This window comes from Myiozetetes cayanensis, unplaced genomic scaffold (genome assembly GCF_022539395.1).
Source record: "Myiozetetes cayanensis isolate MyiCay16 unplaced genomic scaffold, myiCay2020 scf2-11, whole genome shotgun sequence".
Lineage (NCBI taxonomy): Eukaryota > Metazoa > Chordata > Aves > Passeriformes > Tyrannidae > Myiozetetes > Myiozetetes cayanensis.
Genome location: NW_026087411.1, coordinates 59,230,320 through 59,357,608, shown reverse-complemented (window position 1 = coordinate 59,357,608; position 127,289 = coordinate 59,230,320). Strand labels below are relative to the sequence as shown.

At 39.9% G+C, this 127,289-nt stretch overlaps 2 protein-coding genes and 1 long non-coding RNA gene across 5 annotated transcripts; 2 read left to right on the top strand and 1 right to left on the bottom strand.

The window, feature by feature from the left end:
* The first annotated feature begins 21,980 nt into the window (after positions 1-21,980).
* On the top strand, positions 21,981-75,931 carry LOC126640674 (ectonucleotide pyrophosphatase/phosphodiesterase family member 1-like). 3 transcript variants are annotated; one of them, XM_050316664.1, is made up of 25 exons: positions 21,981-22,166; positions 38,755-38,827; positions 40,459-40,575; positions 42,437-42,562; positions 42,721-42,781; positions 47,838-47,935; positions 50,788-50,867; positions 52,196-52,315; positions 53,492-53,601; positions 54,719-54,784; positions 55,051-55,123; positions 56,825-56,933; positions 58,100-58,231; positions 59,798-59,829; positions 61,232-61,359; positions 62,414-62,483; positions 65,158-65,245; positions 67,091-67,266; positions 67,779-67,830; positions 68,864-69,018; positions 70,336-70,471; positions 71,438-71,518; positions 72,517-72,649; positions 73,355-73,511; positions 74,277-75,931. In XM_050316664.1, the coding sequence occupies exons 1-25, from the start codon at positions 21,981-21,983 to the stop codon at positions 74,442-74,444; spliced, it is 2,727 nt and encodes a 908-aa protein (XP_050172621.1). In that variant the 3' UTR covers positions 74,445-75,931. The 3 variants fall into 3 exon arrangements, with proteins under 3 accessions (XP_050172621.1, XP_050172623.1, XP_050172624.1); XM_050316666.1 differs by lacking the exon at positions 21,981-22,166 and adding an exon at positions 33,510-33,576; XM_050316667.1 differs by lacking the exons at positions 21,981-22,166; positions 38,755-38,827; positions 50,788-50,867 and having other exon boundaries at positions 40,460-40,575.
* A 13,512-nt stretch (positions 75,932-89,443) lies between these two features.
* CCN2 (cellular communication network factor 2) lies at positions 89,444-92,537 on the bottom strand. The gene is made up of 5 exons (XM_050316356.1): positions 92,233-92,537; positions 91,909-92,131; positions 91,528-91,779; positions 91,094-91,305; positions 89,444-90,773 (listed from the first exon to the last, which is right to left on the bottom strand). The coding sequence occupies exons 1-5, from the start codon at positions 92,290-92,292 to the stop codon at positions 90,477-90,479; spliced, it is 1,044 nt and encodes a 347-aa protein (XP_050172313.1). The 5' UTR covers positions 92,293-92,537; the 3' UTR covers positions 89,444-90,476.
* A 15,518-nt stretch (positions 92,538-108,055) lies between these two features.
* Positions 108,056-114,284, top strand: LOC126640524 (uncharacterized). Its single transcript, XR_007629083.1, has 3 exons — positions 108,056-108,481; positions 109,220-109,286; positions 114,233-114,284. It is a non-coding gene; the product is annotated as an uncharacterized LOC126640524 (long non-coding RNA).
* Positions 114,285-127,289: the final 13,005 nt, after the last annotated feature.

Genomic DNA, 127,289 nt, shown 5'->3' with positions numbered 1-127,289 from the left:
GTAAGTAGGACAAGACAGTGGAAATTCCCAGACACTGCTATTATACAAATGTCACCCATTAATAGAGGGTTGAGCTGATTTACTCCACTGAAAATGCTGCTAAATGTAGGTATGAATAACAGCAGACAATTGGTCACTTGTCTGATTTATAGGTACAGTGGGGGCATTTTAAAGAAATGTGTCAAAGAGTGTTTTGATCAGTAACTGTGTACTGAAGGAGGTATATCTGTTTAAAGAGGGAAACTTTAGAAGTCAGTACAAAAAATCCAAACCCACCCCGGGACATTTTTTCCCCCCCCAGTCTTGATCAGTGTATGCACACACATTCCAAATATAGCTTAGCAATACTGATCTTAAATCATGATGTAGGAGTAAGCTGAATGTAAAGATTTTTATCTTTGACTGTCACTACACCATCTCCTTGAAGATGGAATTATATTTCACCACCCTGTAACACTGTGGCATCTAAGTCTACCCATCTAAATCAGAGATTTCTGCTAAACTGCCCCAATTAAGAGTACAACTGATTTTTCGCTGCACGGTAAATCATATCCTAACTCTAGTCAACCAATCTACACAACACACACTTATTTAGGCATGTACCTTAAATAGTCTAAATCATTAAATGAATTTCAGAGATAAGAAAAAACAGTTTCTTAAGAGTATTTGGTACATATTTGGTATGTCTACATTAGCAGTTTAAACTAGCTTGAATGATGTGACGTTCTTGTGACCTGATGTATTTAAATTTTAATTAACCACTACATTAACAACCATGGCAGCAATACAAGCTTCAGGACAATACTCTAGTTCAATTGTGAAAGCAAACTTCTGGTGCAGATAAGCCTTTGTGAACAGTTACACTCGTATTTTAATTATGTATTTCTCTGGGTACCTGCATGATGAAATAATATCTTTGACTTTTGTGCAGACTTCTGAAAATTAATTTCATTCATGTTCTCACACATGACAGGTACTGCATTCAGCAACAAAATTCATAGCAGCAAAATTCATTCAATATTCTCCTTCACAAGATTCTTTTAATGTTTTTATGTATCAAAAAAAACCCCTGTACTTATTTTCAGTGTTTTATGTAGCATCTAACACAAGAGGCTCTTGATCACACATTTGGGTACACAAACTTTTGTGGAAATGGTGTCTGAAACTGCAGTTGTTCTAAGAAACCAATTATGAAAGTGATTTTGCTGCAGTTGTTTATTTGCCCCTACTATTCTATTCATTCAGGTATCATAATACCTAGAGTTCAAAAGTGATGTGGGTCATTAATAGATAAAATATGGAGATTACATAGGAATATCCCACTGACATTTTTCTATGAGGAAAGGACTTGGTTCTTAGCCCTTTATTCTTACCTTAGCACTGATGGCTGGGTATTCTCTTCATGTTGCAGAATCTCCAAGTGGCATTTCCCTGTTCAGTATCATACAGCTTCTTTCATGACCCATAACACAAATTCTGATAAAACTGCTTTGAGCCTCCTTAAACCTGGTTACTTAGACAAACAATCATGGAAAATTTTATTTCCCTCATCATTACTAAGTTCAACTAGGGTGTCAAGTCATTGACTGCTTTAGAACACACAATTTCTGACTGATTTGGTGGAAAACTGTGGGCTAAGTTTTCTTGTTCTCCCTTCTCTAGTTAATGAGCCAGTCCTTGTGCTGGAGATTGGGAGAACTACTAGTGAAGTTGATAGGGGACAGCCTTGGATCTGTGTACCACTCTTGCATCACATAATTAAAGCTGCTTATGGGAGGAGCTCCTCTCCCAAACCCTGGAGATGTGTGCAAGGGAAATTCACTAGTATTTGGGCTTTGGTGACCTTATCTAAAATTTTTAACAAGGTCATGGCCTTGAACAGTTTGTTTAAATGTGAACATAAATGTATCTATTTATAGAAATAAAAAAAATCTTTCCAGTTCATAAGAAAACACCCAATGTTATGTACATACAGTTACATTACCATTAGAGATATAGCCTAAAGCTTATGCAGTTCTCTAAGACATTTATATGGAACTTTTCCTTTTTTGAAATAGAGTAACTTCTGCAATTTGCATGGAGGTAGAAATGAACAGCTACCTCAGATTTCATGTTTAAGGCAAAGCTACAGACTACAGCATAGTCATTCTGAGAACCTAAAAACAATATATTATTCAAGTAACAATGATCTGGAACATTTCAGTCACTTAAATTTCAATATTCTCAACCCATAGTCCTGGTTTGCGTTTCAAAAGCAAAGAATACTTATCAAATATATGGAAGTTCTGGTATGTAGAGGAGAGTAGGAGGGGAATAACTTCTCTCTTGCATTTCAAAGGCAGTAAAACTGTATGTGACATTGTAAGAAGTTTACTTGGGACATGTTGCTTACTATAAAAAAGCAGAAAAAGACACAGTGGCTGAATGTATAAGATGGGGGTTTTTTAACTCTGAAAAGCTGAGAAATTCAAAGGTTAAAAAAACAACAAATAGACAATAACACATAATAACCCCACCGTATTTGATTTAAAAACATACTCTTTCTTCAATAACCACTCTGCTTTATCCTGAGAACTAACAAATAATGCTGCCTCTGAAAGTTTCAAACTTCTGTTTCCTACGGGATGTGGGTATAGCTTCCTAAAACAGCAGTTTTGTAACCCCTGAAGCTGAAGTGGAATAGACTTAAATAGACTTAAATTAATCTATTGCCTGTAAAAACAGATGTTAATAAGTCACAGCTCTCATAGCCACTTGATGTGTGAGAATTAAAAAAGTAAATTCTCTAAAATATGATTTTTCATAGACCATTATTGAAGCTGAGACTCTGAATGCTCCTAAAGACATTGAAAATCTGAACTCTGGGGGACCTTGCTCTTTCCCTCTCTTATGTTTGGGTCCTTTTGAGTTTTAGAGTTTTCTAAGCAAATTTGGCACTACCTATAGATAGTCTTTTCTCTGTAACAAGGCAGAATAACAAAAGAAAGCAGGCAAGGGAACCACAACCTACCAGGGTCCAGAAAAGCCAAAGCAAGGGAAAGCTTAACTGATGTTTTTTTATTAAGTGCTACCGTTTCTCTAACACCATGCCCTGGCTCTGTGAGACTGTCACCATATAAACCAAACTTTTTTTGTTTGCTTAATATTTATTATAGAGAATGCTGCCTTTTGTCAGTACCTCACTGACAGCTAGCTCAAAGCTGAGTGTAGACATTGAAGTTGCATGGAATATCCTTTACTCCTACCTTGGACATCCTCCCTTAAAAGAAAACAGTATCAACGGACATACATAGAAAGGCCTGAGTTTTTTAATTAACTCCTGCACTGATCCTGCAATGTTTGTACATAGGAGATGGGATTTTTCATATGCAAAATGTACAATTAATTGTGTACAGACGTATAAAAAGTACAGATTTTTTCTATCCTAACTGTGCCATTTCTCTGTAGTGGGGAATTTCCTGCCTCTAGGTGAAAAGATGTCAATAGGGAGGCAGGCAAATCTGCCATGTCTCTGGACCCAGTGTGTTGGCTAAAGCTGAGGTTCAGAAGTGTCCTCTTAATCAAGCAGCACTTCTCTGTCCCATCACAATTCCTCTGGGGAGGGGGAAGTGAAGACTACTGGAATGACTTTCTCTACCATAGTCTGAAAGCAGGAAATACTTCCCAGACCCTGGAGCATGAATCAAAGAACAGGGGTGTCCTCTGAAGGATAAAAAGTCCAGGGTCAAGACTTGGGACAGCTTTGAGCTGTTGAGGAGAGAAAGTGCTTCCCAAGACTAGTTCCAAGGAAGTGCAGATCTCCAGTTCTTACTCCATGTGCAAGAAATATGGCTGGAGGGAAGAAGACATCTGCTTTCCAGGGGCTTTCCGAGGAAAGGCAAACTTTCAGAGCTTTGTTTGCTGTCTAGCTTGCTTCTTATCAGTAAGTCAAGTTGCTGCCTAGCAGATAGAACAACTCCCTTAAAGGCATGTGTGGTTTTGCACAAGATTAGGGACTGTATAAAGCCAAGAGGCAGGGCAGCCTCATCTGGGCAGATGGTAGGCACAGTCTTTCCCTCCTACCAGAGGCTCAACTAATCTGATATATGGCAATAAGGATGACATTTCTCTGGCTGGTCATACCTCAGCAATAGAGCCCAGAATCACAGTTGCAGTGACAGCAGGAGATTATTTAGAAACCACTCTCAGGAGAGCCCTGGCTGGACAAGTGAATTTTGACCACTTTGTGACTTCTGTGAGATCAACAGTTCACAAACAGATTTGCCAACTGTATCAACTTCAGCTGTGCTTGCAAGGCATACACAAAAAGGCAAGTGAGCATTTTTTAATAATTTGCATAACTGCCTGTGGTGCCATGTAGCTGAAAGAAAAATGAGCTATTGGTCTGCCTCCACACTTTGATGGGAGTGTAAGTCAAAGTTAAGTTCTGTCATTTCGTTAAAACTCCCAGCTTTGTAACCCTCATTCTGTCCTTTAGTAACCTATGTCCTTAGCCAGCTCCAGTAAGGATATCCTCAGTAATTCAGGAGGATCACAGGGTACCTACAAGGACCACTTATAGGGTAAGATGGAGGCAAAACCTGAAAATACCTTTAAGGTTAGTCTAGATGCATTTTATAGATCATTGCAAACATAGTGAAATATTTTTTTTCTTATGCTTAATTTGAATCTCCTGTGTTTCAGTCTGTGCCCATTGCCTCTTGTTCTGTCACTGGGCACCAATGAAAATAGCCTGGCTCCATCCTTTTTGCACCCTCCCTTTAGATATCTGTTCACAGTGATTAAGATGCACCCTGGGCCAGTGTCTCTCTCTCAGAGGCTCCCAGTCTCTTTCCTCATAGAAAAAATAGTCCAGTCCCTTAATCACTGTAGTAGCCCTTCACTGGACTGTCTCTGGTATGTCTGTAGTGGGCTCCTGTAATGAGGAGCTCAGAACTGAATGCAGAACTCCAGATGCAGCATCACTAGTGCTGAGTAGAGATGAAAGATCACCTCTCTTGACCTGCTGGCAGCACTTCTAGTGCAGCCCAGGGTACTATTAGCCTTCTTTGCCCCAAGGGTACATTGCTGTCTCGTGTTCAGCTCAGTGCACGAGGAGCCCCAGGTCCTTTTCAGCCAGGCTGTTTTCCATCTGGATGGCCCCCAGCATATGCTGGTACCCAGAGTTGGTCCTACCCAGGCTCAGAACCTTGCACTTCCCCTTGTTGAATTTCTTGAAGATCCTGTCAGCCCATTTCTCCAGCCTGTTGGAGAATTTCTCCCTCTGTAGGGAGCATGGCCCTCTGGTGTTACCACTCACTCCTCCCAGTTTAGTGTCATCAGCAAACTTGCTGAGGGTATGCTCTGCCTCATCATCCAGATGCCGGACACTACCGGATACAGTACAGACCTCTGTGACTACTCAGCAACTGGAATGCCTCAAAGGTTTCAAGGCTAAGATCTGTGCTTTTTCTGGAATGCTTTTTGAAGGCAGTGGTTTTATATATTGTGATGATTTGTTTCTCAAAATTCTGTATTTCAGATGTCAGACTTTTTTGTATGAGCAGCTTAACACTCATCAGCACAGATGGAAGCTGTGTCAGTGATCTGTAAATAGAAAAGACTCAATTTGATCAAACAAAAAAAAAAAATTTCATTACAGCTATGGGAACTACCAATCCTTCTGTCCTTCTCTTGTTATCAGAGACCGGTCATCCACAGAATTCTCTCTTGAATCTCAGGAGCAACCAGGTTTCCAGGGGAAAAAAAGAGGACACACAGGGAATGACTGAGAAAAAAGCATTTTGGAAAGAAATGTTCCTTTTGCTTTGCAGGCAAGCTAGTGAATATAATTTCCATCTATTCAGCTGTACTGGATTGGACTTTTTTCTGCATGGCTATTTATTTTCAGGGGAAAAGATAATAGATTTGTGCCTAACTATCAAAACTACAGCTGTGAATACCATTTCTATCATCTCTAGAGCATTTGGAGGATATTCCTATCAGCCAAGAATGCAAAACAGGATTCAGAAATGATAGTAGGTTTTAATTTCTCCTCACAAATTTCTCCTTCATTTGAGGCAAAAGGATGCCTTTTCTGTATCTGGGAACACATTTTCATGCAGCAGCATATTCCAAAGATGTTATTTTGCAGCCTCCCTTTTCTCTCTTCCCCAAGGGGCATTGTCCATGTCTTTTCATCTCACCAGTTTCTATTCTTTTAAAATTTTTATTCAGATTTTAGATGCTGGGTATCTCCCTAGCAGCTTTAAGCACTCCAGATCAGTCTTCAGTTACAAGGAAGAAGAAGGGCAGAAAAAAAGCACTGTCTGAATGCAGAAAAAACCTGAATATTCAAGTTTTTGTTCCTTCATATTTTTTAAGAGTTTAACTAGTAAACCCATGGGAAAAGTGAGTTCAAGCTATTGCTTACTCTAATTCTTTCCACCAAATGAGAAATTTTGCCTCATTTCCTTTAATCAGTTAGGAGTTAGACCACATTTTACGTGCTATGCAACTTAATCATATGAGTAGTACACAGTTTTGGAAACAGTTTAGATGCATAGGCTTAACATACATGATAGGAGCTTGCATTTATTTCAGTAGATTTATATTGGTGAACATTTTCAACAGCTTCCATGTGCTGTTTGGTGTATCAAACTTGGTTTTGATGGTTTGGCAGCAAATAATTCCCTATAATTCTGGTTCCTGAAGGCACTGTCAGATGGAGTGACAGCAAACAGGATGCTGTCTGGTGGAAATGCTGTGAAATGAGAAAAGAGGAGATGGTAGTGAGGCTTGTTTCTAAAAGGACTGGTAATGTTTCCCTAGGAGACTGTGGGCTGTGGAGGGCACAAGGACTGCTCAGTGACCTCTCTTTGCAGTTGACCCACAACATTGGGTAAAAGAAGCAACCACACAAGTTTCTATTTTTCGTGTAATGTGTTACTGGCTGTATCTGTAGTCTAACATCTTCTATTTCCCATGGTTCTAGCTTATGATTTCTCTTACTCCAGTGTGTCTTTTTCTCTTCCCAGCTTGTCATGTTCCTTCTCAGTGCTTGTGCCTCAATGTGATCTTCTCCAGCTGTTGTCACTTGTAAGGAAAGGAGTCTCTGTTCCTTTCTCCAACTTGGCCCTTAGCATTTGGCTCAACTGTTCACATGCCAACCATACTCCCTAAACTATCAATCTGGAATAAAGCCAGCATGTAAACTAGCTCCATGCTCGGTCTTTGGGACTGTGATCATTGCCACCCATGCTTTCTCAGACCAGAAATCTTACTACTTCTGCAGCTCAGAACTTCCAGAAAGTTTAGTATAAAAGTGATTAATTTAGTCATTAAGATCTGATGGCTTCTGCCAAAGGAATAGAATGAGATATGGGAAGCCCAGAAACAAGCATTTTCAACCACAAAAACCTTTTAACATGTTATGATAACAAGTATGGCATCATACCTGTTCTCTGAGCTACAGATTTAGTTTGATGTACCCTAAAAAAGACCATTAGCTAGAAAATTTCTGTTGGTCTGAATAACTTGTTGAGAACTTCTAAGTAACACCATTGCATTAGAGATGCTGAAAACCCATATGGGTTACAGAAGTGTATATATAGTTTTTTCTTCTAATGTCTTCCTCACAGAGAGAAGAGAAATACACAGCTTAAGAGAAATAATCCAGTGGAGATGTTGATAGTTGTACTGCCAGCTGTTCTAGCTACTAAAAGCTACCAAGTGTTACCAAAAAAAGTGCCTAAAAGCAATGTGAAAGCTCTATATAACTTTATATAGAAATAAAAATAGAATAAAAGTTTTTTGTATCTTGCATAATAAGCAGTGCATATTTCAAAGCAGCAGTGAGAAATTTGCTACCTGCTGTGAGTACAGTTATGGAAAGTTCCCTCTTTTCCATTATGAATAACCTAAGAAAACCATGGACATAATCCTGCAATATTGCTTGGCAAATTTGCTGATTAATTGCTATAAAAAATGGGACCTTGTGAAATACATTTGATGCATGACACAGAGTCATAAGGGAAGCTGATTTCTGGAATAACTTAGGAACTTTATGAAATTTGCTGTAACAAAGATTATATTTCTTCATAGGAATTGATTTTCTATTTTCTGATATGTTTCTGCACTGTGATTAATGCAGAATAACTGCACTGTAAACCAGCACTGAACAAAGTTTGTTCTGGATGAAGCTTCTGCTTTATGAATAACTGAATCCACAGTCTAATTCTTGTCCAACCAAGCTGCACAGTATTCTAGACAACTACAGCAAGGGATAATGACATACAGGACATGACACACCACTGTCTTGTTTATGCTCAAGGATTTTCCTGTGTGACATCTTGGCTTGTTTATGGAGGTTTGAGGTTAGACTGAAGAAAACTGTGATTTCCTCCTGGTCTCTCATAATCCATCTGCTTTTTAACTGCTCAGTGTGATTTGTGAACTGCTGTCAACTTGTACTCATTGCTTTGAACACAAACGAGGTGTTCCACGTGTATTGTTGTTTATATAGCCACAGGGACTTGGCTGGACTCAGTAACAACTGCAGTGATGCCCTAATGGCCAAGGAGAGGAGAGGAGATAAAGAATGGCATAATTTCTTCTTCCTATATTAATTCTGAGTGGTTTTACATATAGCTACTTAGAGGTTTGGCCAGCTCAGACTAGGTGGCATAGACTTGGAATGATTATCAGTGGCAGTGAAATTTTCTTGAAAGTGGTCTTAGTCATCCTAAAACATGTAAAAAGTGAACCCAGGGCTTTAGAAGACTCTTACGTATCAAAAAACTTGCTTCAAAGTGAAGAAGGGTGTGACTACCACTAGTGACACCTCCCCGTCTTGGATTGCCAGTTGTCAGTAGCTAAGTAGTAGGTCAAATAGTTGTCCACATGGTCTTCAGAGGTGAGTGTTGTAGGTAGAGACAGAGCAGAGTTAATGTAAGGCTGGCTCATGCATATTGATGATACATTTTTGTTGCTGTTCGATAGGTGAAAGGGGCTTCAAAACATAAGGGAACATTGTAATTCCAGTTTTGGAAGAGGTGATTTCAATTTGGAGCCAGAGCAAAGGAAGGCTCTGATATGATATGGAAAATTAAATCCCTATATGCTTATCTAATCACTTGACAAACAACAAGATATTTTAAAATCTTGGTTTTGTTCAGCAGAGCAACGCCAAAACCTTAGAGGAGATAAACCACTCTTTCTAGCTTTATTGCTAGGAAGTAGTAGTGATGACAGATTCTCATCAGCAAGCTTCTGGAACAGCTACTCTATGAAAATTGCAAGGGATGAACAAAAATACTTTAAAGTAAAGAGCTTGGTCAACCTCTGAATGCGCCTGAATTACACATTACCCATGACAGCAGGCAACTGCCTTAATGACTTAAATGGATCTGTGTTCTTTGCCTCAATGAATAATGATTAAATTAAGAAAAAAAGGTATTTTTAATTTAGAAAGGTAATGCAAGATCTGTTTGATTGAGACAGTGCTCAGGGATGTTTTAATGGAGATTAATAACTCAAATCCTTACAACCAGGAACTTGAGAAACTTGCCTGGGTTTATTGCAATTTAAATAAAAAGTATCTGTGTTGCCAGGAATTGTATGAGCACTGCTCATGCTGCCATTTCACCACTCCTATCTCCTGCTCTGCTTTGACTGCTTGTGAATCATCTTCCTGAATATGTCGATAGGAAAACTGTTCCCTACTTGCTTTACTTCCAGCTGTGTTTGTGAGGTTGGGAAGTATGTTTATGGGGGACTGACTAAAGGAAAAGGCAGTGGGGGGATGGAGAAGTCCTTTATTCCAAGGTTGGAGTTCTAATGCAATTCATCAATATGCCCTTCCTGTATTGACTTTACTGATTGTTTTGCACAGCATCTGCAAAAATGTATGAGAGAGCCTCTCTGGAATGACATCAGGAGATGTCATGCTGAGCCAGAAAATATCTGTACAAAGTGCTTTTGACTAAGTAGAGGGGAAAAAGGGCATGGATAGAGTTGGTCAGAAAAAGCTTAATAAAACTAAGTCAGGATTTGGGTGGGTGTTTTGGTTGGTGGTGTTTTGGTTTTGGGGTTTTTTGTGTGTGTGTATGAATTAGTCAGATTGTTGAAGTGAAATAATTTTGCAGAGCCTGAATTTGCTTTCAGTGGTGTCCCAACACAACCTTGTCAGCCAAACAATTTTCAGAACAAGGTTAGATGCCAACACATCCTCTCCATGACTTTTTCTTTCAGACTTATCCTGAGCTGACAAACAACCTGAACTCATTGAATCCTGGCTGACAGCCATACTGCTCCAAGGCCTGCTGAGCTGACAAAATCCATAGCTGGAGCAGCTTGAAGGCAGAAGCTTGATGCCAGATTTTGTACAACTTGAATGAGTGTCTTAACAACCAATCTGCTACTTGTTTTGTTGTTTTTCTGTCTGATGTGTCTCCACACCTGAAAGATGGCTCTGACCCGGTGCAGAATGTGAGAGTTTTTGAAGCCCTAAAAATTCCCTGAGGACAGGAAATTTTTTCCAGCACAGCATTTCTGCCATGACTCTCCTCTTCAGCACATCCAAAACTCATGCTGTTGTTCTTGCTTCCTTTGCCAAAATCCTAATCCAACTCCTCATAAGAAAAACATATATGAATTTTTGTTGGAACATATACAGAGACTGAGGCAAGGCAGCCTGGCTAAAAAGAGACCAGACACATGACAGAGGATGTGGTCTGCTCAGAAGCTTTAATTTCAGAGAAGCTGCCTTGCAGGTCATTTCCATTTATATCCACTGAGAGCAATCAGTCAGAAGACAGAGAAGAAGTGCAAGAGACCAAAGGCAATTAAATGTATTAAATTCATAGATGTGAGAGATGATGACTGACTATTATGTGAATATCATAATATCTGGGTCCCTGCACCTTTTGTTTTGGGTGCAGGATGCAGCAGCAGATCATTATTCATCAGTACCATTATTTCATTAGGTGCAGAAGACTACTCAGCTGTTATCCTAGGATGCTGGACAGTGAAAAGATCTGCCTGTTTTATCATTTGCAGACTTGCAGAGTAGTTGAAAAAAAAATTCTACCTTTCTGTTCACCTTTCAATTATTTAGGGGACACACAATGCATAAGAGAAACATTAATGTCTGATAAGCAACTTCTGAAAGAAAATCAGAGTGAAATTTGTTTATATACTTGAGCCAATGCATGAGATAAACTGATAGACTGGAGCTTTGGATTTTCATACCATAAAGGAGAAGAACAAGCAAATTTACCGCCTTGTAGCTTTTAACCTCAAAAAGATTACTCCAAATACCTTTCATGTGAACCTTGCAAGGATTAAGTATTTATGTAGTTCATAAGATACAATCACTTACCTCTGCTCTTCATATAAAACTTGTAGAAAGATCAATGTGTGGCATGTACTTTGAGACTTTAAACCCACATACAGAAAGAAGTGTAGTAATATCTTCCTTGCATCCTCAAAACTCACTCCTTTAATATCTATCTTCCAATAGTAAGTGGAGAATCTAAAAAATAATACTGGCTAGCATGTAGGCTTTTGTAGGCAAAGTACAGGCTGCATGGAGTACAAGGGCAGCAGCACTGCTGGGTCTGACCGTCAGTGTTTCAGATTCATCCCACCCTATTACTAGTGCCAGCTGAATAGTTCTTTTTTTTTTTTTTTTTTGAACTGATAGTTGTATGAGAGACAGTGGGAGCCCCAGAGGTTGGTCATGTATAAGTCAGCCTCCTTATGAGATTGGTCTTCCTGATTGATCTCAGGGTTCTTGAGCTGGATTTCCTCATGTTGAGAGACATGGAAAGTGAGAGGGTTGCAGCTCCTGTATTATAAAGTGTGCTAGTAAAGAGGGCTGTAAAAAAAGCCAGAGGAAATGTCTCTGTGGGGCATCCGGCAAAGAAACTATGGTTTGCCTACATGGAGAAATAGTCTGTGTCGTTTCTATGGAAAAGTTAATCTGCATTTACAGAATCCTCCCCAGAACCCCTCCCATTGCTCTCTAAGAATGCCAGAAAGAACATGGAACTATGCCCAGAGTTTTCCCTGTTTCATAATTCTTTGTACATGATCTGAAACCCTATGGGGCATGGTGGATTGCTAAACCAGAAAGAGTATTGGCAGTCACTTCTGACTCTCAGCTAAAGCACATTGTTACTTAATCTTAAGGAATTGGTTGCCCTACCCCTCTCCTCCATGGAGAGCAATTAAAAGTATACTCTTGACCTTCCTCTAAATAAGGTAGATTAAAAGCATATTTTGAAGTTCAAAAAATAAGATCTTCTCTGGCTCTTTGATTAGTGGTTCTAACTGTGTCACAGGGCATCACTATGAGTTGACTTGCTGTCAATGAACACTATCGTGATTATCAATACTAAACATGTCTGAAGGTTAACTAACAAAGAAGTGCCTTAGCACAAATGTTTTGCCATCTTCAAAATGCCAGTTATCACTACTGTTCATATGCTTCCTCTGCAAATTATCCTGCAATTCAGAAGATTAGGGTAACTAAGTTTAACTATCCCATGGTTAGATAACACCCCAAAAGAGTTATAGAAAGATGCCTTCCAGAGACAAGCAATTCTTCAGAGACAAACTGATTGACCAATAACTTGTAAACTTTGTTTACAAAATATCTGGTACATAGAGCTCTTGGAACTTCCCATGAAAAAGAAACCCTGGGCAAAAATAAACATTAACTAAAAATACACTAGATTTCTTTCTGGGGTAAGGATAAAATGACTTTTGGACACCACTAACATCCTGGTTGGGTCAATTCAACCTCCCTCAAGTCAAATACATAGTTTTGTTTAGTTGAACATTTAGTTTTTAAATGGTGACAGTCTAAAGAAGCATTCCTACAAAAGAGCTGGTGATAAATTTTTTTTTCTTCATATCTTCTTACAAAAACACAAAGAGAAAAATTAAGACAAGTATTTGCTGTCAAGGAGTTATTTGTCAGGTAAATTTCATACACCTGTATTTTGAGATATTTTCCTTATTTCCAGCTTTCAAGTCCTAGTAGGAAGAGCTCATTTGAGAAGGCAACACTTGTACAGAGTCTGTACGGTGAGTGATGCTTAGCCAAGATTTGCTCTCTCATAAGTGATGAACTACTGAGAAATTGAGGACAAACAAGTTTTGGCAAGGGAAAAAAATATGAATGAGCAAATCTGACATCTGAAGATAATCTGATTGTGGTATGTCCACATAAGGAATTGCTGATTTAGTTTAATGTAGACAATTGCAAAAAAAAGTTTGTTAACAAAGTTAACATAAATGATTTGAGAATTTTATAAAGGATACTTAACCCTACTTCTCAGAAGATTCATTTGCAAATTAAGCTGGAACCAAGAGTGGATTGAGTACTGAATGGGCTGAGATCTTACTGCCTGAAATACCCAGTGCTGACTTATAGTCAGCAGAGGAGTGGCTGTTCTGTTTATTCTGGTTTTTGCCATTCTGCTTCCTCAATAGATGCAGGAGTATTGCCTTCCATTTCTCTTATGGGCTACAGGAAGTTATGAAAGGAGAAGAGTGGTGACTGGAAGCCTCATGGTTTTAGTATTCCCTTATACTAATTGTGGAGTCAGTATTGCCTAGCTAACTCACCATGTGTCCCTTTAGGACTGGTTTAACATGTGTTCCTTAGATGGGGTCTGTTAGCCTCACCTGCAGACTTCAGATCTCTTTGTCCACCAACAATATCATGACTCATAACAACATACTCAAATTTTGCTCTGAAAATAAAGCAGTGGATTGAGTTTTGATGGCAAGAAGAATATGGGCAGTGACTTCTGACTCTTAGTTGAAGCACATTGCTACTTCATCTTAAGGAAGGGTTGCCTTACCCCTCTTCTTTCTTGTGATTTTCTGGACTTCTAAAGATCATGCCCATGGTGCCTTGAGTAGACCTTTCTTCAAACTTGGAAGAATGCATTTCCTGGTATGCTCTACAGTCAGAAATAGCTGTTCTTCCTGACACCTAGCTCTGGTGGCTCTCTAGACAGTCTTTTGATGGTGCCCAGGTGAGGCATAATATCCCCAGGCCATAAAATAGGGATTCAGCAGTAGGCACCCTGCTAGAGACTTCATACTGGTTCTCCAAATATAATTACTGAAGCATGCATTGTTTCCCTTTCTTGGTGGGCTTCTTGCCTGGGCCATGTCCCAGAAAATGGTTTATCACTCTGGAGTAGCTTTGCTAGAAGCAATTGTGCATCCCCTTGTACTTTTATAAATATTTCTAAACAGTCGCTTTCATAAATGCAGAGGAGACAAGTAATGGAGCCCAAAAGAGTAGTACTAAAATATTCTCCCAGAGTTTCCCTGGGTAATTTTCTGTTGTGAGAGTCTGAGAGGAAATGGCACAGGTTAGCTAGGAGACAAAGCAGAGTTGAAGACTCCAGCTTTGAGCAAGGACTGATGAGCTCAGGTGCTGGCCACACTCACACTGTTTGGAGATGAGAGTGTGAACATTTCCTACCAGGAGACTATGTACCCCTGCTTGGTGATTTTTTCTTTATGTACATATGCTTGTTTAAAGGTAAACCATCAGGAGAAATGAATACAACTCAAAAGAGATTACGAGTCAGAATTACAATTTAATAAAAATAACACAATAAATACAATTTTACAGATGAACGATTGGTTTTAACCCACAAAAACCCAGATGTATAACCCACTCTGCGGCATGAACAGAATACTCTTCGTTTGCCCCCACCTCGTGCTGAGCCCCACGTGGGCCTCCTGAGTCCAAAAATAAAAGGAGAGGCAAAACCTGTTGGTGCGAGTGATGGTCGCAGTCCGGTTGAGAGTGGTGGTCGCAGTTTGGTCGAGGTTCTGGTCCTCCTCTGGATCCCACGAGTGGTACCAGAAGTCCCAGGACCCCAGGATTATATACACTCAGGTTTGGGCAGGAATGCCCAGTCACCTTCCCCAGAGCGGGGAATTCCACAATGGGTGATTGTGAGTTATGGGTGTGAGGACAGGAACGTCCTCTTATCTCACAGATCTCTTCACACCCAGCTTATAGCCTGAGGGGTCAGGTGTGCTCTGGGCAGCTGCTGCAAATGGTCTGTTGTTAACAGTTTCTGGGAAATGACATGGAGGGTTTAGAATACACACTTTGGGTTACACCCACACAGTGATGAACTGGTCCTGGCTGTTCTAACTAGGACAGTGCATCAAGTCAGAAAAAGAACAGAAGCAGAACAGGTGAGCAAGAGATGCGTGCCAGCAAAGAACTCAGACATAGGTTGACATGGCGGTGCAAGGACAAGCATTTACTTCTGACAGTGACAACATATAAGACTTTAGATAGTTGTTTCCATTGAAAAAGTTAGTCTCCCTGAGAAAACACGATTCTTGTCAGCTTACTTAGCTATTATTAGCTCTAAAACTCATGGTTCATTTAAAATTTATAGACAGACGTTCTTCTTAAACAGTGTTTAAGCTTTCAAAAGTGTTCATGCAGAGACCTCTCAGGATTACAAAACCAGATGTCCAGTGAAGGCTGTGATGGTCAAGATTTCAGAAACATGAAGTATTTATTGTTGTCTTTACTCTGAAGCACAGAAATACCACAACTATTCAAATTACTTGGAGGCTTTATGGATGTTCTTTCTACGGAGGGGAACTCTGATTCAGACAACAAAATGTTTTCATTAGGTGTTTTGTTCTATTTAGTCAGATCATCTCTTAAACTTACAATGCTTGCATACAGGGCATTAAAATTGAGATGAATGAGAAACAGCATCTGTACCTTTAAAAAAAAAAAAGATAAAACTTCCCCTCTCCTTCCTTCCAGGTGGTCCTCTCCGTTTGTCCCTTCCTCTCTCCCTCCTGAAGATCTTTGAGTTTTATCTCGAGTTTTGCAGTTGGCCTTAACATTATACATTTCAAGTATAACATGAATGTTAATAACGTGAATAATAATCTTAATAATAATGTTAATAATGTTAAAATACTGTCTTATACCTTCACTAGGTTTTTTGTTTGTTTGTTTGTTTTCCTGAAAAGAACACATTTTTTTCTCTCATTATCCCTGCACATAGTATTCTAATTTTGTGTGCATTTTATGGTCTAATTTCATATTTTACAATACCAGATGTTTCCTTAAATGTGAAACAGATTCCTGGATCATTTGTTATTTGTTGAAACACCGGAAGAAACAACTTGCATTGTGAAAATCACAAACTCTTTTTCCCATGATAATTCGGTGCAGCCCAACTTAGAACATAATTTCAGGTACTTTTCTAAAGTAAAGATTTCTTCCAGAATCTTGTCTTGATGACATTTTAGAATGTTCATATGAAATAGGTGTTGTTCCAGCAGTGAAATACAAACTTGGCATTCCATGCACTTGTTTCCAAGTCAAATAAAAAAGTAGTGAATGTCGATGCCTGTAGCTGTTGGAAACGAGACATGCTAATGCTACTAAACAGGACATAGGATTTCCTCAAATTACACTGACTTACATATATTACATGAGGACAAAAATTACTAAAATTTTAAGAGGTATTTCTTCAGGCACCAAAAATTAAAATGCAAAATCTCCTACTGTACAATAAGGTAGATCCTTAAAAGTGTGCATGTGTTCAAAAAGTGGTTAGACTGGATGAAAAATAATCTCAAACAGTATTTAGCAGGAGACCTTCCTTTTGGCTCAAAAATCTTCTAGATGCAGACTTCTTACTGCAGTTTATCCTAATTTAATACAGCAGTTGTTGTACTTCTAGCGGTGAAATAAAAGTGGATTTCAAAACTGTTTATTCTAATTTAATACAGTTGTTGTTGTACTTCTAGGGGTGAAATAAAAGTGGATTTCAAAACAGTTTATTCTAATTTAATACAGTTGTTGTTGAACTTCCAGGGGTGAAATAAAAGTGGATTTCAAAACTGTTTATATGATTTAAATTTGTATGGAGCTGCAGAATGTGCATTCCTAAATTCCTTATGCACTTTTTTCAAATCTCTGCCCTCAACTACCTATTTTGAAAGCCTTTTTTCCCCCCATACTGGTTTTTGTTGAATCTCATTTACTTTGAGTTATCAAAAATCAGTGAGATGTAAGCGGATATCTAGTTTAAATCATAACACAACATTTGACTTGTGAAAGAATGTCTTATCTTCTTTAAATCACTATCTAGCTGCAGTGCATGTTACAGTACCTACACTATTGCTTTTTTCTGGACTCCCCTCAGATTGATAAGTACTGCTTTTAATCTCACTACAGGCACTTCTCAGGTCTTCAAGAAACCACTGGAGTAGTTACTCAAATATAGTATATTCCCCCCTTGGTTTTTTTGTTGGTGAACATCCTGCAGTTTTTCCAACAGGTACAAAAGTATTCTTCCTGATAATAGGCTTGCTTGTGCAGACCTCTTAGAAATGGTTGGCAGATTAGGTATTAAAATTGTGTTTGCTAGAGAGATTACACTGATAACAGCATAATGAATTTCTGCTTGGGTAGCATTAAAGTACTCAAACATCTTATAATGTGCTTCCCAACAAATATTGCCAGTTGTTATCATGTCAGGATTTTATAGTTCAAAGGTGTATAGGCATTTTTTCTTAAATCAAATAAATGCATTTTAATATAAGCTAGGGAGAGAGGTAATCACTGTCAAACAATTATTTCCTGTTGCTAAAACACTATTCATATTTTGCTTGTACTGTTGCCAGCAATTTAACAACTGCTAGGTTAACAGTTATTAAATTTGCAATAATATATGCCAAAATAAGTCTGAAAGCAGGCACAAGTATGCCATTTTTCAGTGACAGGAAAAATATTAGTGATGAGTTTATTATCCCTACTTTTTTTTTTCTTTTCTTTTGGAGACCAGTAAAAAAGTCAAAAAATTGGTAATTCTTTGCAAAAACAATTTTCTGTACTTATTAAAAGGGGTTTGTTCAGGAGCAAAATAAACAGATTCTGAAATAAGTAGTTATAAAGCACTAAATAGGTTTTCCTGACAAGAAAACATCGTGATAGAAAGGTCAGAACCTGACACTTGCAACATGTGTCTTGAAACTCTACCTTGCCCTTGTGTCTTGGATCTTTGCTCAGTTATGTATCATCCCTTGATGCTGGTTTTACAGACCCAAATCTGAAAAACACAGTTCAGTCCACACAGTTTAATATGGCCATAAATGCCACGGGATTTCTGACTTCATCTCAGGCATTACTCCCAGACATAATGTAACAGTTTTGAGATACACCTCTAGCTTCAGTTGTTTCTTTCATTAAGGATTCCTTGCATTTTTAAAAGTTTGAGACATACTTGGAGTCTTAAATAGAACTCCCCATAAGGATATTTCAGAAAATAAGATAATTACCAGTTTTTCAGTGATTTTTAGAGTAGTTTACAATGCAGCTCTCATGCAACAATACCAGAGAAGTCCTCATAGCAGGGGCTGAGAAACAGAGCTTCAAGGAGGTAGAGTCCAGTGCTAACACTAAGCAGCAATGGTCTTTAATAAGCAGTGTCAGGCTTTTCTGGGGCTCCTGGTCTTTTTTCTGGCTACAGAAATTTTGCTGAGGATTACAGATAATTCTACATGAAATAGTTTCCACAGCCACTGGGAGAAGGTTAATACTGCAGTTTAAGGGTCAAGAATCAGCCAGCCTGGAGCTGATTATCACAGGCAACCTCACAGGATGGTACTCCTCTGCCTACAAGTTCAGTCTGTGCCCCTGCTGTGACAGCAGTAAAGGTCTCCCCACTCCATCTGGAGTGAGCGGATAGTCCACTCATGCAACATGGTGCAATTTACAACCTGTGTCATTAGCCCATAGTTCCCATTTGGGCCATAGCCACTTCACAAACCGGGGCCAGACAAGAGTACTTGGTATTTGCTTCAGTCTTTCTAAAAAACAGATATTTGATGGAGATTCTGGAGAGGTAAAAAAATGCAAGTAGAAAGCATTACAAGCTCTGACACGCAGCAGCGTGGAAAACTCCCTATGTTTATCTTTTTCTCCTACCACATCATTTACGTTCATTTGTCTTCACTGCAGCCACTAACAATGGAACAGCAACTTAAAATTGATAATCTCTGATGACCCCCTTTACAGATAAGGCGTGGAAACATGAAGCTGGTGTTACTTCTGTTCTCTCTTGACATTTGGTTAGACAGCTTGATTCGGTCACAGCTGAAGCTGGCAGCTGTGCTGGCAGCGGCCCTGGTTTCCTCAAAAGCTTCTTCGATCTCTGTTGAAATGGCCACAGCCAATTCTTCAGAATTTGGATTTGCAACCTCAGTAATCCCTGCAATTAATTCATTGCACAATGATGTCTTTTGTCATGGATTTCTTCAAATGGTATCCGACTGCTATTTAACAACCTCACCCCAAACCAGCTGTGGATTTCTGAAGGTTTAACACTGGAAATGTTTTGTCTCTGCCCCCAGTATTCAACAGATTTCTTCAGATTGATCCGATACATTCAGCATCAATTATTCCTTTTGGTTTTCCATTCTCTTCTTGTCTAGAACACTTTGACACCCTGTCAGTCAGCAGAAATGAGCTTACTTCTCATCAGTAGGTTAATTATTTTCCATTCTGGTTAATTATTTTCCACGCCTAGCCTGAAGCACCTTAACTATTTCTATTGTCACAGAAAGAAATTATAAAATCAAGGGTGTTTAATGAACATTTGTACCTAGGAGAGTAACTGTTAATGAATGAACAACTCAGAAGTTAGCTCCAGCTGCAGAATATCCTTTCTTTCTATGGAAAAAAACATACATTTTTGTCTGCAATGTAGTTATACATAATTTCCATTGAATCATCAGTATACAACATGAACTATTCAAATTTTTGAGTGGATGAGTTACACAGGACAAAAAAGATTTATATTTTACTTAGTCTTAAAATTAATCAGATTATATCTTTCTACATACAAAATCATGAAAATTAAAAATGAAGTTTTTGTTGTTTGTATAAAGCCATCTGTAAACTTCTAATTTTATCAGACTTTTTTTTTTTTTTGAGGGGGAAGGCATTTTCCTTATTTTTATGAAGAATTTATGTTTTTAATATTTTAACTTAAACTCATGTGATTGCAGTATCTTTTCATTTTTATGAAGAAAAAAAAAATGAGACTCTTACTGCCACTTGTGCTAATTCTTAAAGCCCCATTCCCTTAAAAAAGCCTCCAAACCCAAACAATTTGGTTATCTCAGTTTTCATGAGAGTTTTGAAATTATCAAACAATCAGTATTCCATTTACAATTTTTAAGACTTCATATGTCAAAAGCCTTGAACACATAAGTCAGCTGCTTAGTTGGACAGTTGTTTGAAATGTCCCATTAACAGACTCAAAGAAATTCTTAATATAGACTCAAGAGCTCAATTCTCACAGTTTCTGTTGCCTTTTTCTTTCCTTTGCAACCAAGAGAAGTATTAGTGTAGAAACTCCCAAGACTGCACCTATGAAACCTCATAAGATGTCAACAGGCATATGGAGGCAGCTGTGCAGTAATCTTCAACATGCTGTGAGCTGCAGTAGCACTCCAGGCTGGCAGTTATGTAAATGTATCTTTGCAATTATTTTAAAAGGAAAGTTGTAGTGACACCTTGATCTTGCAACTTAGCTGAAATAGAACACACAGCAACAATACTGCAACAGGGATCAAAGTGATTTCCAAAGTAATTTCACTGCAGCTATTATTGAGAAAATATGAATTTTTGTCAGAAACTATGCAAGTGCCACTCTTTTCTGAGTACACTGACAGTTAAATCTCACAGAGACTCCTTAAGCCCTAGGAAATCGAAACTACCATCACATTAGAAGTGAAAGACGAAGCCTAATGTATTACATACACACAACTGTATATAATAACTTGTAGTATACTGAAAAATGAGATACTTTTAGCAATTTCGAGCTTACGCATACTTTGCAAGTCTTGATGCTACTGAACACTACTACATTTCTTAGCGGAAGGAAAAACACACCCCCGGAGCCAGCCCCTGCAGTCAGGGCTGTACCTACACACGTGGGGCGAACCGTCTTTCCCCACGGGCAGTCAGCGTGGGTACAAACGCCCGTGGCGCACCTTTCTCTTGCCAAACAAGTAGGGCTGAATGTACCGGGAGTGAGTGGGAGGTAACACCGTGGAACCAGGTGGTGCTTGAAGGGCACCCAAACGTGAATTTCCCCCGACAACGCTGCCTCTCCGAGCACGGCCCGGCATGGGGGTGTTACGCCCAAGTCATCCCGAAGGAGAAGCAATGACCGCTGGGCGGGCGATGAAGCCGCCTGCCGAGCAGCGCTCCGGTGTGCGGGCACTCAGCTGGCCCAATGCCCCGCGTGGGGGATTTCCGTGGGCGTCTCGCGGGCAGTTATGGATGGGAGGGGAAAACCTCCTCGGAAAAGGGTGACAACTGCAGGGAGGAAAGCACCGCCAGCCTGCGAAGCGGACCAGCAGCCGGCAGCGCTCTGGCTGCAAACACGCACCGAGGTGGCTGGCTGAGTGCCTCCGGCAGCACGGCCACCGGGACTGGGAGCAGCGCCGGGAGCGGCACCGCCGCCCCCGCGCACACCTGCGGGGAGAGCCGCGCACCGCCACCGCCTCCACCCACTTCCCGCGCCAGGGGTCGGGCAGCGGAAACTTGTTTCGCGCTCCTTCGTAAACACGGCCCAGCGCCCTCCCCCGGACGCTATTTCGGAGCAGCCTGATGTCCTCCAGTCCTGCACCGCCTCCCTGCCCTGCCCTGCCCGCAGGGAGGGGTGGCCGCGGCCCGCCCTCACCTGCAGGGAGGGGGCGGAAAGCGGGAGGAGGCCGAGCCGGGGTGACCGAGCGGGGCGGGCAGGCAGGGGAGGAAGGAGTGGAGCATCCCACTCCATCTTCTGCGCCGCGGCCGGTGGAGGAGCGGGCATCGTCAGCGACCGTGCTCCCAGGCAGGGTGGGGCGGGACCGAGCCGCTATTAATAGCCGTGTCCGGGCGGGCGGAGGGCAGAGCTGCGGGGACCATGCAGGGGAACGGGCAGCAGGTGGGCAAGCGCCCCGAAGACCACCTGGACGGGAACGGGGCGGCTGACGGCGGGCTGCAGGCTGCGGCTGTGCCCATGCTACCGGCCATGGAGGTGGCTGAGGAGCCGGACAGAGCTCCGGGAGGCAAGAGCAAGGACCCCAACACCTACAAAGTGCTGTCTCTGGTAGGGGCTGGGGCGCCGCGGGGCCGGGCGGGCGGGCGGCCGTGCCCGGTCTGACCGCGCCGCCGGGTGCGCGAAGAGCGGCGCGGCTGGGGCAGGTGTTTCGACCCGCTCCGAGCTTCGGGAGTTGTCGGGGCCTTCAGAGCCTCCCGGCGATGTCGGAAGAGGGAGACTGCCTTCGGCAGCACGGGCTCCTCGGGATGCCCCGGGGAGCAGTGCTGCGGGAATGTTCCTTTCCTCCGGCTTGGGGAGTCGCCTCGGGGCAGGAGCGTGGCACTAGCGTATAGACGGCGACCCACCTGAAAGAGGGATTCGTAACTCTTCACTCGATTTATTTTACTCCTTTGACAGTGCTCAGCGTTGAACACTTCCGAATCTTTTGTGGTGTTAATGGTTGTCCCGTCTTCCATCACGTGGTTTTCACTGCTGTAGGGGGGACACCAGGGAAGACAAAATCAGGTTAAAGTAGAAAAATATGGCTAGAAAAACTAAAAAGGGTTGAAGAGCCTAAAGTACGGAGGAAGTGTAAAAACTTGCCTTTCACTGAGTTTGAGGTACCGTGGGTTGAAAGTTTGTCTCCAAATACTGCTTGGAGACACTTTTGGCCCTTGTTTGGAGGCCACAGTGGCCAAAGCCATTGTTAGCAGATAGGTCACTTTCCCGTTTTAGCCACGCTGCTGTATTATAATTATCTTCCCTGTAGAAATGTGAAAATAAGACCTTCCAGACTGCCTGTAATGATCATTGTGAGGCTAAAATCATTATCAAGGTGAAGGAACTGTGGTGTTCTTGGAAGGAAGCTTTAGTGGAACTACAGCAGACTTTATTACCTGTATGTAAATATATATCTATACCCATAAGTAGTCCTCTTTCAATACATTAAAGCATATGGATCGAGATGGCTTTCCAAATTTACCTATAACTATGTAATCTGGGTTACTGTTTCAAATGAACCATCCACCCATATTATAGTGACTACATGTTGGTCATACTTCCTGACGTAGTGGGTAGTAAATCAGAATGTTATAAGAGAAATACAAAATTTCATGTAAAGGTCTATGGTAGTTCCTATGCAGAATTTTTTTGGGGAACTTTTCTGATGAAAAGTCCCCTTAAATAAAGCTTGTGATTTGTCGCTTGTTTCATTACTTTGTTGTCTTCCGGGCAGGTTAAGATTGGGCCATAAAGGCCATTGTGGTTGGATGGTAAAAACAGCTCAACTTTTCTCAGGCTTAGAAATAGATACTAATAGTGAAAAATAATGATATACTATTCAAAACCTAGTGTTGTTGCTCTGAGCTTTTCAGGCTCTAATACAACAAAATGATTGGAGATACACAGCTACTTAAAGACTGGAGTTGAGCACAAGTTAAAACTTTGCAGGTAGTTTTCTGAATTAAGTTCTTATTTTCCAAACTATGGCCATTGCCTGAGAACTGGCAAAAGAGTCATCCTATGCTGATTAAAGTGTCAGAATGAAATATAGGTCACCTAATAAGAAATAATTTAATACTTATAAATGTAAATGACCATACCATATTCTTTTTGGCGATTGCAAGCATTGAGATAATGTAAACAATTCAGAGAGAACTTGAAAACCTTTCTAAATACTGCAGGGAATACTGAATTGAGTAAGACAAGAATATATTTAACCTAAATGTGTTAGAAAGTGGAAAGCAGGAGTTGGAAATACAAGTTTGTTCTTTCTCACAAGCCAATGCATTTATAAAACAGTGATGATGTTTCAACGTAAGAAACAAGTGACTAGACTTACCTGCGTGCTGTTTATAGTTCCACGTAGTAATGTGGAACTATTAAAGTGTCTAGATGTTGGTAAACCCTCTTTGCCTGCATTTGCCCTAGCTGTATGTGCCATTGCTTCCTTTATTTGGGTAGATAAAAAAAAAAAAAATGTTTTCAGGTAACTTTATGTTGAAATTTTTGTAAAAACTGATGAGTGTATTTCTGCTCATTAGGGAATACTTCAATTACTCTTGTCATTTTTCTGGAAAGCACAGACTGGCCTGCATTCTCCTCTGCCTGTCAGCTGTAGATGTCTGTGCAATTTGTGAACACAACCTCAATGTTCCCAGCATCTCTCCATGAGCCAATCTTACCCTATTACAGAGCAACTGCAGAGTTCCCATGTGCAAAAGGTTATAGTCCCCTTTGCACTCTACAGGTGTGTTTTGTTGGTTGCTCCAGAAGCCTCTGTGTTACATGGCAGTGCTTAGTTGTTAACTGAATGGATGTTGGTTGAGGGAGGGTGTAGGTAGGTAAGGAGGTGGTATAGAATCACTGTCACTTCTAGCAATGCTAGTTGTGGTAGGCATAACTTTAAGTTCAGTGGCAGGTTTTCATACCGTGCAGATCACTCTTCTGTTGCTGTTACATAGGGAGGTTTTAGTGAATGGTGGGACAGGCCTGCAGGAATTTACTAATCCATAGTGCTTCCCTAAGCACCTGAAGCACACTGTTTCATTTACCATCTTGCCAATTTTTTGAGCTCAAACCTTTTTCCATCAAAGTCCAATGAGCTGTCTGTGGTCTCTCCAGACTCGCTCACTGCTGTTGTGTGACTGAGCAGCATGCTGCTGCCCAAGAGCAGCGTAGCCTTTGCTTAGGTTTGAGGTTTCCTATCCCCACTTGCCAGTAACTCTCAGGCATTGCATTTTGGTCTGATTCATTCATTCCGTTAAAATAAAGTTTTCCGTGCCTTTATAACAGCTGAAATGTTGAGAGGAAAGAAAAGTAATAACATAGAGAACATTTCTTTTTTACAGTTTCAGACTTCATTTGTCAGAACTGGAAAGGTCATTTAAACTGACGCTGTGGTTAGAAAAATTTTTAAGGAGTTCTTGCAGCTTGAGAATTCCTGAGTAAAAAAAAAAAAACCAACAACAAAAAAACTACCAAAAAAAATTCAGGTAAGATCCAGACTGAGACATAGAAAGTTACTCTAAAGAGTAACTCAAGCATTTCAGAGTGCATAAAGATAATAAAATGTGAAGTTTTAAAAAATGCTGTGGGAATACACTTAAAATATTTTGTAGGTCTGTAAATATTTTCTTTGTACTTTTTTTCATTAAGGCAGTCCAGTCTTTTTTTTTCCCCTAAGGCTAGTGTTTTATGCATGTCCCAAACACTAAATAGTCTTCTGAAATCTCTTGTTGAATCTGCAATTCACTGAGAGGATAGCTAAACTTCATATAATACCTGTAAATTAAAATAGTTTTATTTAACAGATTGACAGAGCAACTCTTGGTACCTACTCCCAGAAAGCTGCTATGTTTTATTGCTGGTTGCAGATGCAGTGAGAAGCAATCCAGGATATGTGGCTGCACTCCTGTATGTTTAGTTACTTTTTTGTTCGGACAGCTAGTGAACCCTTTATCAACCTGAAAATCAGACTAAAGCAGTGGGTAGGACAAGGTGTTGTAATCATCTACAGAGTGAAAACAGTGAAGCATACCATGATACAGATGACATCCTTAGGAGGCTCTGCACTGATTTCAGTTATCTTTTTATCTGGCAGTGAAAGTTAAGTGTGCTGGGCTATATCCAAGGACTGGTCAACCAAAAGAAGTTTTTTCTTTCCCTATACTAACACTTGTTAGATACCACATCAAATACTGTGTGCAGCCTGGGGCCTTCCACACAGGAAATAAAGGAAAGATCAATTCAACTGGAGGAAATTCAGTGGATTGCCACCAAGGTGGTCTGGGATTGGACCTCATGCCGTGTGAGGAAGAGGGGCTGATAGATCAGGGTTTGTTTAGCCTGGGGAGGAGATGACTTGAGTAAGGACATCTGACAGCAGTTTTATTATACCTTTGAGGATATCATCAAGAAGATGGAACCAGGCTCTGTACTGATATGCACAGTGGGAGTAGGACAGGATAGCAATAAATTGAAATGAGAGGTTCTTACAGGATATGGAGGAGGAGGGCAAAAATCGCTATGAGGATAATGAACCACTGGAATGGACTGCACAGAGGGGTTATGTTGTCTTTGTCCATGGAAATTCTGAATGCTCAACAGCATAAAGCCCTCAGCAGCCAGGTCTGAATTCAGTTTTGACTCAACTATGGGCAGGATATTGAACCGAAAAACCTCTTAAGGTCCTTTATCATATCATAGAATGGTTTGGGTCTGAAGGAACCTTAAAGATCATCTGGTTTCAACCCTTTTATCATGGGTAGGAACACCTTTACCAGACTAGGTTGCTCAAAACCCCATCCTACCTGACCTTGAACACTGTCAGGGATAGGACATCCACAACTTCTCTGGGCCATCTGTTTAAGTGTCTTGTCACCCTCACAATAAAGAATTTCATCTTACTATGTAATCTAAACATGCCTTCTTTTAGTTTAAAGTCATTCTATCACTACGTGACCTTGTAGGAAGGGCATTTTTCTTGCAGGCCCTTTTAGGTACTGGAAGGCTGCTGTAAGGTCTTCCCAGAACCTTTTCTCCTCTAGAGTGAACAACCCCAACTCCCTCTACCTGTCTCAACAGAAGAGGTGATCCAACTCTCTGATTATCTTCATGACTCTCCTCTGGACCTGCTACAGCAGGTCCATGTCCTTCTTATGTTAAGGACCCCAGAACTGCATGCAGTGCTTCAGGTGGGATCTACAAGAGCAGAGTAGAGGGCCAGAACTGCCTCTCTTGACCTGCTGGTCATACTTCTGTTGATACAACTCAGGATGCGGTTTGCCTTCTGAGTTGCAGGTGCACATTGATGGCTCATGTCCAGCTTTTCATTTATGAAAATCCCCAAGTCCTTATTTGCAGGCTGTTCTTAATGAGTCCTTCTCCCAGTCTGTACTCATCTCTGGGATTGTCCTTACGCAGATGTAGCACCTTGCAATTGTTGAACTTCATTAGGTTCTCATCGATCCCCTTCTCAGGCTTATCCAGGTCTCCTTGGATGGCAACCCTTCCTTCTCTTGTGTCAACTGCACTGACTCAGCTTCGTGTTGTCTGCAGACTAGCTGAGAGTGCCAGGTCACTTTGAGCTTCTTCTCATTCCCTAACACCCCCAAGTCTTTCTCATCAGGGCTTCTCTTGATCTAATCTCTGCCCAGCCTGCTGGTTCTGAGATTGTCCTGACCCATGTGCAGGACCTCACACTTGGCCTTTGTATGGGCCTACCTCTCAAGACGGTCCAGGTCCCTCTGGATGGCATCCCTTCCCTTCAGTGTGTTGACCTCATCACACAGCTTGGTGTCCTTGGCAAACCTGCTGAGAGTGCACTCAGACCCACTGTCCATGTCATTGACAAAGATGTTAAACAACGCTGGTTCCAATACAGACTCTGTGGAAGACCACTTCTCACTGGTCTTCACTTAAACATCAAACCCTGGAGCGTAAATCATGAGCGTGACCATCCAGCCAATTCCTTATCCACTGAGTGGTTCTTCTGTCAAATCCACGTCTCTCCAGTTTAGGGAGAAGGAGGTCACACAGAACAGTGCCAAATACTTTGCACAAGTCCTGGTAGATGATATAAGTTGCTGTTCCCTCATCCACCAGCACTGTAACCCCATGGTAGAAGGCCACCATATTTGTCAAGCATGACTTGCCTTTAGTGAAGCCATGTTGACTGTCACTTATCATCTCTGTATTTTCCATGTAGTTTCCAGAAGTATCTGCTCCATGATTCTGTAAATGTGTTTTCAATTGTCTGTTGGTTGCTATGTTAAGCCTAATGTGTGAGATCTAAATTATAAACCTTCATTTGTCATAAATAAATGAGGTAGTCTCAGTTGTCTCAGTTAATATCTATCTGCAGTCAGAGAGAGAGAGTCTGCAGGCAGGAGAGAGTCTAACTATAGAACAGAGACCTGTTTGATGTCAAGATATTCTATGTGAGTCCTGAAAGTTTTTCACCACTTCCTTCTAAAATAACCCATATCTGCTGACTTTCTGCTCATGCAGGAAAAGATGAGTTAGGATGTCAGGACTTTAGAGACAGCTGTAGGTTTGTTTGATTTGTTTTTAATTCCTCCATAGAGATGAAGGTGTGGAAACAACCTCTTCTTACATAGGTATCTGGAAGATTGCATGCCTTTTTGGTAGTTTTCATATTAATCATTTTTCTCCTAAATATGTTTGAAGATGCCCAAACTTTTGTATAGGTTAGTACTTTTTTTTTTTTTTATTTAATGATGCATTTCTGTATTCTTTCTCCAGAAAGAAAAATGCAAAATATGTACTATTTAATACAGTACATTGACAAATTTATCTTACTTTATCTTCTACACCTACTGATGGAAAAGGAAAGATTAGTTAGAGCAAGTGGGAAATTACTTGGTCTTGTTGAGGAGTAATGCATTGGCTCAGACTCTTCAAAAGCTTGTTCTGCTCTCAGGTTCAGGCTCCTGAGAAGGGTGTGATTACTAGGTGAACTATTGCCATTGCTGCTGTGTTGCTGCAATGTGGTCTTGATTTCTGTAGACTGTGTAGAAAGTTGGTTCCAATCGCATGGATTTTCCTTTTTTGCTTATCATTAAGGAATTAATGTAATTTATGTGATGAGAGGAAAGAATGACAGGAAAGTGTTCTTGCCAAAACCTTGTGATTTGGAACACGGTTATTCACTTCAGCCAGCTTTAGTGTGGGTACTTTTATGGGTGGCAGTTCTTAAGCACTGGATTGAAGGACTGATTGTTTTCTGAGTTTGGGAGACCTGGATGCCATGTTCAGTCTTTCCTCTAATCTTTTTTTTGGCCCTCAGCAAATCATTCAATTTCAGCCTTTTCTGTATTGTTTTACTTTGTGTCTTTTTTTTTTTTTTCCCCCATTTTTCAGTAGGGAAAAGTGGTCCTTGCTGAAATTTACCCACTCCTGTGAGAGTGCTGGATTGATCTTAAATGGGATTTGTGTGTTCCAAGAAACACCACACAGTTTAACAGTAATATTAAAGTGACTGACTGTTAGGTGAGTTAATTTTTTTGGCATCCAGCACCCTTTGGTGAAATATGAAGTAAAAAATGACAGTGACAGGATGGCCATATTTTAAATAGACTTTGAGGTGCTTTCAGTTTAGAAATATTAAAACAGTTCTTGGTCAATCTCCAGTATTTTAAAATTTTGTAAGAAAGTATGCCAATGTTTGGAAACAAGAGTTTCTTACAGCTGTCTTTTGTCAGTGTAACAGCTCTCTGGCTCCAGTGGTGACTTGGTTTTAAGTCTGAAGACACAGTAAAAACTGACATTTAACAAAACTTTTTTTATTGCGCTTGCTGTTGATATTGCGTAAATGCATTAATTAGAATGCAATTGTAACTATAAAGCAAAAAGGCATTGTTATTCAATTTAAGCCATCAAAAGAAAGCTTGGGTTTTGGTGAATTTTAAAATCATTGTAACTTCTAATGTTTCTCTTCAGTCAACTCATTTTTCAAGGAAGACTGCACATAATTCTCATTAAACAAAGGTAACTGTAAAAAGGTAACTGTAAACCCACAATTTCTTTATTGTTCTTCAAGTGGGTAACTTCATTCTGGGCAGTGAAGACAAAAATCATAATCTTACTCTGATGCTTGCTTGCACAGAAAAAGTAAAGAAATATTTAGACATTTAACTCTGAAGGGCTTCCAGGGTTAATTTTGTATTCTTGCTTTATTTACACTTCACAGAACTAGTTGGTGTATCCTATCCTAGATGATAGAAGCTAATATGAAGTAAAAAGTCTTGTCCAGAGAAATATTTGCAAGAATTGAGCCTTTCTGTTTGATTGGGCTTTTTAAGTATAGAAAAAAAACCCCAAACTAAAACAACAGCAAACCCAACCAAACAAAAACCAACCCCAACTGAACAACAAAAAAAACCCCCATCTCCCCCAAATTCCACTTTTATAAAAATCTTCACAAAGGGAGAGTAGAGACCACCTTTGTTTATGCCTGTACTCAGAACTCAGTTTAAATTTTTATTGCCAAACTAGGTTGAATTTGGGTGCACAGTCAAAGGGATGATGGTGAATTTACCAAGCACACCTCAGCTCGCTTTAAGTTTAGGTATGGCTTTCTGCACAGACTAAACAATGTGCAGTTTAGGTAATCTTCCTCTTGGAGTGCAGTGCCTGTGTGAGTGCATTTGGCTGCCTGGACTCCAGCTGCAGTGCAAAGCTTGCAACAGGCTGAATTACACCCAGATGGGTGACTGGTTCTTCTCTCAATGCTGTTGGCTAGTTGCCTGCCTGAAAACAACCACACTGTGCCTAGGAATTTAATGTGGAATATCTGCTGATAAGTTAGGCTATAGTGTGCTAGGATCAGCCCTTTGGTCCATTCAGGCAAAACAAAGTGAGTGATTGGGGCTGTGGCTGATGTCATGCTCAGTCTTACTGCTCCAGCATTCAGAGCTCTTCCTCAATTCACGCCTTAGGATTTCTGTTACCGTTCTTTAATTTTGCAGTAATAATCTTCATCTACCTGTCAGGCATCAGATTGAGGGCAGGTCACAGTGAAAGAGAAGGGAAAAACTGTATCCAGTAGTGACAACAAGGCACACACATTGTGTCCTCACAGTCTCATTGTATGTGAGCAAGGTGAGCACAGCAGGTTTGGGGACACTAACCAGGTTCAGCCAATGGTCTAAATTGCCAGATGAGTATATAGTGATGAGACAGATCAAAGTAAAGGAAGGAAGGCAGGCCTGTGAATTAGGGTCTATAGCATGCTTGACCAGGATGGACTTGACTGCTGTGTGACTGTAACACAGTTCAGATGGTTACAGAGATGCAACAGGGTAAAACAAAGGAGAATGACTCTTCTGAGGTTTCCTCTAGCCTTTTGTTAAAGAACTGTCTTCAAGGCTGGTTGGGGTTTCCCAAACAGTTCTATCAATTGCTCAACCACTATTGGAGAACTGGCCCCAAGCACAGGCAGCCAAACTCCTGGGAGAAGGGAGTGTACTCTTGTTCTAAATATACTTCCATGTATTTCTACAAGGATATTTCTACATATCTTGGATACTAAAATAATAAGGAACATGTTAATAATTCAAGTGGATAGGCTTTCTCTAGGTTTAATTATTGACTTAAATTCAGAACAACTTAGTTACTGTCCTAAAACTTAAAATTTCAGACAAGACCAAAGATACAAGAATTATGCAAAACTTCCTTTCAAGTCCTGCTCTTCAAAAATTTTCCTTTGCATCCTTCCACTAATATCAATAGAATTAGAGTGAATTGTTCTGATTCAACTTGATGTGGAAGCTATGTTTCTATTGCTTTCAACTGCAAGAAGGAGCATAGCAAAATAAAGGCTTTGAAAACATGGAAGGTATAAGGAGTTTCTCACATTGGAGACAGTATTAGAAATTATTAAGAAAAAAAAAGAAATATTTGCATTTCTGGAGAAACTCAGGTGAGCACGAATCTTGACCCAGTTGTGCTGTTCAATGGCATAAAGGCAAATCAATGTGTATAAATTCTTTCTAATATGTGGTAGTATTTGGGTACAAGTTTGTGTTAAACGTTGTTTGTTGTTCATAGAATAACAAAAACTATAATGTTGTTATAAACTACTTCAGCAGAAGTCAATAATCAAACCTGGCCATGCATATTTCATTGTGCTGTTTATCTCTGGTAAGTGGGCCAGTTCTTGAATCCTCTTCTGGCTCAGATATGTTTCCATGTTGTGAAGCATCAAAATTTGATAGTCTACCTTTTGTTTTTTGAGGGGCTGTATTCAAAGGGTGCAGAGATAAATAATGGCTTCTTTGTCAGCCCTGCTCTTCATTTTGGGAAAATTGCCAAAGGCCTCAAGGCTGAAGATGTGTTTGCGATTGATATCAGTGTGCTTAGTAAAAACCTGTTGTGAATAACTGAAACAGTGGAACTTGATGATCTTAAAGGTTTTTTTCCAACCCAAATGGTGCTATTAAACCTAATTTGTCCCAACTTCTTCACATACTGCTTTGTGGTTCTGCATTTTTTTGAAAGTCCTTATATTCTTACAGTGTTTTACAGAATTTCTTTGCTTGCTCTTTAAGGCCTCTGTGTCTTTCTGTGGAGGTTAATGTTACTGTCATTATAACAGTAAGAACAGCATGTGCCATGGAAAAATGGAGTTGGATATGGGTTTACTTGGTATATTTGGTGTTATTATGCATACCCAATAGAAGCAGCTCCCTTTTTACACTGTTCTTGTTACAACTCTCATGACAGTACTCTAAACTGAAGCAGCTTTAGCTTTATTCTTGAAAAGGGATTTTTGGAATAGGAAGGGCATGAAGATGGCTCAAGGCCATATTTTCTTATTCAGTTTTGCTTTTATTCATGGGTCAAGTGCAGCTTGTTTGGAAAACAGTTTTTAGTTGGCATAATTACTGACCGTTTCTTCTCCTTCTATGCAACCATGCATTCATATCTGCTTGCCAATCATATGCGATTCATATCACATCTGGATGACACGTGGTGGTCTTTAATCTGTGTTCTTATTCTGCTGTGCTGAGTAAAATAATCATATTTGAAAGTGCAATATTTACTTTCTTGTCATAAGATCAGTTTTCAGTGCTGTTTATCCTTAGGTTTTTACAAAAATCTATTTGGTGATTAAATAGTAGAGTCAGCTACAGACTGTTTTCTGGGAATTTAATTCAAAGTTGTATTTCCCTTTCTTTCTGGCTAGCATACAGTTGCATTTCAGTTTCTCTCTAAATTCTCCCATGTTGTAAAACACGCTGAAAAACACGACAGCTATGATAAAATGTTTGTGCTTTGATAGCAGCTCTTGTGCTAATGACTTCCGGGAGAATATGTATGTATACAGTTGAGCAAGTAGCAAATAAGGAAAGTATTTTAGATTCCTACTGTCAGATGCTAACTCTGTTCTGTCTTTTTGTATCTTTTTTTCTTTTTCCCACAAAACCAGATGCTTGAATAATTTTGGAAGGTATTTAGAGAGCTATAGTATGATGATGTCTTCTGTTGATAGTTCTCTACTGAGTGAAGAGTTACCACTTTTTGGTAAGCTCTGTGAAGGCTTTTTATAATATCTTACAGTGGCTCGATCTACCTTTAAAAGATTCTTGTCCTTTGAATGACCTTAGGTTGCAGTAGTATATAATAATAGTCTTGAGAACATTAAATAGAAAGAATAAGAGTAGACTTTCTGTGTGCTGCTTTGAGAAGGAAAACAATAATGCCTATACATTTTTAGAGTAAATTGTTTTTGCTCTGAAAAGGTTTTGGGTGTAAGCTCTCTTGGGCTTTTTCATCCACTGACTTCAGAATAATTTAGTCACCTTTAGTGTTTTAGGACAGCGATGACCATAGAGCCTCAGCAGCTCTCCTCCTGCAGACCTCTAGGTGTGGAATGTGGATAAACAGAAACAAGTCTTTAAAGATCATAAAAATATTTATAAATGTGGAAAGAAGATGGAAGTGGTGCAAAAAGGAGGTGAGGAGGTGGTCCACTTGGTTCAGTGCTGGTAACTTGTTTTTTAGGTGATTTACTTAAGTATGTAGCAGAGCTGGTTGAGTAAAGTATTTGCCTCCTTTTAGTTTAGTGAACTTCATTAAGTATCTGTGGCTTTTGAATAAAACCGAGCTGTTGGCAGGGGGGTTATGCTTGTTTAAAATTAATTTTTACAAGCATAAGTGTTCCACTGTCCCTGGCAAATGTAGGTAAGGGTTTTTTTCCCTTTATACAGTATGCTTTCTGCATTCTTAACAGTGCTCTTTTAGAGACAGAAGGTGACCCTTTTTTGCTTGAAATTCATTATTTGTTACTACATTCTTTACACTTTTGAAGCTTAAATTCTTTTTCAAAGAATTTCAGTGTTAAGGTCCAGGTCATTAGTCATCTATTCTAGGGGCACAAAACAGTGAAAACATAGTATGCCTTTCACTGATCCCAGTGGTTTTGGAAAATTCCATGGGTTTTTGTAATTACTGGCATTACAGATCCAGTCTAGACATCCTCCCTTCATGGATAGATGTGGCACAACTGTGAGAACCAATCATGGAGATTAGACTTGAAAACCATTACTTTGCATTTTCTTTGATAATTGCATAGCTGTTAATGGATGTGTGTTAAACCTTGGAGTGGCAAGTTTTGTTGGTCGTGGAATACCAGGGATGAAGAAAGGGAGATGGAAAGCAACTGAGCACATGGCAGGCAGAGTGAGAATAATCAAAACTGAAAACAACTTAATTCAGAATGCGTATTCCTAACTAAAAGAAGTATCAGCGTATTCTTTGCCAGAGAAAATACAGAATAGAAGAGGGGAGTGGGGGAGATGGACAGAGCTAAAGAAGAGCAACAAGAAAGGCAGTAAAAAAAAGTAAAATATAGTAGCAGAAGAAAGGGGACAGTAGCTAAGGCTGGTGAGAGATTTCTTGATAGGTCACTAAGACCTGTAGAGTTGATTGGTCTCTTTGGGATGTGGTGTATACAGCCTGCCTGCCCTTCTGCCCGCACCCTGAAATCACTGCTGAGAAATTCTATTCAGCTTCAGTTCTAGAGATGAGTGACGGAAATGATTCTCCTCTCTAACCATATTATCATATTTCCATCTACCCAGCTCAAAATAAAAGGCTTTTGAAATAAAAGGCTTTTAAAATGTTTTCAGGATTGCAGTTTTCCAGATGCTCAACCACCTATTCTCAACCACTATAATGTTTACAAAGCAAAGCTTTTATTTCTTCCTCCCACGTAAAGGAAGCAGTGAAGGGACAGAGATTCATCCCTAGATGACAATGTTTTAGTGATTCCAAAACAAACTTGCTAAAAATTATTTTTAAAACAAAAAGGACACTTTCTTCTCTGCAGTTGTTACTGTGTTGTTTTAAAACCTTTTCTCACATACTATATTAAAATTGAATCTGACATTTTGTCCTAGCAGTCTCTCAAGAAACAGATCATAAGTTCATTTTCTACTTTTGTGTATTATAACACCAGGTTCTTTAATTTTATTGACCTTCCTACTAAATGTTGGATTCCTATATTCCTTCTTAATTGCACCTTTTTCTTGCTTTCTCTTTTGAGCAGAAGAATATGGATGAGAGAGAAAGAACAAGTAAGATTTTCTCCTTTTGTTTAAAAAAGACAGATTAAACCTTCAAGGCAGGTGTTAGGATGATAGTGTGGTAGTAACTAGAGACTTGAATTTGGTGCTTGCAGCAGAATGCTGCAGGATGTTAAACAAAGTTCTTGCAAACAAGAATGCATGCAGCTAGTTCTCTCTATATATTTTGAAAAAATATGTAATCTTTACACAGCAGACTACAGCATCCCAAACCTGAGCTACCTGTATGTAAAAGAGTTCAGGTAAAATTCGTAATCTACCTGCTGCAGTGAGGTCCCATATAGAATCACAGAACGGTTTGGGTTGGAAGGGACCTCAGAGATCGTCTAGTTCCAGTCCCCCTGCTGTGGGCAGGGACTCCTTCCACTAGACCAGGTTGCTCAAAGGCCTGTCCAACTTGGCCTGGAGCACTTCCAGGGATGGTAAAACCACAATTCTGTGGACAACAGAGATGTTGCAACACAGAAAGAAATAAAGTAAATTGGTTTGGGCTGCAGCAGTGAGATGTTTTTTCTGTATCTAGGCAGCCTTTACAATTATTTTGAATATTCCTCATCATCTGCAGAGCTGACAATAGGTCAGCTACTAGTGTAACACCTCTTGCTGTGCCTAGGTAGGACTACTGCTACTGTTGACCAGTATTAAGTGCTCCTCATTGCTCCAGCAGAACATTTGTCATTTGTGTGGATAATCGTGTGACTGAAGTCATTCAGGCTCAAAATAAAGCTTCAATTCAAGGCCTTAAACACTAAGCTGCAATTGCATGGTATAGTCTGCTGGATTAGAGTTGGCTGTCCTAGAACATTGTCAAATGTTTTACCGCTAAGCTTCCCGTTTGTGTAAAACTTCCTCATTAAGCATTGAAGAAAGAAAGAAAAAAGAGAGGGAAGCTTTAGTGTTTTGCAGTAAGATATCTTTAGGACTAAAATTTAAGCTATTGGGACTACTGCTAAGAAAAAAAGATTTTAATGTAGTGAGTCAATAGAGTTTCAAAATCTTCATTTATTACATTTATTGCATTTAGTATTGCATTTTGTAGCATTTCCTACCCAAAACAGCACTCATGTGCCTCAGTGAACATAATCCTCTTGTTTTTGCTTATTAGAATTATGTTCATAGAAGTGTAAAACTGAAAATCTGGAATACAACACACAACTGTGATTTTGTAACATTTGGTGCCAAAATCTTGGGAATTGTTTGTGAGAAATTGTGTGAGGTTTTACCAGTTTTATGTTGAGAAGTATTATTGCTATCACTTTGGAGTTGGCTTTATTTAGATTTTATTTTTACATTAATTTGGTGTCATGATTAAATTCCTGCATTAATGACACTGAAACTCCATAAAGGAATATTAATTGTCCATTTAACGGCACTGCAATGTGCCCACCATACAAGGATGCCTTAGGTGGCTTAAGTCCAATAGACCATGTAGCTATTTGAAGATATGGGAATAAAGCTGTTATAGACAGAGTAGTTGTGGGGTTTTTTTGTTTTAAAGCATGTCTGTGCTTACATGTCAGAGGACAATCTACTCCTTGATTTTAGTACCAGGTCGTGGTGGGAGCAGAGAAGCAATATATCATTACCTTGAAATAAAATGTTCTCAACTTGGCTTTTTAAAAACAAATTAATCAATTTGTAATTTCCAAATAACAACAACAACAGCAATAATAATATATAATGTAAGTTAAAAGGACAATAACAGACTTTGCTCACTCCTCTGATTTTGCTGGGTTTTGGCAACTTGCATCTGACATGTTATGTACCTAGCTGTGCACCTGCTTTTATCTATTTTGTATGGGAGATTTCAAAGGTCCAGAACAATGTGCATTAAAATAATGTTGTTGATATTGACTTAACAGAAAATGTCATTGATGCTGCACGTGTTAGTGTGCTGGTTTAAAAAAAAAGGCAAGTACAGAGCTCTGCAGTTTAGTTTGTTCTTGACAGCTGGGTTAATGGAGACTTGCATCTTTCTGTAAGTTTTTGCATATCTGGCTGCACTGATAATGCTAGATTCCGCCCCCCCCAGCTCCGTATCGTTTTATGATTTTCCTTCTTTCCCTGTCAATTTAAAGACAGTTTTGAACTCAAAGTGTTTGTTTCTCTGCTATGCATGGTGTTGAATAAGACTCCAAACTTGCCTGGCTCAGAATTCTAGGCCAAAGCTTCATCAGGTCCAGTCTGTCATTGCATTTTTTTTCATGAATGCTATATATGTAATATTGTTTATATTTATAATTTGTTTTATGATAATTTGTAGTTCAGAAATCCAGAATAATCTTGGAATTTCAATGCTGCACATTCTGTGCTTTCTTACTGTTGTTATTAACTTCTTAGTGAACAAAATTACACAGTGCACTGTATAGTTTCTAAAAACAACACAAATAGTTTTTAGTTACTGAAGTGCTCATGCTTAATTTGAAAAAAATAAGTTTGAGAAATAATTAGGTGCATTTTAAAATGGAATTAATTTTTGCCACATCACAACATGATTCAGGCATCGTACTCAATAGACTTGACTCAACAGCTTTTACTGGTGGGAAAGAAGGAAAAAAGGGAGAGACTTTGTGTAGGCATGCACATAAAGTTATTGAAGTATTACTTCAAAGCAATTTTTCCACAGAGAAAAGTGACTGGAGAGGTGACATGTACATTCTCATACCCAAAGCTTCCCAAATACTTCTGTATAAGAAAGCCTGCATTATTGCAGTGCCTTCTGTTTTGTGACTTTGGGCAAACTACTTTATTACTGTATATGCACTGATAGTAAATACACTTTTTCTAAAGAGTGTATGGACCAAATCCAATACTTAATGAGGTTAAAAGAAATCTTTGTCTTTGAGTAGGTATTAAATCTTGCCCTGAAATGCTGGACAAGGACAATGTGGTGCTTGTTTGATAACTTTAATGAATCCAGAATTAACACAGCCATAGTTTCTGTGACAGTGCAAGACGCTGTGGTCAGACTTGATGTGACATGCTGCAGTTGCTTACCATGGTATGGACCCACATCTAGTATGAGCTGGATACTAGGAAGTGGGAAAAGGTTTCCCTTTATTATAGGTATCACTGAAGGGCCATGCCTTCTGTAATCTGTGGTTAATGGCAAAACTTTGCTTCACCTTGTTAGAACAAACAAGGGGAAAGGAAAGAGTGGAGCAAGAAAAGTTTTCTATAAAATGTGTAAGAAGTATAGAAAGAAATATAGAAATATAGAAAGAAATATATCATCATGAAAGCATAATATAAAAGAAATCAAGAAGGAAATGAGAACTGTATCATCATATTGGTGTTAAATGGCTTGATAAGAAATTATATACATAGGCCCAGTTGTGACAACATTCGTGTTCATGCAACTAGTAATTAATGGCAAAGAACAGCTACTTGTGGGAGTGAAAACTGCTGGTGAAAACAGTGAAATCAACCTACTAGTCTGCATCTTTATAGATTCCTGTACAATTGTATAGCATTGTAGAGAAAATGAAAGATTTTAAAAACATTCAGTGATAATTTAAGATTACTTTCTTTTCCTTCCTGTCCCACAGGTGCTCTGTGTCTGCATGTTAACAACGATCTTAGGATGTATATTTGGCCTGAAACCTAGCTGTTCAAAAGATGGTAAGTAATATGCCTTTTGTTTAGTAATATTTGCCTTTTTTTTTCTTTTTGTAAATTAATTTTCGTATTACCAGAATGCCACCCTTTCTTGCTGCAAAAGAGGATTAGATGCATTGCTTGAAGCAGTATCACTTAGAGAGGACTTAAAATACCAGAAAATAAACAGAAAATAAACCTCAGGTGTACTCAACACTTGTGTGTACTCACTTGAGAGGTAAACTGATCCTGGTACTCAGTGTCTGATCTGGCAGCTTCCATGTATCCCAGCTGTCACTGTGGTGGTGTCACATGGCTGGCTTTTCTCAGCTCACCATAAAAAAACCCAACCAACCAAAACCTTCTATTTCATGTTGTCCTGGAACATTTGTTTTTCATCTTTTCCAGCAATTATGGGGGGAAAAAAGTTATTTTTTTTATTGGTTAGAATTGTAGCCTGAAAACATTCCTTGTGGAATTCCTCTGTCTGTTTTCTGTCCTGAAAAATATGTGGAGTTTTTTGATGGTGAAGTTTCTTCAGGTAGAAGGTTACGAAAGAATTTTTTTTTTTTAAGAAATCAAGCTTCACTGTGTGAACAACTATCAAGAATAATTTCAAAGTTGATCTGTTGAACAATGATTTTTAACTAAAATTCAGATTATTGATTTTCCATTAAATATATATAGATAGTATTTTTCTCATTTTATTACAGCTTTGCAACATTGGCTGATTAGTATCTCATTTTCCTAATATCACACACCTTAAGATTATTGAGGAGCCAGATGGTGAAGAATTTACCTCACTCCCTTTTGGTGGTTGCACAGGATTAGACCACCTATTTAAGTTTTGTTAATGCTTCACATCACCAGTTTCTGGTCTGGTGTTTTGTGTTGTTGTTGGGTTTTTTTGTTTGTTTGTTTGTTTTTTTAATTCCCCTGCCCCCAGCAACTCCAGTCTAGTGGAAGAATGCTATGTCTTTTTTTCACACTAAAATGGGAGGAAAAAACCAACAGTGAGCAATACACTCAAATTTGTATCTCTTGTGTCTGCTTTGGAACAGCCCTTTTTGTGTCTTGAGATAGCACCTTCATGGTACAGTGGGGTGCGGAACTGGGGCTTCTTCAGTTCTTCCTCCCCAGGGCATGGGCATGGGAGAGTTGCAAGTATAGGCAATTCAGTCTAGATTCTAATTAATGTTTGATTATTTATAATTGTCAGACGTGAAAATGAAGATTAGTGTTCTCTGCAGAAGCATTTCATTGTCTAGGGCATCCACAGTGAAAATGTCCTCCGACAGATTCTCCATATTCTGAATGACTATAGTCAAATATTCTGGTGATACAAAAAGGCAAGGACAGTCACAACTGGAATTGTACTCTTTTTGTTTCAATTGTTTCTGCCAGTAATGAAACATCATGTTCCTGCTAAAACAGAACAGAATCCTTTGTCCAACATGATGAAAAATATTTTTGTTCAGTAAGAGAAAATACTCAGTTGGGTCAAGAGTTTCCTTTGGCTGTCACTGTTTTTGCAGCCACCCTGTAAGTTTGGAATGACCAACTGTGTCATCTCGCAAACTGACTGTATTAATTTCTTTTGTGTGTTGACTGATTTGGGCTCAGCCACTGACATCTAACACTATCCAACATTACAGTGAAAACCTGCAAAGGTCGTTGCTTTGAAAGGACCTTTGGAAGCTGCCGTTGTGATAAAGATTGTGTCAAGCTTGGAAACTGCTGCTTAGATTACCAGGAAGCATGTATACAACCAGGTAAGGATGAAAAAATAATCCAGGTTATGGCTGTGGGAGCAATCTCTCCTGTTCTGTCACAAGAGACAGCATGTGTGAATACTGCTGTGGTCAGGATTTCTTTCAGTTGGGCTATGAGTGCAAAGGAGGGGCTACTGAACAGCAGAATGGTTCTGATGCAGTGATCTCCCCCTCTCTGTGCTCCTTCCATTGCATTCCTGAGTGGAGTTGCAGTGGTGGTAGGGGTGCTGGGGTCTCCTGTGGAAACATCAGGGCTTTGTACAGCTGCTGTTTTGCACAAACAAAGCTTGTTTTTCGGCCAGCTGGACTACCCAGGAGCTGACATAGCCACTATAATGGCTTTACCATAGCTCTCCTGTGAGGAGAGAGGCTGCAACAGACTGTGCTGCTGCCCTCCCCCTTGGAAAGAGGAGGAATAACTGCAGCTTGAGGTCTCAGCCAGCTTTTTGTTCTTTGTCTGGTGGTGAGAGAACAGTGACCTGCATTGTCTCTGGCATCAGGGACAACTCCTACATTCTCAGGCAGGCCCAGAATAGAAGTGCATTCTGCATATTGTATTCTTCTGTCATTGCCTGTGTGAAAAAGGGGAAGGACAGAGCAGCTCTGTAAGAGCTACCGTCTCTCGTTACCCAGCTATTCAGGCCCTTTGCCTTGTTACATCCCAGCTTGAGTGTGAAGCAAGGGTCATGAGCATGAATCAAGGCAGGATGACAAAACAGATTGCACTGGTGGAGGAGGATTGCGAAATGAGTAGCAGTTGTCATGATTTGCCAGAAGGAAAAGGTGAGATAGGCAAAGGTGTGAAAAATACATTGAAGAAATTTTACAGGGGAAGTTAGTGCAGGTGGAACACTAAGGGCAAAACTTGACTGTTTTCTCTACTTTTGCCTTAATTTTGCCTTCATGCTTCAAAGGCAGCATTCTTTTCAGATAACTTTTTCTTCTCGCTCCTCTTTACCTGTATTTGATTAATTTCTGGGTGAGACAACAGTGATAAATTTAGAATTCTAATGTGTACTTTGAAAATGATTAAACTAGGCACAAATCTCTGCTTCAACTGACTGCTATTGAAAGGCTGTCTCATTTGCCTAAAACTTTTTGTTTATATATACAAAGTTGCATATATAGTTGAGATATATATATAGTTGCATAGAGTTTACTCTGCTGTGTTTCATTACATCATTTTCCCTCAGGTAAAAAAGTTCTTTAAAAACAAACTGGAGAGTCTGTCTTAGCACTAAGAGTAGGAATGAATTGATTTGTGGTGGTGTTCTTTTTTTTGTTGTTGTTTTTTTAAATTAGCCTTAACATCAGTGGAGAATCAAATTCTAATTTCCCAATGTAACTAGAACCATAATAGATTCTTCCCCCTCTCTCACAGAAGTAAAGATCTATTGATATTAGTGGAGTTACTGAAGTTCAGTATCCTGAAAGTGAGATTAACCTCTGACAATGCTTTTAGGGATTTCTAATTGCTAGTCATGTGTGAAGATCATTGAGTGTCCTCTGTTCAAACATTTAGATTTGGCTTCCCTGATAACAAAATCATAGTATCGTAGAATATGCTGAATGGGAAGGGACCTATCAGGATCATCGAGTCCAACTCCTGGCCCTGCACAGGACACTCCAAGAATCATGCCATGTGCCTGAAAGCATTGTCCAAATGCTTCTTGAACTCAGACAGGGTGTTTCTATTTTCCAAAGTGCCAAAGTTTGCAATACTATCCATGAATGAGAACTCAAGACTGTTTTTCAGTGAGTAGACATTTGAGACCTAACTTTACACTTGATTTATTAGTTCTGCACTTACAACATTGTGTAAGTCATTGTGCTGTCCTTCTCTCTCATCTGTTTTTTTTAGCCCACATATGGACCTGCAATAAATTCAGGTGTGGAGAAAAGAGGCGACCAGAATATCATTGTTCCTGTTCAGATGACTGTGTGGAAAACGAAGATTGCTGTGTCAATTATCAAGCTGTTTGTAAAGGTAAATATCCCCAACAAATTCCTATAATCTTTCATATGTACCCAAAGTTGTATGAAAGGAGTAAGGACTTCAAAAGCATCCAGTAAAATGAGAAAATCTTACATTTGCCAATAAGAATGTACTGTCTTAAAAAATAAATTGCACTCATTTGTTTTAAGGAGAGGCAAGCTGGGTTGAAGAAGAGTGTGAGGACATTACTGAACCTCAGTGTCCAAAAGGGTGAGGAAACTGTATATTTGCATAGCTCTGCTCTTTGCTTGCATTTCATTTTTGTGATTATTTTCCTTACTGTGCCTTCCTGGAATCTGCTTGCCTTTCATACGTACAGTAAGAGCAACTGCCAGACAGAAGGACACCTGTTCAGCCAGCATTTGGTGTGCTTACTAACAGATCAAGTTGCTCTGTCCCAGCAGCACTCGTGTATCCCAGCACTTGCTTGACTTGTAAGACATGCCTGTTCCTCAACCCTGCTGTCTCTCACAGATGTGTGTGGTCTGGGCAACTTTGCTGTGTTGCCAACCTTATCGTTGACCTACATGTGCTCTGATACCCACTATCCCAAATATTTTGGGACCCATCCAGCAATCTCAGGCTCCTAAGACTGCCTCTCTCCCTGGTCAGTTCGAAAGACCCCCTCACTAGCTTGTGTTTTACAACCCTGGAGCTGCAAAATGTGCAAAGATTACTGTTCCAGTTTCACCAGCAGCGGGACAGTGTTACTGGCAAGCTGTCTGAACTGCTTTCTTTAAAAGGTGTAAAATGCCATGAGATCCTTGTATTCTCTGGCTCAGCTCCACACTAGGTCCACTCATGCAGTTTATGTGTAAACTGTGTGAGGAATGACTTGTGGTTTATGGCATCAGCACTCAGGCTCAAATAGTACAGCAAAACTCTCAGGCAGAGAAAAAAACCCCTGTATTTCTTGTACTGTTTTTACTGTAGGATCTTCAAATTAACTTAATAGCTAAAGTTGACTATAAACTATGATTGTATGTCTAAGCTATTTATAGAAGTGACTTAAATGTTCTTGATTGCAATGTGCTCTACTGGTAAATAGTTGGTAGATATGTTGTGGGATATGCTGTGTTGTGTTCTTGACTGACAAGTATAAAAAAGCAGACCTATTATCATTTTGAAGTTATGGTGTGCTGGGGATATTTCTAGTAAAGTAAAAACATCTTATTTTGTTATGTCATTACTTTTTTGACTTAATATATTTAAATCATACTGTATTTATTCACTGGAGTTATAATACTGCCAAAGTACATTTCCTTTTGAAATATTTTATGCCAGTTGATATACTCTTCATTCTGAGCAGTAACAAATGCTGACAATTCACAACCTTCACCAGGACAGAAAATGGAGCTTCTGTCCAGCTTGTAGTCCAAGTCCCTAATAACCCCATATATAGGAAGGTGATAGCCAGGTGATTCTTGAAGATTTTGTCATTAACTCTTGTTCTGAGCTCGGGAACCATTTGGGACTGTGTGCTGGGAACTGACTCTAGGATGCAAGTTTCCCTAATGCAAGGTTAGGAAGTCTTGCCCCCGAAAGGTTGGTAAACAAGCAAGAGCCTTCTACAGATCCACAGTCAAAGTTAATGACGCAAATGCAATAGAACAGCTCCTGTTGGTTAACTTGTTTTTTAGGGTTTTTTGTTTTCTTTTTCTGTTCAGTGTATGAAAGAGTTACATAGTCACTCTACTAAAATTGTTTTAATCCTGGCAAACCCAAAATGTTGCAATAAGACCCAGCCCAGGAAAGGGTGATGTGTGGTCAAAGTGTTGACTGAGAGCTCATCTCAAACTGTTAGCACACAAGCCTCTCCCAGAACTAACAACTCTGTAAACAATCCACTTATTCCTATGGTGTGGTAGGCAGGAAGGCAGGTGACTTTAGTGCAGTACTCATTTTAAGACCTCAGGATATCAATTCCAATTCTGAGTGTATTAACACAGCGTGTTTTGTGGGTTCAAATGACTGGTTTTATTCTTCTTTCCTTTTAGCTGGGCTTGTTCTTGTAGTGCAGAACAGACAGAACATGATGCAGTGTTCAATGAGGTGCTTAATCTGAGAAATCCTTCTGACTTCAATGAGATTTGTCAACTGCTTAAAATGAGTACACAGCTAAGTCTTTCCAAGATGAGGTTCTATGTTATTTAATAGGGTTATAAATGCAATGAGCTGTGAGATCTTGGGTGTGATCTACTGCTTAAAATTAAGTACACACCTAAGTCTTTCCAAGAGAAAGTTTTATGTTATTTAATAGGGTTATAAAGTTAATGAGCTGTGAGATCTCAGGAGTGATCTAGTCCTTCTCACTGTTCTAGGAGTAAAATAATACTCTGAGAATTCAAACCTATTTAAGCCGTTTAACCTAATGCTTTGCTAGGTGGCTTTACTGATAATTTTTCCTGTTTTTTGTCCTGGTGTCTTCTGCTGTACTTTAAACCTATATCTGTTTGTTCTATCTTCACTGAGCTGGAATAATAGCTGATTCCTTTCTTCTTTGCTGATCCTCTGTATCTTAAGGTTGCTATTGTGCCTCTTGTTGAGGCTTTATGTACATTTAGTGGAAAAGAAAGCTTTTCTTCCTATGCTTTATGGCTGTATATAGGCTGTAACGTTATGAGTATGTGTGTGGGATAGGAAGTTTTCTGTGTAGTATGCTAAGAATTTTGAGGGGACTTTCTTACCTTTATTTTTTTTTAATTTTTTTTTTTTTTTTTTTTAAATTATGGCCTAACCTGCCTGCAATAAGGCAGATCAGCTTGGCAAAGTGTTCTGTGGTTCTGGGCTCTTGATCATCCAGCCTTGTGGACCTACTAGACCACAGTAAACCTGTGTTGTCTACATTATGTTTCCATAGAAGCAGGTTTATAGGAGGGGATAATTGCTACTGCATTTCCTTCAGTTTGGAGTCAGGATGTGACTGTGGTGTACCTATTTATCCAAGAGCTGTTAAACATGCTTGTCATACTGTTTGGACACAGCCAGCATGAATCACTGGCAGGACCAAAACTTGAGCCTCCCAGGCTTGCTTGCTCATGGTACCACATTTCTGAAGTAGCAAGTGCAGTCTTGGCTACTGACAGGAAAAAGTCATGGAGATTGCTGATATACCTTGGAATTGAGCTCATATCAGTTTGTCTGGGCATTTTACTGGAGCTGTTCCAAAGAGTGCAGTTTATCATGGTCTGTCATGCTTTGCTTCTCTGAGCACTAGGGAGATCACTAACTATATGAGTTTTGGCATGTGTAGAGCATACAAGAAGTGAAATGGCCAACCACCTCTTTGTGGCAATGGTCTGTTTTGCCAAATATAATTTTACACGTGTGAAGGGGCCAGTAGCTAGATTTGCAGACAACCAAGACACGTATTTAACAGTTGGTTTACTTGCAAATGCCAAACCAGAAACAGTTGCGTAAAGTCCCTTTCTAAGGAGTTGTTTTAGATTTGGTGGGATTTTCTGTTTGGGCCTTTTTTTTTTTTTAAGTTAGACTTGTTGGTAAGTAATGTTGAGCAGTCTTTGCCTCAAAGTTCATCTTCTATTGCAGGGAACTTTGTAGTGAAGATTTTTAGACCTCTGCATTTGAGTGAATCAATTTATTGAGCAAGAGGGGGCATAGAGAAGTTATTTGCAAAAGGTGCAGAGATCAGAATCTTTGGTGCAAAAAATACTTGTAGTATTGGGCAAATGTAACACATAATGTTTCCCTACTCTGTTCTGCTGAAGGGCTTTAGTCTTGGTCTGAAAATCATTCATTTCTTGTTCCCAACTAGTTGCCCCTACTAGATTTTCAAAAGATGATACTAAATGTGCCATATAAATTAAAAACCAGGATACAAACATACATCTCAGAAACGCAACTAAATGTTTTGTTCTGTCTGGGGTGTAGGGTAGGCTATGTAATGGTTCTGAGTAACAAAATCCTTTTGGCTGAACTGTTATCCAAATTGTTGATTAAAATTTTCTTAAGGCAGAAATGTTTTGGTTGCCTGACTAATCTTTAGCTTAATACAGTCACATTGGTTTAACGGACTTAAGGCTTGTAAATGTTTCACTTGTAAATGCTTGGATTTTTTGTGGAGTACCACACTAAAGAAATTGTCAACACTTTATAAATAATGTTTGTCTTCTATGGTCACTGTTTTATTTTGGGAAACTAAAGTGCAACAATGTTATTAATTTTACCAATTGCAAACATAAAAAAGAAACATGAGCTTGCAACTGACATGTAAAATATATTAAATTCTTTTATGGGAATCTGCATTTGCAGAAGTTATTGTTGCACTGCCGTGGGTCTTTTTTTTTTTTTTTTTACCTTGTGTCCTCATATCTATAGGTCAAACCTAGGGTATGTTTTCTTCAAGGAAGAAATTACTGATGACTATTCCTGTCTGTGATGCAATGTTTTAAGTACTTACAGTTGGAAAGAAATTGTTTGAACAGGGCTGAAACTGGGAACAAGTCAAGACTGGAAAACATAGGTCCTGTGGAGACTGGAATGGCAGATTTTATTTTAGCTTGTTCCAGTGAAATCAGTTTCTGAATTTATCTATCAAGTTCCAGACAGAAATACTGTTACTGTGTTTCCAGTCACAGGACCACATTGAGTTTGGAGATTGGTAGTACTTCTGGTATAGTAAGCAAGTTCTTCTTGGTTGAATAATCTTTATAAGATGAAAGGAAAAATGTGTGTTATAATTACTGATTTAACATGCCCTGTACATTAGACTTGCTTACAGTTTTGTGTGCTATAGAAAAAAATCCTTTTTTTCTTCAGCTGGATTACAAGTTGTTCAGGAGTAAAGTGAATAAAGGAAACTCATGGCTTCACACTGCTGTGTTTCTTTCCCTGCTCTTACCTTGGGGTGGGAAAGTGGGGTTGGAGAGGCTGAGTGATGCTCCAGTGGGACTGATTTCAAGATAAGGAGTATCAAACCCACCAGATGGATGACCTGAGCATCTCATATTATGTGTGTGTTTGAAATCAGACCTTGTCATGACTTTTCTGTACATGCCCTACTGCATTCCTCAGAGTCTTTGGGTAAAACTGCTGTGCCAACCTACAAGCAGAGGGACCACACAGCTTGTCTGGTCACCGCTGTGCCAGCCTGCAAACCTTCCTGCTTAGGACAGCTTACTTCCTTGGTCTGGTTTATAGCCCCATAATGAACATTCCAGCTATTTGGGGGAAACTTTCTTGAAATAAGTGATAGGAAATTATTTCTCAGAGTCTGTCTTTTAATATTCAATTTCTGTTTGTTCAGATTTACCAAGTCTCCAGTGTTATTATTTTCATTGGATGGCTTCAGAGCAGAATATTTGCAGACTTGGGGTGGACTTCTACCTGTTATTAGCAAATTACGTGAGTAGTTTATTTGTCTAAGAAATATTATGATGTCTTACCTGAAAAATCCATAGATGCAGCTATGCTTACTCTTTAAAATCCTTACTCTTCTTCCATGAATATGGGAATAGTTGCCCTAAATAACGACCATGCACAGAGGACTTGAGATATGGCAGAGTGTAAGGGTGGAAAGAGAGAGAGCATGAGGAAAAGGCCCTTTGGATTTTTGGTGAAATCTTATAAATTATTGGGTAGCCCTGTTATATTTAGGAGGTGGATGTTTTTTGCTGTGAGCTTACTTTATTTCTTCAAAATAGAAATAGACCCTTTTTACTCTATAATGTATATCATCTCATATTTAGGTGGAATGGTTGGAAAACAAAAAGCAAGGTAGAAAGCATTTTGATTATATTTGAAAAAGAAGACAGAGAAGGAAGAGATTAAGAACAGATGATATACAAGGCCTAGTAGAAATGTGATGAATCCAAGAAAAACTTCATTTAACAAACATTTCCAGAAGAAGTGAGAGCCTCACCAGTACATGTTTATTCCCTAACTTTTGTAGTGTCTTAGTTTTGTAGGCCTAAGTAACTTTAGTTAATTTTCCTGTTTCTGTTTTGGCTGTGGTCTGTAAAGAACTGATGGTGTTTCTTGTCTGGAAAATATGCCAATTTTCTTGACTTCATAAATTACTACCTGGGGTGCCTGGTTTCAGTTTGACTAAAAATAAATCAGTAAAAATACTTGCTTTTTTATACAGTGGTTGTCACAACTTGATATGTTCCAGAGGATAACAATTTACAGATGTATTTGAGGGTGGTTTTTTTTTTACCTCCTTTCGTTCCATGTTAGCATAAAATAAGACATTTGAAAAGTTTTCATTAGATGCAGTTATAAAAAAAGTAAACCAGAGAAATCTTCTTGGGCATTGCTAGGAGAAGCTGGCTATTAAAAATTGTTATAGCTCTGCCCAAGATACATGATAAACAGTGCCACAAAGCATCTGTGGGACTTCCAGTCTGTGATATCCACTTCTGTGTGTAAAGCTTCTTCATTCTTTGGTCTGGATAGGCTACAGTGCAACTTCTCTCGTTGACTTCTATAATAATCTTGTATTTTTTTTTACACTGAATCCATGATTGATAAATTCTGACCACTAAGAAATACAAATATTTTACTATCTTCATCAAAGTCACTTCACTTCTCCAGAACTATAGAGTTCTTGATGATTTTTAAAGGATTCTAATATCAGAATGCCTAATAATACATATTTTGTACACGACAAAATTAGGAATAGTCTGGGAGGAAATATTTCTGCATTATGTTTACAGAATTTTTTGGCAATATGCTAGAAGGCTTTTACGATAGAGTATACTACAGGATCTTCAACTTTCTCCTTTTTTCCCTCATCGTAATGTGGTGGATGAAATCCTCAGATAAGGCAAATATTCTTCAGTAAGAGAAAAATAGTCTCATGAATGAAAATTGGTGTCACTGAGGTGTGAACCCAGGCGTAGCCTTACTGTGTCGTATGGTGTTCAGAGAAGACGTTTTCACATGCTTCTATGTGATATTGCAAGTTTGAGATAAAGCATCCTTTTGTCTTAAATTGTCTTTAACTAAGGCAACAAGCCAAAAAGAGTAAAGATAAGTCTTACAGAAAATCCCAGCAAAAACCCCCTAGGATTTTTAGCAAAATTTTTTTAAGTGTGTTTTTCTCTTACTTTTGAAAAAGACAAAGCAAAAAATCAACCTTTCCACGTACCCCCACCAAAAACCTACAATTTTAGAAAACAACCTCAAGAACAGACTTAGAAACAGTTGAAATATGTTAAGTATGTTGCAGTATTAAAATGATACAAGTGATGATTTGTTACTACAGAACTAAATGTGAGAGGGGATGTCTGTGTGACTTGAGAAGATTTATTTTTATGGTTTGTCTTCTTTTTATGTGGATTAGCTCAAATTGATTATTTCAACTGAAATGTAATCAAAGCCCCAATTCAATGAGTTCAAAGTGCCTTGGTGCAACACATTTTGTTGTTAAGCCTTTCATTTCTATTTTATTTATATTGTATGTAATTACCCATTGTCATAGTGAAGATGATGGTCCAGTGGTGTTCTTTCTATAGGCTCATTACTTTTGGTTCTGTTGAAGCAATTTGGGTTATCACATGGCATTTTCAAAGTTGTTAATGAAGGCTTTTTCTTTTTCTTTTCTTTCTGAAAACTTAGGCCCATACATTTGCCCGTGGAAATTTATGCCCTTTAAATAAGGTTTTCTCTGTTGTTTTGACCTGGCTAATGACTCTTCATACTAGCAAATACAGTACACTAATCTCTTTTAAACCATATGTTTTTATATCAAGATAAAGAAAGCTTTGAATTTCATTCTAGAATAAGAGCTTATTTTTGTATTTTAAAAGCTCCACAAAAAAAATGAAACTACCAAATAAGTAGTGATTTGACAGGTGGCTGAGAGACCTAGGGCACCACTGTGCCAGTGGCCACTTAATCTCTGGGAGCATTCAAGGTTAAAGTAGCTAGTTGGTCTCAAGCTGCAGACTGCACTTACTGCATACCAGGGCAACTTTGAAGGGTGTGATTTCTTTGATTATTCAGTCTTATCTATGCATGCTTTTCACAAAGACTGTAGGTTTTTCTCATGTGACCATTGCAGTCAGTGATTAGGAATATATAAAATTCGTGTTAATAGCTATTTAGTCAGCTTGTAAATGAACAAAGAATGAAAACTTTCTGTAAATATAGGTTTTTTTTGTTTGTTTTTAATAGGACTATGTATTCATGAGAGAAACTTGCAAGATTTTTATTTCTGTAATTTTGCTGATTTTCGTTCTTCCTCCCTCTAGAGAAATGTGGAACATACACTTCCAGTATGAGACCAGTGTACCCTTCCAAAACCTTTCCCAACCATTACTCCATTGTCACAGTAAGAATTCCTGTATATTATGTTTCCATGGTGAAGAGATGGTTCACTATCAAGTTGTCTCCAAGGGAGTAGTATATTTTTGATGGATTATTAAAATAATAGTATTTCCCTTCAGAATAGGAAAATGTATCTATTATATTCTATTATATTCTTTATATAATTTAGATTAAGTCATTATACAACACTACAGCTAAGTGGCCAGATCTAATGTAAGGAAATCCAATCCTTCTAAGGGTAACTGTGAGAATTCCCATACAGTGGAACATCACATGACTTTATAACTCCTCATTTGTGTAAATATTTCCACTAAATTGCCGCTCACTCTCTTGGAGTAGGAACAACCTGACTCCTTTATATTGCCAGCCTTATTCCACTTCTTTAAGGTAGTTTGGCATGATGCAAAGTAGAGTATGAAATGAGAGATTCGAGCATCATACTGATGTTGACTCTGCGATGGACTGTACCCAAGACTGCATAGAAATATCACAGAGCTGATTTTGCAAATTTGTCACCTCCTGCATATGGAAAGAAAAAAAAATGGAGGTTTTTAACACCAAACACAGGGTTGGAATCAAGGAGATCCTTTTTAATTTCATCATACCAGAACTAAAATTCAATCAAATACTAGGATCTGCACTTCCTGTCCTATCTCTCTAGTTTGTCAGGATGTTTGCTAAGTGAGGAGTACAGGTTCAGGAATGAGATGCTTAATTGTGCAGTCCTCGAAAATCTCCATGACTGAATATGCAACTAAGAGGCATTAAGCATGCTCTGCAGCCGTCTGAGGTGTACTGTACAGAGCTTTGTCTCAACTCCTCATTCTTGTGAAAAGTAGCAGGGTCCTAATGGTGGTGGTGTTTTATCCTTTATAAATGTAAAAAGGAGCTAGTCTGCTTAAAGGCAGAGCACAAGGACTCCTAAAACTACCCAAGAACTGGTGCCCCTGAGCACTTCCTTCCCTGCTCATGTAATGGGTATCCCAGCTAGAGCTTTTGCTCATGTGATGGAGATCCAGCATAGGCAATTGCTTTGTCTTTGGTACTAAAGATACAACAAATATGTGAACTCATGAGGTGTCTTTCAGTTTGTTCCCGGAAGAAATTGTTGGCCTTTTTTTTCTTTTCATCTCACTCAGAAGCAATTAAGAATTGGAAGGTAGAGCTTGCAAGCTGTGGCACACAATGCTGTAAAATTTGGGTCTTGAGGTACTAGTGGAGTAGAAGTCACATACAGAGTATTCCATGGATATACTTGTCTAGGAGATGTTTGTGCATCCAGAAGGTTCTTTTTCTTTATAACATTGCAATAAGGTATACTCTCAATTACAGGGGCTGTATCCTGAATCTCATGGTATAATTGATAACAAGATGTATGACCCCAAAAGAAATGCATCATTCACCCTTAAAAGTGAGGAGAAGTTTAATCCACAGTGGTACCAAGGGCAGCCTGTAAGTATTCATACTCTCCTGAGAATGTACATCAGCCTGTTATGTCACTTAATATCACTTGAATGCATAGTGATGTTGAAAGAGTACAGAGGGTACTTTTAAGTCAGCCAAGAAGTGTTACTCAGCATAATTACAAATTGCCATAGGAGAGCTACAAAATAACAAATGAAACAAAATGTAACAGATTTTGTTGAACTTAAAAGGACTTTTCCCCAAGGAGAATGATGGCTTAAAATAACTAATAGAGATACCAGATCTTGTCCTGTTTTTAATATGAGTGGGCTTGCACTTAACTTCTCTGAGGAAATTGACAGACCAGTTAGTTTTAGTAATAAGAAGCATTAATAAAGGTTTATGCTCTGAATATATTACTACTAAGTCTAAAGATGTAGTTCTAAAAGAAATTCTCGGTTCAGTCATACACTTATGCAAAACTGCTGAGACTCCCTTCAAAATGAAGTGACATGGAAAAGTTTGGGTGAGTGCTAGCCTGAAGAATAGCAAGGGACCAGATGGAGCTATTTATTAATACAGGGAAGACTAGGTTGTTTGTGTGGGTTTTTTTGTTTGGTTTTTCCTTTGTTTTTGTTTTGGGTTTTTTGTGTGTGTGTGGGTTTGTTTTTTTGTTGGTTTTTTTTTTTTTTGGATTCTTATGGAAAGAACACACTGATGTAGACTTTGCAGGCTACTGAGAAGAGAGTGATATGAGTCAAGCAGAAAATATGCGCAAGGCATAAATCTGCAAATCGTGAGATCAGCAGTAAAACTAGAAGAACTGACCAAAGTGTTGCTTCCATATGTCAAGAGCATGTGGGATGTAGGTCCTTGGAATATTCACACCCCTTCTTGTGTCACTGTTCTTGAGACATTTCACCTCCCTAGTGTTCAGCCATGGGTCTACACTGTTGCATTTCTACTAGTGGTTCCTACTCCTGTCGTGGCTTCCCCTGATGTAGCAGCAGAAGGGATGTGAGTGTCTGCCAAAAGGAATCAGGCTACAAGGTATATCTGGGCTGCAGATAGCAGTGACCTGCAAGATCGACTGGAGTGTTCCACTTAAAGTTTTAGGTTTAGGTCTTGCTGAAGGGTGCAGAGTTGGTGAGGGCGGCAGTGGGTCTGTCAGCTACTCAGCTAATTCAGTGACCTGCCCTAATGACAGCGAATGTTCTCCTGCAGATTTGGCTGACGGCTATGTACCAGGGTCTGAAGGCGGGTACCTTCTTTTGGCCTGGGTCAGACGTAGCAGTCAATGGAACATTTCCAAGCCTGTATAAAATATACAATAGGTATGTAAATACCTGTGTCTTGGATGAATATTTGCTTTTAACTTTTATAATGGGACAGATGCCAGAGAAAGCATAAGTTTTTTTTCCTGTTTTCTATGTAGTTGTATGCAACATGGAAAGAAAAAATTAGAATCCAATTAACTTTGTTTCAGTATAATGTAGAGTCTTTGTCTAATAATCTTTTCATTCCTCAGCAGATGTTTTAAAGGTATTAATAAAACCCTTTTGTGGATGTGTAGAGTATTTCAATCAAAGTTGTTCATACAGTGAATGGATCAGGTCTTGATGTGACACTATCCATGAACACTGAAGTTTTACTGTTGACTGTGATAAACTATTCCAATTTAAAATTATTTTAATTGCAAATTTTGAAAATATTGCACATTAAGGCAGTCTTATTTTAGTCAGTGATTGCTCTTCACTGCAATTGAACATTTTCTGCTTAATGAAAAGGTTTATCACCATTTATTTAATAATCTCAAATCTTGCCCAAGAAATCAGACTTTTTATTTCTATCTTCCTATGATCACTTTCTCTTCGTACACCCTTCATATAGGATGGAAATTTTGGTTCTTGTCTTACTACCCACATTTTTTCCCTAGGAACTGGTACGTTGTTACTTGAATTTGTGTTAAGTAGCTGAATACTAGTTTTATGGATGCCTCACATTGTTAAAGGTCTACTTTAGTAATTGATATAGATCTACTTTGTGACATAATATGAGAACTTGTCTTCAACCTCTTTAAACATAAAAAAATCCCCAACCCCACCTTTAAACCAAAGCTTTTTCATTAACATAATACAGGAATGGAAACCTACATATGACTTTGCCCCTTGAAGCTGATTTTGTATAATAAACACGAGCAGTACTGAGAGCTTTACTCTAATTGTATTGCAGTCAATGGGGATTATACTCAATGGAGCTTTAGATCAGACCATAAACTCCTGTAGAGTCACAGGCAATTAGCATAGATAAATTTGCATCCTGCAAAGTAGCACTTAATGAATTAATTTTTTTATTTCCTGCTAAAATACACTGACTCTTTGTTACGTATGGCTGAAAGTTTTTAGCTCTTGGAAATACATGGTTGGTTGATACTGTATTATTCTGATACAGCTCAATCCCCTTTGAAGAAAGAGTGATAACTGTTCTTCACTGGCTGCAGTTACCTGAAGATGAAAGGTAGGTATACAAATGCAAATGTAAGTTCCTCTTAGAGTGGAATATCTTATCCATTATTCTGATAATGTTAAAATGTTATTTAATGCCTGATTCTTTGACCGAAAGCTTTTTATATGAAGTTGCATTTCTCTGTTTCACTTTAATATGTTTTTCCTCTGAATGACAGCGTTCTTTCCAATATTTTATCTCCGTTGTTGAAATATAATCTCTTCAAACTGTCCCAACATGTATGTAAAATATTACATTTTTGGTACTGTTTGATATAGACCACACTTTTACACTCTGTATTTAGAAGAACCAGATTCCTCGGGCCATAAGTTTGGACCAGTAAGCAGCGGAGTAAGTAGTTTTGTAGTTTCTTAATTTTTTTTTTTTAATTTGAAGCATTTCTCTGACTCTATAATTTCCATACTTCAGGTTAGATTAACCAAGATTGTATGAAGTATGCTTATTAGGAAAAAAAATAGTGAATAGACATCCATAATTAACACTGATATAAAGTATATAATAAAATTAGACTTACTAAACAGGCTGTTTATTTTCTTTATTTTGATAACTTTTAAATTACCAAAGCATGTTTGGGTATGTCTTGTATGTTGTTTTATCTGCTCCTACTAATGGTTTTTGTTGATTTTTGGTGGGAGGGAGGAATGGGGACATAAAATTTGTAAATTTTCAACTTAGCAAGAACTGAGGTTTTCATAGCAATGTCTGTGTTTTGGTGGTTCAGTATTTATGTTGTAATTGTCATTCATTTCCCCCAGTCTCTGTGCTAAGGTTTAGATGAATATTGGTCTTATCTCCCTGCAGTTATATTTAATGCCTTTTCTGAAAGAGGCAGATAAAAGGAACATTCACCCCAGCACTGTTCATGATTTGTTGTATAAATAAGAAGTCTTTGGGACTGCTGCTGTTTTCAAAAGTATTAAATAGCTTTACTTTTTCACAAACCAAAGTGAAAAACACAAATCAAAAAACTTTGGAAATTCAGGAACTTTGTAAAATTCTCTCATCTTGAATGTTCAGGAAGTTTGGGCATCATAACTAGTTATTTAACTTCAGTGGTGGGAAGAGTAAGAAGATATTGCCAGTTTCTCTTGAGCTGTGAGTGGTTACTCTTCATGTAAGAAAGTAGCAGACATAATTGGAATTGGAGTATAGGGAACGTGTTTTAATTGGCTAACTTTTTCTTTGGTTAATAAGGGATTTAAACTTCTGTATGTCAGGAATACTCTGGAGAGAAAGACCCTGAGGGTTTGTATATAGTCTCTACAGTAGCATCTCACCTTTGTTCGCACAAAGCAAGACAGTTTATACGAGTAGTTCAATGAGGTAATAGAATTACCTCATTTTAAAATAATTTTTTTTGTACTTAGCAAGTATTCAAAAGTAGCTCCTGTTCTGTGCCTTTGCAAGTGAGCTTGGACACCAGACACCTGGTCACAAACAGTGCTACACTGATAGCTCATTCTTTGGCTTTTTCAGTTTCTTTAAACTGGTTTGAAAAGATGTTAGTCTGGGAGCACAGTTTCAAGGACAGTTTGCTCCAAGGTCTCTCCCAACAGGCATTTTGAGGAATAGTGCTTCAGGCTTGGTTTCCTCTGTTCTATTCTGTACATCAGTATCTGCACCCTTAGGCATTCCCTGTTGTCCTTGGTTGTGCCCCTTGTAATGCAACAAACATCCTCCATTTCATACTTTAAAACTATTGTCACTGCTTGGGTTTTTTTGTTTGTTTGTTTTTGTTTGGTTTTTTGGTTGTTTGTTTTTGGTTTTTTCCCTGTTTTTCTTTTTAAGCATCTGCAACTGAAATGACACATAAAAATGTGTAACTGTGTCATAGTACAGTGTGGGGTTCATGAAAAAATTGGATTCAGAGCTGTATAGGTAGATATAGCCAGTCTTCTGTAGATGGAGGCAACTCTGAACAGTGCAGGTAGGTGATAGGCAGTCTGCAGGCTCTCATTTTTATTTAGCTGTATTTAACACTTTTAACTGTATTTTTAACACTTACTTTACATTCCTATTTTTGTTCTGCAGGTCATTACAGCATTACAGAGAGTGGACAACATATTAGGGATGCTGATGGATGGTCTAAAGCAAATGAACTTGCATAAATGCTTGAATATTATTTTTGTATCAGATCATGGTAAATTTGATTTTATGAAATATATCAGAACTTTTGAAGAACTGTTTTTATAAAGTAATGTCCTGAGTTTATACTTGTATGTTTCTGACAAGATTAACAAAGCCACTAATACCTATAAAATATGTTTTATATTATTAAGATGGTATAAGAGATAACCAGTGTAAGTAAAAATTAGACTCTTCTATGAGGGGTGAAGAAGTGGAGAATATAGGGGGGATTAAATAGTTTTCATATTTTATTTCTAATTCTTTTTGTCACTATTACTAGACGATAAAACAAATAGAATTAAAAAAGTGAACTGTAAAAAGTAGATTTCATTTTATTCTTTTAACTACACTGCACAGCAACAGTTTGCAAATTGCTGAAGAACCAAAAATATAAGCCATATCTTCCTTTCAGTTATCAGTTCCTTCATCCCTTATTAGAAGGCTGTATATACAAAACTTTGATTTATTTCTGCAATAGCTTTTATGTATATCTGGAATTCTTTCTACAAGCTATGTATTTTACCAATTTTTTTTCTTCTGCTTTTCCTGACAAACAAAATATAGGCACACTTTCATGCAGCACAAAACTGACTTGCAAAACTCATTGCCACAGGGAATGATCCAAGCCAAGTATCTATACAGGTTTAAAAAATGTTTATGAAATTAATGGAAGGTAAACCTGTCAAAAACTGTTAAAAATAAGAGTTCAAATGCAGTATGCAACTTGAAGTCTGTTTGGCTTCTGAAAACTTATAAAAGACACTGGGAAAAGACCAGTGCATAATGCTGTGCTTATTGGGTATTTCTCTAGACTTGTTACTGAACACTATTAGGTTGGATACTCAGCTAAATTAATATTTGGTCTGACTCTTGCTACTGTTCTTAGGCTTGTAAGATCTCTTTTCCCTTCAGAGAAGGAAAAATTGTCTATTTATTCAATTGGTGAGTCTTTCTCAGATGAGGAAATAATTGATTGTGTTTTTCTTTGTGTAGTTTTTTTTTCTTCTATACACATCTTGGATCAGATGTCTTGGGATTGCTGATAAAGAGACCAGAGAAATTACATTTCTGACTTCTACAACTGAAGTTGTAGAAGTTGTAGACTTCTACCTATCTCCATAGCAAGGCTACTCTTCATTGATATTCCCATTTTGAAATAAAATTTATTTCCTTTTACAGGTATGGAAGCAGGGAGTTGCAGAAAAACAGCATATCTGAGCAGCTATCTAGACAATGTTCAAGATTTCATAGTTGTACCTGGTCCTGCAGCTCGCCTAAGACCTAATAATGTTCCAGATGAGTATTTCTCTTGTATGTAGTTGCTAAACTAACTTTTGTTATTTGGTTATATGTTTTTTGTACTTTATAAATACAAACTTAAGCTCCATGTATTCCATTAGTAAATGTGAGTGAATGCCAGCTAGGGACAATCTGGGTAACGATGAAGAAGAAATACTGAGTAGTGCACCTGTGTTTTTAAAGACCATTTGACTTTTCAAGTCTGAAAGTGTATTTGAATCCTACAGGTTGCTTTTATGAGCTGCCTCAGGTGACCAACTGCAAATACCTCCTGCCTTGTGAATGCCATTCCTTTGAATAAGATCATTAGTGCTCAAGACAGTCCAAAAATCCCCTCCTCATATCTCACCTCATTTCCTGCTTTGCTAGTATGTGTATAAACTTGCAATGTTTCTGTTGTAAAGGAATATTAGATTGTTACCATAATTTACATATTATTTTGAGTATTATAATATGATTCATAGTTATAAAAAATTGGCCTAATGACCTGACAGCAGTTAAGTAAACTGAAAATAAACATAAATGAGATAATAAAAGTGAGTGAAAATCAATGAATGCTTACAAATTTTAAACTTTGACTAGTTAAGCAACCTCATTTTAGATGATCATTTAATGCCTGCAATTTTTGGTACTTAAGAATTTTAAATGCAAGTTTCCTTTACGTTGTTTGAGTGTTTCTTTTTTTTCTGTCTAGATTATTATTCCCTGTCCTCTTTAAAACTTGCAGGCCTCAAACCCAGTGATTTTGAGTCCTGTTTACTTAACTGCTTGATGCTATTCTAAACTGCTTTGAATGTTTAGTCAGAGAATGTGGGAGTCAAATGCTTACCTCCTGCTTTGGTCGTGTGCACTGTTTTAATGAAGTAGCATAGCTGTCTTTGTAGCACTGCATATATCTGTGCAGGAATTATGAATGGTTTTCTTACCAGGGTAATCCTTTACGTACTTTAGTCAAGTATTGGGTATCGGACTCAGGACAGGGTAACTGAGTGAAATGTACTGGGCCTGTGTTATACAAAATGTCAAACTACATGATGGAATGGTCTCTTTTGGCTTGAGTGTAAGCATCTGAATCTTAGCCAGCTTGCACTTGGCTGTCTTTCTAAGGATGCTTGCCAGATGAAACTGCTGTCCTGATAGTTGCATTTGTTTCTTTTTCTTTATAAGTTTATTAGCATGTAGGAAAAATCCATCTTGATTAACACAACATTTAATTGCCTCTTTTGTACGAACTTAGATTCTTCTAATATTCTATGGCTAATATAGTTTAACATTTACATATAGTTTAACATGTAACGGATAGTATTAACTAAAGTTTAACTAATATAGTTTAACATTTGAAACTGTAAATAAGTAAGCAAAGAGAGGCTGAACTAAAATTTCATAAAAGCAATACTTTGACAGTTTAGTGATTATTTTGTTCTATATGGTTTTCATTTCATTCTGAAAAAATAGTTTCTTATGCCCAGGAATTTTTTGAAATTAAGCCAGTTATATTATGTGATGGGAATGCTTTCATTTTACATCTATTTTTTTTTTTTGACTTAGGTGACTAATATTTACATATGATTCTTCCAGTTAATTATGAAGGCATTGTCAGAAACCTCACGGTAGGTATTGTCTTATCTGTTGTTCTAGCTTAATTTCTACCGACACTTACAGATATTTTATAGTGTCAGCTGTTTTCTGGGCTAGTTACATAGCATCTGGACTTTGTCCTTTCGTCCTGTCATTGATTCATAATCTTAAGCTGCACCAGGGGAAACTTCATTTGGTTATTTGGAAGAATTTCTTCACAGAAAGGGTGAATAGACATGAGATGGACTGCACAGGGAGGTGGTGAAGTCACCGTCCCTGGAGGTCTTTAAGGAAAGACAGGACATGGCACTTAGTGCCATGGTCTAGTTGACATGGTGGTGTTCGGTCATAGGTTGGACTCAATGATCTCAGAGGTCTTTTCCAACCTAATTGATTCTCTGTGTGTGACCTTCCATTACGACAACAGCAGAAGTAGTTCCACATGTGGAAAGATCAAAATTGACCAATGTTGTGCATTGCTCTTGGGTTGTGCATTAACTAAGGCTTTGTGTTAGTTTCTTTTCACTAATTGTATCATGTTGCTCTTCAAACTGGAGAAATTGTGTATCTGGACCGTACTACCTAAGGGCCAAGTCAGTGTAAAGTTCAGCTCTATTGTTAAGACAAACATAAGATTTTCTTGCTCACACCTTTTTGATAAACAGCTTTGAGATAGGCTATGGAATTTTTTGTCATTTACAGCTTAGTGAATTTGGTTTTGTACTCTGTCCCTGCTGTTTTTGAGAGCTATGCTGTTTGTATAGATGACTTCACTGTTCAAAAATTCCAGTGTTGCAGCAGAGGTTTTGTTTTGGTTTTGTGTTGTGTGTGGTTTTATTTTATTTTATTTTTTTTGTGTCATTAATGCATCTTAGTTCATGGAAAAATCTTTTTGTCCCTGAGTGACTTGTCCTGTGCAGGGCTAAGAGTTGGACTCGATGATCCTTGTGGGTCCCTTCCAGTTCAGAATCACCCTTCTGTGATTCTGTGAATCTAAAAACCATTTGAATGTTTATTACCTTTCCTAGTACAGAGGAGTAGAATTATGGCACTGGGTAGTCTCCTACTACTTGTGAAAGTATCATGGTGTTTGTCTTATATATAATTCTTTATTAATTCTAAACACTACTGTTTGGTTCCCTACGATTGTAGGCTGTAAGAAAAAAAATAGTAAGTTATGTCCATAATCCAATATTAAATGTTCTTCTAATAACTGTTGAATCCAAACCCAGTCAGTATTTAAGTATTCATTCATATTTATGTTGCAGACTGTATGACTCCAAACCTTATGGGGTCATACTGTTCTTAGTGCAAGTTATTGCAGACCCTTTGCAATTGATATACTGTATGAGAACTGTGCATGACATAAGTAAATTTTGATGAAATGAGTTTTAATTATGTTTTATGTTTTATGTTTTAATGTCAACATTTCAGTGCATAGAACCAAATCAGCCTTTCAAAGCTTATATGAAAAAGCTGCTACCCAAGCGTTTCCATTATTCCTATAATGACCGGATTGAACCTCTGCACTTCTATTTAGACTCCCAATGGCAGCTTGCTCGGTGAGTTACAGTTTTCATTATACAACAAATAATTTCTTGTTTTCTTGTGGCTTTGTTCTTCCAGATGCTGAGAGTTCAATGATATCTATTGGAGTGTGATATTGCTGTTTCTCACAGCAGAGGGACATTGCAAAGAAACAGTGCATGCTTTTCTCTCCAGGTTTTGCTGGCCTGGGGAGTCTTAATTCTAAACTGGCAGCTATAGATATTCTCCCTGCTGAGTATGGAGGTAGTGGCAGATTAGAAACTTAAGGCCCTCGTTGTCAGATACTTGAGCACATCTTGTTGTGCTTTAGGAATTTCCAAAGTGAGTCAATGAAATCAAAGTGTATTAGTAGTTACTTGGTTGAATCAGTCTTGTCAGTCATTGAACTTACTGACTGCACTATTGTTAATTGTTAATCAGGTGTTTTGATGAAAGAATTTACAACTCCCAGAGTAGTGGTATCTGCTGTAATAATTTTGAACACCTCTGTGATGATTCAGGGCTTTCATCATGGAAGAATTTTTCAGTCCATGTCTTCAGTAAGTCATGTTGTATAGCACTGTAGGTGTGTGCAAGTTGTGCAGATGAGGTTTGGGTTACTAGAACTGTATGTGTTTAAATAATATATATAGACCTAGCATAGGTTGGAGGTTTGTTTTTATTAGACTGTAAGATGCCCAGCTGAATGGTCTAAATTACATTAGAGATTTTATTTAAAAAAACTATTAAGAATCACTTATATAAAGTAGTGTAAAGTTCTGTTATCCAAATGACTGTGAAAATCTATTATCCTGAGAATAAATATTCAAATACTTTGTTCATATGTCATGTGGTATTTGACTTTAAATGATTCTGAAGGACACATGAGAATTCCCAAGTGATAAAATTTTCAGAGAAAACTACCATTCTGATTTTAAAGGCATTGTCTTCCAGAGCTTTAAAGATTTCTTATTCCCTATGGACAATCCTCTAAAAACCTTTAGAGAAGTAAACATGTCATCACTGAATGTGTTTTAGACCAATATGATTTATAAAGTGTGAGTTACATAAACTGTGTATTTTTAATAGAAAACCATTTGAGAGTAAAAGCTGCACAGGTGGATTCCATGGCTCAGACAATCGTTTCCCCAGTATGCAGGTGAGATTTAAATTTGTGTTAGCACTTATTTTTTTGCTCCTATTTCCATGTGTTGTGTTTGCTGGGTGTTGGGATTATTTTTTGAAGATCTGTGACATTATTCCATCTGTAATTAAAGAAATCAAGCAATTATAGGATTGACGTTGCTAGGTAACATCCATAGGTGGGATTCAGTTGTTGTAAGAATTGGTCGAAAACCCAACAGGCCTTGTTGTATGTACTGGAGGACTGCTGCTGGGTCTGCCTGAAGCAGTCTCTTCTCTGTGCTGAACAAGCCCTGTTCCTCTTTGCAAGGCAAGGACTTCAGCCCCTAGCCACCTTGGGGGTCCTCCCCTGAATTTACGATGATTGTTTGTTGATGTCATTCTTATGTTGAAGGTGCAGTATCCTGATGTAGTCTAAAGAAATGCTGAGCAGAAAGGGATAATCCCTTCCCTCAACCTGCTGGCTCAGCTTCTGTTTGTACAGTGCAGGATGCTCTGCTGCCAAGGTGTGCTGCTGGCTCAGATTTGCCTTGCTGTCCGCTCTGTCACCCAGGCCCTTGCGAGGGAGTTGTTGCTTAGCCAGCCAGTTTCCTGATCTGTAAACCTGAGTTTCATCTGACTTCTGGGTTTCCTAAGAATGGAAGTAATAGGCTTAAACTGCAATAAAGAAGAGCTGATTTGGTTATTAGAAAACTTTCTTTCAAACCAATAATGAGTACCTTAGTTTGCCCTGGAAGTCTGTGGAACTTTTATGACACTACCTAAGAGCTGGTCAGACAAGCATCTTTCAGAAATAACATAACTACTTTTGATTTTGGCTTTTAAAAAGTTGACTAAATTACTGTCCAACTCTGTAATTCTACTCTGTCATGATAGATTATTTATTACTGTTTTGAGGTAGTCTGTTGAGGAGAAAGCATGTCAGTCATGTATAAAATAAGGAAAGTCCTGAAATTCTTCTCTTTAATGAGAAGTGGGAAGAGATCATAGGCAAATGTGAAATCAGATTCTTAATCAGTTTAGTCAAATTTGGGGAAGTCACTTAACCTATCCCTGCTTTAATTTCTGCTATCAATAAAGTGAAAGGCAATACTCTTGATTTCAGAAAGCTGTTTTCAGGATAGAATTCACAAACAGTTGAGGTACTTGGAATTATTACAGTGAATATGTGTAAACACATCTATAGAGAGAAAATGGTTGAAAACAGGTTTAATGAAAAGACCTGCATAGTCCATGTAACACAGAGATTTCTCTTAAAAACCTTTTTTTCCTGTGTTGTAAATGATATGGTGTTGGCATCAAACTTTTTAACAAACAGCCATAAAACATGTTAGCCAAAACGTATGTTAATTTTGTATCTGTTTACCCTTCCAGGCCTATTCTTCTTCCCTGATTTGACAATGGAAAACCTGTTGATAGTGTATCTAGTAATGGGTTTCAACCAGCAAGGCCATGTGATACCTAATGACAGTTTCACATATTGTCTCTCTCTGATACAGTTTAACTGCGTAAATTTTTTTCAGTATGTTTATTCGAGCATTTTGCCACACTTGGGATTGTCAGTTCATAGCATCCCTAACAGGTCTTAAAACAGATATAATTTATCCTTATTGTGGCTAACATTATAGCAGCAGAGATTTCATACTCTGTAACTACCAAAATCAAGAGAAAGGAGGTAGCATGTCCCTGCCTCATCTGGTTCAAATTAGGCTTGTTGAGTAAATTATTAGCCTACAGATTTTAGTATTAATAGTTGCGGAATGACACCCTGTGTTATGCTTTAATCTTGAAAAAAGCTGGTAGAGTTGAGTTTTTAACTTTTGTGAAATCTGAGACAATTGCATTTCTTGCAAAAAGCTTGGAGACCTTATCCAGGGAGATGCTATAAAGTGTAAAGCTCATGCAGTATCTTGATACCACTGATGGGTACAATCTGTTTCATTTCATTAAAAAATAAACTGAATATCTCAGGATAAGTTTTAAAGCAATTATTTTTGGCAGCAGTTGAGTTTAGGCATTTGTTGCCCTTCCCTCTTTGTTCTTGTTCATGCAGCAAACCCTGCTGTATGCTGGTGTAGGCTTTGGATGGCTGCAGCGTCAAATAGGCTGGGGAACTGAACCAGAAGGAAAAGAGCCATCAGGAAAAAAAAGCAGAAAAGTTTTTGAGCTGGCTGTGTTCCTGGATCAGGTCCAGTACAGCTCAGGAAATGGTGCAAGAAGAATGAACAGCTGCAAACCAGGCATAGAAGCCTATGACCTTTTCATTGCTTAAACCACTTAAAACATTTCTACCAACAGATGTTTTTATAGCCTTAAGTTAAAAGCTTCCAAATTGTTTACAGGACATGAAATGTGATGGTTATTTTGGATCAACATTTCCATTAAATCTCTTAAAGTATTTAAGAAAATGACTAACTTCTTCAAAAGCAGAGAAGAGCAAGGGACTTCATAAATGGCTAAAGGCAATGAGACAGAATATGATTTCCTAATACTCTTTTACTACTTTTAAAAATTATTCTTACACATCTACTTTTTTAAAAAGAAAAACTCATGCTTTTGACTTGATCCAACTTATGTTGGTAAAGAAAAGATTAAGTTCTTGGAAGAAAATGCTCTCTGAATATGAAGATACTTTCCATTTCAACTTGTCTTAAACTGAATTCCACTATACTTTTCTCTGTAAATCCTAGGCTATCTTTATTGGTTTTGGACCAGGATTCAAGTTTGGTACTCAAGTTGATCCATTTGAAAACATTGAAGTATATAATTTATTGTGTGGTAAGTACAATTTGATGAGGGTCATTTTTGTTCAGTAAAATGTGATACCTTTTGGGCATTGTAGATCTTTCAGTAACAGATTTTTAAGTGTCCTTAGAAACTCATCCTTAAGACTTGCTGCTGATTTTCACAAATAAAAAGCTGTTGTTTTTCTGAGAAAGGTCTATCTCTAAATGACTAACAGCGGTTTAGGATCTCCTGATCAGGCCACCTTGTATGTCTCTTTTCCACTGATCTGTGTATTCCTCTGGCTGCTCCAGAGCTGACACTTTGACTCACCGCTACTGAAACTGGCTACTTTGCAATCTCTCTACCATCAAGAAGAAGGGATATTTCTCTCTCATATCTAATTAGAGGCTTTATCAGATTACTCAGGTGACCTTATTGAGGCAGAACAATGAATAACAAGCAGAGTAATGGGTATGGGTGCAGCTGCCAGGCAGCTCATTTCCAGAAAGCCTATGTCAGTCACACCCTCTTCTTTTTATGCAGGTTCATTGTATTTTGTCATGCGTTTTCTTCTTTTTTACTTTACTGTATTTTTAATTTTAGTTCCTTAATTTAAACGGGTTTTCAATTTCGATGGAATTTGGATTTTTTTTTCTTTTTGTTTACTTGTTTCATGTAAAAAACCCCTCTCAAATTCTTCCTTTATGTGTCACTTGTTTAATTTCTGTATTGTGTCTTTTAATACTAGCTTTGAATGTTTTCCTGCCGATTCTCATTGTCTAATACAACAGGTGTTTCAAATATGTGAGGTTTTTGGTCTTCTGATGGACTGCAACTGTTTTGTTAGTCTGTAGTCCCATTACCTTGGAGTCTTCCTCTAGAGCTAGTTGTCTCTGCAATACTCAGATTTCCAGTTTCTCCACTCTCTATGGTGTCACTCTAGAATTCGTGATTGGTTGCTGTTCCATACAGTCTGTTTCTGTGTATGAGGATCTCAGACTGGCTGTTCCATATACAGATGTTCTTCACTTAATTTTCTAACATTGCACCAGAGAAGTGGTGTTTTTTTCTGAAAATTAGATGCGTCGTGGCCCCCTTTTCCTCCCTCTAACAATAAGTTACTGTTACTCCTTGTTGCTTTGTCCCTTCTTCATTATGATTCTCCAAAAGTCTATCACTAGATCTACCACTTTCTATTCATTTATTCCCCTTGAGGTCTTTACCTGTTTTCCACTATTTCCTGTCTACTTCCCTCCCTTGTTAGAACCTGTGCTACATCTGTGAGAGGTAAAGTATTACCAAAGGGTTTGATCCAGAAAATACTTAATGGGAGCATGGCAAATGGTTGAGATCAGTGGCAGTATTCAAGTATACTGTATTTAAACCATGTGTTTAAATTGTTTACTGGAATAGGAAACAGGCATGTCTCTCTCAGCCTTGTATGCTTTTCTGTCTTCTCTTATCATGGTTGATATTGAAATACCTTCTTGTGTCCCCCTGAGCTATTCTGTGTATGCTGTATGGAAGGGGTAGAGTGCTTACAGTGAAGTGAGTTCAGTGACAGATCAGATGGTTTAAGTGCACTCATTGATGTCTAGATTTCCTCCATTCTGTACAGAAGGCATTAGAAGTTAGGATGTATAAAGGCCAGCATGTTAACTTTCTGATATAAAATTAATTGAGGGAACTTACTCAACCTTATAAGCAGACTAATACCATCCTGAACCCTAATTAAAAACATGTGTAGTCCCTTTTAAATAGGGAATTGCTTTCCTTATTGGATGTTATGAGCAGCAAGCAGTGCAGCTTTATTGACTCATCCATACTTGTAAGCACAATACAATCAGCTATTACAATCTTTCTCCTTCTGTTAATATCGCTTGAATTCTTTCATAGATTTGCTTGATTTGAAACCAGCCCCAAACAATGGAACTCATGGACGCTTAAACCATCTATTAAGGAACCCTGTTTATACCCCCCACCATCCCAAAGAAACAAGCCATCCTTCTGAATGCTCTGTGGTGGGACAAAGAGCCTTTTCAGTGAGCCTTGGCTGCTCCTGCAGGACAGCAGTAAGTACTGAAATGGTTCAAGTCATAGAGGCAGAAGTCTGCGTTGTATTCAAAGAATGAAGCTCTGCATTCTCCAGATATGTTTCACAGTCCCTTACTATTCATTTCAAAATCAAATCTTGCTTGGAGTTAGAGGGTACTAGCCTGTATTTGTGTATTAATTTTCACAATTTGCTTATGTAAAGTCATATTCACCTCTGAAAACTATGGAAAAATGTCACAGAATCTTGATGGGGAAAGCATTCAGTTCTTGCTCACTTCATTTAGTTATGTTGAAATTTCTGTTCTGTGTTTGGGCTGTGGTTTTCAAGTCTGTTAGGTATGCTTGTGGCAAAACCCATTCGTTTCTGCAAATTCCCTGTAGCTCCTCTGCAAGTGCACATCAGTGAGTTCTGTATATGTATGACTTGCAAGACAGAAGTTACATGCAGTACTTTAGGTGTAGTACCAACTCAAGATATTCTTTGTAGAATACTTTGTAGAATCTCACTGCTTTTGCTTTATGATTTTAGGGCTTACCAATAAGGGATTTTAATCAGCGTTTAAATCTCACTGAAGCAGAAGGTAAGAACTTAGATGATGATAGTATAAGTTAAAAATTTAACAATTTATTAGGCATCAAACATCTTGTATTTTTCAACTTTTGAGCAACTCTCATGTAAATGATGTAAAAATTCTTTGAAATACCCATTAGATCTATAGTCCTGCCTGGAGACTTTGTTGATGCCCCATCCCTGGAAGTGTTCAAGGCCAGGCTGGATGAGGCTTTGAACAACCTGGTTTAGTGAAGGGTGTCCTCGCCCTTGACAGCAGGGTTGGAACTACATGATCTTTATGGTCTCTTCCAACCCAAATCATTCTATGGTTCCAATGTTTTTGAATCTAGTCCTCCTGAACAATTTGTTCTCAAATAAATGTGTGTCCTTATACATGTGTCTTTATGGCATATGTATAATCTGATACTTTTGACTTTTCCAGCACTGAAGTAATGAGCATTCCAGAATGGGAAGCTAAAGTGGTGTAAGTGGAAATACCTGATAAGAAATCAATGCAAATACTGACATCATAGTGGCAACATACTTTTAGTGAAAATATATTTGAAAATCCAGCCAGTGCTTCACTGTATTTTTTATTTACATCATTGTATTTCTTAGTCCTTTAAATGTCACTTTTACATACGACTTTATGGTTTCTACTACAATCGGTAATTTCAAATCATGAGAATTGGTTTTTCTCCCATCTAAATGTTACATAGAAGCAGATCCCACATTATATATTTAAATTGAAACAGAAAGTCAACAAATACTTTAACTTTGCAACTTAGATTAACCTTCTGTTTTAGATGGGAAAATGTTTTGGTTTAAATATAAGCTTTATTTGTGCAATGTAAGTTTAAATTATTGCTTTATACTGTCTTTGTCACTTTTGCCTTAGCATAGAAACTGTGCCTTGGATATAAGAATGAAAGTTTTTTGTTCTGTTACTGTGACTTCTCTGTTTGGCAATTTAAAATTAAAGCAACCCAAGGTGTATAAAAGAGGAAGATACTTAACAACCAGTATTATTTGAAAAGTAATAAGCACTATTTTGGTTGCAGTTAAGAAGACAGAGAAACTTACTTTACCCTACGGACGACCCAGGGTTCTGCAGAAAAGACATAATTACTGCCTCCTTTACCATTCCCGCTATGTGAGTGGATACAGCAAGGACTACAGGATGTCTCTGTGGAGTGCATACACTGTTAGCAAAGATGTAAGTATATGAAGAAAGTTTAGTAGCAACCTTGAGAAATAAAATGCTTGAATGTCAGTTATTCCCAAAGGCTCCTTAGATCTGTGTGTGCTGTGAGTCACCATGGTGGTGGAGTCACCATCCCTGGAGGTGGTCAGGAAATGACTGGATGTGACACTTAGTGCCATGGTGTGGTTGACAAGGTGGTGATTGGTCAAAAGTTGGTCTTGATAATTCTAGAGGAGTTTTCCAACCTCAATGACTCTGTAATATTACCTCCAGGGAACTAAGTCAAACCATGTATGATATAAAGAGGAACTTTGTGAGAGGTTTTTCTGCACTATGCTGATAAGGATTGACTTTGGCTCTTTTTTATTTATTAGAGTGTAACAGTTTTGCCTCTAGAGTGAGCAGATCCACTAGGAAGTGAGGAGTCCATTGGCACTGATATAGAACCCCTGTGAGTCTGCACTGGCTTACTGCTTGGCAGAGTAGGTCTGCCATAGCAGTCTGTGAGTGCTATCCTGAAACTCTGGTCTCAACATGGTTTTCATGGTCAGTGTTTGTAATGTGGCAGGATCCTTTTGAGAAAGTAATCTCTAGACTATCTTGAAGTGTTCATGCCTTGATGTGATCCTTCTGTCAGAATGTAATCCTGATTGGGGAAAAAAAGAGGTTGGTGGAAATAAATCAGGTCTTTGCTGTCCTGAAACCTATGCTAAGATACACCTGTTCATGCAGAGCACTGATCTGGTGAATGGAAATTTTTTTAAGTTGGCCTTTCCTATTCAGAAACAATTTAGAAGCTATATCATGCTTAGAAGGAATTAGGATTGTAGAGGATGCTTTTTAATTTGATTATGTGGTAATCACAGGTCTTAAATAATGACTGTTATAATTAAATTTAGCTAAATTCTGTCAAGGTTTGCTTGATCCTAAATATTTTGAGGTTAGTGTCTTAGTGTCATGAACCAACCAGTTACTGTAACAAGCGGCCCACACATCTGTCTTTGTCTCTGATTTCTAGCCTGAATGAACAAGTACATTTACTGTAAATCAGGTGATCTTTAATGGACACCTAGATTCATTTTTGGAAAATGTTATTCTCAATTTGACTAAAATGCTGCAGTTCTGGTCACTTTATTTCCAAGATCTGTGAAGTGGATGGAAGGGCTCGTTTTCCACTGACAGAAGAGGAAAATTTCTTGTGTCTTGCTCAAGTCCCTTAACACTCTTAAAGGCAGTCGCAGCTAAATATTTAGAGTTCTGCAGTCTCTCATACCAAGAGAATTATTGTAAGCCAGCTTTTAACAATGATACTTTCTTCTTGTTCGATAGGACAAATGGGTTTCTGCTACAGAAGATACCTTCAGCTGTTTACACAAAGATGTTCGTGTTTCACAGAACCATAACCAGACATGTTGGTTTTACAATAGTCATCCTCGCCTCACTTACGGTTTTCTTACTCCTCCAAGTAAGTAGGTTGCCTTTGTTACATAGCATATCTCATTTAAATAATTTGTAATGTAGCAGATATAGTGTTTTGTAGATGTTCTTGATAACTAATCAGAGTATGAAGCAGTAGTTGCTGAGTTGTTGAAGTTCACTTCAGCATATGAGAAAGAACAATTTAAGTGCTTAAGCATCCGATAGGTTGTCCAAGGTCACTTAGTACTTCCCAGAAGATTTGAAACTTATCAGGTTTCTAAACTGGCATCTCATAGAAGAAACTGGAAGGAACATGTAAAGATCAAGTAAAGTCTAGCAAGCCAATGAATTGCAAATTCACTTTGTATGACAGATGTTAGTTAGAACTACCCGAAGTAAAATTTGGGGATGTTTCATGAAATAAAAAATGGCCTTGATAAGTTTATTTTCTATTTGAAATATACTCTTGTGTGCCATATGTGGTCTTTAGTGTAGACATTCCGCATTGGTATGAAGAAAATAGTTCTGATTCTCAAATATATTACAAAATACTTAGCTCTTTTTAAGTGGATCAATTGTTTGTGAACTGTTGCTGATGTGATGTGGAAGCCTTTTTTCTTAACTGTGTAGAGTACCAAGCAGTAGGTTATTGAAACATCTGCATCAAATGGAATTTGCAAAGTTCCAGTAGAGCTCCTATCTTTAGGCATAGATTCTGCACTCAGGGCAGTTGGTCTGACAGTCGTGAATTTTATTCCCTTCCCCACAATTCAGAAGCCTATTCTGATATTTTTAAATCTCACCAAAATTCACTAATTGTATATCTTGGAAGTGCAATTGCTGCTGCTACTAAGATTATTTATTTTAAATGGAATCCAGTATGTACTGAAGTTAGCACTTAGACCCACATCAGGTTTGGAAAGTGAAGTTAGGTCAGCTCCATCTTAATGTTATTACACCCTTCATTAAAAACATGAGAATGCAAGTAATTAATTGCCTTTTTTTGTTGCAGATTTTATGATAGATGCAAAGAGCCCTCACTATGATGCTTTGCTTACCAGCAACATTGTGCCAATGTATCCTGCATTTAAAGGTATTTTGTTTGTATGCATATTTTATGTGCACAGTTGAATATAAGAAAGATTGCTGATTTTTTTTTTTATTACTTCCAAACCATGTAAATGTTCCCTGGTTAAGCTACCCCTGTTAAAATAAGAATTCCTGTGATTTTCACATAACTCAGTGAAAAGTTCCTTGAAGTAGGATTATCATTCTTGTGAAAAAGACTCACTGTCATGAACTAATGATTCCTAATCAACTAGCTCATTATGTGGGAGTAAAGTATCTTCATTTAATCCCTAACATTTTTTTTGTGTTTTCCTATGCACCTAAGTAGGTTTTTATATCAAATTTGTTCTAGAGAATCCAGATACCGTATATATAGTTATGGGAGTTATATTGAGCTCCATTTTATGCTCTCAATCACTAAGGAAACAGGAAAATATGCATGTCTCCAGTAGAAAAATTATCAAGACCTGGACTTCCCTGGGAGAGAACAAACATGAGATGGCTGGCTGAGAGAGATGAAGCATATTCCAGGGGTGAAAAAGAAGGCACTTATGGACAAAAGAGATACTCTGTTTTGTAATGAAATATTGTTCAAGTGTTAATTGTAATTAAAAATATTATATAGATTAGATACTTACCAGCTTATAGGTGTGGGTGTATGAGCTAGCCAGGCCAACTTGATAGTGAGGCAAGACACAGGCAGTCATGGTCTTCTCTGGCCTTTCCTTGTCTAGTCTTTCCATGATTTGGTTTCCAAGGAAAGGAAGCCAAAGCCACAAGGGAGCAAGCACAACTATGCCTCAGTCAGGTTTGTGGGTAGGGTGACTGTGAAACCACAATACCAGGAGATATTGCAGTCCATGCTGCTTCCCAGTTAGATGCAACCTTTAAAAACTAAACACCTGTAGAAGTTACTATTTTCCTAGCTTGTATGTCAGTTTATACTCCACTGAATATTCTGCAGAGTTTTATTAGCAACTTCTATCTTGGAGATTATTTCACTCTTCCCTTACTGTGTTTCAGTGTTATGGAACTACTTCCATCAATACCTGCTACCTGAACATGCTGCAGCCAGGAACGGTGTCAATGTAGTCAGTGGTCCTGTGTTTGATTATGACTCTGATGGGCTCTATGATACCCCAGAAAAGTTGAAAAGGTGAGAACCTTTCCCATTCTAATCCTGTTTCTTTATTCCATTAGTGGTCTAAAAGTATCAAAAGTGGTCTAACAAGTATGCTTGTTATGAAGGAAATCTTGTGGAGATGGGCCCTTTGCAGGTTATATCAGTTCAGAGAGACAGACAGATGGCTCTAAGCAGATGCAGAAGAATAAAGTTAAGAAAGAAGCAACAAGTACAGAAAGGAAATGCACCTCTGAAATGTGTCATCCTAAAATCTGAAGGTGAAGTGTAAGAGAAGCTGTTGCATATGGAAGAATGTCCACTAGCCTGAAAACTTAGGACTTTGTCTCTAGGAGAGGACGAGGCAAGGACTTATCCCTAGTGGCATGGTTTCTGAGCTGGCAGTGTTCCACTACAAGTTGTGAGTTATGCTAGTTAGGAAAATTGGTTCAAACCAGCAGGCAAATGGGCTTGGGCTGAACTCTTCATCAACTCTTCAGTTTTACACATTTTTATGACAAATCAGTTTGATGTTATACCTCATCAAACTTGTTACGTGCTTACAAGACAAACTTGATTTGCAGAATAGTAATCTGGAGTTTTCCTTCCAGACCTAATCTGTCTTTGGGAAATATAGGTGAATTGCTAAAATTGATATACCAGAATACAGCTGATTGCTGTCATTTGTTCTTTGTGCAAATGTGATTTGGTGGATTTACAGAAAGATCTTTTGTATTTCAGATACCCTGGTAACTCAGAAGTTCTAGTTCCAACCCACTTCTTCATTGTGCTGACTAGCTGTAAAAACATTTCTGAAACTCCTCTGGAGTGTGAAGGGTCTCTGGATGCCTTGTCTTTCATTGTACCTCACAGAGAAGATAACAGTGAAAGCTGTGCAGTAAGTAGTCTCTTCAGTCCTCATGAACATCTGAAGTCAGACTTGAGCTTGTTGTGCTTGATATAGTGATTAACTACTTAAAGCCTGTAAGAAGGGTACAGCCTATCATGATCATCTTGAGAGAGAGAAGACAATAAAAGTTCCCTGTTCAACAAGCAAAACTTAGAGCTAGCAGGGTGAAGTCAGAGTATACCAAGACAATCAATGTGATACATACATAGACTTCTGTAATGCAATTATCCAGTCAACAGCTGAGAAGGATGAAGAACTGCCAGGAGGGATCACCCACAATGAAAAGTCAGTGCTAAGGTATATGCATTCCCAAAAGAAAACACAGATGTTCCTGGAGAGTACTGATTGCTTCTAACTGAGGCACCTTGGTATTGTGATAGGAATGCACATAGCTCCACTCCATATACACCAAAAAAGAAGTGTGGAAAGTGTATAGACATATCCTGCAGCAAGGGTTTACAGAAGTCACTACTCAAGTCAGGCACAGCTCTCAGAAATAGTTTTATCAAAGAGATGGTGGAGAGATCTGGTGTAGCTACAAGTTTTGTATGCTTGAGGAAGTAACAGCAAGTACTGAATTCGGACAAGCTTGTAAATTTTTTTATAATCCTGCACACTCTGTTAGATGTTTGCCAACAGTTACTGCTTTCTGTCTTTATGAAACATCAAAATTTCTTTTGTTAATAGTTTAAATGTATATCAGGAAAAAATTTTTACAACCTCTTTCCCCCCCCTCCCCTTTTGTCCCAATAGGATGGCAAGTCTGAGTCCATGTGGGTTGAAGAGAGAATGAAATTTCATACAGCTCGGATCAGAGATATAGAATTAATTACGGGACTCAGCTTCTATCAAGACAGAAACCAGCCAGTATCTGAGATTTTACAGTTAAAAACATATTTACCAACTTTTGAGTCGGTCTGATTTTTCCTATGGAATGTTATTATCCGTTTCGCAACTGATTTGTAAATAGACTGTTTTTAATTAATGAAAACATTTTTTTTAAATAAGCTGGAACATTTATTGAGAACTCATGACCAAAATGCCAGTAGGGAGGAGAGTGGGTGCCATATTTGTATCTCAGGGACTCCTGATGGACTATTCTTGTGACACAGGATGGCAGCTCCTGTCATTCCCACTTGAATGTGGTAGAGCCTTGTCTGTTATTATGCTAACAGCATTTGGTCATCACAGTCTGAGACACGAACACAAATGTTATCTTTGATATGCACTGGAGAGGGAGAAGTTTATAAAGCATGGGTTATGATCAATATGCAACTTTAAAAATCCAGATAATTAGCAAACACAGTTCTGGTAAAGAACTACATTCTTTGTGACCATTGAAATCTGAACAACAGTACTTCTCACTGCAATTTTCCTTGAAACGTGAATTACATTCTGAGTTTTGGGTCTCACAAAATAATGCAGCGTTACGGTGCAAGAAGCTATATTTTGGTTAGTAAGACCGGTAACCAAAACTTCCCCGGCACGGAAAAGACTCCTGGCTACAGGAACACTGTGGGCTGGGAAGCCTTGGTATGTTGGTGCCCTCTGGTGGCTCCAACACAGGCGGAGAATTTGATGCACAATTTGCATGTTGTACCTGCATCATCTGACCAAGCGGTACAGGATGCATTAAAAATGAAAAGAAATTGATTCAGGGATATCTATGAGCTCCTAGAAATAATTATCTTACTTCAAACTAAACTTGAATTTGATGAAAAGATTTTGCTTTATTGAAGCAAAGATGTGTTCCTTAGTTTGGTACATGATTTTGTCAGCTGTGGTTTTGAAATCCCGTTTTTGAATGCAGAGACAATGTCAGAGATGCAAACTCTGAAGAAGCATGTAATGAGCTTTCTTGGAAACTTTCAGGCTACACAAACAGCTGCTACAGGCACTCAGGAGTGTAGGAATTCCCTCCTTTTCCAGTATATAAGCTGTTACCTTTGTAAGTCTCCCACTTTCTAAATGACCCAACACTGGCTCTGTTATGTATGAAATTTGGCATAGTCAATTACACATTTATGTTGTTCTCACTTAAAAAGAAAATACGTCACGCACAAGTATGTCAGAAGAATGAAGAGCCTGTGACTGAGCAGAGAGACATTTTACCTTACAGCTTGGTCAGGGCATGTTGAAGGCTGGATTCAGAGCCTGCTGAAGTCAGAGGAAGTTTTTCCATTAACTTCAGTTTGAGTGGGCTGAAATTCTGGGACCATTTTTCTTTTAACCAAATGTATTTTCTTGATCTTATGTTACAAGTATGATTTTCTTTTTCCTAACATAGTTTCACTGTGTGAAATCCAAATGTGTTGTAGCAACCTCACATTATGATAGGACTGTGACAGCATTATTCAGTGTAACTGCTTTGTAACATTGCCTGTGACCAATAAAACCGTTGGAAGTAGTGTGCTGTTTGTGATCCTTTCTGTACCAAATGCTACTGACTGGTGCAGATATAGAGCACTATTTCACATTATTTTTTGGGTGTAGAAAGGGGGTTGCATCAATTCTTGGTCTGTGATTTGTGGATAGTTTCTCCAGCTGGAGTGTTAGTTACATTCATTATTGGAAGGGGAAGGTAGGAAGAAAGAATGTCAAATATTAATTTTTTTTTTTTTTAGAACAGGTATTGTCTCCTGAATGCAAATAGAGGAAATGTTGACATCTTGAGAAAGTGAAGTGATGGCAGTTTCAATTAAAAGGCAGGGCCTAGCTCCTGGGTAAAAATTATCCAGTAGGCTTCAAGCAGATGACTGCTAGTTTGACCTGGGGAGGATTTTGGAATGAAAAGCAGTTGTGAAAGCTACTATGGTCATCAAGAGAGGTTTGGGATGTGGCTTTGTCAGAAAATGACAAGTCAACTTGACAAGGAAGAGAGTTACCCTGATTTAATTGTAGTGTAAGTAGTTTTGCTCATTTAATTCCTTCATTTTTGATTTTTAAAAATATTTATAAGGCTGGTGTCAGAGCATATGAATAAATGTTAGTGCTAGTCCTGGTATGCAGTGGCTGGTGATACCCTAGGATGGCAGATGCTGGGTTGTGCTTTTGAAGGCCAATGGGCCTTAAGGAGCAATGCTACAGCCACCATCAAACACAGTTCTGAAAAAACCTACAGCTTTGTCCATCTAGATATAAAATGTTTCCTGTTTTCAGCTGATATATTTTATCAGAGCTCCAGGAAGCCTTCTCAGTAGGTGAAGGTGGAAGGTGTCATAGCAACAGTGTTGTGACTTAACTGTCAGTATTATTTAATGTAAGTGCTTCTTTGCTGTGTAGCCTGACCTTCTTTCATGTCAAAAAGACAGTGGAGGGGCAGAATACAGGTCATTGGTCTGGATGTGCCTAGTAGTGTCATGTGTCATCAGACCTTCTCAGGAGTGGCACCAGGAAATGCTGCAGGCTGCAGCTGGTGCCCACTGATAGCAGGGAAGGTGCTGGTCTGTCTCTATCTCCTAAGCAATGATGTTTTATTAGGATAAGGAAAGGATATTTGAGGAGAGGGGTGGTAGCAGATTGTAAAGATTTTCCAGGGTAGACAGAGCTAATCTGGTCCTTGTGACATTATGCTCAGGGAGAAAGGAAAAATGGCTTGAAGTTACCGTATGGAACATCCATTGTAGGTATGGGCTGTCTAACTGTGGGATGAATTAACCAGTGGGATGGACTGGTTAGGGAATGACATGTGTCAGAAAATGCAGGCAAACAAGCCTTAATGTACCTGAGAAGCTGATGGCTCTGGAATCGTGAAGTAGGAATGAGCAGTGGGGAAGAGGACACCTCAGGATGGTTTTGCTGCTGAAAAAAAGTACATATGGAGTTGTGCCTTCAGAGGTATTCAGGTGGTACCAGATTTATATCACTGGTTGCTGCCATCAGTAACTGTAAGGTAATTTGCTTTACTAATGTGTTATGGGTTTCTTGCTCTTGTTTGCCTCAGGATCCAATGTGTTTTAATAAAATGAAGTAATACCTAACTGCCTGTGTTTCAGAGAGGCCTGTTCTGGTAAATCTCTTCTTGACACAACCAGCATCCACTAAACCACAGTGTTCAGCCCAGTACACAACAGGCATCTGCTAATGGCACCTGCCAGAGGCTGCCCTGTGTCATTCAGCGAGTGGGTGGCCTGGGCTCCTGCCTTTCCTTAGTCTGAGAAGATTCAAAGTACAAAATTATCCCTTTAAATACAAGGTTATAAACCATACTTGGCAAGCTGGGAGGAGCTAGCTCTCTGCTGCATGGGAGGACACCCACTTTTCCAGGAAAATGAGATTCGTGGGGACCAGAAGACAAAAAGCAATATAAAGAAAAGCCTAAATCTGTGACTGTGGTTAGGATGCTCATCTAGGAGCAAAGATTGCATTTCTGACCTCCCTTCTTCCCAAATCTGCTGCAAATCTCAAGCCTATTGCTGAGGAGGTATGTGTGCCAGGATAAGTTGTCCATTGTACTTCTCCAGAGTGGATGCTCAGTAGTAAGAGCACTGTGAGGAACTTCTGCTGCAGGTCGCAGGGCAGCTGCTCTAACACTGTGCCCACAGTGGCACCGCTAATGAGTTCAGGAAACCAGCCTGGGGCTCACGGCAGGGTCTGTATTCAGTGCTTTTACTACTGTGCTGTGGTAAACTGTTTTTACCCTTCTGAGGAGTAGAGGGACAGAGTCGGTATGAGTTCAGCAATTTACTAAAGCAGAAGTTTCCAAAGAATTTTGTTTGTTTGCCAGCAGCAGCAACATCTCTTGCTTACCCTTGTATACCCTGTGGCATAACTTGTATACCGTCTGGGAGGTTTTGGAGCACCACGCTAAGGTGGCTTGTGTACCATGAGTGGTGTCTGCCATAGCTTGGGAACTTCTGTATTACAGGAAACCAATCCAGGTTTGGCATCCTGTGACTCAGACTCCTTTGGAAAGAAGTCGAGTCCTTCAGTGAACCACTGTGAGTCACCACACCGGCCTCAAGCCTCAGGAAAGGCTGCTATGGAGACCATGGACAAACTTGGAATAATTATGGAAGCCTGGCAACAGATTTTGGAGGATACCATTGCAAATTATTGTATTTCTCCTCAGCCACAACATGTGTTATATTTGTGTTGCCATTTATTGCAGGTTTAGTCCTTCCTATTTTTAGTTTACCAAAGTAAAACGAATACAGAGGAATGGAAGTATTTTGAGCCACCCCACTGCATCTGCACTGATCTCCCCCTGATCAGAAGACAGCAGGATTGCTGTTTGGTCATGTCCATAAGAATCATATGCATGGCTGAAAGTCATAGAATTATTGAATTATTCAGGTCGGAAAAGACCTCTAAGATCTAAGACCATTAACCCAACAATTAACCCACCATGAAACCATGTCATTAAGTGCCACATCCATGTCTTCTAAATAACTCCAAGGATGGTGATTCAACCAGTTCCCTGGGCAGCATGTTCTGAGGCTTGACAACCCTTTCTGTGAAGAAATTTTTCCAATATCCAAACCAAACTTCCCCTGGTACAACTTGAGGCTGTTTTCCTCTCATCCTGTCACTTGTTACCTGGGAGAAGAGACCAACCTTCTAAGACTTGTGCTTCTGACCCATCACCAGCTTTGTTGCCCTTCTCTGGACACCATTCAGCAACTCAATGTCTGTCTTGTAGGGAGGGGCCCAGAACTGGACACAGGATTCAAGATGTGGCCTCACCAGTGCTGAGTACAGGGAGACGATCACTGCCCTAGTCCTGCTGGCCACACTATTGCTGATACAGGCCAGGATGCCCTTGGCCTTCTTGGCCACCTGGGGACACTGCTGGCTCATGTTCAGCCACTGTTGATCAGCACCCCCACGTCCTTTTCAGTGAGGCAGCTTTCCAGCCACTCTGCCCTAAGACTGGAGGATTACATGGGGTTGTTGTGACCTAAGTGCAGGAACCAGCACTTCACTTTATTGAACCTCACACAATTAATTGGCTTTGGCCCATCAAATCCAACCTGTCCAAATCCCCCTGCAGAGCCTTCCTGCACTCCAGCAGATCAACACTCCTGCTCAGCCTGGTATCATCTGTGAACTGACTGAGGATCCTTTGATCCCCTTGTGCAAATCATCAATGAAAATGTTAAACTGGACTGATCCCAGTACTGAGCCCTGGGAAACCGCAGCACTGCCAGCCCTCATGACTGGCTGCCAGCTGGGTGTAACTCCATTCACCACTGCTCTCTGGGCTCAGCTGTCCAGCCAGTTTTTCACCCAGGGAACAGTACACCTGTCGAAGCCATGAGCAGCCAGTTTCTCCAAGAGAATGCTGGGGAAAATGGTGTCAAAAGTTTTACTAAAGTTTAGGTAGACTACATCCACAGGCTTTCCCTCCTCCACTGGGCAGGTTCCCTTGTCATAAAAGGTCAGGTTGGTCAAGCAGGATCTGCCTTTCATAAACCCGTGATAACTGGCCCTAATCCTCTGGTTGTTCTGCATGTGCCATCATCACTCAAGATGATCTGCTCCATGAGCTTCCCTGACACCAGGATCAGGCTGACAGGCATGTAGATCCCTGGATCCTCCTTCCAGCCCTTCTTGTAGATGTGTGCCACATTTGCTAACTTCCAGTCTAGTTGGTAGAAGTCTCTGTGTTTATGGCATCCTGGCAAAACTGCACTTCAGCACCAGCCTCTCTCTGTGGCTTGACAGAGAGTTTATGTCTCTTCAAATCCCTGTGCTGGATGCCTTAACTTTGCCATCCTGCATTTATGCCAGAGATCAGATTTTCTGTGTGGCAAAAAGTGTGTTTCTCAAGGACAATGAATTCATTTTTAAATCTTGCACCTCCTGGCTGCAGAGGATGGCACAGCCCACTGTAAAAAATTAATAATGTTCTTTGTTACAGTGCTGTTACTAGGTCTAAAATTGCACTTAGCCTTTTTAAACCAGAGAAAGGAATGAGGTACGCTTGCTTCTCCTGTTCAAAATATATTGCTTATGGAAATGCAAAGTTTGATAATCAAGTATGGATACATTTTACTTTGAAAAAATAGTGAACAAAGCTGCATTTACTAGTGATATCTGGCCCTCTTCTGGCCTGATCTGGGATAACTGATTAACGATCTCTTTTGTTCAGTGTACATTTTCTAATGAAATATGTCCCCAGGACAGTAGAAATCCAGGCAAACCACATGAAAAATAATGGGCTTTCCTAGGCTTCTTATGAAGTACTTCCCATTCTTATAATTAGGTAAACCAGTACAGCTTTTAGAGATGAGATCATGGGGAAACCTGAATTAATGAGGTGCAATGAATCAAAATGCTGCAAAGGAACGTTATGCTATGACTTTCTATCTCCGAGGAATTTTTTTCTTATAACTTAGTGTATATTCTGTATATCAAACATGCCAGTTGAACTAACTACACTACAGACGTTACCACTTTCTTGTGCAAGTGATCTAAACTCACATAAAATGCATATTGCTAACTTCCACTGCTGGCTTCAACAGAGCAGAAATGCAGTGTGACTCTGTATCAATCACTTAATCACTGGGGAAAATAATTGGTTTGGGGATGCCTTGCAGAAATGGATGTCATCTTGGAGCTTACTTAATATAAACTCGGTTGTCCATAGCTTTCTGCAAGAAAAAAAAAAGAAGACCAAAATCAGTAAAAGAGTGACCCCAGAGTCCCTGCCCCCATATGTTGCAAGATCAGAACATATTGCTGCCAAAATAGCCTGATAGAAATGGGAGAAGTGGGTTGGTGTTATGACAATGAATGCTTACAAGTTCAGAGGAAAGTCAGCTAGTAGGTTGGCTGGTAAAGACTGTTTTCATTAAGTTAACAAAATTGGCTGCAGACCTTAAGTTCTGGAGAACAGGACTGATGCTACTCACATCAAGTAGAGAGGAGTTCAAACTTGGGAAGATCAGAAAACACCTTGAGGAAGAAGGCACCAAATTTTAGACTTGCCCTGGATCTATGCCTTTGTCAGAAGTTAGAATGCCTTGCAGACTCCATAGCTTTGTCATTTGAGGGCTGTAGCTCTGGGAGAACAGCTGATGACATCTGTTCAGATTTAGTACTTGGTTTCATGTAGCTTCTTGACCTGTAGTTCCTTAAATGCAGAAAGCGTGGAGATTCCCACAACATCCACAATGAATCCTTTACAGTGACAATTTGCCGAAGAATCATCCATGCCAGAATAAAGCTATTGAAAGATGAACATTTTTTTAATCAAAAACATGATAGTGAGCCCAAAGTACTACAAGCAAAAGCGATGTGGAGCTTAATATTAGAGTCCACAAAAATTACAGAGCTGTAGATATTTCAGCAAGAGTGCAAATGTTCTGTTACTGAAAGGACATCAAAAAATGGGCAGTGCTTTGGGAGTTGGGGGGAATAGATCTATCCGTTGGGAAAAACACATGTCTTCTTAAAAGAGAAAAAGCCAATAATCAAAAGGCTGTTTTGGCCCAAAGGACTTGGATAAACATGTAATAAAGAAATAATTCCTACTGTTAGAAATATTTTGAGGACCTGGTAAATGGCAAAGTTTCCAAAAGTCCCATCTTTAAAAACAGAGCATGCATTGATTTTAGCTCTCTCACTGGAAGATGGTTTTCTCAGGCATGTAATATATAGCAGATATTGATGGTATAAGACGTGACACTTTATGTAGATAATGGTTTTGTTAGGGTGTGAGTACAATAAGAATTTCAAAGCCATCCTGAAAACAGTTAGAACATCAGTGTTAAGGCTGCATTACAATGCAAAATACTTACGTAGGGAATATGATGCTCAGGAGAGAAGTTAACCTGAGCATGTTTTTAGACCTACTTGGCTGAGCCACTACCTTTAACATCAAAAAAAGGAGCAGAAGAATTTCCATGTAAATAAAACTATGTAAGGAGATGTTTGATAACCTGGTTTCTCAAACCAGTAGCATGAGAGCAATACTTGTGCACAGGTAGTTACAGGATGTAACTCTTGGTAGAGATTTAAAATCTGAAGAAATTGGTCAGTTAAGACGAGGCTGATGATGAGCACAAAGTTGGGCTATCCACAAGATAGCTTTCTTTCCAAGAAGGGGGGTTGACACTAGGAGAGTGAAGAGATTTTTCTGACACCTGCCTGACCGAGTGGTACTGGTATCTCAAGGCCTCAGGGTCCTGTGCCAGGTCTGAGACTTACTGAGCATTACCAGCCAGATTAGTTAAGAAAACACTGCCAAAGGACTGAAGTTCTGTGAAGACCCCTTGTTGAAAGTTGTTCACCTGGGAAAGGTGATCTGATGAAATGTATCTCTGAAAAGCCTATGTTCTTTGCTCATGCAGATGAGGTACAAAGTGCTGTTAAGGAACAGAGTAAGGAAAACAAATCTCAGGTGAATCTCTGATTCTGAGTGACTAAGAATGGCCAGTCCGTTATCGCTAATATTGAATAAAGGTGTTATTCAAATGAGTTGTAGAAAACATCTTTATTTATGAAGGAAATGTATGTACCTCGCAAACATACAGCATTTCTTACCACTTTTTTGAGTCTAAGTAGTGTAGCTGTCTGTGTACCAGACTCTGCTCCACAGTTTGGCTGGGGGTCAGCTGCAGCAGAAAACAGGCAAGAACAAGGCACAGCAGCCCTCTGGCCCCATTGTGTATGTCCAAATCCATTACACAGTAAGTGGGTCTCAAATAAGGAGATGGATCAGAATATTTTTACAGTGGGTTTGGGTTAGATCCAGAGCATCAGACTCAAAGACCTCTTTAGCAGATCAAACCTACACAAAATGGACATGACTCATTGTCTATGCATGTTGAAGAAGTCAGGAAGGACATTGTCCCTTTCAACAATTTAACTTTAAAACTTATTGTAACATAATTAAAAAAAAAAAAAAGAAGTGCAAGTGTGTAAGATAATGTCATGGACTTCTGACAGATCCCAATGCCTACGTGAGAATCTGCACCCAGAGGAGGAGAAGCAAGTTCTCCTCATCCTAAAACTTGAATCTTGGAGCATTGATTAGTTTTTAAGAAGCATGCAAGATAAAAAGGAAGACAATTAAAATACACTTTATTATTGTCTTTAATAGAGACTGAATGTGGCACTCAGTGCCATCGTCTAGTAACTGTGGTGGTAGTGGATCAAGGGTTGGATTTGATAATCTCAGAGGTCCTTTCCAACCCATCTGATTCTATGATTCTATAATAAATAAAGCCTCCTTATGGATTATTTTACCATAACAATTGGTAACAATTATTGTGATGTATTGTGTCATATTATAGTGATGTATTCCTCCAGGATGGGTGCTATTGGGAAGCAGAGGATGCCCAAGGAAGGGTATTGCAATGGCTCCTGTTCTGCTGCCTGCTGCCAGTTCAAAGTATGGCAAAAGCTCAAAGCAGAAGAGAAAGGAGATCAGTGAGGCCTCATCCTGTGACTTCCAAACTGGTTCCAGAGGAATTTTAACCACACGCTTGGGTTTTATTTTCTGCATCTTTAGTACAGGTAACAATGATGCACAAAGCGTATTTCACGTACCTAAGTAATCCATGGTGCTCAAGCAGAGCTGTGTAGTTTAATACACTTTGAGAAAATACGAAAAGTTCCCTATATTCCAAACCCTTAACTCACACGAATTGTTTCAAATGAGAAATTAAATGCCTACCACAAAAAAGAGCATAATGAGCTTGTTTTAGGTTCATCCTACGGAGGCAAAGTTTGTACCCGGAGGAAAAGGCAGCTGCAGCTGCCGCCCCTGCGGAGCAGCCGCACGGTGTCAGTGTGGTGCAGAGAAAGAGCCCGGTCTCGTTCCTGTGGTCCGGCTTTCAGTCTGGCAGAACCCTGCGCCACCTGGGACCCCACAGGGTCTCTGTAGTACCCAGCATAGTCTGTATTTGCCGTTTCAGGAGCTGGTAGCCTCATACTGGTTCAGGTGGTGTATTAAGTGCTAGCTAGGTTAAATATGAGAATATATTGATGTACTTCCTACACCATCTATTAACATCATTTAACAGAAATTATATACTCCCAAACTGCTTCATCAATGAAGTCCTTTTTACCTAAATGAACTCATGAAATAAAATGACAGACCGACTTTTGCCTCCTCCTTATTTTGGAATAGCAGACAGACAAAATACAGATATCAGTGTATAATTCTTTATTTTCTGTCTGAAAGACAGGAAGTTTCTTTGCAATCCTACTAGCCCAAAAATTCTCCTGGTATGGATATACAGAGCAAAAAAATATTAAAAGACTGGTTTAATCAAGTCTAATAAATAATATTAGAGAGATCTTAGGCCTTGAAACACTGATTCCCAGATGTTAGTGTAAAGTTTGAATAATATTTCAGATTGATTTTGAATACTTACCCATCACTTTCATTTACCAGATACATCAGTTTATCACTTCCCTAGTAGGTTGCACTTGGTTGTACCTTTAGCTGTTTACAGAATACTTTCTTGTGCAATTTGGGCTCCTGCCTGTGCTTACTGCCCAGTAAATGCCACAGGAGCCAGCCTGTGTCCTCTCAGGAGCCCTCCCAGGCACACAGCCCCATGCAGTTCCCCTAAAATCGTACAGCCTCAGGATTTGGGGTCACAGATTGTTTAAACCAGTCTGACTGCAGTTATGTCAATTAACTAGGCTGACCTAAGCCCTGAAAACTGGCTGAAAAGCTGTTTCTTAATATTTAGCTCAGGACCAGGAAAACATATTTCGTAGCTGCTGAAAGCTGTTAAATACCTGCTTTTAATAGGACTAATTTAAACCAGCAAACATTTATTTGGATTGTGCATTTCTTTCAGTGGCTCAATTAATGGGGCTGAATAATGAATGGAAGCACCACTGGATTGTGTTAACATTGCAGTACTATGTTAGCAACCTTTTGGTCCTGCTCAGGAGGCTGTAAAATGCTTTGTTCCTCACAACATAAACTATTATACTACTATCAGGCCTGAATTTACTTACCATTAAGCAAACGTAAATAGTCCTGCATTTGGCACTGCCTCAGTAATAGACAGGAGCTCAGGAGTGCTGCCTCAAATACACAGCCAGATGTTTTAGGGGGAGGACATTTCAGAATCAGCCCAAATTCTCTACTCTGGAGTAGTGCAGAGAAGGGCTGAAAAAGCCAGGGTTAGCACTAATGACTGCAAGCAGCTGTTCTCTGATGAGGGAGCAACACTGGATCATGCAGTGGAGATGGGACCTTAGTCATGCTTCTAAACCCTGTTCAAACGCTAAATGTGTTGAAGGGTTTAGTACAGTTTGGGAACAGGTTCCTTGAAGAAATTCCTGGTATTTCCTGGTTCTAGGCAGGCTGAAAAACACTATGAGAATGTAGTGGCTTTTGGTATGTCCATTTATGGACATGAATCAAAGGAACTGCAGCGAGGAAAAAAAGTGGAAAATGAGAGGAAAAATAAGTTAACTGAACTACTTCCTCTCTCGGATTCTTCTTGGGTTTTGGGCAAAGCCTTACACTGGTATTTCATCCCAACTTCTGCTTGCTAACTACTTCCATATGTAGGCATAATATAACACCAGTTAAAGCTGCATTTAAGCACTGTTTTCAAAGAACTTCGGTTTTTGGTGATAGGATGTGAAGTCAGAATGGTTGAATTATTATGTATTTAGATAAGAATATTACTGTTCCTTCTTACATTTAATGTCCTTTTCAGTGTAATGGTATGAGGGTTTTCTTCAAGTGCGATGTCTGAAAAAGCTATGCTACATGAAAAAAATACAAATTATCTAGTTAAGAGTATGCTATTTCTAGCTGTGTCCAAAAGCCAGTTTTCTCAGCTGAGTCCCCGTCTTTGTGAGACAAACAACTGGATACTGTTCAAAGACTTATTTGTTCCTGTGTGGTTACGGATCATTAAAAGTGGCTCATTCTTGAAGAGTTTCTTAACTAGTGTCTTTTGGACGTTTCTTAGCTCTGAGGAATCTGACAAATTTCCATCTGGAGAGTAGAGCCTATTTCATATGAAAGGGCTATAATCCGTGTCTGTTGTTCACATCTGTATTGTGTTAGAAAGCTAAACAGCAAATCCATGCGAAAGTGTTATGGTACAAAAATCTGAAATCCGATGGCTTAGAGTTATTTCGAAGTATTTGATACTCTGGTCTCCAGCCACCTTGAATTCCTGTTTAATGTTTAATTGAGTATCTTTTATTAAATGAATATTGACTTTACAGCGGTCCTTTACCAAACATATTATTAATATAGCTGGAGATCCATTTTAAGGAGCTAGTCATTTGAATGAATATACTTTCATATATGAATAAAATATTTAAAAAGCACAGTAGCAAACCTGCACAGGATGAAAACCTTCTGAGGATGAAAACAACCAAAAGCAAATTTCCAAACCAGTGTATTTTGGAAGGAATGTGAACCAGTGTTCTCCCACATATAAGTGACTTAGGACTTTTGAGCTCAAGTTTTTATTCTTCCATCTATGCATCTTAGGCACAAAGAATGAAATCAGGAAACTTCTTTACGGTTGAAAGGCCCACATTGTAGCCATCATTTAAGACACCATAAATTCCACACAAGGGCTCCTTTTTCCCGGGATACCTTTGAAAGAAAGTCTTACAAACAGTATGATGCCTACCTACACCTCTAGGAGACCTTAAAACAAAATATTTAAATTTCTTTACCTTCAGAGATAAAACCATCAGAGGTCTAACACTCATGTAATGGTTTAAAATGTATGTTTCTGTCAGAAGACTAACAAGTTTCTGGAAAAAAATGAAGTGCAATTCCTTATACAGCAGTGATATCTGAGATTTATGATGCCTGATACGCTCAGGGGAGAGCAATTATTTGCCAAACAGATTTGCATATGCAGCATACTTCCTTATTTTAATTCACAGTGGCAACAGCAAACCACAATTAAAGTATTCTGACAGGCTTCTTCTGTCCTCCGCTGACCTGTAAAACAGTGCAATAATTTGTCAGATGGTAGGAAAGGCAGTTTAATCATTGCATTAGCAGGGAGAGCATACATAGTAGTCCTGAGCTGTTTTGGGGTAGCCCCTTTGTGGGTGTCTAACTACAGACAGCCCTTCCTACACCAGAGCCCTGCTGCTGCATGCTGGTCCTCCAGCCTCATATGCCAGGAACAGCTGGCAGAGAGTGCCAGGGGAGGCTACAGGTTATGTGGCTTAGGTGTTGGATATACAGCCCACACTGCAAAGGACTGGGAGAAGAACCTGAGGGAATCTCATGAGCTGGCTGTGAGGCTCATGAGGCTGATGTTACAAGGAAAGGCCATTCATTACAATATCTGATACCAACCTAAAAGACTGCAGGGCAGAGTTGTTCATCAACAGGCTTAAGCAGTGTCATAAACACCCGATCTCTTACTGCCCGGCACATTGTGCTTCTTTTTGTTCTTGTGATCCTGAGAGGTTCTACAGTAATGGCTATGAATGAAGTCCACGTACATCCCATCCTTGCTGGAACTAGAAATGACAGTTTTCTTGTTATTTGGGGGTGGAGCCACAGTAGCAGTCAGGCAACCAGTCCTTGGTGCTATACGACTGTTTGAAGTGTTTCCAGGATGAACTGAATGGCTGCATCATATTCATAACCTGAAAAAAAAAATACATAAAAAATGCTGGAGAGTCTCAGGGATTTAAAAAAACAGAGGCTACCCAAAACTATTTCGTATGGGACAGAGAAAGCCACTTCCTCATGCCAGGAGAATTCCTTGTATTTTTCAGAGGAAGGGAAAATGCTTCTATGGCCTTGAGCAAAGCCTGGTGAGGCCATTGGCAAGACTCCCATTGACTTGCCATTAGTTTAGGGCTCTGTTGTCCATCATTATTCAAAGCTGGTGTTACACTGATTTGCTGCTAATGCTAGCTGAAATCAATGGGATTGGAAGGTGCTCAGGAAGGATGGACATTTTTGTAAGCTAACACTCTTTCAGCACCAGGAAATTCCAGATTGAACTTGTTTGCCTGAAAAGGATTCTTGTTGGAGAGCATGTGTTTTTTCTGAAAAAAGAACTAATGCTTCTAGTGCAAAGGTTAATTTTGAATTCAAAGAATCTCCTTATCTTAAGAAAGGGACAAAAAAGTCTGTTATTAATGTAGGACCAAACACAGGACTGAAGCTTTTTTTTTGGCTTTAGGGGGATGCTTATCTAAGGAGAATGTTTGGACCATTATCAAAATGTGTAGCTCTTACAATGCATACATAATCATTTGTGAGCTTGGAAGAGTTTGAATCAATGGACACTTTACACAGAACTGTGGTGTAAAACTATTTGCCCCAGTCATCAAGTAGGAAGATAATCCAGGTAGTTGCCATTTGAGTTCAGTGCTCTGTCTACCATACCAAACCATACCTAGGTGTTAATTTAAGTAAAACTACATCTAAATTAGCCCTACTCTGCATGAAGGTTAAATTGGAACGTTTTCAGAGGCCACTTCAAACCTGTATTATTCTGTGATTTTTATAGTACAACTCATTAGCTCTTCCCTGTATTGTACCAAATTTCAGACTTCTAGAGTCAAGAGCCACTTCAATTCTTTCAATAACTAAAAATACTTTCCTTACCTTACTTGACAACAAATCTTAACCAGTGGAACACTTCAGTGAAACCAAGCACGTGCCATGGTGTATTACAGCAGCAGTCCCTCACCATGGTGACAAGCTGGCTCCCTTCAAAGCATCGTGATGCATGACAGACCTGCTATACTTTCTAATGCCATACCGGGCTTGGTAAGCAAGCCTGTCCCCTCCCTCCATTCAGAAGAGTAACAAACTACAGTTGGTTCACTAGTAACAGAGTAAGTAATTGTAAATCATTAGCTTATTCCTAAGTGGATGTGCTTCTGGACAAAGAACCCACCACACACTACTTGATTTTCATCTAGTGCAAAGCCAAGCCCTTTTAGGAATATGTAAAGGAATAGTGAAGACTAAAGGCAAATGAAATACCAAGCCATTTATATATTTATATAAAAAATATAAATACTTTATTTTCAACTAAAAAGGTGCAAACATGTAACTTTTGGTCACACTTCTCAACAAATAAACTGTCCAAAAAGAGCCATAGTCAAAGAAAGAAACAAATGCTCGAGTGGAAAGTCTGATAAGCTACAGAAGAGCCATTTTTCTTAAAGCCACTTGTCCTACAAAGTCTGAGTAAACATATTATGCCAGATGAATGCTTTGTAACACTACAGGCATCTCAACTTCATCTTGACCTCAACTCACCATTTGGCCCTTTCTGAGCAATTTCCACTAGAGTATCTATTTCAAGCTTTGAATGCATTGTCAAACAAGCTTTAAATCTTACCTATCTTGTTCCAAAAAAGAAGGCTATCATTGAACTTTCAAAGCATTAAACAAAAGCACAACACTTTAAATTAATTTAGATAACTGTACAAAGATATATACAAACAGTATTTACAAAATTAATAAAAAGTAGCTTGTTACAGGTAAATTAACTGCCACAAGCTGTCCAGTCTAATAGACATGATTCTGATTCTTGTTGACCAAGCCACACGAATCAGAGCGTCAGAGCTGAAACATTACTGTCCTGACTAACAGAACACCTTCTACTTATCACTTTGCTGGGTGTTTGCATTCCAGCTGTTGCTGTCACTAAACCAGTGCCAGCAAACATGCCAACGGTCTGCTTCTCAATTGCACTACTAGATGAAGCACGCTGTACCACATTAAGGGAACATTTGCTTGAATCTGCTTTTCCTGCCTATTTCCCTTAACCTTGTCCCACCACCTCAGGAACAACGTGTTCTGAAGCTGTGTCTTGCTGTGGTCCAACTGTCCATTTTACCTTCTTCTTCAAACCCCCATTTGGGGTCAGTAGAAAAATTGTCTTAAGTCACATGGAGCAGTTTGTTGAAATTGAAAAAAACCCCTCATTTAAATACCTTGTGCTATTGAATCATGTTTTACAAAATGAGATGCAAATCAGTTCAAGTTGAGAATCTAGTCAGCGTCTCCTTCTGGCTTTATGCCATGTCTCCATACATCTTTCTGTAGTACAGAGACTCAAAGATGTCATTGTCTCCAGGGCAGTTGTAGTGGCACGCGCAGGTCTTGATGAACATCATTTTCCTCTTCATGATCTCCCCATCAGGGCACTTGAACTCCACAGGGAGGGTGGCTGTTCTGTGGGGTGTGCAGCAGCGCCCATCAGTGCAGACACCACAGAACTTGGCTCTGTAGGTCTTTACGCTGGTGCAGCCAGACAGCTCGAACTTCACAGGCTTGGAGATTTTGGGGGTGCGAATGCACTTTTTGCCTTTCTGTTAGGATGTAAGTGAATACAAGATGTTTAGAACGTAGGATCTCACACAACACTTAAACTTGCAAGTTAAGGGTGAGCAGACATGCTAATCCTTACTATATTATCATTAGGCAAGACTGTCATACACTGTGCCATAATACAGCATGAGAGAAAATTAAGGATATTTAACTGTAAACTTTCACCACTAGGGTAAAACTCAAATTTCAAGGTAAACCACTTGAAACTGACTACTTGTCGGAACTGCACTTTTGGTCACTGGCCTTTTGCTAGTGGATGGAAGCATCCTAGAAGATCATACATAAAGTTAATCATATTTACCTTGATGTTCTCCTCCAGGTCTGCTTCACAAGGTCTGACCATGCAGAGTCTACTCTGTTTCTCCAGTCTGCAGAAGGCATTATCATTGGTGACCCTGGTAGAGATGCCCATGCCACAGGTCTTGGAGCAAGCACTCCATTCTGTGGTTTGCACCAGGCAGTTGGCACGCATCATTGTTGGATCTGGACCATAAGTGTCTTCCAGTCTGTAAGCTGCAGGAGACAAAAGCCAGCATGAGACCACTGCCTCACTTCATGCCCTGCTAAAGGCTCCTTTGTTTTCCTGAGATATTCATGCAGCCACACTTATCCGTGGGGTGACTCCACTTACTGCATAATCCAGCTGTTGGGGTGCCCTGTGTCAGCCCATCCCACAGCCTTCAACCTCTATGCCCCTTTCCCCTGGCTGCCATCCACAGAGAGATCCCCACTCACCAGCAAGAGCAGGTCCCACGGCAGTCTGCTCTTTGGTCTCATCGCAGACCCACTCCTCGCAGCACTTTCCAGGGAGCTTCACCCGGCGCGGGTAGGGGCAGTCGGGGCTGGGCAGGCGGACGTCCATGCTGCAGAGGGGCACGCAGCCCACCGCCCCGTCCAGGCAGGTGCACTGGTACTTGCAGCTGCTCTGGAAGGACTCTCCGCTCCGGTACACCATGCCGCTGAAGACGCACGGGGCACCGTCCCGAGCTGCGAGGGGCAGGAGGCCGAAGGTGAGATGGGCGGGCGGTTCAGGGATTCCCCTCTTCCCTCGCCCCCTTGCCCGGCGGGCCCCTGTCCCCGTTCCCGAGCCCGGCGGCAGCCCCGGTCCCCACTCACCGGTGCAGACGCCGATCCTGCGGTTGGCGGGGGACCCGAAGTCGCAGAAGAGCCCCTTGTGGTGGTCGCAGGGGTCGCGCTCTGTGCAGAGCTCGCCCAGCTGCTTGGCGCAGACGCGGCAGCAGCCGCAGCCGTCGAGCACCAGGGAGACGCCGGCGGGGCAGGTGGGACCGGGCCCCTCGCCGCACTGGCACTGCCCGCTGCACTCCTGGCCGTGCGCCTCCTGCGAGTGCCGGGGGAGAGAGAAGGAGGGGGGCGTCAGGGCTGTCGCCGGGACCGCCCGGACGGGGCAGGGGCGGCGGCGCCGCGGGCGGCAGCACTTACCGGGCTGAGGAGGACCAGGAGTAGTGCTGCGGCGAAGCGGGCGAAGGTGGCGGGGACCATCCTGAAGCGGCTAGCGGCTTGTGGGCGGCGCGGCGGCGTCGTCGTCGGGCAGGCAGCGGCGTCGGGCTGCCCGGCGGAGGTGAGCCGAGGTGAGCCGGGAGCTTCCCTCTGGGTGGTTCTCTTCGGTGGCGCGGACGGGGCTGCGGCGGGCGCTGTGCCGGCGAGTGGCTGCTCAGTGCTGCGGGGCTCCGCTCTCCTCTGCTGCGCTCCGCTCCGCTCCGCTCCGTCCGAGTGCGGCGAGAGAGTGGCTGTGTCACTGCCGAGTGCCGGGACGGGCGCCCCTTTATAGGCGGCGGCGGCGCGGCCTCGCCAATGGGCTGAATGGGGCCGCGGACAAACAGCGACATTCCGCGCATTCCTGCGCGCCGCGCCGCGCCGCCCGCCCCGCCCCGCGCCGCCGCCGCCGCCCCGGAGCGGCCCTGACCCCTGACTCCAGCATTCCTCCGGCTGCGCCCCCCCCCCAGCGCACACCCCCACCTCCCTCCCCCCGTTTTTTTATTTTTCGTGCCGATGTGTTTTAAATGTGAGTCACCGCCGCTGCCAGCGCTCCCGGCCGCCTCCGGCAGCGCGTTATTCCGAAGCGGGCGGCGGGTTCGGCGGGAAGGGGCGAGGGGGGCGGCGGCGCGGTTGCCAGGGGCGGCCGGGGGAATCCGCTATTTCCCTTCCCCTGCGCTCCCCGCGCGCCCCTCGTCCCTCCCCCGGGCAGGGAGGACAGCGGGCGGGTGGACCGGGGTTGGCGCGGGGTACCCGGTGCCCGGCGGCGAACGGTCCCGAAGCTTTGGTACCACCGAAAAAAGGTATAATTACGCTACCGGGTATAAATTGACTCTGTGTACCACTGAATCATACTGGATATTTGTAATGTGTTCCTTCCCTAATACATGCTCTCTATGAATAGAGAGAGAGTGCCTATTTACTTTGAAATACTTGGCACGGCCAATGGAGTCTGAAGCATGGAAGAAGTGGCTATTATTTTCCCACTGCCTGTGTGCAGCTGTCATTTTTGAGCAACACGTTCCTTGCACAGCCCTGCCTCCCAACCTTGTTAATGGTCCACCCCAGGATTACAAGAAGAAGAGACTGGCATGCCACTGCACTCAGCCAAAACCCGAGCACTGCAGTTTGTATTTGACTGAACCCAAGACGTAAGCGTTATGGCTTGTATTAAGTCATTGTAGATAACTGTCTTGGTCTGTTTTGTTTTAACCCGAAGGATGGTTCTTCCCCCACCTCCTGTGTGTCATTTGAATATTCAGTGATGTCACGTTGTTTGACCTCCACTTTAACAGAAGGAATGCCAATGTTCTGGCTTTTGACCTGTAGAAGTATGTTAGCATTTAGTAAGAGAGACTGGCTTAATGCATCATCGTATTAAGCAAACTGAAATTTGATAGTTATCTTAAAAGATGCCATCTTTTGTATGCAGGGTTTCTCCTGCTGCCATACCACCCCTCTCCCATGCTTCTTTCCATCCCTGCATAGGTAGGCATACTTCCATGCTATGATGTAGCAATATATATGCACAGGATTCATGAGGGGAAAAAAGTTCTTCATGTAATGCCCCAGTAGGACTATTGTACCATAAAACTGTTATTTATGTTCTGCCAGCATTGTACTCTGTCTGGTAAAGTAATTTGGATATAATTTCTTCTACTTGAAATTCTCTGTTAAAAGAAATGAGGCTGGCTCTGAGAGAAAAAAATAAATCCCAGAGGAACAGTTACAGTAAATAATACATGTTCCCAAACTCATGAGGCCTCCCAAAATCTGTATTTACTTGAAGGACTCCAGTGGCCTCGGTGCTGGGTAAATACTATGTGTACCAAACTATGTATGACATGCATACCAAAATGCAAATGTAACCAGGTAAACAGAATGCCTTTTTTAAATGCCTAAATATGGTAAGGAGAACATCTGAGAGAGAGAGAGAGAGAGGCTCTAGACATGTTTTATAACTTTCCATGTAAGAGGTTTTTTCAGAGATACAATTTTATTAAACAAAACCTAAGAATCTCACTGACAGAAAAAGTATGTTTAAAAGTAACAAACCACCAGAAAGCCAGGAAATCCAAAATTAAAGGATAAATCTGTCCTAAGTCTTCCCACTGCATGCCAAGTACAGCAAGCCCCATACACTTGCTGCCCTGAGAAAAATGACTTAAATAGGTATTTGGACTTCAGAAGTAATTCTGGTCTTGCACCACTGTGAATCGGGCATTAGCCCACTAAATCACAAGTTCTACCGGCCCACAAGGTTGGGTAAGGATCGGAGTCCTTAGGAGTGCCTTTTTCTTATTTTGGTTTCTGTGCTGTTAGATGTGTCACAATGGGTACCTCATTTGTGCATGCATGTGTACGCAGTTCTTTCAAAGAGTCCAATCAGACTTCAGCGTTTTCTTTTTGATGATAATACCACAGAATCATCAAGGCTGGAAGAGACCTTCAAGATCATTTAGTCCAACCAGCAACCACCATAATCACGCCTAAACCATATCCCTGAATGCCACATCCAGGTGCCTCTTGAATATGCCTGCTGGTTGGAGAAGTACATATTGGCATTGATGAATAAAATGGTTAAAATGCACTAATTTTGACTTCCATGCAGGTGTTTATACAGCACATGCTTTTAAGATAGTATATTTTTTCTGTTGAAACTAGGAATTCACTACACTGGTCTTGGAGACTTGTTTACACAGCTATATACGGTATGTGTGTGTCTACATCAGCTTCAGTTGATGAAGTCTTGTAAAATGTACAGGTGTGGATTGCTACATTCCTCTCTCGTGTTTTTCCTTCTTTTTTTTTTTTTTTCCTGCTTCCCCCCCAAAAAGTCACTTGATCAGGTATCAGACATAGTGAAAACCTGGCAAGACTACAGGAAAGTGGCTAGACTTGGAGTGTTTGTGTACTTAAAGAAAGAATCTTGCACATTTTCAACTTTCAGTCACAGATATTTTTTTATAAGAGCAATTGGAGGTCTGAGCCAGCCCTCAAAGCGGAAATCAAAAGCTCCCAGAGAAACATACCCGAGGAATGTGAATCTGATCCAACAACCATACGCAATGAACATACAGTACTGTCAGTCTTATAGGAAGTCTTTCCATATATGGACATCTGGACCCTGAGCTGTTTATCGTCACGATAGGCTTGTAGCTGGCTTCAGACATTTCTGGCTTGCCTCAGGTTTGGTACGCCAATTAGTTCCTTTCCCAAAATGCTCACTAGGATATTTCTTAAAAATTGTAATAAATATATCTCAAAATTCAGAGAGCTCTGGTTAAAGTTACGTTAGCAGGCTTTTGCTTAAAATACAGATTCCAAGAAAGACTTACTCTGCTAGCTCAGAAATAGACAGAGAATAAAAATAAAGAGATTTAGTCCAATTGTGAATGTGGTTGCCTGGTATTTCTCTTTCTTAGAAGTCGTCTGGTAGCTTATTCTTTGTAGGTATAGAAAGGGTTCTGAAGTAAACTGCTTGCTGGACTTTTACTCATCCTTTTCTGGAGAGATGAGTGAGCTCATGCATCAACAAAGGCAAAGCAAAAGCTGCATTCCCAAGATCTGTCAAGCAAGTTATCCATGTTGTGCAATTTGTATTGCTTTGTTAGACTGATACAAAGCCTTTCGCTTTGGAGCCGTGACAGTTCACGTCAGCTCATCTTACCAATGAGAGACATTAGCTCTTCTCCAAAGTAAACCAGAATAAGAATTCCAGGAGGGGCAGTAGATGGCATAGGGCCTATGGAAATGTTCACTGCCAAACTGGTGGACCCTAGTCCAAGTTCCTTGAGATACTAGTTCAGATTCTCTGCTAGTATTAGCTGGGCAGATCACTAAATGCATTGTTTGCCATCAAAATACTTGGATTTGAGAAGTCCAAGTCCATCAAAGCTGCTCAGCAGTATGAGCAATGCAAACCCAATACATGCAATTCCCATTAGCAAACCTGAGTTTTGTTTTTTTCTGTAATCATCATTAATTAAACTTAACGTTTTTTATGTTTTAACATGCAATATTTTGTTAATTCTAGAATCACTGAGAGTTGCTGCTTTAAGCTCTTGGCTTTATTTTTAAAAAAGAACTGGAGTTTTGGTGACTGTGTGTGGTCTTAAACCAGCAAAGTAATAACTGGAAATAGAATGGTCTAAATGAGTATTCGAAGCACATGCAAAACTATTTGTACAAAAGTGAGATTATAAGTACCCTGAAGCCAAATGTGATTTACTTACTGAGCCACAGATTTAGTTTGTCTGATTTTATTCTGAAAAATTTGCCATGGATCTCATAAGCACAGTAGGAGCAGCATTTGCTACACCTGTGAGGAGGCTGGCTATGTCCTGGGGTTTTGTGGGAAAGTGCAGAGTCCTTCCACAGCTCACAAAGGTGAATAAGGAGGGAAGAGACTTTCAGTTGTTTATTTCTCAGATTTGCTTGAGATTCTCAACCTCTTGCCATAGTAAGTCAACTAGTGTAGGACTACAGTGAGTCACTAACCACTCCTTTGACAATTGTTCCATAAATGGTTAACAATTCATAAAAAGTTAGTGTCACTGGCTGGAGAGGAAATGTGGCCAGGGACTAACTCAGAACATGCACCAGAAATCCTTTTGAGATTCTCAGAGGAACCACGTGAAAAACAGCTGGAGGAACACTTCCTCCCACTCTGTCATAGATTATGTGGGCAGGAGTGAATCAGATCTGCTAAGTCTAAGATGTTTTGTTTTCAGTCTTTTAACCTGCTTCTCTCAGGAGCTGTCAATGTAATTTTTGAAGTATCGTGGTTCTTTTTCTCCCCCAAGCTGAGAGACATCTATGTTTAATTAAGACTTCACCAGATTAGGGACTTCCCTTAACAAATGCAGTTTGCTCTGCTGTGAACTATGGGATCTCTTAATTTATACTTTAGCTGCTGTGGAGAAGTAGAGGCCTGTGGAGAATCCTGTGAGATGCAATTGTCAATGTTGTTCTGATAAGATAGGGTCAATACTTGTACATGTGGGGATGACAGAGTGTTTTCTTGGTGTACAAAAGGAGAGAGAGAACTGTCTGTAAAATTTGCCCCATTTGTGATGCAACCTGAGTTACTGACCTTGGTATAATGGTTTTCTGTTTACACAGTCCTTCCTGAGAAAGTGGAAGAGTTGGCTTATTGTATAGGTCTGTAATGCCTCTGGAGGACTTGATAAGCACACTGCATCATCTGACCTGCAAAGGAATGTAATGTCCTCAACGTATTAACATTGGGTTTTAGAGATTGTATGATTATTCAGGAAAATGGCGCCCTGTGGTTCAGCTGCCAGCTTGGCTGTTTTTTCCGCAAGTGGTGTGTGGTATGTGACTTGTGCGAATACATCTGTATGAGTGACGCAGGCAGGGAAACTAGGATGTAACCTACAACAACCAAGGTGGCTTCCTTATTGACCCACAGATGTGTGTGAAATTTAGCAACTACTGGGGCAGGTCTGAAAACCATCTTAAAATGCTAATCCCTATGGCGTTGGTGGGAAATTCCCTGTCAGACCATTTTTCACATGGAAACGAGAAAAACAGATACTTCAAGAAATGTGCATTGTTAGGGAAGTAGGAACATGTCTAAGATATTTTGATTTCCTGTGGGAACTAATTGAGGAAACCTAGTTGTTTTAAACGGCAATGGTCTCGGATCTAGAGTTTACAATGATGTTGCTGCAGATGTCTTAGTGATGAGTGGCTTTTAAGTCATAAGCATGATGTTGTAAAAGTGGTAGGACTCTCAGTAACAGCAAATATTTCTGAGCATATTACTCCATTTATAACCATTTTATTAAAGGGTTTTAAATAGAAATCAAGGTTAGGTTTTACTGTACCTCGGTGTTTGTTTTGATCATTTTGGACAATGGGGTCTTTATGAAGATTGAGCCTAAGAAGTTATTTGTGGTGCATTTCTTGTGAGGATGGATCCTGTGGAAAAGTCTAACCTTAATAGCATGGTAGATCTGTATGATTATTTAAGATTCAGCTATGACATGGGATGAAAAGACAGTTTAGCAATTGCCTTTTTTCATTGCCTAAGATTTGTAAGGTGTTTGAAAGTCTTAAAACTGTGCTAAGCAGTGTTCCTCTATGAGTTGCAAACTTTGTAATACAAAAATTTCAGGTGAGTTTTAGAAACATATATGAACTAGCAACATCTTTTTCCTTCTCCTTATGTCACTCACAAGATACAGAAAGTTGATTTTCAAATTCCCTGGAAGCAGCTTTTTTATCTCACCACCTTAAAGTTAGTGAGACCTCGCCTGGGCTTTCATATCTCTCTCTTTTTTTTTTTACTTGATAAATGGTTTGCAAAGAGTGACGGTACGGTGCATGACTTGGGAAGCATGCTTTCTATTTCTTTTTTGCCATCAAACTGCCACAGGGGGGAGTAGAAGTTTGGAAAGGACTGTGCTGCCTACGGAAGGAACCGAGGCAAGTGTTGTATTCCACCTGTACGCCCTGGCCAGTCCTTCGCGGGAGAAGAGCAGGAGCAGAAGAGTGGATGTGCTAGGAATGTAAGGATTGGTTGGAGAAAGGAGTTGGAGGGTTTTTGCAGCTGAGACAAGCTGAATGGTTCACTGCATCACTAAACCACGCTGTTTTTCTTATTCATTCCTACCAGCTTTTCTGTCCAGATGTAAGGGGAATGTGACTGAATTGTTTTCCTGCCTCAGGAGGGAAGATGACATGTGGGAGTTGTAAAGTACTTGCAAAATCCCTGTCGTTCTGACAAAAGGCTTTTCCCACGTTAAGGCTATTGACTAATGAAGAAAAAATGCAGAGGCAGAGGCAAAGCAGAGGACACAGCAAGGAAAGTTTTGCCAACTTGATAGAAAAGGGTTGTTCCTGTGAGACTGTTAGTATTGCTGAAATCCACTCTGTCTGCTTAATGCAGGAGTACCTGGACTCTCTGGGTCCTATGCAGCCAGGCTGGGGAAGGGGGATGCATTCCTCATGCCCTGGTCCTGGCTTTAGGGCTGCTCTCTCGTCCCGCGTGTGGCCACAGCTGCTCTTGCAATGCATAGTCTGTGGTAGCAACGTGGCTGTTAGCCACCATCCTGGCCTGATGGGGGGTTTGGTGCAATTTTGCAGAGGAGGGATATGGGCAGAGATGGGGATGTAAGAGTGAGAGTTGATGGAGTGGGTTGGAATTTTGGAGCAGTGCAGTATAAGAAGAAGGTGGAAAGGGGCTTATCCCTTCTGTTAGCTTTGCATCTGTGTGCCGAATTTGAGCATATACCCAGAGACAACCAGCCATGATGCTGAGTGGGAAAGGCTAAAAAGGGCTGAAGAGAGAGGTGCACATAATGTGTTTGTGTGGAAAGGGCTGCAGGGGAGGAGGGGGTGGACAGGAAGGAGTGAAGAAAATGGTGTGTGAGGAGAGTGCTGTAAATGAATGCCAAGGATGAGGTGGGCTTGGTAGCTTCCTTGCCTCTGCTTTCACAGCATTTTACCACCAAGAAACAGTGCTCAGGTCAGTTCAAATGAGTTCAACTCATTTACCAGGCAAAGAAAGATGTGTCTGCAGCAAAGTCTGGGTGCTCCTGTTCTCCGCAACTTCAGATGCCAGGCTCTGTTATCTCTTGCCCCACTGCACTCAGGGACAACCTGCATTGAGGGGCACAGTGCAGTGACTACGTTCCTTGCTTCCTGGGTCTGTGTTAGGGAGTTTTATCACTGGACAACCTAGTCAACAATTTTGGGGAAAGAACAAAATAATTTTCAGGAACTAGTTAATGATGAGGAAAGCAACCACGAGGAGTGAATCAGGCACATTTTCTTTTAGAAAATCCTCCAGATCTGAGTGCACGGATTTGTAATGAGATAGACTAAGTGAGGAAAAAGGAAGAATTAAAGGAGAAATGCATTTATGTTTCTGTAACCTATCATGAGTAATAACAATGTTGTGTATTGCTTGCTAAATGTGTTATTTTAGAATGCAGAGGGATATATGGCAAGCAGGTCTTTGCTTTTGGTTTTAATGATGAGAATAGGATGGGAAGGAAAACAATTCTTTGGGCAACTTTTTTTTTTTTTGTGCATTTTGTATGTCTGTGATTCTTGGACTTTTGAACTATGATCAAAAGGAGCCTGGGAGAAATCCACATTCTTTGTGTTTAGTGTATTGATGAATTCAATGGCTGCTTCACAGCCTTATGCCTAACTAAAACACACAAAAAAAGAGAATTAATGGTCCAGTTTCCAAATAAGACATAAGGAATTTGTTTATGCTTTTGGAAGGTAATGTGTCTAGGTTTGAGTGGAACTTATGTTAAGTATAATGAAATTCTCAAGGAATGCAAGGCTGGTTTTGCTCAAGATTAAACATCTAAGATAACAAGAATATATATATATATACATTTTTCAAACCTGTGCCTAAATCTCAGGTTTCTTGTTTTTAATTAGTGTGGTTGTTGCAAATTCAGGAAGTTAACCAGACATAAAAATGCAAACTGAAGAAGATAAAATTAAGTAAATTTAGAGCATCTTTTAATTTTTCCCTGTATTCCAATGATGCATAAATTGTAGAAGGGATTAAAGTCAGAAGCATACTGAAGGTTGTACCACAGTTTACTGCACTCATTCTTGCAGTCATAAAACTGTGGAGAACGCTGACCTCAGTCAGTGTCACGATGTCACATAAATCCAATTTAAAGATACCTACACTTCTGTCCCAATTTTCCTGAAGCACTTTCAGCTTGGTTTGTCAGAGCTTTTTTTTCCCCTAGAATATATGCTGAGGAAATTGGCAAAGAAGTATGAGTATGTAAAAGAAGAGAATGAAAAGGCTGGCACCTAACAATATAAAGGCCTAGACCCTGAGTAGAGTCAGCGTCAAGTACAGTGTCAAGATATTAATTCTGAATATGGGGTGTGTTTTGTAACATTCAAAAAATCGATATGTTTATGAAGACAAAACCAAGAGTAAAACAGCATATATAGTTTCCAGTTTCTACGGGTTTTCCATTTTCATCACTTTAAGGAAAAAAGAAAAAGTAAGTTTTAGGGAAATTACAGCAATCCTTTTTGAGTGTTTAAGACATGGCGCGTTTTTGACTGGATGCATTAGGTCTTCTGTTTCTACTCTTTATCACAATTTAGGATGAATGGGCAGCATAGTTACTGTACTGAATTGAATTATTCTTCTAGTCGAAAAGGTGTAGATGTGTATTTCTGGTGCTAGAGGTCACAGGTTTGTTCACGTGGAAATGTGATTTTGCATTATGTCCAGAGCTGATTCCTTGTACGCTTTTGACATTTTATGATATAATTGCAGCACAAAAACCCACACATGCTGTATTTCAAATCCAATTAGCTGATGAATGGATGAGGTGTCTAATATTTGTTTCTTGAAGGTCATCAGAGCAAATTTTGCCAAAGTTATGTTTTTACTCAAAATTCCTTCATTTTTCTTGCTTTTGTTTCAGGCCAACACAGAGCAGTGCATTCTCATCATTTAATCAGAAAAACAATAATAATATGAAACAGAAAAACCCCACTAAGGTAACAAGAAGTTCTGTCCAACAGATATTTACCAAGAAAGCAAAGCAGGAACATAGTTGCAGGACTTGGAGCGTATTTGATAATTCTAGACTAAGTGAACCAACATATTAGAGTTCTGAGGAGAACTAAGATAGGAATAACAGGGAAGGTGGAGAGAAAAAAACCTCCAAAGGTTAGGAGACTAGAGCACCCATAATTTGTGTGATATGGGCCCACAGAATCTATGCTGTGAGACTTCTGATGAAAATAGACCCAGGGTTTGGGATCCTCTTGCTTAATGACTGCCTTTGCTTGGAAGGAAGTTTTGAACTGGTGCGTAAGTGTAGGGGATGAGGTAATTGTTGGACATAATACAATACCCACCTGTAGTTAGCTTCAGATTGACCATGGGGCAGTGTTGACACTGTCATCATCAGAGCATGAGGGGTAAAACTTTCTTCCCCACCTGCCTATGCCCTCTGCATTTGTTGCGACTCACCCCAGAAGGGGAGGGTAACCCAGGTTCTTATTAATAAATCCCTTGGGTGGATTAGAGTGAGAAGACACTGAATAATTGGTGTTTGTAAACATATATATATATATATATATATGGTTTATTTTAGAACACTTGTTTCAAAGGTAAACAGGTGTGTTGCTGTTTTGGGTGTTGTCATCTATAGCAATACAGCAATACTGAAGCATCTATAGCAATAAAGCAACATTAGAGCATAGCAACATAACACTATTAAAGCACAGCAATATTAAAGCATAGCAATGCAGCACTATTACAGCATAAAGATAAGACTTAAGGAAATGCATAAGGGAGAGAAAGGGAAAGAAAGGATAAGGGTGGAAAGGTGTGTGTAGTCACTACCCATGGGATCCAGTGATGAAACCTGGTAGTCTCAGCTTCCATATCTGTTGGTTGAAATGGTAGTCTTGATCCACTGGGCCTGGGGGAAGCCTCTCCCGAAAACTCAAAGTTATGAGTTATTATACACTTCCAGCTCAGGTGGGAACACCTTGTACCTCACTGGGGTGGGGAATTTTGCAATGGATAGTGTCACAGGACATGCCACTGAGTCTCTGACATCTCCTAAAACAGCTGCAGCTGCCTAATGTGTGAGCATCAATCCTGGTCCATTATGGTCCCAGGCTTCAGGTATGCATCTGCACCCAGGACAGTTGGACAATGGCACCCACTTCTCAGATCTGAAAGTCCTTTGGCAGTATTCAGGGAGTGGTGGACTTTGCTGGTTGAGCAGCTGTTTCTTTTCAGCTTGCAAAGTCTTTTGGTGATCTTAGAATGTGTAAGTCATTAACTGTTTCAGTGTCTGACAGCAATCTTGCAAAGTATGCACTTAGTTTTGCATCATTTTTGCATCAAATCCCTGGTCATTTTGGAAGCTTTCTACTTTTCCTGACCATCATTTCCCCAGATTGAGTTTCAGTGCCTTTTCACCACCTTTTCTCATTTCACTTGTGTCTTAAGTGAGCTGCCTCCTTTCAAGCAGAGATGAAGCTGGCTGTTGCTCCTCACCACCGTCAGCCAGGGTTCCCATGAGCCTTCTTTTCTGTCTTCAGATCAATGCTCCCCTCTTCAATAGGTGACTCCTTGGTCTGCTTCTGAGGATGAGCTTCTAGTTAGGACTACCTTTGCTACCCTAGGTGAGAAATTTTTATGAAACAGTGTATAGGTGAATGTGGGAGGTTTTTTGGAAGGCCGTTGAGGGGTCTTACAGATTTGTTTAGCCTGTACCGTAGCTTGAAGGATGTGGTTAAAACATTTCTACTCTACAAGCTGGAAAGGTCACTGTGTTTCTTTAGAATATTTTTGGAGATGTTTCTCTGGTTTTTCAGATCTAAAAATAAACTGTGATCAACACACTTTATAATTATGACAGGATTTTTTTTTTCCCCAAGAGTATATAAGGCAGTTAGATATTTGTTTTCCACTTAGGGAACCAGTCAGATCTACAGACAGGCTATGTAAATCTTCTTCAGAACTCCAGGACTATTTTTTTGGTGTGTGTTCAAAGTTGGGAGCATCTGCCTGCCTATCTGTTCATCTGTCTTATACAGTTTATAGAGCATATAATTTTCTCAACTGAGAGAAGAAGACATTTGTAGTCTTTTCTCCTTGAATTTCTAGGGCAACTGGGGAGCTTTGATCTAAGTTTGTTGTCATTAGAAAGAAGAATCCTGTTAAATAGACCCTATGCATCGCTTGTGTTAATTTCCAGCAAAATGAAGCCGAGAAAAAACTTGTAATTCTTTTGTTCTTAAACATGTCAGTGTTTTGGTTGATTTTGGAAGGGAGAAATGTTGGGGGAGTTTATTTCAAATCCACTTTGTGTCAATGACCTACTGGTCTTGATTGGCCTGAAAAACACTTTTAAAATTTTCACTTTGAGTGACATTTTTTTTAATGTCTGTCACTGTAAGTAGGGCTGAAGAGATGTTTGGAAACCTGGTATTCTTCAAGGAGCAGAAAATCCATTTTCTGGCCCACATCAGGGAACACTTAAAAATATTTTATGATTTGTTTAGAGTCATCAAAGCCTATTGTGTAAAAGCAAATTTGTTAATGCAGTTTTACTGTTTTCTGTTGCTGTAGTTGTTCCTAAACCAAATCCCATTGTTGTGAGTGTCTGCAGTACAGAGCCTTGGGCTGGGTAGTTCAAAAGGTCAGTGTTGGGTACAGCCCACTGAGTTCAACAGGTAGGGACCGATCACTGATGACTTCTTTGGAGACCTTAATTTTGTATCTTCTGTGCTTTTACTTGAGTCCTGTTCTTGAGTGCACATTAAGGTAGGTAGCATAGGCTACAGCTTTGCTACCTGTAGAGGAACGGTAGTTGTTTGTCATGCTTTTTCATTGCTGGGATGGTAGGGGGCATTTCTGAGACAACGGCAGTAAGGATTGAGTCTAGTGAGAGCTTCTTTGGAGACCTAAAGGTTCTCTGAGGGCACTCACACACGAGGGCCTTACCTCCCCTCAGAGCTGCTTCAGGACTACTCTGTGTCTCTTGAGTTTCATTTAAGTGTTCTAACACTAAACAGGTCTCCAAAGTGGTAGTAGTTGGGTTTCTGCCATAACCCCTCAAGCATGTCGCGGAGGGGTGATGTGCCAGTGATGTTTTCAGATGACTCAGGTGTGGGCTGTGTTACCAGGGCCAGCAGGGCAAAGGGTTGCTGCAGGTCATTCCTTCAGGGGTCTTCTGCCTTTCGTAGGGCAGTAACGTTCAGCACTTGTCAGCATTACCAGCAGTCAGATTCTGCTTTGCAGAGTGTCATGGGCAAGAACTGAGGAGACAGACTTATCTACCTGGTCTGCCACATCTAGAGTACAACCGTTAGAAAAGTCACCCTTGCATTTAAAAAAAGCAACATGAGCCTCTCTTTCTGTGGGCTGATTTAAAACCCATCCTATTTTAAACACCATCTTTGACAGTCTTATCTAACACTGGCAGAAAAATAGAGGATGTTGCTTCTCATCAGGACAGAGCCTGCATTTAGCTTTCTTTCAAGTGGCGCAATAAAATATGGGAATAAACTTCAGCTTCCCATGTTTTAATTCTTTTTTAATCCCTGTTTTCATTTTCGAAACTATTTGGATACAAGAAGACATTTTTTGCTCTTTCCACTTCTGATTTGTTTGTTGGAGCACTGCCTGCTCACCCTATTCGGATGTCAAGAGACTCTCTATTTTTCCATTTCTGGAATAGTCATTCACGACTCAGTGGCTCTTGAGCAAACTCTCAGAATTTACAGTGTGTTTATTGGTCTCTCACCAACTGCAGTTTCTGTCTTGTAATATTTTGTTTCAAAGTTTCTCTCAGATACTGTTATATAGATTTTCTTCGCAAAATAATTCTGTTGTAAGCCTAGGAGTTTAAGTGACAATCTTCCTAAAGGATCTAGCTAATTAGCTGATTAAAATATAAGGGCTTTACATAATTTGTTGAAATAGTAGATTTAAGACATAATTGATGGGTTAATACATTTTTAATAGTAAACTAGTGTGGTAAGGATAACAGTTGTGTGCAGCATTGCAGAAAGCACAGTAAAACACAGCTTCTGTGTTGAAGAGACTATGCTCAGGTCCAGGTTTTGCCAATTGTGCTGCACGGATTAAGAGCAGGTTTGTATAAAAGAGCTTGCAAAATCTGGTAAAAGAGGGGAGAACCAATAAACCGGGAGGGATATTTCCTCAGAGTGCAGGTAAGGTGGTTTGACTTTAGAGGTGTTGCTGTGGAAAGGAAGAGTGAGAACGAAGAGGTGTGTGGCATAAACTGGAGCAGAAATAGCGAGAAAGGAAAATGCTGAGGGGGAAGTTCAAGCAGGAAAAGCATATGCAGGAATGACTGAAAGATTAGACTTTGGTGGGTTTTGCATCAGGACCTACTGCTGTTCTGCCCAACACCTAATTAGCCTGGTACAGGGAGACATTAATGGACTTCACAATTGACTTTTTTATTTTTACAGCTATGTAAGTTGAAGGATGGAAGGAAGCTGTAGAAGCGAGTAGAAAGCTGGAATGTGCTATATGTGCATGAGAGTGGCCAGGGCCACTGAACAGTGCAATGAGACAGGAGCAGTGGATGGGAACCAGTATACTCAATCCATTAAATGAAATATCTGCCAAGTCAGACCTGTCACATGACTGCATTTCTCATTTTACTTCCTTTCTTTCTTCCATTAAAGTGTACAGCTTTCAGGTAAGCACTTTTGGGAGACTGGCTCAAAAAGAAAACTGCATCTATGGTTTGGTTTGAGGGCTACTCTTTAAGCCTAATGAACTGGTTCATTAAATTAGGATAATAATTGTGCTTTAGAAATAGCCTAGTTTTAAGCCTGGGCATGAAGTAATTATTTTCTAGAAACCAAGACTGTTTGTGAATCTTTCTTTTCCTGCTGTGGTCCTTTCTGGGTTTTGTCCAGTATGTCCTTGGAAATGTGAGCTCCAGATACACCACGGGACAGCCTATGTTATGTGGTAGCTGCATGTTTCAGAAGAAAATGCTGGAGGACTTGGCTAAATGTGCATGCGGACTCCTGGGTGTTGATCAGTGCCAATTGCAAACATCCTGTTCGGATGCTGATCACTGAGTAGCACTGTAAAGCATCAAGCATAAATCTATCAAACAAGATAGATAGCTTTAACCACTAAAAATGATTCCACTTCCACTCTCATGGTCTTTCTAGATGAGAATTTTCTAAACAGCCAGATACAAATTTGTTTCCAGGGATCTCACAAACCAGATTTTGGTGCCAACTAGTTATTTCAGGCCTATTTAGACTACTGAAAGATGAATTTATAAGGAAGATGTTGACAGATCCTGGCCTCTTGTATCACTGGTGGGAGCCACAATAATAATGATTTCCCTTAATAGTCTTCCATCAAATTTTCAAAGCAGTAGTTTTTCCTTTGGTGCAAAAAAAAAAAAGTGGACAATTTTGTTTTCCTAAACTTGGATGACATCTGTGTTCTCACTATTTCTGTGGGAAAGCAGTACAACCTTTCCCAATTTTATTAAAAAACACCTTTTTAGCTAAAGTGTGTACCATCGCAAGCATTTTAATTCTGTCTCATGTATCTTGTTCTAGGAAGCTGGAGTCTGTGTATTTTATTTCTCCGGGACTTTCTTCCTTTGAGGAATATAGATGAGAACTGTGTTTTTCCTCTCAGAATGCCTTCAAATTGGTTGTCTTCCTAACCTAGACATTATAAGTGTTTCCAATAGTTAAATGACTGTCAGCGATAGTAATGTTTTACTGGCACTTGCGTTGCTCATTGACCCAAACCAAAATCGATGATAATTATAGTGAGCTCTGACATCTGGAAAAAGTTGTAGTGAGTCTCAGTTTCAGTTTAGTTCTTTACATCTTGGGAAAAGCCTCTTGCAGTTGATCTGGGTTGGAAATCTTGAAATCACCTTAGGATGTGCATGTGGAAAGAAGGATATAAGAGACAATGCAGAAGGATCACAGTGTTTCCATTGTTGTACTTTTTGGATTTTGCCCAGTAAGGAAGGCACCCATCTAATATCAACGTAAAGGCTTGTCAGTGCAAGGTAAAAATTGCATGTTAAAATGTGTATCTATGTTCTAAAGACAGTTTGTTTATAAAGCAGTCTTCAGTGCCTGACAGGAAGACTGAAGAAAGATTTGTGCTGGCTTATGGGATCCCACACAGAGCAATAAAGTGCTTTCCAGAGAAAGGACTAGGTTTTCTCTGAGCCATAGAAGGGTAAAACTTATACTCTTCTCAAAGTTTTACGTAAGAGTTTGTGAAAGGGATTGGCCTTGCCTACATGCCTCTCATCACAAATGAAAATAGGCAACCCATCTGAAGGACTGGTCTCACTTACACGGAAACTGTTTTACGTAAGAAGAGGAGGCTGGCCCAGCAAAGGTGTGGTTTTATTTACATCCATGCCCTTTCCTTATGATTGGAGTGTGTTTGGAAGGTGTGGTCTCATTTATATCCCGCCTCAACTGCCTTTGGCTTGCCTGAATTCAACCCTTTCCTGTGGCTGGAAAAGGAACTTCTACAAGCATAATAAAACGGCTGTGTGAAAAACATGACTCTCTTCTGCCTCTTTTTCTTCAGTGTATGTGTTCCTGCTGGTATGTACCTGAAAAGGGAAGGCCATGTTCCTGGGGAGAGAGTTTTGGGTCTGTGTAGGTATGTGTACGTATATGTTTGAAATAACAAGGTGAACATAACAGGTTTTGTGCTATCCTGGGTGTTGGAGGGTGCTAGAGCTGCTGAGGAAAGGTAAGAAAAAGAAGTTCTTCAAAGTAGCTCCCTTTTTTTTTTTTTTTAAGGTGCATGTACAGCTTCTCAAAGGTGCTGCTGACAATTCTGGAAGAAGGCCTATCTTTGGGGTGGGGGGTTGTATGTGTGTGTGTGACATTTCATGTAGTCACTTGCATCAAAGTGAAACCAGTGTAAACATGGTAGCAGCATCTTACATAATCTCTGAACCAGAATAGAAGGCTACAGCAAAGAATATGCAGGGCAATCAGGAAGTGGCTACACTACATGCAGTTGCCATTTAATATTCAGTCCCTTCCTCAACATGTATATGGTGTATATTCAACCCTAAGGGTCACTGTGCCTTGTTTCAGGAAGGAATTCAGTTGTTACTGGCCTCTGTCTGTATTAACTTACTGGGACTACTCTAGTCCTTTGCTATTTTTCTTCTTCCATCCATGGCTGATTAGGCACCATCTTGGTTAATTCTAGTCAGTAAGAAAGGCAGAAGAGATAGTTTGCCGATTTGCCTTTTCTCTTTTTTTCTAGAAAGGAAATTGAAGTATCATGAATCTACAATGCTGGGATTATTTATCCAGACGCATGTACATGAGCATCCGAGTTATTTTCACTGAGAACAGAGCTATGGTGTTGCTTTCATTGTAGGTGGAAAGTGAACAGACAGTCCCTTTGATGTGAAGCTCTGATGTGTGACTGTGTCCAGAAGCACCAGGTACTGAAGGAACCATGACCAATGCACTGAGTCTGGCTGCTTCTGCCACGGCTGGGATTGCTTTGCTGTGACATGCTGTTTCTCAGCACAAGAACAAGGCGCTTCCAAGAAGAGAGCCTTGTGCAGGTCATAGTGGTGTTCTCCAGTTGTTCCCATTGTTGCCTCTGCTGCCTCTGGTTATGCTCCTGTAACTCGTGGCAAAAATCTAGGCATGACAGCCTGAAGATACTAACATTTTCAAGTCATAACTCTTTCAGCTTTAGATACCTCTAAATATCTTTATAGACACCCGGCAAGAGCCATTTCTCCTTTGCCCGCAAAAACTTGGTGAAACTGGAAGTTTAGCTATCTGCCACACTCTGGTTTAGGAGACGAAAGGTAATAAAATATTTCCTCTCTTTTCTGTAACCAAGGCAAGCTGAGGTGCACAAAAATAATTGCATGCCAGTCCACCGCAAGAGGAAAAGTGCCTGGCATTGTGTCCCTGGATTGCAGACAGGTAGGAGAGCCAGAATGTTTGTCGTCAGGATCCCTTGCACGTACTCCGGAGCTGCAGCTGAACTTTTTAAGTTACAAATAGGTATTGCACCATCTGTAAAGACACATCCTCCAGATGATGTAAACTGAGCGATGCACACTGAGAACACCATTGTACATAGGCTTTTTTGCACCCAGGGCAATGACTGAACTAAACTGCCGTGGCAGAAGCTGTGTAAGCTAGCCTGGATTGTGTGCTATGCTATTCTGCTTCTCTGGAGCCAAACTAGGATGCTTAAATAAGGCTTTTGAATCTCTACACTGACTTTCATTCATGGCTTAGGCTGCACTAATAGACATATGCCTCATTTTTAAAATTGGCATAGGTTCTAAAACACAAGGGTGCTTTATAAAATTTTCTGGCTTCTTGATCTTCCTCTTCTCCTTGAACTTTCTTCCTCAGACTTAGTTTCCCTCCTTCATCCCCAGCACTGGCCTGAGCAAACACTCTGGTTACATCTCTGCGGGCAAGTGAAGGTGTTTGTCCTCAGTGGCAGCTCTCTGGTGAATGTCCAGTGGCTGTTCCCTGTGTCCTGACGGATGTGATAACCCTTTAGCTAGTGTACATACACCAAAATAGATTGTTTCTTCTGTCAGAGGAAAGATAGCAAGCTTGTAACTTAAGGAAAAGAGATCCATGGGAGATAAGAGTGTAAGAGACATTACTGAAGTTCTGTATTTGGAATCGGTTACGTATATGTGTGGTAACCCAAATGATGGGTGGACTGTACTTTCTCATTACCATAATTACATTTCCTTTCATAGCTAGGGTTGGGGATGCATCCAGACATTGCAGAACACATCAGTAGATTTAGTGTGGCTTACTCAGCCTCCATTTATCAGACTATGTCCCAATTATGTTACATTTAGGAAACAGAATAATTTTCTGGTTACAGCACATGGAATTTGTGGCATTCTAATCCTAGTCATCCTGCTGTATGACCTTGGAGAAGTTGTTTTACTTCTCTTTGATGGTAAAAAATTAACTCGCCCCATGGATGGATTTTAATACTGTGCCAAGTTTAAAAAAAATCTTCAGCTAAAGTTAGCCTTCTAAATCCCTATTTAGGGGCTAAATGGGGTCACTTGTTTCCACAATCCTGAGCACCCAGTAACTGTCTCCCACTGAGGCCAGCTAGAGATTTTGGGTGTACAGCAGTCTGAACATGAACTAAAAGAAGAGTGAAAGCAGCTGCTTGTGTGCATGCGAAGAGGAACTCACTGATGTGGTGTGGTGAGACAGGGACAGCAGTCTGTCTTTCCTGAGTGGTTGTCACAGTCACAGCAGTGGGGAAATGTAGATGGGATTAAGCTCACTAATTTTGCTGTCTAAAAGTGGAATGTCTGCCTTTGGCTTCAACATCTCTCTGATGGATCCCTTGGTTCAGTGGATCCAGAGCAACTCTCAGCTGGGACAGATGAGCATTCCCTGATATACCATCCTGCCCACCTATCTGGATGTGGGATGAGTTATCCTCCGGAGACATTCAGCTCTGTTTGTGAAGTAAAGACCTTCCTAAACACTTAGACAGCTTACTCAGGCTCTGGTGATTGTAAAGTCAGTGGGTGAGTTACGGTGCATTAGATAAGCCCAAGAATGTGCCAGAGTTGGTCTTAGCTGCATATCAGAGGCCTGAGGTGTTTGGTCATGAAAGTTATGAACAAGTGAAAGCAGGAGAAATAGTTGAGCCTTGCAAGGAAGAAGAAATATAAATTTGACTGTAGTAATTGAAAACCTTTTCTACATTGATGGCATGGTTTGTTTCCACTGGAGAGCTTTGTTCTGTGTTTGAGGAGGAAGATTAATTTTCCCACGGGAGAAATAAGCTTTGAATAAGTCAGCCAAAAGGGATTGTTCTTATGTGCACCGCACATCTATAGGAGAAACAGAAGACATTTACATGCTCCCTGAGGAGGACCCATGACAAGCAGACAATTAACCAATTCCCCCGAATCCCCAGATTTAAAGAACCACGTAATGGCTTAATTGAGTTGAGTTGCTGAGAGTGTGGCACTGCACTGAGATTCGTGCTGTGAAGTGTGCAATTCCCAGAGGCATCCATCAGGTTTTAGAGAATTGACTTTCCATGCTAATTGACCCAGATGTTCTTGATTTTACCTCACATTCTCCACTTCATTCAATTACTGTTAAAGAGAAGGGAACGAGAATAAAGGGGACTCCATTTGTCTCATTTATTATATTAAAAGGGTGTTTTCCTAAAGAAACATTTTGTAGTGCTGAACAAATTGTTCAACTTGAATTGGAGCAGCATTTATTTCACTTTTTTTTTTTTCCCCCTGAATGACCAAGCATGTATTTTGTAGAAAGTAGAGAATATTAGATTAGCCACTCTGCTTGGCAAGGGAAGAGCAGGCATCACCACCAGAAGAATGAGGGCAGTACAGATGGATGGATGGTGTCTGACCTGTCTGACTAGGCAGGGCTGAGCAGCACAGCATGAGGGCTCAGGGCTCTTGGCTCTCATGCCTTATCTGGTCCACCTGAATAATCAAAAAATGAAGAAGGAAAATTATGGGTTAAGTACTTTTATCTTCTAGAAGGCAAGGAGCCAAGTTTGAGAAATGGGCTTTGCAATGTGAATCAGCAGCTGAACTCTTCCTTGTACCAGGCTAGTGGGCACCTCATCTTGGCAAGCTATGGTTGTCTTTTATATGTGTGTGTAAACAACCCTGGAGCACAATTAGTCCAAGACTGGTGTTCCCAGTGCATTCTGCCTGTGTGCAGAACATGGGTTTTGTTTCTTCTCAGTTCACAAAGCTTAATTAATTTACAAATCTAGTATCTCTGTGTGGTAGGGAATGAGTCCACCTATGTAGCTACATTCCTGAATACCACTGGAGGCTTTTTTCTGTAAGGATGCTGCTCTCTACCTGGTTAATGATTTCAAGTTTACCTCAAATATCACCAGCAAGAGACATGTCGAGGAGCTTCTGTACATTCATATTGAAACAGGCTGTGTATCATTGAAACTGGTGGAGTTCATCTGAGTTTACACAGTTATTAGGGGAGCAGAATTTATCCCAATGCTTGTGATAAACCATATTTTGTATCAGCCAGTCAAGTTATGGAACTCTGCTGTGAAGTGAAGGAGTTAAAAGAGTTTACTTTGCTAAGAGTTGTATGCCATATATGGTCAGTTGAGGCTTTTTTTGCAGCTGTTTTCTTTTTTTTTTCCTTAGGAAGGCTCGCCTCCAAATTGCTGAATCATATTGCAACCATAGACCTGGTGATTTTTCAGAATTTGAGTCATACTTGAGCTCTCTGGATATCAAGCTGTGAAGCCACACGTGGGCTCAACAGTTTGGCAACCCCTAGGTACAGCTATGGCAATATTATATTCAGAGTCCAGATGTTGGGTGGTTTCAGCCACAGCATACAGCATGTTAGAAGAGAGAAACAATATGACTCAAAATTGCTGTTTACTCAATTTAAATACCATGGTTTTTACTGTTCTCAATGATCAGCCTGGATATTAAGAACCAGACTGCTTTAGATCTGTATCCTGTCTCAGAAGAAAGTCTCATGTAACAACCCCACATGAAATGAGAAATCTTTTTAGCATGTTTTGCTCTTGCATTCTTCCTTACCAAGGTCTTCTGTGAGAAACTATCCAGTTAGGCCCATTTCTGAAGCCAGTTATAGATATATCAGGATTATCCAAAAGCAGCAAGATCCTGTGAAACCAGAAATTAAAAAGTCAGGGTAGTACCTGCGATTTGTAAATGTAATATGATCATGTTTTGACTTAATGTTCTGCTTTTCCCTTACAAGCTGCAGTGATTAATTCCTTAGCAATAATTAGGTAAGACAGAGGCAGTCTCTATTAAAGCAGGTTTCTCCTTCAAAGCTTCTGCAGACTTAGTAAGTTGAGCTCCTTCTTGCATACAATTCATTTTAAATAAAGTTCTGTACTTAAAGGAAGTGTTTGGAACTTACTGAAGTTTTGTGCACGTGATAAAAGAGACTGAGGAGGGTCTCAGCAACTTGATTCCTATATCAGTATTTTTTACAAGTAGAGAATTCAGCCTGTGAAAAGAGTTACTGTTGTTTTGTATAGCATTTAAAACAAAGACCTTTCTTTTTTCAGTGAACACTAAATCTGAAAAGGAGCAAACAATGAATCACCTAGTCCAAATTACTTTCTTATGTCTGCAAAAAACACATTGACAAAACTTTGAGGGTTTTGTTTTGGGTTTTTTTGGGTTTTTTTTGAGAATGTGGAACATATAGTAGCAAATTGTTTATTAGTTTGATCTAATTTATCTCAAATTAGAGACCTAAATTTGAGACTTAGACAGCAATGATAATAGGCAACATGTTTAAAAAATACTTAAAAAATGAAAGAATGTTCCTGTGTAAATGTGACTGGTGAAGTTTCATCCTTCAGGCAGAAATGATGATTCCCCTGAGCCTGTTGTGCTGCAACTGAACCCTGAAGGTAATATGCCTGGTAATATACCAGGGTATTTTTCTGGCTGAAGCATTAAAGTGAGCATTTTTGTGGGAAGACATAGTACTAGACCTGAGTAGGACTTGTGCTGGAGCAGGAGACACCACATAGGTGAGCAGGAGGCAGCTTTTGTGTGCCAGTCTCAGTGCTGAGCAGACAGACAGGAGGCTAAAAGGGGAATATTATACTGAAAGAAAGAAGGGATTTAGGGACATGAAGAAGGGGTATTGGAAATAAAAGGGCTTTTTGGGTCTGTGACATGGAAAAGAGGATAGTTTAGTTGTTTTCATGTGGAAGAAGAGTCTTGGAGAGCAAATGAGGAGAATGGCATTAAAGTATCAAGGAACCAAGACAACTTTTTGTTTGCTTTGATTTGTATTTCTGCAGCTGAGGTAAAACTGAGTTCCTCAGAGGAGAACATTAATGGAGCAAAGCAGCACAGGTCCTTCAAACAGAACAAAAAGGCTAGAAGGAGAAAAGACCCAGGCAAATAATATCTTTAGAGAGTTCAGTAACAGCAAAGTGAACTGGCCAGGGAACCTGGACATTTTACAACACATTTTTTTTTTCCCAAAGGAATAGATATGTATAGTATTTATCTAAATAGAAGGTAGTAAGTTTTTGCACTGTTCCATGTGTTCTCCATTTTTCCACTACAGTCAGCTGCCTGAAAGCTCATTTGTTGAGAAAAACAGAAAGTGTTTGAATAGATCTTTCCATGAATACTTTATTGTAAGAGATGAGATCTAAAGGAGGAATTAAGGAAATTTATAGCAGTTAAGGCCTTGCCTCACAGATTCATGAAGATTCTTCAGTCTTCAAATGGGAGAAAGCAGGCTCAGATAAGATGGTTAAGTTCAAGTCAGAAAACATCACCCTCAATGGATCTAACTGCCAAAGCTATTAAAGCAGCTTTTGTGATATGTGTTAATTATTTTTTATGTCTTATCCAGGAGCTCAGAAAAGAATGAATGAGTGGAATCCCTGATGATGTGCTCAGCAGTGGCGTTGTACATTATTGTTTATGACAGCAGAAGGTCAGGTGAGAAATTAATTGGTATGTTGACAGTTTATTTTAGTTCTGGGACAAATATTTTGCTGTTGCACAGTCAAAAATAATATTTCGAGGACGAAGTTGCAGAAAAATGTATATGATATTTCTGTGCATATGAAGTATATTCCACAAGTTTTATTAAAAAATTTGAAAAGAAACTAGAGGAAGATTTTAAAAACATAGTGTTTTGTTTCTTAGGAGCCAGAACCGCTGTAATGGAAGCAGATGTTTACATGGCATACAGGATTTATCACTTAAGATGTCCAAACAGCAATGTAGCAGAAGGCTTGCTGTGTTCCTGGAATTATTAGATGCACATGAAATGCTTAAATTAGTCGAAGACTTAGTCATACTTAGAGCAAAGAAATCTGTGTGCTACTTCATCTCTGCTTAGATTCTGAGCTATTAAGTGTCTTAGATACTGTTAATCCTATTCTGCATTTTATTTTTAACAACATAATGTAGGGTGAACAACCTCAACTCTCTCAGCCTCTCTGATCATCTTTATGGCCCTCCTCTGGACTCACTCCAAGAGATCCACATTCTTCTTAAACTGAGGACCCCAGAGCTGGATGCAGTACTCTAGGTAGGGTCTCATCAGAGTAGAGTAGAGGGGAAGTATCACTTCTCTTGACCTGCTGGTCATGCTTCTTTTAATACAGCTCAGATTGTGGTTGGCCTTCAGGGCTGTGAGCGCACATTGCTGGCTCATGTCCAGTTTTTCATCCACCAGAACCCCCAAGTCCTTCTCCCCAGGACTCCTCTCAAACCATTCTCTGCCCAGTCTGTATTTGTGCTTGGGATTGTTCTGACCTTCCTGCAGGACGTTACACTCGGCCTTTGCATGAATGCACCTCTCAAGCTGGTCCAGGTCCCTCTGGATGGCATCCCTTCCCTCCAGCATGGTGACTGCACCACACAGCTTGGTGTTGTTGGCAAACTCGCTGAAGGTGCACTTGATCTCACTGCCCATGTTGCTGACAGAGATGTCAAACAGTGCTGGCCCGGTACTGACCCTGAGGAACACCAGTCATCACTGATCTCCACTGGGATATTGAGCCATTGACTACAACTCCCATAGTGTGACCATCCAGCCAATTCTTTATCCACTGAGTGGTTCATCTGCCAAATTCATATCTCTAGTTTAGAGACAAGGATGCTGTGTGGGACAGTGTCAAAGGTTTAAGTAGATGGTGTCAGTTGCTCTTCCCTAAGAAATAGTTTTTGAAATGGGATAGTGGTTTTCTCACTGCTAAGATATTGTACAGAAAAATTATTCACTTATTTACTCCAGGATAGTTGGGATCATACTAATTTCTTGGTTTCGTTTGTGTTTTATAAGAAGAAAATCCAAAGTAATCTGTTTGAGTTGCTTTCTGAGAGCTCCAGTTTCACTCACTTCTCCCTTCCATTACCAGAACAATAAGAAGTACCTTTTTTTTCTTAATTGTCCCAACCCCTCACAGTCACACAGTGAGATCTTACTAAGCCCTGTGGTTTTATTTTCCTTGATTCTTCAACTCACTTGAGGGTTTTCAGTAACAGCTCCACATATTTCTTCAAGATTGGGGTATAGATTAGGAAATCCAGGAGTGACAGATTTGGATCCAGTAAGATCAGAGTCACTATAGGACGCTATGGGAAAATGATTGCTAGGAAGGTAAGGAGAGGACCAAGAAAGGTTAAAGAAGTTGTGAGAGACAGGAAATAACTTTTCTAATCCACTGACAATGATGAGTGTATTCTCTCAATCTGTGTTACTTTACCCATATAGCCAGAAAATGAGCTTTACAGATCAGTTTCTAGGAGCATGGGATTTCTTTCAAAGAACATTATTATCTGGGAAATAGATTCTCTTTTTAGAAGTTCTGGCTGTACTTAACCTAAAGAACTTGTCTGGCAAGCACGTGATTTTCTTTTACATCGGTATTGCAAGAATTAGTTCAACCCCCTTTTTTTTGGTACTAATTCTGTTTCTGTAGGCCCTGCAGGAAAATAGTTGTTGACTAGTTCCCAGTATATTAATGGCAAAATAACCTTTTCAAGAAATGGAAATCAAGAGCCTTCTCATTGCTCCTTGGTAGAATACTTGTTTTAAAGAAAAAGATATAACTTAAAAGGAAAATGAAGTGTGTGATTGTAAGTAAATAATGAAATCACAGGTAAAACTGTAGATGCTATAGCTCTTTGCTTAGTCTCTTCATCTCTTTGCACAAGCAGTGGTTTTGTCTATATTGTGACTACTCAGTGGAAAACAGTAGGAACTGTATTCTCTATCCTAGTTTAATGTCAGCTGGCAATCACCTTCAGGACAGCATTCACAAATTACTCTGTGTGCTTGAGAGGAGCAGTTCTTTTTTCCATACAAAATATGTACACTGTATGTTGTACTGCATGGATCACCTGAAAGTTGTTTCTCCAGATGGTATCTGTGAAAGTTCTGAATCATAAGTACAAATGGATCAAGCAATAGCACAAAGAAGGGAAGTAGCATAAAATCTATTTCTATTCTGTATCCTCATTGTGCATGTGTAGTGTGCAGGGAGTATCCCTGTCATGCACGGGTTAGTGTTGCCATCATGCTTTCTAGGCACGGATTTACTCTAGGGTCAGGAGCCTGTTGCCCATTTCCCCTCCCTTCTCCCTGTACTGCTGCCACAGGAACACTGGCTGCTCAGATCATGTGAGGCTTGCACTGTTCTCCTACCTAATGCTCCTTGCAGCTGCATGCAGCCTTTCATGTCTACTTCAGTTTGGGGTTGTGGGTCTGCTGGGAAGGAAATCAAGCCACGAGACATTTTAAGTAGTGGTTTGATCTTTGTCAATGAGATCGACTCAGTTTAGACATGTACCAGTGAGAGGTCAAATCTGGACTGGAATATGTTAAGGGCTGTCAGAACATTGTAAGGGGGAAAGGCAGAATTGCAGCCACCAAGGGTTTGATTCCAACAGAGAGTCTTGTAAATAGGGATGTTTAATAGACCGTGGAGAAGTTAAAAGGAAGGATTAGACAACTGGTGGGGTCAAGTGCACTTAAGTAATCATAAATGCATAGGGTAGTGCTGTAATTAAAAATGCTCCTGCACTCGCTCAGTTGGCCTTGGCATCGGAGCCATGCCTAGTACAGGCATAGCTTCTGTTCTGAGGGGCTTCTGTAGTTGGTCCAAATCATATGAAAGCTTTAAAACTTATACATATGGTTAAACTTAAAAAGATAGGGTGGGAGAAAATACAGTAATGATTCAGACTCTTGAATAAACAATTTAACCACACTGGACTCTGAAGCGAAAGTGTTTGTGATAGATGTTGGGAAAGAAAAATTTTTGCAAACAAAAAAGTTTCAATTCTCATTTTGTCATACTAAAAATAAATTATTTTTTAATGAGTATTTTTGTTAAACAGATTACCCGAAGGGCCGTGATAGATGTTCAACAGATGCGCTTTGATAATGTCTGTAGAAAGCATAAGAATCTTTTTAAAAATAAACCAGCATTTTTTATTGAAAAAGTGTTTCTTTGCTATTTTTACTATCTTTAGAAGACACACAAGAGTTATGCAACACCCTTAGATGCTTAGAATAATATTTCCAATGCACACTTGGCTTGTTAAGTTAAACGAGTATTTTCTTACACACCAGGCCAGAATCATGTGATGAAATTCAAACTGATTGCTTTAGGCTTTCATTCTCTTTGATTACTTATTTGGGTCAGACATTTAGAAAAACGATAAATATAATTTCAAAAATATTGACCTTCTCCTTGAAAACACATTTCTAAATAACTGTAAGAGTTGCTGCTCTGTGCTTTGTGATGTACTTCTTGGTAAGTTCAAGTTCAGACTTACTTATATTTTTTAAGGGACAGGAAGCTGACAAATGCCCTTCTCACTGCAGTGATGGAAATGTATGAGCCTGAGGTAAATGCTGGCAAGAAAGATGAGGCAGGAAAGGGCAGGCTGCTAATAAAAGGATTATTCAGAATATGATACTTATGCAAAGCAAAATAATATTTCTGTTTCTCTCCTATTATCTTTTTGTAGCTGGCATATGAAAATTCATCTGTGACCCAGGTTTCTTAAAAACCCTTTTTGTGTCACAAGTTACCTTTTCTCCTTAAATGTACTAGCCTCTCTTGGTCTTTATACCAATTTCAGCCGCATGGAATGGAAGAAAGTAGCTTGTCTTGTCATTCTAACAATGGTTTTCAGGAAACTGAAGCAAGGACTGGGTCTGGAATTCATGTGAAAACTGATGGAGACTACACTGGAGCCTGTTTAGCAACAATTAAACTGATGAAGATTGATAAAATTGTACTGCTAAAAATATTTTTATATATTTTGTTAAAATACCTTTTAATACTATAGGCACAAGTCAAAATCACTAATACAGAGAGATTGCCTTGGAATAGCAGTGAAATGCCTCACAAGAGCAGCAGGGGCTGGGAAGTATTTCAGAAGAAGTGGTTGAGTTGCCCTCCCAGAGTCTTTGCAGTAAGCATCTTCAGGTGTTCTGGACAAACAGCTGTTAGGCCATCAGTCTGGAGAGAAAGAGGAGGTGAAGGTTTGATAACACTTGAAAACACTTTTGCCAGATGTTAGTAGTGACATTGCAGGTGTTTTGGCATGAAACTCTCAGGTGATTAATGAAAATCCAGAATCCTCCTTTTCTTCATGAATACTGAAGACCTGCATTTCTTGCAGGCATAATGGCAGAAAGTGTTTATTCCTTTATTCTGTCCCTGAAGGGGATACATTCTCTTAGTGCCATACATTTTGAGATTGAACAAAGCATGAAAGCAAAATCATGAGGTACTGTATTTCTGCCTGGTTCTTGGTAAGATAATAGGGAGTCTCGCAGGGGATAAACATAAGCTGCTTTGTTACTTATTAACAATAATTTTCATGTTTCTCCCATTCTGAAGGGTGCAGGCAGGGAAAAAAACACCTGCCTTTCCTCTTCAGTTATTTTGTGTAGCAGGAACAGCACATTCCCCTGTGCGTTTCCAGACCTACACAGACACTTCTGATTTTATACAGCTACTAGCACAACAACGACTTGCACCAAGATGATAATTTCAGGCAAATCATTCACAGCAGTGATTTTTTATGCAAGAGCAGATCCATTCTCCACCAGTGATGCCCTCTTCCCTGCTGGGAGGAAGCTGCGGGGTTGCTCTGTGCCTAGAGGACATGGTGGGGGTGACTCTGTGCAAGGACACTCAAGTCAGAGCCTGGGTCTGAACCCTTCTTGCAGACATATCACAGAACCACAGAATATGCTGAATTGTAAGGGACCTACAAGGATCATCAAGTCCAACCATTAGCCCTGCAAAGGACCATCCCCAAGAATTGCAGCATGTGCCTGAGAGTATCATCCAAACGCTTCAACTCAGGCTTGGCACTGTGATCACTTCCCTGGGGAGCCTGTTCCAGTGCCCAGCCACCCTCTAGGTGAAGAATCTTTTTCTAGTGTCCAGCCTAAACCTCCCCTGACACAACTCTTGGATCCTGTCACTGGTCACCACAGAGAAGAGATCAGTGCCTGCCCCTCCTCTTCCCCTCACAAGGAAGTTGTAACTGCAATGAGGTCTCCCCTCAGTCTTCTCTTCTCCAGGATGAACAGACCAAGTGGCCTCAGCTGCTCCTCATACGTCTTCCCCTCAAGGCTCTTCACCATCTTCGTTGCCCTCCTTTGGACACCATCTAAGAGCTGAATATCTTTTTTATATTGCAGCCCCCAAAACTGCACACAATATTCAAGATGAGGCCTCACCAGTGCAGAGCAGAGCAGGACAACCACTTCCCTCCACCGGCTGGCGATGCTTTGCCTGATACACCCCAGGACATGGTTGGCCCTCCTGGCTGCCAGGGTGATACGGTTCTGTGTGTCAAGGAAAGGGAGCAAACCAGCTCAGGGTTCATTGCTCTCCAGTTAGATGGTAAAGCAGAGAGGCAACCGGCTAGCCAAAACTCACACACACAGCGCACACACAGCACTCACACAGCTCTAAAGAGAGGCAAGACACAGATGCGATGCAAGCAACAGCCAAGGCTGACTCAACTTCATTAGGGAAAATGGAGGGTTTTTATAGGCTGTGGGTTGGATGATTCTGGAATAGGGGAGGAGAGAAGGAGGAGCATGCAAATCCTTGCACAAACATTGGGTATTAGGGAATACATAAACATTAGGGGGTTGAACTGGGCAGTAACTAAGGAGCGGCTTGGAGCCAAAGCCCGCCAAACAGGGTGATTGGTTGGTACACCACTGTACCTTAACCAATGGGGAGAACGTTGCTGCCTAGAGGCAGAAAAGTCCATGAAGAAGAAACAGAAAATGGAGGACAAACCTACATATAGGTTTGCCTCACAAACACAACTTTATTGCATATCAGTCCTAAATGGTGGATTCCTTGATTTCAAACTCTTCCACGCTAAGTCATTCAACATATCTGGCTTTCCATTCCTTGTAAGATGTTCTTTCACTGCCTTTAGAAGCTTCCTCAGGTGCCATTCGATCCCCAACACCAGGGCACTGCTGACTCATATACTACCAAAGACACCTGATCTGGGCAGTGGGAAGGCTGAAGCTGCCATTCTCACCAGCAACTTCATATTGGTTGTGAACCCTTTCCTCACAAGAAGCAAAGCTGCTGCTTCACCCCAGGCACTGCTGGAGTGTGGGTGCTGGTCCCACTGCAGAGCCATGCCAGGCTGCAAGCACTGGTATCTGGAGGGAATCTGCTGGGGAAAGACTGCATCATGAGGCCTCAAGGGAAGTGTTCAAGCAAAGGTTAAAATAGCTGGACAGCTTGCCCACTAGAAAACAGGGGCTTTTTTCCATAGTCACTTCCCAGTCTTGGATATACTGTCTCTAGTTACTGGAGGGATTCAGAGCTGGCACAGACACCCTCTTAAGTATTAGGCTGCCCCTGTGTTCTTGGCACTGAATTCAGACAATTTTGAGAACAGTTCAGATCTTCTGGAGGGTGGTTTTTTTTGTTTTGTTTGTTTGCTTGCTTGTTTGTTTGTTTTGGATTGAGGTTTTCTTTTGTATTTCTTTCCGTAAGAAAGCAGTTCTATTTTTAGGACTTGGCCCAAATTGTTGAACCCAGCGGTTTTACTGTTGTTGTTTTTCCTCTCTTCAATCAAAATGAAGTGATTCTGGCTGATCTGACAAGCAATGCTGCTGCGTCTCTTAAAGTTACACTTGAGGAGGTTTTGTGATTGCACGACTGCGTATGTCTGCATGGAAAGTTTTTCTCAATTTCCTGGAATAAAAGGAGTCTTGGCTTCTTCCAAATCTATATCCGTGTTGTAAATGTCTCTATTAAGACTGGTTTTGTGGAACATTGTGAAAGGAGGCTGGCCTAAAACATGATATGTTATTGGAGTGAATTTTATATTTGAAGTTTTTCTCTCCAGTCTCTTCTGTTTTGTTTCTTGCTGCAGCTGTTTCATATAATGTTTGTCTGTAGCCCACATAGATACCAGAATATCCCATTTTTATCACCTGTGGAAAATCATAGTGATAAGTATCCCTGTCACCTCCCTCTTTGGTTTCAGCACATATGTAGACCCTACTCATTCAAGTTAGCTTTCGGATGAAAGGAAATATTGCTTCCTCTGCATGGTGCTATGCTTCAGATAATTAGCATTTTCATCTATGCTGCTTCCAGAGCCCAGGGGATTAAGATTAATGTGAAAAACTACCCCTTTTCTTCCTCTGTGCATAGTGTTTAAGTTAACACTTGCTCTCACTTTGAGACCATCTGTCCTGTTGTAGAGGATGCCTGAGCAGGCAAGAGGGCACATGTCTGTTACTGGCTGGTTTGGGAGCCTTCCAAATAACTAGGATTTCTCCCAGTTCCAAAGGACCAAAGTGAGTAGAGGGTAACCACTTTTCATGGAACTGCAAATGTCGATCAGGACACTGTAGACTGTTCTGAGGTCGTTTTCGCAAAGCATAGCTGGACACCTCTGCTTTGTGTTGTAACATAAGCAGTTTTCCTACAGGCTGAGACATTGGTTTGAAGAAGGGAAGGCACCTTCTGATAACTCTAAGTAGAACACATGGGCCCTTGAGGATAGAGTTAAAAACCTGTGCCTGTCCTCAGGATGTGCTAGCTGGAGAGGCTCTCTGTTACTATCAGCACTACAGAGAGTGGATTCCCTCTAGCCATCCCCTGTGCAGTGCCTGGTAGGGGCCCACCATCACCAGGCTGGGTGCTGACTTTCTAAACACTTCTCTTCAGTGCCACTTTTGAATTGTTTTCTTGATGCAGACTTTTGCTCTCACTAATGAGTGTAGACTTCAGACCTTCCTTCCAGGACTTAAAGGCATCCAAAAGATCCCAGGCTATTTTTTAAAAGATTTGAGTGCTGTCATCAAAACCATAAGGAATTGCCAAACCATTTTCAACAGTTTTCAAATGTAAGTGTAGCCTCAGGTCTTGAATTCTATGAAAGAAAGGCATTTGTGTCAAGTTTAGCATTTCCTGGGTCAGAAGTATCCCTGATTCTTTCTGCCTCTGGCACTGGCTTCTAGAAGTTCAGAAATGTATGAAGCTTAAAACTAGCTGTATTTTCCCTTGATTTTGCTTTTCTTATGGCAAAATTTTCCCTTATATCAGCTTGAAATTAATAAGCATTCAGGAGATATTTATTCTGTTGTATTTGGTGAGGTTTTTTTAACTGTAACTTTCCTGCCAGCACTTTAACAATGCAATGCTCACCTAGCAAAGGGACTTAAATCACCATATGCTAAAAAGTACATTTTTTGAAGGAGTGGAGGCATTTGCTTCAGTTTCCTAGGCAAATTCTCACACACGTACTTACATTCTGCCTACTGCATTCCTCTGCCACTTCAATTGGATACGGTGTTCTTCCTCAGTTTGTTCCCTACACTTTTGCATAGCATTATCGACTACTGTTAAATATTTGCTGTCCACCATCCCAGCAGTGACTTCACTATAGAGGCAGTGATTAAAGTAAGCCACCAGATAAGTAAAAACTAGCAGCATATTTTCATGGAATTTACCATCTAAAATACTTGTTAGTCCAAAACTTCCCGAGGAAAGTATTTTTAACCATGACTAGGTAGTACAATAACTTATGACATAAATCATCAACATAATATGTGTGGTTGCTTTCAAATGAAGAATGTTTGATGGTGACTTTGGTATAGCAATATGAGGATCACTGTGGGCCATGTGTACTGTTACCTTCAAACCATGACCATTGTTTTACAACAGAAGCTGAGAAGTTGCATTAATGGATGAATTAGAGTTTGTTTGCTCTAAGCAGAGGAAGAGAACGATCAAGACTATCCAACTGACAGGTAAAATCTGGAGAGGAAGAGATGAGGGCTGCTCTCTTGGTATTCTCACAGTAGGTATGAGCTGTTGAGGTATGAGTTGAAACAGTCCAATACATGATCACTAGATAATTCCAGGGAACTTTTCTATTACTCCCTGATAATCACAGCGTTTCAGAGCTCCCTGACAAAAGTAAGCCTGTTTTTGCTCACATTTCAGCACATTCATTCAGTAATGGCAGAATTGGACCTGCGAAGCTAGTGTTAGAATACAGATTTTAGCGTTTCTTTAATTTCACCATGTTACAGAAAAAAAATATCCCTTATTTTGCATTGTCCTTTTCCTGGCAAGTCTCCGCCTTTAGCTCACTCAGTGTAGTGAACCAAAATCACTGATACTTGCTTCCCCTGAAATTATATCAGTTTATTTGATTTCACCTACTCAGACTATTATACCCAGAGGCTAGCTCTGTGTGCTACTGAGAGGGACACCAGACCCCGTGATCCTGTAGAAGTTCTTGGGTCAAGCCTAGGGCTGTGCTGCCTTCCAGGACCACCGGCAGGCTGGCTGCAAGATCAGGGTGAACCTGGGGAAAGCCACCTTCCAAATTCTGAAGTGAAAAAACTTGGTATCTTTGAGAAGGAGGAGAGTTTTTGTGCAAAGGCAAGGAAGGCAAAGAAAGGCAAGGCAAGAATATTTTCTTCTGGGTTCTGTAGTTATGGAGGAGCTGCTGAATATATCAAGAATTTACAGCTCAGATGCAGGAAATTCAGCTGAGTAAACCCATATGACCTGACATGGGTGATGGAAGACTAAAGTAATGAAGGATCTGACCTTATTCTGAGAGTTTTCTATAGTGGAATTTTCTTTGGTGGTTCTGAAATGCAGTGGTCTGTTGTCATTCAACTGAGCAGTAATGGCACAACTGGGAAGCAGTGGAAAAGCTCAAATTGCAGTGAGAACTGTAGCCTTTGATCTTGTCTTTATCCCCCTACCAGTCTTCAGGTTTGTTTAACAGCTGGTTTGTTTTGATTGATATTGATGCCGTTATGCTCTCAGATTTATGTTTCATAGCTGTAAATGGTTATTGTTTCTTCATACCAGGAAAGAAACAGTGGCAGACATTGGCCTGCACTTCCAGTAGGGAGTCAGGCAAGGGAGGGATGTAAGGGTGCCTTGGGGGTAGAGAAAGGAAGGGACTCCAAGTCTGAACCATCCACATTTTGAAAGGAAACAGAATTCTGATCATTTTTGCCTAAAAAATTTGATTGCCTCTAAATCTTAAAGGCAGCTTTTTATCAGCTCCAATGGTCGATGCTTACAGATACTCCAGCCCTCGTGATCATTTTCCTTTCTTCTTCTTTTTCATTTTTACTGAAGGAGACGCTTGAACTTCTCAGTACAGTAAGGACTTCAGAAACCAAATCAAGCAACGGTTTTTGAACAGACAGCTGTGGGACAGAATATTTTTCTGAAGTGCATATTCCATTCAGAAATGTTTATGACTTTTTTTGCTTAATCTCTCCAATTTGCACGTATATTCTGCTACTTTGAAGTGAGGAGAGCAAATGTTCTGCTTGGAACATTTTTGTGTACATACATGCTGAAGGAAAAACTGAGAAAAAGTTCATGAAGAAATATTTTTTCTTGTTTTCTTGAGATACACCATAACTACACAGCAGACATTCTAAGTTTTTAAAAATGAGCTGAGCTTTGTCTACATGTCCCCAGTTTTTTAGCAGTCCTTGTAAGATGTTTGCACTAATGGATTTCACAGCTGCATTGGTTCACAATTGCTTCATGTCTCATATATCAAATGTCTTTTCAATTTTTCTCACTTGTGGTTTATAGAAATGTTTGATAACTACTGTTGTCTCTTGCTTGACAAACACCTGGAAAGTGATACTATTTGTTTCATGAAAGAGGGTTGTTTTGGTTAAGAAACCAAGGAGCAGCTCTCATTTTCTGTTGTTTTTGCATTTAGTACTGATGAAAAGAACATTCACTTTTTTGAGAACCAAAAGTGATTTTTGTCCTTTTCAATGCATATTTTTTCCTGGTGCACTTTCCCTGTTTTTGTTTGGTTGTATTTTTACATACATAGAGATAGATGCTGGTAATCCTTTATAAGATTTGAAATCAGGAAATGTGAAAGCAGGAGTAAATTCTATACTCTGCAAGTTTTTTGTTTCACTTTCAGAGGACACCTCTAACAATGTCTTTAGATATTCACTACGCCCCTGAAAGTCCCTAAGGCTGCTGAGTCTGTGGGCACTGCCCAGTGCAACAGACCAGAAGGTTCCTCATTCTCTTAGGGTTGCACTAGGAGTGGAAATGTCAACAAAGGTGTGTGCAGAAAGTAGTAGAATAGACAGTATTTCCACAGAAGAACAGGATGTAAATCAGTGAAGACCTCATTCTTACAGGGTGACAGTGGTGATGTCATCATCAGTGTGACCTGCAGAAAGAAGCACAAAGCTGTCCCCCAGTGACACCAGCAGAAGCCCAAAATTGTATCACTAGCAGGCCAGCAGGCATGAAGCTTGTGCCACAGCAGAGGGTGAGAATACTGGTTGTCAGCTGGCACTTGCAGGGTGCTGGGAGCATCTGTGGTTTGGCAGTGGCTGTC

What these genes read in the sequence shown, in the direction of transcription:
- LOC126640674 (XM_050316664.1), top strand. Translation starts at nt 21,981, where the DNA reads ATGCAGGGGAACGGGCAGCAGGTGGGCAAGCGCCCCGAAGACCACCTG. An exon ending in CCTACAAAGTGCTGTCTCTG is followed by an intron (nt 22,167 to 38,754) that starts GTAGGGGCTGGG and finishes CCTGTCCCACAG; the next exon opens with GTGCTCTGTGTCTGCATGTT. An exon ending in GCATTGTCAGAAACCTCACG is followed by an intron (nt 59,830 to 61,231) that starts GTAGGTATTGTC and finishes TCAACATTTCAG; the next exon opens with TGCATAGAACCAAATCAGCC.
- CCN2 (XM_050316356.1), bottom strand. Translation starts at nt 92,292, where the DNA reads ATGGTCCCCGCCACCTTCGCCCGCTTCGCCGCAGCACTACTCCTGGTC. An exon ending in TCCTGGTCCTCCTCAGCCCG is followed by an intron (nt 92,132 to 92,232) that starts GTAAGTGCTGCC and finishes CGGCACTCGCAG; the next exon opens with GAGGCGCACGGCCAGGAGTG. An exon ending in ACCTGGAGGAGAACATCAAG is followed by an intron (nt 90,774 to 91,093) that starts GTAAATATGATT and finishes ACATCCTAACAG; the next exon opens with AAAGGCAAAAAGTGCATTCG.